Below are 141589 nucleotides of genomic sequence, written 5' to 3' on the forward strand. Positions count from 1 at the left end.
CCTGCACCATCCAAGCAGTTAGCTTTTCTTGACACATGTTTTCACTTATAGGTGTTTACTAACTTACAACAAAAGAACAAAATAGTTGAAAATGTTGTTCATGGGGCTGAGGAGAGGGTGTATCTGGCAAGAGCACAGCCTGCACAAGCATGAGGACATGAATATGGACTCCAGGACACAAACAAAACTGTCCAGCTGGAGTGGAAGGCAGAGATAGGAGAAGCACTGGAGATTGCTGGCCCAGTTCCTGTATCAGTGAGAAACCCTGTCTAAAATGTGTAAGGCAGAGAGATAGAGCAGGACACATAACCTGCTCCTCTGCCCTGTATGTGACATCTTTATACAACACACACACACACACACACACACACACACACACACACAAATTTTACAAATAATAAGTCCTAAGTTTCAAAAGGTATGCCCCCAGAACCAATATATTAGGAATGAGTCCATAAGAATGTATTCACCCTTATTACCCAATTCAAGACTTTTTCAGGCTATGATCTTACACCCAAAGCCTATACAGATCTCCTCCTCCAATGGTACTAATAAAGAGATGAGCTGTACCTTACTATCTCGCTCCAGCTCATTTTTCAGCCACTCAAAGTCACTATAGCGTCGACGTACACAGGATTCTTTCAGCTTGAAGATGGGTAGGTTTGTCTACAGGAAAGAAAGAATGAAAAGAAGCCAGGTGCTGTGGCATTTAATTTTCACGTGGGAAGCTGAGTCAGGAATATCAGCAATTAGTGTGGGGCCAACCTAAGCCACATAGGTTCCAGATCAGCTGGGCCTACATGGAGAGACCCTATCACAGAAGTAAAAAACAAGCAAACTGAAAACAGGCAATAAGTTCTGTTCAACCTATGGAGATCACCTGTCGGAACATCTCAATGAAGTAGTTGCTATGGGACTGAGGATATGTCTCAGTGGTAGGGGACTTCCCTATTCTGTATGAACACTTGGGTTTGACTTCCAACAAAAAAAGAAAAATTTCTCCTATAAAGTATATAGCTAAAACTCTTCCAAAACACTACCAGGTGAATATCAACCCTTACCATACCCAATCATATCACAATTGGGGATCAGAAGTCTCTTGCTGGGGCTGAAGTGTGGCTCAGCAGTAGAGCACTTATCTAGCATGCTCAAGGCTCTTGGTTCTGCCACATACAAATAAAACTTTTTGCTACTTAAAATTTACCTTACAGAGAAGACAGTAATGTTATAATGTAAATTATACTGGCACATCATAAATTATTTGAGCTCAGATTGACTTTGCACCCCTACTTCAGACCCACACGTTTGTCTCAAAGTATCCTCCAAGGCCCCTGTTTAGGATTGTGCTTCCCCTTCCTATCTTTGTGATATGAAAGGAAAAGAATAACAAAACACCCCAAAAGTGAAAACAGTCTTTGAGAACAAGAGGGTAAATTATTTCCAACAGATGTTTATCCTGATATAATAATAATAATTTTCTACAATGGGAAAGAAAAGCTAAAGTTCAGCCATGGGAAGCTCAGCCATGAAATAAAAAGCTTAATCAGGAATTCCAGCTAACTGCCTAACTTCTCTGGTTGGTTTCTCCTGGATATATGGATACCTGACTTGATGTTACCTTTCTGTTGCTATTTGTTCTTTTACTTGGAAGCCTCATCCGAAGGAACATTCTGCTCTGTCTGGGACTCTCTGTATGGGGAACTCCAGCTGGGTCCCTTAAAGGTGCTTCCCCAGTCAATTTCAGCTGGATATGTTGAATGCCTGACTTGATAATGTTTTACTATCTATCCATCCCTTGCTGTATAATATTGTACTCTGGCTTGCCATATACTGAAACTTACTCATTCAAAATCAATAGTATGGTTATTTCAGATCATTCTCTAGACCTCCAAGACATTCTACCTTTGCCTTCCTATTCCAATCTTTTCTATACTACATGTCCTAGCTCAATTCAAACTTCATTCAGAAAATCTTTCCTGATAAGAACAACTGGGTACATTGTGGTAGACCTCCTGTCTGATACCTTCTGACACTTATACTTTTCTTGAGACCTTGTCTCTATCCTAAGCTGGCTTCAAACTATGTAGCTGACGATAACTTTGTTATCTTCCTGCCTCCTTAGGAAATTATAGGAATGTACCATCACACCCAGTTCATGAAGCACTGGGAGTCAAACCCCAGAGCTTTATACATGCTAGGTAAGTATTTACCAACTGAAATACAGCCACATTCCCATTTCTAAGGGTTTTGTTATATTGCAGAGGATGACCTTGAACTTCAGATCCTTTCACTTCTACAGTTTATAAAGTGTCACATCACTAGGTTTTCTTCATGCTGTTTTATGCATCCTGTTTGTTCTCTACATGACTACATTAATATCTTAAGATTAACCACCTGACTGTGTGAGGTGGTGTATCCCTTTAATCCCAAAACACAGGAGGCAGAAGTGGGCAGATCTCGGAGTTTGAGGCCAAGCCATTACAGAGCGTTCTAGACCATCCCGAACAATATAGTTGAGACACTGTCTTTAAAAAAAAAATCAAAAACTATGACAACTTTTGCTTCTCTCAAAATGTAAGTTATCAATACTCAATTACTAAACAGAAATCCTATATATCTAGTTACCCTTTTACCTAAAAATGCAGAATGAAAAGCCATTATATAAGTTAGTTTTCTGTAACATACTCATTCCTTCATCTAAATCACTAAGTAGACTCCTTAGTGATTAATCTAGAATGTATTTCTTCCCAGCCAATTCAGAGCAATGGGTAAGTAAGAAAGGAACCACCTGTTTCTTCTCTACACAATTGCCTCGTGGCAAGAAAGGAGTATCTTGGAGTGCTGGTAGAGCCTCACCCGGTCCTTACTATATCAACTCTTAAGAGTCCCCAAGTCTTGAAATCTCCTCCTCAGTCAAATAACAGACCACTGATATAGCTCCAATTTTACTCAAAATCTTAAAGGCCCAAGAAATATCAATGGTTGAAAAAAGTCTCATATAAATTATTTTATCATCTAAACAATTCTTTAAAGTAAAAATGGAAGATGGAGAATCGAGGTTTCTTTAGGATGTGTAGGTCCACAATGATGCAGTGGATGGTTCCATACCAGAAGTATATAGGCAACACAAATTGGACTGGATGATTTTGTTTTCTTTCCTTTTGTTTTTTGTTTTGTTTTTTTTTTAAAGAAGACTCAAATTAAAGAGACAGGGAGGTGGAGATGGATCAGGAAAAAATAAGGGGGAATGTAGGTATGAATATGGTCAAAATACTTTGTATGAAATTCTCAAAAAACAAAAGCATTTTTAAAAAAGAATAAACAAGTAACCAAACAGGATAGCAAAGACCTGTAATGCCAGCACTTTAGAAGTACAAACAGAAAGATCAGTAATTCAAAGTCATCCTCAGCTACACAGTGAGGTTTAGGACAACCAAGGCTACATGAAACTTAGAAAAAGAACAAAACAAAAGAAAAAATAAGAAACTGGAGGCTGGTCAGGAGAATGGGCAAGTAAAGGTGCCTGCATCCAAGTCTGACAACTTATGTTTGGTCTCAAAGTCCCACATGGTAGGAAAGAACCAAGTCCTGCAAGTTCTCCTCTGACATGTGGGGCAACCTTCCTCTGGACACAAAATAAATATAAATGTAATTAAAAAAAAAAAAAACTTAAAGGGGCTGGAGAGATGGCTCAGTGTTTAAGAGCACTTGTTCTTACAGAAGACCATGGTTCAATTCCCAACACCCACATGGCAACTCACCACTATCTCTAACTCCAGTTCCAGGATGTACATGATACAAGCACATGTTTGAGGAAAACACTAAATACACGTAAGATAAATAATTTTTTTTAAGTTTTTGATTTAAAAAAGACACCGGAAACTTTCTTGAAAGAAAAGCCTCTGGTAATGCCATTTGGATACTCTATGTTCAGTATACTGACTGAATTTTGTACTATGTGCATGTATTAAGTGTTATTAACTGTTTAAAATTACTCCATTATAGAAAAATATATCAGAATACCCAAGAGAAAAAAGGACATTTAGGACTACAGAATTTTAGATTTGCACTAGTGTTCACTAAAGATACTGTATTTCCCAAACAATAGAAACATAACTAGTGAAAATAAAGTGAAAGAAGAAAACACAAAATTCAAGTCCACATTGAAATGTCCATATGTACAATGACGTAAGGCCCCTTTGCACCTCTCCAGATTCCTCAAGCAGGCAGGATCCATTCCTGAATAAAATTAAAGAGAATAGCTTCATCAATATTTATTAAAGGGAGCTGAAGGGGTAGAATCAATGGAAGATTATGTGCTCATCATGCATGAAGCCAGAATCAAATGTCCAGAACCAAAAAGATAAATACAAATGACAAATGATTTTAGTATTTTTCTCAAAACTAGAGTTCAATAAAACAGCAAAAGCCTCAAATCAACTCAAACCCACAAAATAAAGAAGCACCATGAACTCTAGCAACATTATATAACTGGAACTGTTGAAGGGACTGAGTGTAAGCCAGGCAGCGGTGGCACACACCTTTAGTCCCAGCACTTGGAAAGAAGAGACAGGTGGATCTCTGGTGAGTCCCAGGACAGCCTGCTCTACACAGTGAGTTCCAGAACAGCCAGAGCTACATAGAGAAACCCTGTCTCAAAACAAAAGTCTCAGTGTACCTTTTGCATACTAAGTTTTGCAACTAAGGTTTAACAAAGTCATGGAAAGAACATGGACTTTGGAGTCTCCCAGGGAGTTGGTTTCAAATCCAGCCCTATCTTATACATTACATGTACTTGGGGAAATTATATAAAGTGCATGCTTTCCTGATTTCTACTTTTTTTTAAAGGTATGCAGAAACTAAAAGCTAGATGGACAAAGTAGCACTTGCCTTGACCCCAGCACTGGGGAGGCAGAGGCAGGTGAATCTGAGTTCGAGGCCAGCCTGGTCTACAGAGTGAGTTCCAAGACAGCCAGGGGTATACAGAGAAACCTAGTATCAAAAAAAAAAAACTTTAGAAAGAAAAGAAACTAAAACCTAGTTGAATTGTCTTTGCTGTTATCAGAATTCCTACAGAACTATTTCCTTACTGATGCATAAGGTGCTTTATGCACCTACATGAAGTGTCTAGAACCCTAAAAGCACTCTTTACACTGAACAAGTTATACTTAGGTTCCCTTAAGTAATTAAGTTCTCCTCCATTAACACCTCTTTTATCAGTTTGAAGAATGTAAATCTCATGCTTCTCCAAAGAGAACATTTCAAATAGTCTAGTCTCCATAAAACAAGTGTGCCTCATGCTGCTTTCACTTTCTGCCACCTCTCAACTTAGAGGGTGCCATTTCTCCATAAGATTAACAGGCACAGATAGAAAAGACATTCTTGTTCAATTCATCTAAAATATGAGAACATCATATGACTCTCAGATCTTCAATGATATTCAAAAAGGATGCTGTTCACAAGGAATATCCTGGATCTCTAACCTGAGAAGAAAACACAAGGAAAAGTTAAAAAAAAAATGGTTCTTAAATTGTTTAACCTGTACCATTTCAACTGGGCAAAAAAAAATACCTGTGAACCATGTACTCTAACTGCACATTCCATCCTTGCACTGTGGACTAAGAGATAAAGTCCCCTGGGGTGCAAACTGGAAGAAGCCATTCCTGGAGCCATTCTGGAATGTCATGTATTAAAGTAATGACAGATCAGGGACAAAAAAAAAAAAAGGCAAACAGCCTTTTTCAAAAAACCTAAGTGAGAGCCAATAAAACCTGAAGTAAACATTCTGGATACTTCAAATCTAAAGGATCAGTAGAGGATGGGAGCAGCAACTGAAAATCCACCAATCCCAGTGCAGGGTCAGGTTTCCCGTGAGACATCACATTGTGGTACCTAAGAAACTCAAGCATAAAACATTTCTCTCTTTCAGATGTAAATCTTACACTGGTCAGCAAAGCATTCAGTCTCAAAATTGCTTTTCTATTGCTCCCATAAGCCCACTGTCTCCCTTTCCCCTACTCTTTCCTTTAACTAAAGGTTTTGCTTAACTCCACCAACCCAGAGAGATCTCATCAGGAAGAAGCTGAGCCCTCCCCTTCAGAATGGCTTCCCATAACCTAGTTTAGTTATAGGACCCAGCGATACATCGCCTTGGCTTTCCATCCCCCAGCCTTCTTCCACCCTCCCCTTTCGTCTTCTGTCAATCATGTTCCAGTCTACTTGAATTCCTCACTAATCTTTGTCCATCTTCCACACCCTGTCCAGCCATGCCTCACTTCTTCCTCGTGAGTACTTGTTTTCCTTCATCCCCGCCCGAAGTCCCCTCTGGAGTTTTCTGTACCCTCAGGCCACAGCTGAGTCTGCAGCCTTCTCTCCAAACCTTTCAAGCCCTAACCCTCACATGACCCCTCCAAGCTTGCCCGCCTTTAGCATGCCCCCTCCCCTCCCGCTTCGTCCTCCCTCAGCTGTCTCCCTCACCCCGTGACTCACCCGCATGCGAACCTCATAGGTGGTGAAGCGCGCGCGGCCCACGCCCACCGTCTGTGGATTAAAGATGTCTATCTCCAGGAAGTTACTAGGCGGTCCATAAGCGTCAGTCAGGTCCTGGGGCTTCGAGTTAAGGCGCCGAGTGTCAGCCACTGCCGTGTCCGACATCTTTCCAAAGAAGAGACGGGTACCGGCGAAGGGGGGGGTGGGGGACAGAGGCCTGAGGCAAGAGCGCGCACGGCCCCTCCCGCTAGCAAAATAACCAGCCAACCCACAGACGGCGGCGACGCGCACGCGCGCACGCATGCGCGCACGCACACGCCGCCCGTGTCTCGGGCCCTTCACTCTGAATAGCCGCCATGCTGACTAGGGCTTGTACTATACGGTGAAAGTGTCATTCAGACTTCCGGGTGGTACTGGGCGCTGCCCCGGAACCTGCATCTCCAATACTCACTGCCCAGTACTTTGAGAAGAACTACACGCATGCTCCTCCAATCTGTGTTCCTTAACCGAAGAAATTGTCTCATTCCGTGCATCAATCAAGCAGTGGGCACCGCCCTGCAAGCTGTTATCCTAAGGTGATAGGCCGAAACCCAAGGTCCTGAATAAGTCTGGATTTTCCATGAAAACAGAATGGTTTCTGGAAGGTGGGGTTCCAACCATAATACCAAAAACATAGAATGCAGCCTCACTACTTGTGCTTCTAATAGTTTCAATTTAAGCTACACTCAATTGAGCATTCAGTAAGCAATACATTATGGTGCTAGGGAATCAGAAAACACAAATTAGGTAAACAGTAATGATTTTACATTCTCGCTTCTCAGGAATAGTGGGTGTATCTTCATTCTCCGCTTGTTGCTACATAACAACTAATTGCAAGTGTATTCATTTCTTAACAAATTTCAGGACCTTTACTTCATAACTTCTGTCTATATGCTGCAGAACCCAACAGTTGGCTATGCTCTGAGCTTGTTTGCAACTTATGAAGGTATGTGTCTACATGAGAACATGTATAGAAAAACATTTACAAATGTGTAAAATGTATTTATTCATGTTATGTACTTACTAAGACAAAGTCTTGCATTTATCCTAACTGTCCAGGAACCTAGCTATGTAGGCCAGGCCTACCTCAGACTTGTGGCAATGCTCCTGCCAAGGCCTCTTGATTTCAGTGTTACTGGTCTGTGTCACTGTGTCCAGCTAGGAATATTTTTTGTGGCTATTATGTAGTTTTGAGACATTGTCTCATGGATTCCAGGCTGCTTTCAAACTTTCTGTATAGCTGAGAATGACCTTGAAATCTGACCCTTCATCCTGTATCTCCCAAATGCTGGGATACAGGCATGTTCCGTGTTCTGTGCAGTGCTAGGGATCAAATCCAGGCTCTACAAAATAAGCTATATCCCCAGCCCTTAAATGTACATTTAAAAAAAAAACTGATTTATACATGTTGTTAAAAGTCACGGGGCACCAATGTTGTTAAAAGATGACATCCTGGGTTTCAGCACCAATGTTAGGAAAAGGATGAAGAGAGTTAGGAGGGGGATATGGCCCATAGGTGCGGGAAGGCCTGGAGGTGAGGGGGATGCCTCTGGGGATCCATGTTGGGAATCGCTTACCCCTGAGGGACCAGCCACACAAAGTATAGTACGGAACAGAATTTATTCAGGTCATGGAGAAGTTAAAAGGGTAGTAGAGGCAGAGAGAGAGAGAGAGAAGAAGAGGAATAGAGGCTGGGCCATGAGCACATGGAGAGAGACGGGAGAAGGGAAGGGGAAGAGGAGGGGTAATGGGGGAGAGCAAGGGCGGGGGGGGGGAGAGACAGACAGACAGACAGAGAGAGACGGGGGTGGGGGCAAGCAGCCCCTTTTATAGTGTCAGGTCACTGGGGCGGAGCATACCTGGCTATTGCCAGGTAACTGAGGGGTGGGGTATACCTGTTTGTTGCTAGGTAACTGAGGGGTGGGGTTTACAGAATCCCAACATTACATATCCCATAATTTTTAAAATTTGTTTTATTATTATTTTAACTTTTTAACAGACATCTTTAACCCTCTCAGTTTAATAGTAGCAGAGTGTATATTTTAACTTTTAAGTATTTTTATTTCTTATGTGTCTACATATTTTGCCTGCTGGTGTGTCCATGCACCAAGTGCACGAAGTGCCTTAGGCCAGAAAAGGATGTCAGATCTTCTGGAACTAGAGTTACAGATGGTTGTGGACCATTTGGGTTCTGGGACTCGAAGCTGGATCTTCTGCAAGATAGCCTGTGCTCCTAACCATGAAACCACCTCTCCAGCCCTACATGCCCCATATTAAGGGGTAAACAGGAGGAAATTTTAGGTCATCTTTCCTCCTCCTATTACCTAACTTCTCCAAAAAAAAAAAAAAAAAAAACCAAAAACCTCACATTACTGATGACACTGAATTCTTTCATTAAATTTACTTAATTTAAAACAACTGATATCAACAAACTACTTCCATGCCAAGAACTGTGCTAAAAGACCTAGATTTATGAGACTTCCTGCTGCCAGTGAGTTAACTTTTTTTTTAAGACAGGGTTTCCTTATGCAGCTCTGGCTGTCCTGGATCTTAGTCTGTAAACCAGGCTCTCCTCAAATTTAGAGCTGTACCAGCCTCTGCCTCCCAAGTGCTGGTATTAAAGGTATGCACCACCACTGCCCAGCCAAGAGTTAACTTTCTAAGTAAAGACAAGCAAGCAAAACTAATGTGACAAATATAAACAATGTAGCATATACAAGCTAGATAACTGAGCTGGGCATGGTAATGCATGCCTGTGAGCAATTGAGAGGTGGACATAAGGAGCTTTGGAAGTTCAAGACCATCCTCTGCTACACAGCATGTTGGAGACCAGCCCAGACTATAGTGGGATCCTATTTCAACAAAACAAAACAAAAAGGTATTTGTTTCAAAAAAGTGAGGAAGACTTCCTAGAGGAAGACATGTTTAACACGTGAGAAAGCATAAAGGGATGTGGGCTGGAGCTATAGCTCAGCAGTTATAAGCACTTTTTCTTCTTGCGGGGGACCTGGGTTTGATTCCCAACACCTACATAGTGATTAATAACCATAACTCCAGTTCCAGGAGATCCACTGCCCTCTTCTTACCTCCTTGTTCACGAGGCACACATGTGATACCCATACAGACTTGCAGAAAAAACACTCATACACAAAAAAAAAAAAATAAATCTTTTTTCTTAAAAAAAAAACTTTTAAAGTCAAAAAGAAGAAATGGAGAAATTCAATTTCTGGCACAGGAAATAACATATTTAAGCCCATTTCAGGAAGAAATCTACAGTGTTTTTAGGAAATTATCACCAATTCAGATTGTGTAATGGAGATGTTTAAAAGATGTAGGAGGGCTGGGGATGGGCAGAAGAGAATGAGCCCTCTATATTAAGCAATGTCTCTTATTTTATGATAGATTATTGGTAGCCACTGAAGGATCTTAAGGAAAAAAGAAGTTAGAAAGACATGATCCTATTCCTCTTAGCCTATTTTGCAAGTAACATGAGAAAATGTATCAAAGTTGAAAGTAACCAATTAGGAAGGAACTAACAATAAAGTGGTGAGAGCTAGAGGATGGCTCAGTGGTTAAGCAGGAACATACATGCACATGTAAATAAAAGCTAAGGGGAAAAGGTACAGGAGAATGAAATAGGATTTGTAATAAATATAGTGATGATTCGGTATAGGAATTAACTTTGTGAGCCTTGAATTGAGACTGACTAGATTTAAACCCCTGATCCCTATCTATGTAACCTTGAGTAAATTGTACAAAGTTTTCCTCATCTGTAAAATAGAAATAAAACAAACTCTAGCAGTGGTGTGCACACTTTTAATCCCAGCAATCAGGAGGCAGGGGCAGGCAAATCTCTGAGTTCAAGGCCAGCCTTGTCTACAGAGCAAGTTTCAGGATAGTCAGGGCTACACAGAGAACCCTGTCTCATAAAACAAACAAACAAAACTTGAAAGCTACCTTTGCAACTATTGTGAAAATTAAATGAAATAAAATGTTATATTTTATTTGAAGAGGGAAGGAGGGGAGTTGAAAATGACCCCTGGTTTTCTGACCAGGCCCCATCAATCAACCCTGGAATTACAGAAAGAGTACATTGAGGAGGACAGAAAATGAGTTCAGTCAAAATAAATCAAAGTTGTTTAGAAGACATGCAGGTGTTGATGTCCAGCTGGCAGCTGAAAATACTTGCCTGGTGCTTGAGGGCATGATGGGGGTTAGAGATATACAAGTTTGTCAGAGTACAGTGTAGAAAAAAAGTATGTGGAAAAGAAAGGACAGATTTAAGAGCTAGTGAGGTGATACCATTTGGATGGGAGGATGAATCCCTATGGTCTTTCTTGGGAAAAAGAGCATTTTGTTTTGTTTTATTTTTAAGTGACTTTAAGAAAATTTATTTTTTTAAAAGAAGGAAGGAGTCTCCTGCAGTTTGGAAGAAAAGGTTTTGTTCTGGTTTGATTTGGGTTTTTTGTTTGTTTGGTTTGGTTTGGGTTTGGGTTTGTTGGATTTGGCTTGATTTTTTTTTTCAAGACAGGTTTCTTTATATAGGCCTGGCTGTCCTGTAACTCACTTTGTAGACCAACCTGGCCTAGAACATAGAGAATCACATGCCTTCCCTCCTGGGTGTGGGGTCTAAAGGTCACCACCAACAGCCAGCTAAGAGTAGTTTTCTGAGACAGGGTCTAATGTAGCCCAAGTTGACTTTAAACTACTGATCTTCTTCCCTCTACTCCCAACATGCTGGGATTTCAGAAATGACCTACCATGCCTACATTTAAAAAAGAAAACTTTTAAAAATAAAATATGTATTAGTCGGGCATGTTCAGATAGCTGAATCATGAAGAGTAACAAAAGTTTGAAGCCTACTTAGTGAGTACTACCAGGCCAACCAGGGCCATATAACCAAAGTTTATCAAACATACCAAAACTAAAAGAGACAGGAAGGCCATTTTTTTCTGGCCATGGCAGTACAACCCTATAATCCTAGCACTTAAAAGATGGAATTAGGGGACTGGAGAGATGTCTCAGCGGTTAAGAAAACTGACTGCTCTTCCAGAGGTCCTGAGTTCAATTCCCAGCAACCACATGGTGGCTCACAACCATCTGTAATGGCTGCAAATGTGACTCAGTTGGTTGAGTGCTTTCCTAACATGCAAGAAGCACTATGTTTTCCCCATAGCACAGAAAATAGATGCGGTGCCTGATGCTTGTGATCCTAGAACTGGGGAAGTAGAAGCAGGAAGTTCATCCTGGGCTACATAGCAAGTTCCAGTCTAGTCTTAGCCTTGAAAAAAAAAAGATGGGGCTGGAGAGATGATCCAACAGTTAAGAGCTTCTGCTGCTCTTGCAGAAAACCCCAGCTCAGTCCCCAGTATACACACCAGGAGGATTGCACCCACCTACAGCTCCATCTACAGTGATCCTGGGCTCTTTTCTGGTCTGTGCAGGTGACCACACATATGTTCAGAATTGCTCATGCCTACAAATAAATAAAATATTTTTTTTTCAATTTAGAGTTCATAGTAAGCCTTTTTTAAAAAAATGGACAAGGCTGGGTATAGTGGTACATACCTTTAATCTCAGCACTCAAGGGGCGGAAGAAGGAGGATTTCTGTGAGTTGAGGCCAATCTGGTCTACTTAGACTTGTACAGGTCAGCTAGTAACACCCTATCTCAAAACAAACAACAAAAAAGGTGTTGTGATAATTGAAGATATGCCTTAGTAAGTCTGAGCTAAGGGTATATTTCAGAGGTAGACCACACACTAAGCATGTGGGAACCCCTGGGTTGAATCCCCAACACGCCATAACAAAATAAAATAATGTTCCATGCTCATTGATATGGAATGATATACATTCAAATGTAAGAAGGTAGGCTAAAGAGATGGCTCAGTGGTTAAGAGCAGCTGCCACTCTTGCAGAGGTCACAAGTTTCCCATGGGGCACATGGCAGTTCACAGCCATCTGTAACTTCAGTTCCAGGGAATCCTATGCCCTCTTATCTCATCCATGGACACCACGTGCACATGGTTTACTTCCAAATTGGTAGAACACTTATACACATAAAATAAAAATAAATCTTAAAAAGATAAGGCAGAAGGAGAGATGGCTTAGTGGTTAAGAGCCCTGACTGCTCTTCCAGATGTCCTGAGTTCAATTCCCAGAAATGAACTCATGGTGGCTTATAACCATCTGTCATGGGATCTGATGCCCTCCTCTGATGTGTCTGAAGACAGCTACAGTGTACTCATACACACACACACACACACACGGTGAGAAAAATCTAGGTATAGTGATGCATGTCTGTAATCCCACCATTTGGGGGTAGAAAAAGAAGGGTTGTCCCAAGTTACAGGTCAAGGCAGCCTAGATTACAGAGTGAGAACTTGTTTCAAAACAACATCTGTAAAAATGAGAAAAGCTGCTAAAAAGAAAAATGTCCTAGTATAATATTATTTGTACTAATAAATTAATATACATATTCTTAAATTTTAAAATGTTTATATGTTTGAGTGTTATACTGTGTATGTATGTGTATGCATATGTGTATGTGAGGATATTGGATCCCTGGAAGTGGAGTTACAGATGACTGTGAGCCAACATGTAGGTTTTGGAGTAATCAAACCCAGGTCCTTTGCAAGAACAAGTGTGCCCAACCACTCCAGCCCCTACATAATCTTTAAACTCTAAAAGGATTAACACAAAACTAACAGTAGTAACATCTGAGTAGTGGCAGTTCAGTTGAACTTCATTCTTATTTTAAAATTTCTGGAAACTAAAGAATCTGAGTTTGGAAGTGGGAAGAGAGTCAAATGCAAGAGACTTCTATGAGGTAGTTGAATGACTTGCTACTTAGGCCCACTTTCAGGCCCTAGGACCTGACTTCACTAACAAATGAACTTATATTCCTTTGTTTTTATAGTGCTAGAGATTATATTTTTATTTTAAATGTATTATTATATTTTAACTTTATTTCCATTGTCCATATATATTATATTTCCAGTACTAAAGATTAAACATAGGACTTCAAGCGTACTGGGAAATATACTTTGGCCTATATTCCTGTTTTTAATCAGGAAACAAAAAACCTATTCTCTTCTGGGAAATATATCATAGGGCAAGCAGGCACAGGAATAAAGGGCTTGTGAAGATACGAGGAAGAAGGTGGTCAAGAGAACGAAGAGGTGATAATGATCTGTAGGCAAGATGAAAAAAATGTCCAGAAGAAGCCACTAGGTGTTTAGCAATGTTTGCCCCAGTAGAAAGGTCAAATAAGATAAGCCCTGAAAAAGAGCAGTTCTGTAGAGAACTGGGAGTAGTCGCCAATGAAAAGGGCCCAAGAACACTATCAAACCAGAAGTAATATTCTGTGGAGAATGTTTCTCAAAATGTTTACTCCAAAAAGAAATGGGCTAGCTAGGGTATAATGCATGGTCCAAAGCTAAGAAATGATGTGTGGTCAAAGAAAAATGAGTTTGCTTGTTGGTACTGTTTGGTTTTGTTTTTTGGTGGTGGTGGCCTTTGGGGGTTTTTGTTGGTTTTGTTTTGTTTGTTTGGGGGAGTTATTTGTTTTGAGACAAAGTCTCCTATACTTTAGGCTACCTGAATTTGCCCATATAGCCAGAGTGGGCATTGAACTGATCCTTTACCTCTACTTTCAAAGGGCCAAGGTACAGGCATGCGCGCTACTAACACACACCATTTTTCTCCTTGGGAGGCACAGCTTGAGTCACCTGATATTGTTCCTTTTATAAAGAGAAGATGGAAGGAGAGGAGGGAGTGGGGCTTCAATAGAGATGTAGAATGAATAAATTAATTAATGAATAAAAAACAGATTGGCATGTGTTAAGCAGCTGAAGAAAATGGCTTTGTAGACAGTGAAAATTGGAATATTTAAGTGAGCAAAGAGATAAGGCTTAGGACAATTATGGAAGTAAAAATCACAATAAGGTAGAAAGAACTGATGCATGCATGGTCTTTTATTGCTGGACTCCCCAAGTCTGTCTTGAAGTGTACATAACCAAGTAGTCCTGGTCAATATGCGGTCCTATGGCAGACCCCAGCATTGCCTTAGCTCCACTCTGTCCTAAAAATTGGGGGTGGGGCATCTAAAAAGTCGTCAGAACTATGTATAATCTCTCCCTGATACTGTTTCTATTTGTTCTATGGATTTCATGAATTTTCAACACAAGTCTAGTTTATCACCCCAAATCTCTCAAGATTAAGATACAAAACAATGGAGAGATAAGTCAGGCAAGGGTTGTCCACTCCTATAGTTCTAGCACTCAGGAGGATCTCAGAGTTCAAAGCCAGTTTGATCAACACAGCAAGTTTCAGGACAGCCTGTCTGTATCAAAAAGAAAAAATAAATAAATCAGAGAGAAAAATCCTTAGTTTTCTGGCATGGGAAGAAATATTCAAAAGAGACATTTATGCTAACAGACTACTGAAACAATAGACTCCAAAGAATAAAAAATTCCCAAGAAACCCATACTGGTAGAAATGCTGAAGACGGGGCTGGAGAGATGGCTCAGTAGTTAAGAGTAGTTAAGTAGTTAAGACTGCGCTTGCAGAGGTCCTAAATTCAAATCCCAGAAACCACATGGTGGCTCACAACCATCTGTAATGGGATCGGATGCCCTCTTCTGGTGTGTCTGAAAATAGCTACAGTGTACTTAAATACAATGAATAAATCCTTAAAAAAAGAAAAAAAGAAAAAGAAAGAAATGCTGAAGACCTGGTGCCAGCCAGTGGAAGAACTTACATGGTCTTTCTTCTTGTTATTTTTTTTTTCTTTTTGCATGAATTTGTTATTGCTTGAGAAGAGATCTTACTATGTAGCCCAGGCCAGCATCAGACTTGTGACCCTCCTACTCCAGCCTTCCAAGTACTGTGCTAACAAGCATGTGCCATCATGTCTGGCTAGCATGGTCTTTTTTTAAAAGAAAAGTTTTATGGGGTAGAAAAAGAAGACTAAAGGGCACTAAACTAATTAAACCCTTTGTTGTAAATAAATAAAATGATGACAGCTGTTAGCAACTGGGTTCCATACACACACAAAGGCACACAGACATATATACCTTGGGTTTTTTGTTGCTGTTGTTTCCCTGAGCGTCCAAGTTACCAAAGGAGATAAGCAAAGAAAAATCAAGTTTTTAAATCTCTAAATTCCAGGGCGTTTCACTCGAGTACCATCCTGCCTGCAGGCAGTCATATCTTAAACAGATACCTATCCATCTTCCTGTCCCCAGACTTTTCTGATTTAAGATTTCCAAATCTCCTTTTTGATGTTATGCCATCATGAAGACAGGTATAGTGGTACATGTCACCATTCAGACTGCCCAAAGAAAATGGCAGATTAAAAAATATAAATAAAAATAAAAAAGCTCCGGGACTTGGGGTGCTTATGTTCTCAGGAGCAAGGTGTTGGGACTGCAGAGAGGAGGTACTGGGTCTTTGTACAAAAAGTTAGTGCAAGGATGAAACAAAAGGCACTCACATGCATGATTTGTACAGAAGCTGGTTTGGAGAGTAACAACCTTTCTAAGGAGTCCCCCTCTCTTTACAGTCTCCCAGCCAGCTGCTTGTTACTTTAGCGATGTTTCTCTTTCTTAAATTCATTTAGCCCTAATCTCACCTGGCACCTCTCTGGGAATAGTCTCTAGTTTCAACTAAATCCCTTCTGAAAGTTGTCAGTTCCCTCTGAATGTTGACAAAATGCTTTTAAAATGTCCAGCAGGTCTACTTAAGTTGTCCATTATATTTACTTTACCAGAGTATCTCTGGATCACCTAAAGATAAGGACAGTCTGAGAAACAGCCTTGTGACCTAAGTGTGTGAATAAACTGTACATGTTTGTTAGGGTTGCTAAAGACTTAAGCCTTTAGCTGAAAAGGCTATGGCTTCCAGATTCCATTGAAATGTCTGCTAATTTTATAATTACTTATCTAGAGACACGAAAGTAAAGTCACAATTGGCCAGCAGTCTTCTAATATATGGGGCAGGCATTACTGTAGGCACTTCCTGTATTTTGACTCAGTTAATCCTTAAAATAATCTTCTAATATGGATGCTGTTTTTATATCTGCAGATAGCAATAAGACACACATTGAAATTTTTGTTCCAAATCATCTAGTTAGAAAGTAGAAAAGTGGGCTGGAGAGATGGCTCAGTGGTTAAGAGCACTGACTGCTCTTCCAGAGGTCCTGAGTTCAATTCCCAGCAATTACATGGTGGCTCACAACCATCTGTAGTGGGGTATGATGCCCTCTCCTGGTGTGTCTGAAGACAGCTACAGTCTTATCCACAAAATAAATGAAATATTTAAAAAAATAAAGAAAGAAAAGCCAGGATTTGAACCTGGATTATTTGGCTTTTGAGTCCAGATTTTTTTCTTAAGATTAATTTATTATGTATGCGGCATTCGGCCTGCATGTTTGCCTGCAGGCCAGAAGAGGGCACTGGATCTCATTACAGATGGCTGTGAGTTATAGGGAATTGAACTCAGGACCTCTAGAAGAGCAGACAGTCTCTTAACCTCTGAGCCATCTCTCCAGCCCTTGAGTTCAGATTTTTAACATGGCTGTCAGAAATTAAAGATTTGATCTGTATGTTACTTAAAGGCAGAAAGAGGAAAAAAGATTGGGGTGGGGATGTGGGTGGGAGTAGGGACCAAAACAATGTGCTTGCTTGCAATGGGAAGGGGGTAGCATGCCAATAAGAACTCTTCAGGAGTATGTGAGAGAAACTGCCTTCCTCTGTGGCTTCTAGACTTTTTGCCTAAGATGGAGTACAAACTGCCTTTTCCTGCCTGGATACTGTTCTGTTTGGTCTTTAGCCTGAATCTTGTGTTGAGTTTTGTATTAATAACTCTGAGAACTTCAAGCTTATTTAACTTCTGCCCATCCTTCAAAGCCAAGTACAGTTGCTGTGCTTCCATAAAAGCTTCTGTATCTGTCCAACCTTTCTATATTTTAAAATATCTTATATGTATTGTGTGTTATGTTCATTTGTCTCTGGCTCACACTCTTAGTCTTGTATGTATGTATGTATCATCTTACCAACTGTACTGTAAACTCCCAAGAAAAAGGGACTTAGATTTCTATTTCTCTGACATCTTATAGCCTCCAAAATTCCTAGCCTGGTGTACAGCAAATAATAGGCACTCCGTCAATATTTGTCAGTTGACTGACTGGCTGAAAAGGTCAGAGACTACATCTAATCTTGGTGAACCTCCACATCATTTAGTGGAGAACTATGAACTCAGTGTGTACTCAATAAACAACAATATTGCAAAATCATTCAAAAAGGCTTTATGGAGTCTCTACAATGTGCAGAGGATAATGCTGTAGGGCCAGAATGAAAATCCAGGAGAGCTTCTAATTCAGAAGAGGTTAACTCAATTCTGGTCTCCTGAAGTCTCTTTCTTCTCTAGTGTTTACTGTCTCCTTTATCTGAATTCCTGCTGCATTTTAAATCAAGAGCAATTACCCCTTCATTATTTTGTCTCCCTCATTTTGGTTGTGAACACCACAAAGGAAATGGATGGTAGTGTGCTAGAAATGTGTTAGAAGCACAGTATAAGAAGAGGAAAACACCTTAGAGCCATCCTACAGGGAAACTTCCTACTCAGAGCCACAGCCCTGATACAGTTCTTAACTCACTTCCACTATTCAGAATTAAGTGAAATAAGAAACACAGGAAGAAGCCAGGTGACGAATGCCATTACTTTCTAGGCAGAGGCAGGCAGATCTCTGAGTTTGAGGACAGCCTGGTCTACAGAACGAGTTCCAGGACAGCCAGAGCTATACAGAGAAACCCTGTCTTGAAAAAAAAAAAAAAGAAGAAGAAAGAATTACAACTAGAAGAGCAGGTTCAGAGTCAAAAATAAGTTAGATTTTGACTGCACGTAGCTTAATATAATTAATAGAGAGCCAGGCAGAGACAAACAGCTAAAATGCAAGTTTCAACCTGAGGGGGGAGGTCAGGGCTGAAGATAAGCATTTGGGAGTCTTGGACATAGACAAAGCAGTTGAAACTCTAAGATTAAGACAACCAAGGATGGCTGGGGGTGTAGTTTAGTGGCAGAGCACTTGCCTAGCATGTTGAGTAAAAAAAAAATTATATATATACTGTCAAGGACAAGGGAAGACTAGAGCTAAGACTAGTCTAAGAGCCTTCCATTTGGAAAAAAGACTGGGGCAGGGTGAGATGGGGCATGGATACTAAAGTCAAGAGGATGAAGCAGGAAAGAGAATAAGACTTACAGAAACTTAGCTGACCTGGTCACTATGAAGCCAAAACCTCTGGTACTCTTTTTGTGGGGCTTAAAGGCATTGACTCTAGAAACACCTGCATACAAGCACTCTTCTGTTGAGCTATTGCCACCAAATCCAGACCTCTGATGATCTTAAAGCATTTCCAGTGAAGGTCTGATTTTGCTTATTCTTGTCATCCCTAAGTCCTCCCAAAGTTCCTACTCTGTACACACAATTTGAATAAATGAAGGAACAGATGGGTGCACTGCATGTTCTACCACAAACAGAAGTTTCTGCTCTTAAGGCCTCAACAAGCCAAGTACAGCCACCAGTCCTCAGGGTGCCTCTTAAAAAGAGAAACAACAGGGAAAAGCAGAGAAGTGAGTTTTCTTTCGTGTGGCCACACAGTAAGAGAAACAAAGTAAAGAGATGCTGGTGAGCACCCCACCCCAGCCCATCTTCTCGGGTCTTGGTGTGAGATTCAGAATTAAACAAGAGGAAAGACTGAGCAGTCCTGTTAAGGTATGGCCCTGTTTCTCATTGACCCAGCATTGTCTGGCTCCAGCCTGAGCCTGTCCTACAAAGTGGTCTGACAAGTTGTCAGACCTGTGTGAAATCACTTCCTGGGAGGCAGGTTCCTCCTCCTACCTTACCTCCTCAGTGTAGAATTTTGGAGAAATCTTAATTCCTTAAGGCCCATTGTTTAAATATTTTAGTGGTCAGAGAGAGACAGGTATGTGCTCTCCTGCCAGGCCAGTTAAAATGGGTAGAGGGGGAATGCTAGGCAAGTTGATCATTCTTCCCCCACCCACCTAAATAAATAAATAGGATAACACAGAGGATGGTTAAGATGAAAAACAGAACACTGGATTGCTGTTAGTTATTTCTTTCTGAAAATTTGGAGTACAACTGTGAAAATTCTGAATAGAGAACACTTAGCAAACGTTAACAGAATGACAGAGAGGGATGCACAGAGAGACAGACTACCTGGAGACTCTTGAGAATGAGGAAAAACAGACAGATTTCCTAGGGGCAGTGACAAACTGAAATGAGTGATCAGCGTGGGGTGAGGTTTTTATGGCCTTTGCCTTAAGGCAGGCTGCAATCCAAGCAAGAGCTAGCTAGACTCCTGAACAAACCTTTCCTGCCTGAAGAACCAAAAAGAAAGAAGCTTTGGGGAATGAGGGAATGTCTTATAAAGGAGAGAGTCTAAATTATCTGGGTACATTTTTCTCAAGATATATCCTGAGCTGTAAGACACATGGGGCCAACTCCAAGTCTGTTCCAGCTAACAAGGAAAGCTGTACTGATCTGACGTCACACAACAGACGAGGCAGAGTATAGTGTGAGTCTTACCAAGTTAAAAGCCTGCTAGGATAAAGGCATCCACACTCTTCAGAGAATGGAATAGAACCCAAGGCCTCTGTAAAACAGCATTCAAGATGCCCCAAGATGACTTGAATATTGTTCAAAAGATAGTCAAGAAAACGAGACCCAATCTCAAGAGAAAACATGACTAAGGGAGGCCAGTCTTGAGATGAGGATACTAGGAGAGGGGAATCCATTGGTAATAAGGGTTTGTTTTGTTTTATTTTGTTTAAGAAAAATAAATCTCAAGAAAGAAAACACAAGACTGAACTAAATAGAAATTCTAGAAGTGAAAATGTGATATATAAAGTAAGAAGTGAACTGGATGGCCTTAACAGAGTGAGAAAATAACAATGGGGTCAGGGAACTTGAAGACAATAGAGTTTCTATAATCTGAGCCCACCCTGCTGCTGTAAACCCAGCACTGGGGAGGCAGAGCCAGGAGACTCCAGAGCATGAAGCCGTCCAAGACTCCAGAGGAGGACTGAGGCTAGGCAAAAGAGAACAAAGAAGTATCAAATCTGAAGGAGAACAGGTTGAAGAAAAATGAAGAAAGCTTTGAAATCTGTAGGACGATGTCAGAAATCTAGATAGGACTGCTTTTGCTTATTCTTGTTATCACCAAGTCCCAACACAGTCCTCGCTCAGCACACATGTTAAATAAATCAATGTCAGATGTGTGGATTGCAAGTCCTATATCAAACAGCAAGTGATGAGATTACCAAAGTTTCAGGGATAAAAGTCTGGTCTTGTAGAAGGCTCAACAAGCCAGGCTCAGCCACCAGTCCCCAGGATGCCAATTAAAGAGAGAAGCAAAGAGTGAAAGCAGAGAAGGGAGCATTCAATGTATCCACACTGCGAGAGGAACAAAGGAGTATCCCCCAAGTCCACCAAGCACTTTGTGTCCCAACATAAGATTCAAATTTCAGTAGAAGACAAGAGATGCATAGCTAAGCAGCCCTGTCAAGGTGTGGTCCTGGACAGAGTGGACACATTGTCTGCTGATTGTCTGCAGTCTTCGCAGCAGTTGTCAGAGCTGTGCAATTTCTTCCATAGTTCCTTAAATGACATGGGTGGTGATTTGAATGCACTGCCCTTCTTGCCTGGATGCCTTCAGGATTTTCTCTTTACCTTCAGTTCTCCAGAGTTTGACCATAGTGGAAGTAGAAGTAGTTTTCTTCCTATTCTGTTTGAGCTTTGCAGAGTTTGAATTTTTAAATAGATGCTGTTTGCAATTAGAGCAGTATTCAAAAGTTAGAGAAGTATTCAACCAGTTATTTCCTCATATAATGTTTTTTAACCATTCACTATCTGCTACTACTGTCACATCTGGGTTTGTTTTTGTTTTGTTTTGTTGTAAAGCTAGTGAGTTGAATATAAGGCCTTAAACATGCTAAACAAGGTTTTATTACCAATACAGCCTGGTTATTAGTAGCTCTAGGCTGAGTGAAATTGTCTCCGAAAACAAAACAAAATAATATTTTAAAAGTAGGAAGGGAAGGAAGAAAGAAGAGAAAGGAGGGAGAGGAATGGAGGAGATCCAAATGACCAAGTGCTTGTCTCTCACTGAATATATAATTTAATGGCGTTTACTAGTGGTGAACAAGTAATTTCAGCATGATAAGGAAATTTGGACCGAGGCAGGAGAGTATCTTGAGTCCAAAAGAAACTCAGACAAGAAAAGTGGCTGGCTAGAGCCGCAGGTTACCGTGTAGACATGGCCAAGTCCAAGAACCACACCACCCACAACCAGTCCCGCAAATGGCACAGGAATGGCATCAAGAAACCCCGGTCACAAAGATACGAATCTCTTAAGGGGGTTGATCCCAAGTTCCTGAGGAACATGCGTTTTGCCAAGAAGCACAACAAGAAAGGTCTGAAGAAGATGCGGGCCAAGAATGCAAAGGCAGTGAGTGAGTGCACGCGCAGAGGCCATCAAGGCCCTTGTGAAGCCTGAGGTCATCAAGCCCAAGATGCCAAAGGCGTCCCAGCTGCAAACTCAGCCGCTCACCCCAAGCTTGGGAAGAAGATTCGAAGCTACATGGCCAAGGGTCGTAGGCTCTGCCAACCAAAGCCCAAGGTTTAAACCAAGGCAGAGGCCAAAGCTCCAGCTAAGGCCCAGGCTTCGGCTCCAGCTCAGGCTCCCAAAGGTGCCCAGGCCCCTGTGAAGGCTCCGTAGAAAAGGCCCCTGCCAAAGTGAAGACAGACGGACAGACTGCCATGACACACCCACCTACACACTATTGCAGATGACCAGTGTACTATGCTGTTTTTACAAATAAACTTGAGACAAGAAAAAAAGAAAGAAAGAAAAGTGGCTGGCTAGCTGTGGTGCCTATTAGCATACCAAAGTGCTTGTTGGCCTCCAGGCACTCTCAGTACCTATGGCTCCTCTCAGCTCTTCTCACCCCACCTCCTGCCCTAAATTTGTAGGCTGGGGGGGGGGCTCCCTTCCCCCAGCTTCTCAGTCCATTATAACCCTGCCATTTCTGTCACGCACTCTCCTGGCTCTCTTTTGTTTACACTCTTAGTTTGCTCTCACTCTCTCTGTCCCGCTGTCTCTCCTCTCATAGCCTGGTTCTGTCTTCTGGCCCTGTTCAGTGTACTTCTTTTTGTCTCTACTCGGACTCTTCCAGATGTCTCTGACAGCACTCTCCCTCATAAAATCTTACCCTCAACCACACCTTGGAGCAGTCATGTGCTCACCTTATACTCAGAGTAAGGTATAAAGAGAGAATCACTCTGTCGTTTGAATTGGGGAACTGGAGGGAAGATGGATAGCTGAAGTCAGTCCCCATGGAGATTGCCCTTTATAACAAGAACGTTCTGGAGAATAGCAGAATTTGTTTTGTTTTGTTTTTTCAAAACTCTTCTTCAGCAAGATTTGATAAAAGGAAAGGCTATGAAAGCTTGTGTGGGTCCAGATATGTCAGGCCTCCAGGAAACTCCCCATGAGGAATGGGTCAGATCAGTCTTCTCCATGGCCTCAGCCCCCCCCCCTCCAATGGCTGGTTGGATGATGAAGGTAAATGTCTGCTCTAAACCAGACAGCTAGTCATGCACCTGTGTAGAAGACCATCAAGAGGTGAAGAGCAGCTCAGGCTAGACAAGATGAAGGTGTATATCTAAACAATTGCTCTGCATCATCTCAAATGAATGAGATCATGCTGGGAATGGCAGCTGCAGGACCTGGCCTGACTGACATGCAACCTGACTGACATGCAATTCTATACATGTACGAATTTGTCTCCTTACCTTTTCTCTGTATAGTTTACTGAATTATTAATATAGTTTTAGTAAATAAATACTTTTAGTTTGTAAATCTTGAGTCATCAACTATATTTGATTAAGTCCAAAATCTCAGATCTGGAAGAAATAATGACTATGTATTCAGTCCCGGGGGGGAAAAAAAAGACAGACAGACAAGAGGATCTACTTTAACTTGGGAAATCTAGAAGGCTTCCTGGAAGAAATGGCAGCTGAGCTTAGATGTGAAGGATGAGTAGCAGTTAGAAAACTGAAGATAGAGAAATGACTAAGGGAGTGTCTGTTGTCACGGGGACAGCAGATAAAGACAAGCACGGACAGACTTCTTACATAAGGTCTTACTGTGTTGCACAGATTGACTTCAAGCTTCTGGGTTCAAAAACCCTTTTGCCTCAACTTCCCAAGTACCCAGAAACAAAGACACACATCATAAGACCTAAGGAGAAATTCTTTTTTATTTGATGACACCTTTATTTTGTTTTGGGGTATTGTGGGACGTTTGTTTTTGTGATTTTCAAGACAGGGTTTCTCTGTGTAGCCCTGGCTGTCTGGGAACTCACTCTGTAGACCAAGCTAAGCTCAAACTTAGACATCCGCCTGCCTCTGCCTCCTGAGTGCTGGAATTAAAGGCATGTACCACCACCACCACTCACTACCCACCACCACCCCTGTCTGGTTTTGGTCTTTTCAGACAGGATTTCACTGTGTAACCCTAAATGACCTCAGCTTTCCAAGTGCTAGCCCTACAGTCATAAACTTCCATGTTGGGCCTGTATTTTCCTATTAGTATGTTTACAGCCCTTGTCATATAACAAATAATTATTCAGTAAATGAAAAAAATGTCTGATTCCAAAGAATTTTTTTCTCATAGAAAGGAAATGCTTAGCTCCAAGCAAGAGCCTTACTGGAGCATCATAGAGAGGAAGGGCCTGAATCAGCTATAAAAATCATTACCATTGTACTTTCTTAACTCCTAGAGATGGAGCTGAGCAGCAAAGTCTAGCATGTGCAAGAACCTGAGTCCAACCTCAGAACGAAAAATAAAATTATAGAAAAACCTACTAGTCACTGATACACTTAAGTTTTACTTTTATTTTGTATTTTGTTTTGTTTTGTTTTTAAACAGGTTCTCCCTCTGTAATTAGGCTGGCCTCAAACTCATGGCCTCAGTGTCTCAAGTGCTGAAATGGCAGGTGTGAGCCACCATATCTGGCTAAAATGGAAGTTTCATTGAATTATTTCCCCTTGATTACATAAGTAGTTACATTTGGAGGACAATCTACATGTGCTTCACGTATTTAATGCTTTATAAATTCTTTTTTTTAGGGCTGGCAAGATGGTTCACCAGGTAAAGGTGCTTTCCAGCAAGGATGGTAAACTGAAGGTAAGAACTGACTCCCATGAGTTGTCCTCTGACCTCCACATGTGGTGTAGACAACACACACAAACACACACACACACACACCTACATAAAAAGAAGCTACAAAATCTCATTTTTATAATACTTCAAGCCAGATATCTAACAACACAGAACTGATCAGACTATGGTACATTCAGCTGACAGATTACACAGGCACTAAATTTATACTTATGAAGCTCTGAAATAATTTGAAAACCAGCTTATTAGTAAATGGAAAAGAACACAAAATTGTGTGTATAATGTGATTCTAGCATTCATTAAAAATCCTTACAGAATGAAACACTAATTCTAGAAAAATATATTGGCTGTGAGGCTGGAGAAGATGTCTTAAGAGCATGTACTGCTATTGCAGAAGATCTCGATTTGATTCCCAATACATGATGGAGAACTCACAACTGCCTTATAACTTTAACTCCAGCTGGATCTGACACTTCTGGCCTCTAAGAGCGCTTATGATCACATGCTTATATCCACACCATAGCCACATAATTACAAATAATTTTTAAAATACTACCTATAGTTTTTAGTGCATAGTATGAGTATGAACTTTTAATGTACATCATAGTTTATTCTTTAATAAAGATATATTACTCTTATAATAGGGGAAGGGACTTTGATTTTTTTTTTTAAAGTTTAAGACATAAGTCTTAGGGTAATTGGAAGGGTCATAGTACACCAAACCACTATCAGAAGTAAACAAGAGTATGTTTACACCTTTTTCCTTAAGTTACATCTTAATCACCTGATAACACTTACAGGTTAACTGAGTGCAAGATTTTATTTAAGGATGCTGTAGAGCTGGCCCCAGGAGGGGATAAAAAGGAACAGGGATCAGCAATGGAAACTGCCAGAAGCAGGGGGAGAAAAGGACTAAGCAGACAGCAGAGAAAGTAAACATGAAAGAACAGGAAATCGGAGTGGGGCAGAAAGACAAGAGTGTAAGTACACTTTCATAGATCATTGCTCATATTAGAGGTGCTAGTATTGGATGCTTATTATACACATAGCTAGCAAGTTTCATGTTATTTTATTGTTGTCTATATTAAGCCTCTCCCTATTCCTCCCAGGAGCAGGCTGTATATTTCTTCAGCCCACATGAGCTGTCATGTCTGCCTGATACAGTGAACAAAGATCAACTGGACACTAGATCTAGATGTTCTAGAGCCCACTCTGGGAGTAAATTGCATAACCATGTGCCTGTACAAGAGCTATAGATATTGCAGGCTATATGGAACAGCCTGGAAACTTCTGGTGATAATGGAGATCTAGGTGTAGATTCAGGCATTTTCAGAAAACAAAAAGGTATATCAGTCTAAACCCCATTTACGACACAAAACCAAACTAGCTGAACAATGCTGACTCTTAGCAAAGACCATTTCTGTAAGATGTTTATACTTTTCTGTTGACTTTGGGACATACTCTGTTATCCTCATTGCTTTAGTGAGCTAATGGAATGACTGCTGGGGGTTGGTTTACTAAATGTCAAGTGAAGGTGTTAGGGTGGATTTCAACATAGAATATAGTTCTTTCCCAGAAAGACAGATGTTCCAGGAACCTTGTCTTTTCAGTAGATAACACATCTGTTGACCCATACAGGAGCCAGGAAAATAAAGACAATCTTAAGAGACCAGCACGTACGAAGACAAAGACAAGATCTTAGTGTCATCATCCTGACCTTTAGAGGGCATTGCAATTGTTTCGGAGGTCTGATGATGCAAATTACAAAAGAACTTTACCTTTACCATCCAACAAGATAGCTACAAGTGGTCTCATTTAGATTGTAAAAAATCTCCAGCCAGGTGTGTTGATAACTGCTTGCATTCCTGGCACTGAGGAGATATGACCAGAAGAATCAGAAGTTTATCCTCAGCCAACCAATGAGTTTGAGGGCAGCCTGGGATACATAGATCCTATATCAAAGGAAAAAAGTCTCCAGCTTCTCAGTTGCACTGGCCACATTTTAATACTCAGTAGCTATATGGGTTCCCTTGGCTATTTTCTTGAACAATATAGTTATGGGGCATTTCCATCATCACAGAAAGTTCCACTAGAAAGCACTGTAAATCTAGAAGTTCAGTTCAAAATGGTCATCTCGGGACCAAGTCTCTGCATCTACATGAAGCGTGATTTTGTTTTTCTCACTCCATTTGTCTCTTTGCACTGGTGTGTACAGAGGGGTAGGGAGGCAAGCAAAGCAACTTAACAGATGAGCCCTCTTTCCGTAATGTAAAAAGTAAGAATTCATTAAATAAAATATGGCATATTCACTAAATGGAATATAACATAAAAGTTAAAGGGAACAACTAGATATATCAGTAAAGATAGACCTCACAAGTATCTGTATGGGGGTTGGCAAACAAGCTGCTAAATGTAATCAATGATGCAAAGAAAAAAACAAAACAGAAAACAATGGTTGAACTTTGAATGTATTGGAAACATGATGCTGGATTTAATAGTTTTAAAAGATGAGATCTCTGGGAGGTGACCAGGTTGGAAGGTCTTTCTGCCTTCGAGAATGAACTAAAGCCGTCATCATGACAGTCTCTGACATTATGGGAATAGCAATCTTAGAAAGGCTGAGTGCCTTCCCTGTCTCTCTTGAGTGCCCTGTTGCCTTGTGACTCCCTTCTGCCATCTTATGATGCAACAAGAAGAACCTCTCCAGATGCAGCCTTGGATCTGGGATGTTTCAGCCTTCAGAGCTGTGAGGCAAAAACTTATACTATTTAGAAATTACTAAAGCTGTGATATTCTGATATAAGCAGCAGAGAATATACCAAGACAACATTACTCCATATTCCCTCTGTAAGGTTGAAAGTCTAAGGGCTGAGCACTTGCCTAGCATGCATGCTGTGATACATCCCCAGCACTCCAAAAATAAAAACAGCTAAAATCATGGCAGGAGTTTCTTCAGAGGAGAGGGGATGGAAAAGTCTGTGGGCTACAGGTCAAAAAGAACTTTTATTCTACAATGATCACAAATTTTCAAGGAAAACACATTTATATATACTCATGTGATTACAATTATCAAAATGGGCAACTAATTGATATAAATAAATATAAATATGCAAAAATATGATGAGAAAAATAAGGGAAGTTCACCAACCTAATGATAATTATGTTAAAATGCATATTATTCATTTTCACTATTAAGATATTTTTATTTTATATTGCAATGTTTACATACTAAAATTTTTAAAGAAAAAAGTCTGGCTTTATGTTACTAACATAGTTATTTTACAGTTTTTTTGATATTATTATTGTTGTTGTTATTGCAGGTGGTGATGTACTGTATAGATGCTTCTCTTCTGCCACCTTCACTTTAGTTCTGGGGATTGAACTCAGGTTTGTGGGCTTTAACTGCTGAGCAATTTCACTGGCCCTAGGTACAGTTGTTAAAAAAAGAGATTAGTCTGGCACATGTTTAGAGCTAGAAATAACAACTCAACATCATTCACGTAAAACAATCTGTATCATCCTTAGTGACAGTCTTCAAAATTCAGTTGGTCCTTATAAAACCCACTCTGTAGCTAATACATACTGGCAGGCACACTGGAACACTACAGCTCCTAAAACCAGAGGTTGTGTTGGAACATCTTGAGACTTCCCTTTTAGAGACAGACCACGTGACTGGTTATGGGCTTTGCAAACAGTTCAGATAAAAAATAAAATCTCTCCTTTGTGGCATGACACTCAGTTTCCAAAGCTACTTTTTTAAAAAAGCTGGTTTTACCTACACCCTACCTCCATAGGGACATGAGGTAAACTTCCATGCAGACAACAACACTAGTCAGGCTTCTCAATTTTCAAGTCACCAGACCACCTGTTCATCTAACTTCCAACGAATATGGATCCTGACTCAGTCAACAACAGGGTACAGCTACTTCTGGCCTTCAAGAGAATAAATGGAGTTGGCCTCTGAAGTCCTGTCAAATGCCTGCCTCTGAGAAGAGATATTTATGGACTCTATTGTAAGGGACATTCTATCCATCCACTCCTTTACATGGCATTTTAAGTTGTGTCCTCAGACCGAGTTAGAGCACCAGAAGGTTACATGCCTGAAACATCTGAGCCCAGTGCTTACAGAAGAGTTTTAATCTTGTGCCCTGGCTTTCAACCAGGGCACTTAGGAGAAAGTAATATGGAAATCTCTTCTGTGTGTTATTAAACAGTTACTGAGGACATTGTTCCCTATATTAATCCCACAAGAGGTATTTCTTGTAGCATTTAGTGACAGCAATTGACCATTATGTAGCCGCTAAAAATTATTATGGAAGACTAAATGTGAAAACCTGTTTATGATACATTTATAGAAAAAACACAGGACACAGACTGGAATAAAGACTCTAATTGTAGCCATGTAAAATTACCTGTGCCTATGGACAAAGACTGAAAGCTGATAGGCAAAGAAAATCATATGAGGGTGATGGGATTATAAGTACTTTTTTTTTGTAAAAACAATTTTGTCTGCTCTCCTGTCTTTTCAGTTGGGGGCAAAAACATGTTAGTGACAGAGAAGTCTCTCTCTCTTCCCCTCCCTTTCTCCACCCCTTAAGCAATGCTTATCTTCCTTCTTCCTGACAAGACTTTGTGCAGTTTGTTCCATGCCCCCTGACTTAACCGCCCCCAAAGGTGAATTTAATGTTTAATCTTTGCATACCAGGTTCCTGGTCCTATGCCTCTGATTTTCTGTTAAGAAGCTTAGGACTGTGTACTCTTCTTTAAACCCATGGAAAATTTTACCTCTAGAAAGAGAATTTAAAGCAGTCCTCCCAGGTTAAAAGGTACACAGAAGCCGTAGAGGCATTGGTTTGTTTGTGTGCTTGCTTGCTCGCTTGAGTGATTAATTGATTAACTGACTGACTGATTGGTTTTTTAGACAAGGTCTCTCTACATAGCTGTCCTGAAATTATCCATATAGACTAGCCTGGCCTCGAACTCACAGAAATCTCATGTGTATGGGTGTTTTGCCTATATGTGTGTCTGTGCATCACTTCTGATGTTTGGTACCTGTAGAGGCAAAAAGACTGTCAGAATCCCTGGAACAGTTGTGAGCTGGGAATTGAATGGTTCCTCAGCAAGAGCAACCAGTCCTATTGTTGACTTGTTGTTGTTGTTGCTGGTGCTGCTGTTTATTTTTTTGGTTTTAGTTTTTTAAATTTTACACAGGTGCTAAGTAGATGATTCAGACACTAAGGCTGAAGGTCAGAGTTCAATCCCTGGGAGTCCACATGGTGGAAGAAGAAAATCAACTCTCAGAAGTTGTCCTCAGTCCTCTGACTGTCATGCTGCTCGTATTGCAACACATGAACCTCACCCCCTCCCATATATAAATAAAAGCAATTTTTTAAGCCATGTTCCCTGACTTTCCTGGAACTCATATAGTCTAAGATCACCTTGAACAGAAAGAGATCTGCCTACCTCAGCCTCCCCAGTGTTGCAACTAAAGGCACGCGCTCCCACGACATAACCTAAAAGCAATATTTTTTTAATTAAAAAAAAATCTGCCTATCATTTTCAATATATCTTAACCAAAATTATGAGCATATAATAAACTAGTATACTTAATCACAGCTGGTTCTTTTTCTGTAAGTTTAAAGTATGAGCAGTATGTTTACGTACTATAAACTCTTCTTTATTTTTTGCTGTACTACACATAAAAGCCATAGGCTTCACGCTAGGTAAGCACTCTAACCACTAAGCTATGTAACTCAGTTTTTCCTATTTTTGCTTTTGTGTGTGTGTGTGTGTGTGTGTGTGTGTGGTGCATTCTCTTCCACAAATACCTCCAGATTAAAAAGAAGAAAACAAAACAAAAACAGCTAGTGTGTGGAACATACCAGCAGTCATAACACTTGGGAGATGGGAGGCAGGAGATCTGGAATTTAAGGTCCTCCTCGGCTACCTACTGAATGGCAAGCCAGCCTGAGTCACATGAGACCTAGTCTCAAAAACAAAAGAAAAGAAAAAACTCAACTGGGACTAAAGAGGTAGTTCAACCTTTAAGAGTAATTTGTTACTCTTGTAAAGGTCTCAGATTCTATTCCTAGCACCCACATGGTTTACAACCACCTATAACACCAGTTCCAGGAAATATGGTGCCCTTTTCTAATCTCTGCAGGCACGAAGCATGAATATGGTACACATACATATGTGCAGGCAAAACTCACACATAAAATAATAATCAATTCATTTTTTAACAAAAGGGAAAAGAAATGGGGAAAGAAAGAAGAAAATCAAGAAGAAAATAGTAATAGCATTTAGCCTATTTAGTTGTATATATTAAGATAGGTGATTTGTGTAATGCTCTTAATAAAATCCACCAAATATTATTAATATTCATATTATTATTCAACTAGTTCTTAACATGACAAGGATAACATATTTCCCTGTAGTTACTACCAGAATCCTGTAAAAAAAAATATCTAAGTGAGATTTGTGTGTGTATGTGTGTGTGTGTGTGTGTGTGTTTTCAGAGTTGAGTAGGGTAGGTAACAAAGAAGTGGAGAAATGTCTGTCTTCATTCAAATTAATAGAGCCAGTTTAGCAGCAGGCTTGGGGGTAGCACCCTAGTAGAGGAGTGGGTGGTGGCAGCAGTAACAGAGGCAAGACAGCCAAATGCCTACGACCTTCAAGAGAGAGATAATGTAGTAATGGGACATTTGAAAACATGGACTATGGGACAAAAGCCTTTGACTCCTAGGTCTGGCTATGTCTGCTCATCCTTCACAATGGCCTATTATTGGTCCTCTTTCCTCCCCAGCATCTCCTCTGTTTTCTACTGCCACGTTGCTAACTCCATTTGACTATTTTTGTGTTTGGTCGGTTGAATTTTGTTTGGTTGGTTTGTTTGGTTTGATTTACTTTGGTTCTGTGTTTGAGGCACAGTCTCCTTATGTCTGGATCTAGAGCTAGCCGTACAGACCAGCTTAGCCTTGAACTTGCAATGAGTGGTCATGTTTGTTTCTTCCTCCTAAACACTGAAGTTATAGACATGTGGCAATATGTCTCATGTGACTAACATTTATTTATTCTAACATTCCCACAGCAATGAGATAAGTTATCCTAATCTTTGTAAATTCAAAAGTATGGTTAATTTTTAGTCATCCCACTAATCCTGGTCCTACAGCATATAAAGTATATATATATATATTATACATACATGTAATGTAACACATATATGTGTATATGACAATATACACATATGAATCTATACATCTATACATACACACACATATTATTTTTCAAGGTTATGCCAGGCATGGTGGTATATGCTGTTAATCCAACCAAGAACTTGGGAGGCAGGGGCAAATAGATCTCCTAGACCATCCGGGGTACATAGTGATAGCCTTTCTTTAAAAACGATATACTTTCATTTTGTGATGGCTTAACAAAGTTCTGTTGATTGATGGAAGAGTTTACAATCTGATGAAGGTGACAGTAATACTTTTATGAAATAAAAGATCATGTAACTACAGGCATAAATACAAGAATATAAACCAAGTTCATAGAGGTTCAGGAGGTACAAAATAATAAGGTCATTTGTCACGTTGGTCTAGTTGAGGAGAGTTTCTATGAGCATACAGGTTTTGAGATTTGAATTGGAGATTTAAGGGGGTGATGGATATGAGTTAGTAGAGAGGTGGACCTTTTCAAACAAATAGACAAAAGGCAACAATGGAAGACATAACTCAAGCCAGGACAGATTCCTACCCCACCCTACCATTTTCTCATCTCAGCAACTCTACATGATCTGACACCACACCCGTTTCAGTTAAAGGAGAGCTCTCTGTAATATAATGCCCACTAGACTTTCTTGGCCATCAAATTTGCTATATGAAGCACTTATCACAGACTCTAAGTGGGGCTACAGGAGGAAGGAGTTTATGCATTAGCCTTCTGTTATACCACCAAGATTGTCCACGGGTAGGGGATAAACCCATGTTGGAGAAGGACAAAAGAATATGGAGGAGCTAGGGAGATAGCTCAGTACTTGTGGTACATACATGTAACATTCATATAAAAACTGGGCATCCAGTATCTAGTATGGCTTTGGGAAGGAGGCAGAGAGAAGAGAGGCTCGCTGGCCAACCAGTCTAGTTGAATCATTTAGCTCCAGTTTAAAAAACTAAGGCAGAGAGTGAGTGATAGAGGGCACTAACATCAGCTTCTGGCCTTCACACATGTCTGTACACACACACACACACACACACACACACACACACACTAAATATATACACAATAATTTTTTTAAGAATATGGAAAATCAACAGGGATTCTCATACCATGAGCAGACTGACATCACTTTGAAGGCCCAGTGTGTGAAGGTGGAGAGGGGGAAAAAAGAGGAAAATATATCCATCACCAATTCAAATAGTAAACAAATTAAATTACAGTCACTCTAGAACCTTGCTATGTAGCAGAAAAATTGCAATATGACCAGACAAAGAAATATGTATTTATTTAATATTTGTTAAATGTCTTAAGTTTAATGGCCAACATTTACTGTGATTTAGAGCTGAGGCCACATAAAACGTATTTCTGCCCCCAGGGGCTCACAGCTCACTGTAAGAAACAGAGGAGCAAACAAATATGACTTGGAACTCTATGACGTGAGCTTGCCAGACATGATTTAAAGTACGCAATAGGGACAGCGTGCTGTTCCTGAGGAAAATATGGGACGATGGATGGGATTTTTCACGAAATGGAGACCTGAGGGAAGACTGGTAAGAGAGCAATGACTTGGAGGCAGGAAGATGAGACTATCAAGGTCATCCCCTGTTGTTCAAGGAATTTGCAGCCAGCCTGGCCTACGTGAGACCCTATAACACCATGCACATACACGCATACACAAAATATGCACGGCTGGAGATGACTCTACAGTTAAGAGCACATATTGTTCTTCCAGGGGACCTAAGTTATATTTCTAGGACCCACGCACATAGCTCACAATTTGCCTGTAACTCCAGCTCCAAGGGAAGCAGGGCCTCCGGCCTTCCTTCCCAGGAACTTACAGTCATGCACTCAAGTCCACATACATACACATAATTAAAAATAAGGAGAGCCGGCCCTCTACAAGATGGAGGCCAACCTGATCTATAGAATGAGTTTCAGAACATCCAAGGCTACACATAGAAACTCTGTTTAGTAAAACTAGAGTGGGGGTGGAGGCAGAAGATTTAAGTTAAACAACTAAACAACAGCAACAAAAAGACGCAACAGGATGCAAAGGGAAAGTTATTATAAGGTAGTAGCTAGCATTTCTAGAAAATAGGGGGAAACTGCAGCTGGTTCAAACTTGTGTGCTTGAGTGAAAGATGAGGCAGAAAAAGTGTAACAGGAATCTAAAGAGTTTTCCTAATGTTTGAACATCAATACATGATGACACATACATGACAGACATCTGCTCTGGATTCTTAGGCCCGTCTATATGTTTCCTTACATAAATCACTTGATCTCTGAGATCACCTGCATTTTCATTTATAAAATGGATATAATAGTGGTACCTACCTTGCACGGTTATGTGAGGAGTAAGTGAGCTAACATTGATATGGTGGTTGAATAAGAATGCCCCCTATAGGCTTGATAGGATATGGCTCTATTTGAAAAGATTAGAAGGATTAGAAGGTGTTGCGTTGCTGGAGAATTGTGTCACTGGGTGGGCTTTGAGATTTCAAAAGCCCAAGATAGGCCCATCATCATACACTCTAGGTCTGTGGACCAAGTAGTAGCTCTCAGTTACTACTCCAGAGCCACATCTGTCACCATGCTCCATGCCATGATGATAATGGTCTAAACTCTGAAACTGTAAGCCAGTCCCAATTAAATATTTTCCCTTATAAGAATTGCTGTGATCATGGTGTCTCCTCATAGCAATAGAACAGTGAGTAACTAAGACAATTGGTAAAGTGATCACAACAATGACTGGCACATATTTTAGCTGTTAATTACCAGGTGTTTCTTAGAAAGGTAACCTTGTTTGTAACCTAAAACATAAACTACAGTGGGAGTGGAGTGGGGGAGATGAATTAAAGGAGGTCCTATTAGGATTATATAGCCATTTAAACATGGGGATTTTTTTTTTCTTGTTTGGTTTTGTTGAAGGTCTAAGTAGCTCTGACTGTTCTGGAACTCACTTTGTAGACCAGCTTGACCTGTAATTTACAGAGATCTGCCTGCCTCTGCCTCCTGAGTGCTGGGATTAAACTGAGCACCACTAAGCCAAAGCCCTTAAACCTAGTCACAATGTCTCCATTTAGAATTTGGAAGTATCAGGTTACAGAAGTGGAAAGGTGACCAGCAGTGTGGCTGGGAAGGTAAGTAGGCCCAGGATAGCCTCTAACCAAATTCAGAGGTTATGAGTAGCTAGAGGTTAGAGGTGTAGGTGCAGGAAGAGTTTTTTTTCTTAAGTTTAGTTGGAGACATGTTGAATGTGAAGTCATTGAAGATAGGAATAAGAATATAATTATTTCAGAGGCCTGCATAGCTGACAGGGGAAACTGGCAAGAGATCTGTCTGAAATGAACATAGTGAGTGAGTAGAAGAGGTAGGGAAAGCACCATAACCAATGAATACCATTTTTTACACAAGCGTCCCTCTCAACTCCCCAGAGTGAGTGGTTTTTTGTTGTTGGTTTTTTGTTTTTTTTTTTTTTTTTTGTTTTTGTTTTTTCTAATCGGTTCCCTACTTTTAATGGTACTCTTTCTGCTTTTTATAGGGACAATACTTTTCACTTAGTGCAGGATGGGAAAATCTAGCATCTCTCAAAACGGTCTTTTGGGCGACCCCGAAACTCTAGGAAGTGGGTGGAAAGGGAAGGAATGAGGAAAATTATTTTTAAGAAAAGAAAGAGTCCGGGACGACCTCTAACTATTAAAGTTCCACCTCCCCACATCCTGCCACGCGCCGCTCTCCTGCGGCCGATATCGGACTCCTGATTGCAAGGTAGGACGGGAGATGTAGTCCTCGAGAACAACCAGGGTGGCACGATTGAAGAACTCGGTTTCCCAAGTGGCTCCTGAGGCGCGTGCGCAGATGGCTGCCCCAGCGAGTGGTAAACAGAGACGTCAGGCGGGGGCTGCTGCTTGGAGCAAAACAAAAGGGAAACCCGGGGGGCGGGGGGTGGGGGGGTCCGATTGGGGATTCAGTTCTGGAATTGGGGAGGCTGGTGCCGCAAGAACCTTGACCCTATCAAGAGTGACCTGGAGGGAAGAGGCGAGGGGAGGAAGAGCCAGGGGAGGGACAAGTGACGCCCGGGAGCGGGGCCTGAGGGAGGGCAGCGATCCGGGTGGAGGAAATTTGGGAGGAGTGTCCGGGGGGCAGCAACTTGAAAGGGGGAGGGAACTTCGCTGAGGAGACGTTCGTGATGGGAGCGCAATGTATGAGGGGATACGGAGCCTCAGGTTTAAAAGAGCAGGAAGCGGAGTGAGAGAGAGCAGAAAGTGCCTTCGCTAGGCGGAGGTTACAGGTGGTGCCTCAGAGCGCTACTCTGAGACTGCAGCCTGTAGTCCGGAGGAGATCGGAGACCTGAGTGGAAGGGGCAGTTTAGGGTCTGGAGTCCTGAGAGGAGGGAGAAGTTCGTGACTTTCTGAGAACTGGAAAGAATGTGTTTCCCCCTTTGGGGGAGGCATGGTGAGGGTCTGTGGCAGGCTCCACTGAGCGCTGAGTTCCAGAGGTTCGACCCCACGTATGGATCCAGAGACTAAGAAGTCATCCACAGAGGCTGCCGCGATCATAGACCTCGATCCCGACTTCGAACCCCAGAGCCGTCCGCGGTCCTGCACCTGGCCCCTTCCACGACCAGAGCTCGCTACGGAGCCACACGAACCGTCCGAGGTGGAGCCCAGTCTGGGACAGAAGGTACCCACGGAGGGTCACTCCGAACCGACCCTGTTGCCCTCTCGGCCCCCAGAGCCGGCAGGGGGCCCCCAGCCGGGAATCCTGGGGGCTGTAACAGGTCCTCGGAAGGGAGGCTCCCGCCGGAATGCCTGGGGAAATCAGTCATATGCAGAACTCATCAGCCAGGCCATTGAAAGCGCCCCGGAGAAGCGGCTGACACTCTCCCAGATCTACGAATGGATGGTCCGCACGGTGCCCTACTTCAAGGACAAGGGTGACAGCAACAGCTCGGCAGGATGGAAGGTAACTATGACTCCCATACCTTCCCGCCATCCACCCTTGGACCCCTCTAGTTACTCTCACTCCGGGGGCCCCCATTACTGCCTTTCCACTCCTTTGGAAAACCCAAAGATACACCTTTAATCTTCAGTTAGACAAACATTTACTTAGTACATAGTATATGCCACACTGTGAGCTTGAAGCGGGAGAATCAGCGATGAATAAGACACTGTCCCTGCTCTGAGGAAAATCGAATTCTCTACTCGCTACTCAGCACTTTGGCTTGAGCTGCTCCAAACATTTATTCCCACAGAGAAGTCTTTATCCTATGTACAGCAGGAACTGTGTGGATTCTCCACCGGCACCTAGCCTTCCCTCCTCCCTTACCTCCCACCCAACACCTTTTGGCCCATTCCTGCGGGATTACTCGGATTCCCTGCTTGCCTCCCAATACCTCAGTGAACAGGAACTGTTATAGGATTGCTCTGCCCAAGAGGGAGTGGGCGGCGAAGGGGGAAAAAAGTGGTGAGTATCCATGGGGAAAGGTAGCAGACCTCGTACACTAAGGAAAGAGGCCGGAAGCTGCCATCTGCCTCAGTTTACTTTCTCTTGATGAAAATTCTTCCTTGTAAGGCGCTCCAAACTCTCGGGGAAATTCTTTGTTGTTCAGGAATATTACTCATGGAGAAAGGAGGTCTCATATAGCTTTGACTTTAGAGTCCAAGTTGAGAGTTCTCTTGGTCTTTCTTGAAGAAACTGGGAAGATCTCGAATGATAACTCTGAAAATTTTGCCAGAGAAATACGGACTCTAATCACAAAACTAAGGAGATTTTAAACACCCTTCAACCCATCTCAATGCCTTGTATCTTTGTAGGTGGTTAGTGCTCATGTGCCGAGTACAGCAGACAGAATGGATCTTCCCGTAGATGGTACAGTGAGGGAGCAGGTCTACAGTATGTGTAGGGCCAGACGGAACAGAAGATGGGACAGCTGACCGAGACCCTTGGCACTATTTCTGGGTAGACTGCCATGCCACGATCTCAAGCTCACAAAGAGCTTCCCTCCTTGGACCCGGCCTGCACAGCTGTTTTCTTTTCTCTTAAGTCGATTTTCCAGGGTAGAATGACGAGTGCTTGTTATACTGGGAGTAGCCCCTCCTTATGACTTACACGGAACACGGCCTTTATAGTTTATGAAATCTTTTCCCCCCTTTTGGTTCCGGGAACTGAACCCAGGGCAGCATGGTTGCCACTAAGCTAAATTTATTACCCATGAAATAATTCTGAGATTTTTTTTTTTCATTTGGTTAGTCCTCCTGGCAGTTCTGGGAGTCCACATTTGGCATGAGGAAATTAAGGCAAGGAGGTTAGGTAATTAGTCAACCCCCAGGATGAGTGAGGACTTCAGTACAAGCTTTACTACAGATCCTGCTTCTCTGAGGAAAGCATGGTTTGCCAAGCCTAGTCCAAAGGGGGCCCAGAGCTTCCAGAGTGCGCTCCCCTCCCCCCCCCCCCCCCCCCCCCCGCAAGAATCTTCATACTTCCCTGGTGTTGTGCCAGGGTCACTCCCACCCCACCAGGGGGCGGCACTCACTTGAACAAGAAAGCTTAAGTTCCGTGACTTAGTGAACAGTTTATCCGCACACGCATACACGCACAGGAGCACACCTGGGAACTGACCTTTGCCACTTGCTTGTTCCAAGGCCTAAGGGAGAGGGGCTGGAGATGGAAGTGTAGATTAGTAGTAAATCCCTTGGGCAGCAGATGTTTCTCGGCTTGACCCGCCGCCATGTGCATGTGCTCGAGCTCGTACATGCACGCACGCGCATGCGTGTGTGCGTGCACACATACACACCACAACACATTTACTTCAGTAGACCCAGAATTAAAGAAAAAGATTTATGGTTTCACGTCATTAGTCTTGTCAACTGTTAACTACCAAACGTACAGACAATGCTCTTGCTGCCGTGGAACTCACTATGTAGACCACCAGGCTGGCCTCAAACTCAACAGAAATTCCCCCTGCCTCTGCCTCCTGCCTCCCGGGTACTAGAATTAAAGGCCCAATTTGGGATCTAATCTGAGAGAGACAGAGAGAGATGATGATGATAAGGAGGAGGCGGCGCCTGGTAACTCTGTCTCTTGTCTCCAGCCTCACTCTAGTTCTCCTTCCTGGATTTGACTTTTGAGGCTCCTGCTGTGTTCCTGCCCCCCCCTTAGATTGCTGCCTACCACCTTCCCCTACATACACATCTAATGCCCCTTTTCTTCTACCTCTCTTCCATCCAGAACTCCATCCGTCACAACCTGTCCTTGCACAGCAAGTTCATCAAGGTTCACAACGAGGCCACTGGCAAGAGCTCTTGGTGGATGCTGAACCCCGATGGCGGCAAGGGTGGCAAGGCACCCCGTCGCAGGGCTGCCTCCATCGATAGCAGCAGCAAGCTGCTCAGGGGCCGCAGCAAAGGCCCCAAAAAGAAGCCATCTGTCCTGCCAGCTCCACCTGAAGGTGCCACTCCGAGGAGCCCTCTGGGCCACTTTGCCAAGTGGTTGAGCAGTCCTTGTCCTCGAAATCAAGAAGCTGATGTGTGGACCGCGTTCCGTCCACGAAGCAGTTCAAATGCTAGCACTGTCAGCACCCGGCTGTCCCCAATGAGGCCGGAGTCTGAGGTGCTAGCAGAAGAGGAAATGCCAGCCTCAGCCAGCAGCTATGCAGGGGGTGTCCCTCCCACCCTCAGTGAAGATCTGGAGCTGCTGGATGGGCTGAATCTTGCATCTCCCCATTCCTTGCTGTCTAGGAGCAGTCTCTCCAGCTTCTCTATGCAGCATCCTGGGCTTTCTGGCCCCTTACATAGCTATGGGGCCTCGGTCTTTGGCCCAATAGATGGGTCTTTGTCAGCAGAAGGGTGCTTCTCGAGTTCCCAGTCTCTAGAAGCTCTGCTTACCACTGATACACCACCACCACCTCCTGCTGATGTTCTCATGACCCAGGTAGATCCTATCCTGTCTCAGGCTCCTACACTTCTGTTACTGGGAGGAATGCCTTCCTCTAGCAAGCTGGCCACAGGAGTCAACCTGTGTCCTACACCGCTAGAGGGTCCTGGTCCCAGCAACCTGGTTCCCTCCCTTTCTGTGATGGCACCACCTCCAGTCATGGCAGGTGCTCCCATCCCTAAGGTCTTGGAAACCCCTTTGCTCGCATCTCCTACTGAAGATTCCAGCCACGACAGAATGCCTCAGGATCTGGATCTTGATATGTACTTGGAGAACCTGGAGTGCGACATGGATAACATCATCAATGACCTCATGGATGGTGAGGGACTGGACTTCAACTTTGAGCCAGGTATAACACCCCCTAATCACTCTTGCATCTTTGCTCTTGAATGTTCAGCTAATTCTATGATTTGAACCAGAGAGAGCCTTATACCAGATGATATCAGTCCCTGGGGAGATGGAAGGGAAGATGTCATAATAGAATAGCATAACTTTTAAATGGGGACCTGTAGCCTCTTCATCACAGAAGGGGGAGCTTAGGGGAGGTGAAGAGCTGCCTCTGGTATGAATTTGTTGTCCCAAATGAATTTCTTATCTTTTCCTCAATTTCTTTTTCCCACAGATCCCTGAGTCACAGCAAGAAGCTTTGTCCCCTGCTCCGGAGGTGAAGCCGGGCCTGTCCTTATCCACTTTTCCCCCTTGAACCCTCCCCGGAAGTTTGGAACCCTACTTTTAGAACTAGGGATAGGTAGTCACACACTCAAGTGTTGAAGAAAAATTGTAAAGGTACATCAATGACGTGTAGGGATTGAGGAGGTTGATGGGAGAAAGGAGGGAAAAGGACTTATTCTTACTGTGCCAATTAAGGGGTAATTATGGTCCTTTCTCGGGGGGCTACCATTGATTACCCCATTACCACCTCCTAGGCCTTGTAGCAGGGGCCAGCAATGCTGTTGGAAATGTGAAGTCACCAGTGGCCTTATTATCCTGCCTTTAGAAGCAGGATTATTATTGTATTTTTTTTTTTGGTAGAGAGAATCTTACTAGAGCTGGGCCAGGCTAGGTTAAGCCTGGATTTTTATGCAGTGGGGTGGTTGGGTGGGGGGCTAGGGAACCTAGAAGGGCCAAGTTTTGAGCACTGGAGTGGCTCACCAGGCCAAATCACTTTTGAAAGGATGGAGATAACCGACAGGCTTTTTATAAACTTTTAAAGAAGTATAAACACAAAACTCGAGATTTTTAACAGTGGTGAGGTGTTAGTGAGGAGGAGAAGGCTTTTTTTCTTTCTGAACGCTTTGTCACAGTGACATGACACAAACACTACAGACTACAGAGGAGACACAGGAAACTAGGGACAGGTGGGCAGCAAGAGTGACTGCAGGGGAAATGTTCCCCTTTGGACCAGGTCTAGAAAAAGCTCTATGCATAGTTTAAGCAAGAAACATAAGCCAGGTCCCCGCATTTCTGTCCACTTGTGCCTAGAAGAGGGTGCTGTCGTGGGGCAAGCACACTCTTGTTTGACCAGTGCGGGTTAGTGCTCCCAGAGAGAGCATCCAAAGCCTGAAATTGGCTTGGGGCCTGGCAGGGGCGTGAAAGAAGGAAGGATTTAGGGTAGTAAAGTTAGGTACAGAGACCTCCCTGTTCAAGGCCTGGGACAGCTGTCCCTGCCCTTCTTCCCAGTCCTAGTCTGCCAGGGTTATGTGGAAGACTGTAGTGGCAGGCAGGGCTGTGGAGAGGAACAGGGAAGGGGGAGCTTGGGGAGTTTGGCTGAGGGTCTGGGAAATGAGCAGGGATGGGGGGAATGTGGATCAGGTTTACTAGCACCTGCCAGAGAGGCCATCTGGGGCTCCTCCACCCCAGCCCCCAAGCAGCCCCTCCCCCAGCGCCCTTTGCATTGTCCCCTCCCCCACTCCTGCTGTGGGTTCCCATCATTTCCTGTGTCAGCGCCTGGCCTACCCAGATTGTATCATGTGCTAGATTGGAGTGGGGAAGTGTGTCAAATCAATAAATGAGTTCAATAAATGTCTATAATCAGATCTGGTTTCTGGTTTCTGCTGCCTTGCTGCCCCCCCTCCAATATGGGGGAGGGAGGGAAGAGGAAGGCGAAGGGCAGTTAGTTGAAGGGCGGGTGGGAGGGACTGCCCGCAGGCTGGGAGGTGGGGGAATTTCAGCCTGGGAGGTAATGGAGTGTTGTGGGGGAGGGACACCTAACCCCTGCAGGAGTAGGCGGCTGCAAGATAGGCCTCCCCCAGGGGAGGTAGTCTGGTTTGAGAAGACCCCACCCCCTTCTCTGGCCCTCAAAGGCTTATTGTACTAAAAGTCTAGTAACTAGACTTCACAGTCTTTCCTCACGCCCCCCCACCACCACCACCAAGTGTTCACTCCAGCCCTCTGCTGTTGTTCTGGTCCACCCTCTGCCTCCCTCCCTGGTGCCTACAGCCTACTGAAGCCTTTGTGCAGATACTGGGAGAAGGAGTCTTTCTAGAAAAGAAACCTCAGGTTAAATTCCAGTAATTTCATGCTCTCTCCTGGTAGTTGCTGCTCTCACTTGGTCACTTTATTGAGTTAACGATGTCTCTTGAGAAAGTCTGCTCTGGTCTTATAGAATGGTCTGCGGGTGGGAGGTGGCCCATCTTCATCTGATCGCCCACCTTTAGACTGGAAAGGAAAAATAAATCTATTATTGGAGAGGCTCTGCAGAGAAAGATTCCTACTGTCTAGGGCCAAAGGAAGGAGAAAAAGGGTTGGGGTCAAATGGTGAACATAAAAATTGAATTTAGAAAGAAAATTCTCAGAGGTGAACAGTGCTCAAACCTTCAGCTGGCTGCTTGGGCTAGGAGTCTGCTGGGTTCCACCACTCTTGGGAGATCTTGCTGGGAGATTTACAGAGGATTCCATGGCTGCCAGTCTCTTTGCTTCTAGAGTTCTAAGCATCTTTATTCTGCTCCTCTCCAGGAAGTCACATTGTGTACGCAGTGACTCTAGAAAACAAGAAAGAGCACCAGCCCCTCTGAGAAGCAGGAATGGAACCCATCATGACTCTCTGTCATTCCATGGATCAGTCAGAATAACTTGGCCTAAAATAGAAACGATGGGAAGGAAGTGACATATGTGGTTCACACAGTTTAAAACCAGACCACCCCTCCAAAGTTTATCTAGACCTTTGTCCCCCTTTTTCTAGTCTTCTATGATCCCACTTACCACACTATGCTAGCCTCACCCCTACATTCATACCACCCCTTTCTCTGACAGAGTCCTCCACATTTAAGCCCAGGCTGTCTTTAATCCTAAACTCCCCTGCTGCAGTACTGGGGTTACCAGTGTATGACACTATTCCCAATACACAACTGTGTATACAACTTCCTATGTCCTACCTCCCCCATCACACGCCTTACCAACTAGTTCAGGTTCTGGATTCTTCAGGAGGGGCACAATAGCTTTGTAGGAATTCTCAATCCTGGTACCTGTAAACATAGTATTAGGCCAACTCCAGCCCCTGATTCATACCAAGTCTTTGCCCTTTTAAAACCCATGATTTCAGGATTCTAACAATAAACACTTTCTTGAGCTGGTACACATTGTCCCTCCCCTTTGGCATGAACCTACACAGTCCCTAGGATGAAGTAAGGTAGCTTGGAATATACATACCTAACCCACTGTCATCAAAGTAGTGTTCTTTGAGCTGACAAGTTATGGACTATTAAGATCTGGCTAAGAATGCCCTATTTTACTTACTATTTTGTTTGGGGGGGGGGATCTTGAGATAGGATCTCAAATATCCCAAGTTCCCTTTGAACTCCTAATGTTCCGGCTCTACCTTGTGGGTGTTTTGAGTTAGCTGGCCTCTAACTCTCAAGCTTCCTTACCTCCGTTTCTAAAGAATCTATTCATTTTGAGACAGGATCTTATGCAGCCCAGGCTATCCTCTAAGTTGCTGGAAAGTTAAAATTGACCCCAAACTTTAGATCCTCCTGCCTCCACCTCCCAAATACTAGAAGTATAGGCATGTTTCATCACACCCAATTTTATGCCACGTTGGGAATGGCATTCAGAATCTCATGCATGCTAAGCAAGCACTCTGCCAAGTGAGCTACATCCCGGCCCTGCTTTATATTGTCTGTCTGTTTGTTGTGTGTGGCATTTGTGTTTGGGATGAGGTCTTGTTATAAAGCCCGGACTGCCCTTTAACTCACAATCCTCCTGTCTTAGTTCCATGAGTGCTGGGGTTACAAGAGAAAGCTGCCTTATTTTAAGGACAAGTTCCATAGGCCATCTTGAGGGATTTGATCTATGGAGAACACTCCCAAGCCTCTACCTGGTGCCCCACGCTCCACTTTACAAACATAGTAGGTATTTCGAGCTGTAAGTAATTTGCTGGCATAGTCTCCAGGTGTCTTTGACAGGAAGAGTAACTTCATGGTCCCCGATTCATCACACAAATCAATGGTGTCTAGAGGAAGGCCACGGGGTAATTGGGATAGGGAAGAACAAAGAATATGAGTAAAAAGGGCCAGTGGTCCTCTAAAAAATGGGTTTGAGGAAGGTTCAAGCATAGGAGGGTTACTTCTTGCTGGAAGGAAAGTTTAGAGGCTAGAGGAAGCTTATCGCTTCTGACCTTCAATCACTACTCCTCCCCAAACCACTTACCTGTTTTCCGTAATCCCATTTTCTTTCTGGTGTAATGTAGCAACAGGAGAACAGAGCAGTTGGTATTGACCAGAAACTCTTGGTTGTCTGAGAAGAAATAGGATGGAAGTATGCGGGCCCTTCTCTAGTTCTACCCCCTCAAAAATGATCTCAGCTGTCCTCATCCCTCCCCATGTCCATCCCCCAGACTGTTGCTCTGTGCTGCTCCTCACCTCCATGTTTGATGATGATGAACATGCTACTGAGGTCATTTCATTCTTCACTTCCTGATGAATCATGCAGAAGGAAGGTGTTCTAGTGGCCCTGGGGGCCTGAGGGTGCCCATAGGGTTAGAGGATTGAAGGATCAGATATATTTCATAAATTGAAGGAGGCCCAGACTGGGCAGACAGGAGCGAGAGCTTTTGACAGTTGGAGGTGGTCAGCATCTATAGGGGTGGAGCCTGAGGCTGCAGTTAAAGGATTGTGAGGTCAGAAGTGGTGTGTGTAATAGAATGTAGTAGAAGACCAAGGAGAAGAGATACTGGATGGGATCTGTAAAGGAGCTTCGAGAAAACTAAACTGGCCCCTGGAGTGAGCCCAGAAATTTACCAGAGAAAAGTAAGTAGCCAGAACAGTACTCCTTTGAGGTCCTCTTGCTTCTTCAGTACTACCCCTTTTGCCTACCCTTACACCATTCCTCCCAACTTTATTGTACACCATGTTTCCCCTGCTCCCCAACCCCACAACAGACATTCTTGATGATCATTGGTAAATACTTTATTTCTCATTGATTCAGAAACAGTTGAATGGTAGGTAGCAAAAGGGAGGGAGAATCCTGTAAAAGAGAAGGGTCGTGCTGGATCTGGTGCTGGTGGTGTATGCCAATAACCCCAACACTTGGGAGGCAGAGGTGGGAAGATCACTTGTGAGTTATAGGCCAACCTGGCCTACATCGTGAGTTCCCAGCCACCCTGGGCTACAGGGTAAGACTCTCTCCCAAAAAAGTGAAAAGGTGCTAAATTGGGCACGGGAGGACTTGTGCAGGGGAAGGGGGAAAGGGGCATTCTGAAGTCGGGCATATGGAATGGAAAAGTAGTTACATAGGAAATGAAATGGAAAATTAGCCACAGGGGAAGACAATGGGTATTGGATCCTGATCCGCAAGATGAGTAGGGGGAGGTTTGCATCACTTAGGGGGATAGGACATTGAGGTTCCATCAAAAGATTGAGGCTCAGGCTTCAGGCTTCAGAGAATAACATGGGGGAGGCCAGTAAGGGCTATGCAGGCTGCAAGGAGAACCTCCAGGCCCCTCTCCTAGGGCCCCTCCTTTCGGGGGAATCTCACTGACGTGGCAGAACCGTTCACTGTAGTCTGGCTGCAGACTCTCAGTCAGCCCTTTAGACACACCACTCCAGGCCTAAAGACAGATATCTCCAGGTCAGAGGTCAATTAGGGGCAGGAAGCAAAAGACCCAGGCTCTGGGCCAACGGATCTCTTACAAATCTGTAACCATTGTGATTACAGAAGGGCTATCTAGGCTCCAGGGCTCCTAATGCCCTGTAGTTTCCGTCTGTATCACACAAATCTGTTTTGCTCCGTCTTTCTGCCTAGCCCATCCTGCATTTGGTCAGCCACATCCTGATGATACAGGCCCTCTCCTCCCTCCACTGTGCACCCCGCTCCCAGTCTGTCTTGCTGACTGGCAGTTGGCAGTTGATAAAATTTTTGTATGTGTATGGCCGTGTTCTCACCGAAAAGTTCCCGTGGTATTCAGTAACCAGATCCTCTAGATTTTTGATGGTGGGAATTCGAGGCATTCTGACCAGAGAGAAAGAGGGAACAGAAGCATTAAATGAAAGAACCTTTATTACCCTTTATCCCACAAGCCAGCATGGAACCTCTAGCTTCCTCTCAACACTCTTATCATAGCTCTTAAATGATCTACCCTGGAGATCTTGAAATAACCCCACTACCCCCACCTCATTTTAAGGGCTTCCTGAAATCTCACCGTTCCAACCAACAGTACACAAAGATCAGGGTAATAATCAACCCCATGGTGCCAACAGGGATAAGCACAGCTTCCAGTGCAAACAAGGAAGGATTCTCTGTAACAAACAAGGAAAATGACCCTTGCATTGTGGTACTCATAAGACATGGATGCCAGGCACCATGCCAAACACACTCCTTATGCTTACTTTCCACACAGCTCCTGAGAGGGAGGGACAATGTTTATCTACATTTTACAGATGAATAAACCAAATCAAAGAGGGCAGCCCAGTTCCAAGCTCATGTCCACTATGCAGACACTATGGAATCCTGTGGAAACCTCCTACACATTTCATGTTCCCCGGAGCATCCTTTGGCCTCCTTGGGAATCCACTCTTCTATTTCAGCTGCACCCCTTCTCATCTTTACATAGAAAACATTGCTTCATAGTGATTGAGGTTAAATAGTAAGGGGTTAGAGGCTTAGGGCTAGAGAGATCAAGCAAATGATAGCGACAGTGTGTTACAAAGGTTAGGGTACGGGGTGAATGATTTAGAGGTCATGCATTTGGGCCACTTTACCCTCTGCAGTATGCCTCCCCCAGTGAACTGGTTGGCTCCATTTACTCCACTGTTGAGTACTTCCACAGATTGGGTTAAAGCGGCTCCGAACCCGAAATGTATACAGTTTCTGTTCATCCACACTAGGCAAGGAGAATCTAGGTTCATGATCCACTATTTGTTCCTAGGGAGAAGAAGGGGGAGGGAATGAGATTATGTATAAAGGAAGAAAGAATGGGAACATTCTTGCCTATACCTCAATGTCATCTTCTGATTCTTCTAATTTCTTGTTCTTTTCATTACCAGGAAAACAAAACAAGAAACTGGTTCTGGTCCCTCCCGGTTCTACTTTGTTCCTCTCCTGACTAATCAGAACCTAGTGCTCCCCTTCTCTAACTCGACTCCCCTCCAGATCCACTCACTGGCTTCCTTTATGTCTGTCATCAAGAAGAGGATGGTGGAAGAGACAAAGTGAAAGCTCACTGGTGAGATCAGAAAATCAAAGTGAAAGTATGGACAGAGGAGCTGGGAGGCAGAGAACTGGGGCTTGGAATTAGGCTCTTCTGTCTGGCTAGTTGAACCCTTTCTCCTCTCGCTTGGCCTTAGCCACTGCATCCACAATGCCAAGTCACTCACCGTCCAGCTTCGATCTCGGTTGCTCCGGTACTGCACCAAATATTGTAAACAGCGTTCTATGTATCTGCTTTTCCAGCTCAGCTCTAGCTGGGATTCACTCAGGTTGTAAAGTGTTAGATTCTCTGGAGCCCATGGGATCACTGGAGATATGTACGTATGTGGTCATTAACCTGGCCTAGACAAGTCAGGATCTTGGAAGTAATTCCCCTTATCTCTCTTCTCTTCCCCATCCCAACCCTCCTATCTTCTCCTTTCTGCCCATAACCAACAAGGAGGAAAGAACAATCTATAAACTCCAGTGCCTTTGAGCTCCCAGGCCTCTAGGCCACTTCTTTCCCGATTACCAAGATTCTGTAGGTTTAGCTTCTGTTCAGCTCGCCTCTGGGGTTTCTGGGGGTCTTGGAGCTGGACGACAAACGTCTGATAGAGCTGGATATCTTCTTTTTGTATCTGACAGCCAGAAGTAATCTCCTTTGAGAACAGATAGTGTCTGCACTCCTGGAATGTATTATTATCAGATCCCTTGTACCTAGAGAAGGTTACATGGCAAAAGAATGATGGGCAAAACATGGGTACCACATCTACCCATAGCCTAGCCTCATCTAGTCTGAGCTGACAACTTAGCCCATGAGAAACTAGTAGGGTGCCTGAGGAGCTGGCTACCCACGTTTTTTGGTCTTCACAGTCTCTCCCAGCTAACCTACCTTCTCTGCTTCCTGTGCTACCCCTCCCCCTTCTCATACCTATAGTGCATAGTCAGGTTGGTCGCCTGGGGCTCAGAAGTGCTATTCCAAGTGCAATTCATATATTCGACATTGAACACAAAGCACTGAACCTCTGGGAGGGGCAGAGTGGGAGCACTCAGGTGTTCACGGGTCGTAGAAGTCAGGAAGAAATCTTAAGTTTGGGAAGAAAACAAGGTAGTGGAGTGGAAGAAAAAGAAATTTTGGTCAGAAGAAGCAGCAGTGAGACAGAGAGCCCTCCCCTTCCCCTCCCTACACTTCTTTTTAGTTATTGTGAGCTCTAGCAGGCTCTAGATTGTATAGAGCTTTTATACAGCCCTTTCCCCATAGCCCTCCCCTCAACAATCCCCTCTGGTCCTAGATTTCCTACCAGCTTTGGTGTCTTCATTCCCACTGGACACGAGGACCTTGGAGCTCCACCCTTCCCTCAGCAGAAGCAGCTGAAGAAGTAAGAAGGCTTTAGATGGCAATAATGGTTTCAACATGGCGCTTGCTCTTCTGTCTCTGGGTGTAGTCTGTGTCAGAACCCTGAACCACTCTCCCACAAGCCCTCCCCACCCATACATTTCCTTTTGTCGTAGCTTCCGGTGGAAAGAACCTTAGAAACCACGCTGTAGAGGGAGGGGGGTTAGTTAATGTGTTCAGTGACATAAGCTAAGTCCCCTGGGAGATTTGGGTTCTGCTCTAAGGTGATGTTCTGTCAAGATTAATACTTGATCTACAACGGTGTCACAGAATCAAGACCCTTCAGGCCATCTAGGTCCAGGAAGGCTCTGCTGAACACCCACCCCCACCTCACACCATCATTCCCAACCACCTTTTCCCTCTAGGCTATCTTAAACCTCTGTCAAAGTTCTTCAGTATAGGGAGGATGGATGGAAAATACTGACTTGATTCATGTGGGTGCATACATTGATGTCTTTCCTCTGACCTAATCCGAACTACAATAGCCAACTGCTGCCTGAGTTTGGTCCCTGTTGACCCAGGTGAGAGCTGGCATCTAAGATGGAAGAACAACAGTACTAACTTCAGGCTCCCTATCTCCCTGAAAATCTGCTTCTCTCTTTGCCTTCCTTGTCCTGTTTAATAGTATCATCACCTGCCAGACTTGAAACCTCAGGATCCTCTCCACATCTCCCCTTCACTCTCAGCCCTGTTTTTGCGGTATTTCTCCCAGCAGTTTCCTCCTTTCTGTTAACCACAGCCACTGTGCTAAATCAGCCTTTCATTACCTCCAGTCATGATTATTCCTGTACCCCACACACTGGTCCCCTTTCTCAAGGGCCTCTGCTCTCCAGTCCGTTCTTCATTCTGTGGCTAGATTTACCTTCCCTCAGAGCACAGGGTTGATTGGAGAAGCCATTTACTGAAATTGTTTATCCAGCCAACATTTATTGAGTCTTTAATATGTGCTGGGTACAGTGCTTATGTTCTGAGAACATAAGACAAATAAGACATCATCATTTTAGAAGCTCAGAGATAAGTGGGGGAACATATAAATAATACAATGTACTGTAATGAGTTCTACAGCATAGATGTGGAGATTCTCCAAAACACAGTTAAACAAAGGTAGGAAGCAGCCAGCTGCTCTTTGCCCCTGCCTGATTTGCTGCTCCATTTTCTCTCTGGTAAAATTACACTAATTTTTTCAGATTCTGCTTTAAAAGCATCTCTTCAGTAAAGTGCCCTTGAACTATCCTCTTTTCATCTTGGTCAATTTAGTTGCTTTCTCTCTCTCTCTCTCTCTCTCTCTCTCTCTCTCTCTCTCTCTCTCTCTCTCTCTCTCTTTCTGGGAGAGGTGGTGGTAGCGATGATGTTAAAGCAGGGTCTTATGTAACTCAGCTTGGCCCCAAACCTGGTAGGTAATAAGGCTACCTTGAACGCCTATTCCCTCCGCCTCCATCTCCTAAAGTGCTGGGATTACAGTGCCAGCATGCTTGGCTTTTGATCCTTACTTTAGTCATCCCTTCTAAAACCCTTTTGCGAAAGAAAATCACAAATTTTGAGTGCACATATCTTTTTGGAAGCCACCACTTATTTGGCCTACTGCAGAGGAGGTTTTTAAAAGTCTTCAAAAACCATCCATAGCCTTTAGGGTTAAAATCAAGCTCCATTCATCTATATTAGCGACAATGGTATGTTTGCTTATTCTTTGCCCAAGGTAGCTACTGTCTAACTTAGAATGTTCAAATACCCCCTCTTAGAATGGCCAAAATCTAGTATACTGACACCACCAAACCTGAATTGCCATGGTAGTCAATGGGAAGCAAAAAGAACTCATTCAGTGCTGGCATGGAAGACTCTAGATTCATTCTGCCTCTATGGTTTTTTGTTTGTTTGCTTTTCTGTTTTTTTTTTTTAAGATTTATTTATTCATTTTTTATGTACATGAGTACACTGTAGCTGTCTTCAGACACACCAGAAGAAGACATCAGATCCCATTACAGATGGTTGTGAGCCACCATGTGGTTGCTGGGATTTGAACTCAGGACCTCTGGAAGAGCAGTCAGTGTTCTTAACCACTGAGCCATCTCTTTAAAATTATTTATTAAGACTGGGTCTCACTGTGTAGCCCTAGCTGTTCTGGAACTTGAAGAGATTGCCTGCTTCTGTCGTATAAGTGCTGGTGTTAATGTCCTTTGCCACTAAGCCTGAGAAAGATTCTTTTGTACATTAATTTATTTGTTTGTTTGTTGTATGTGTGTACATGGAAGTCAGAGAACAGTTTGCAAGAGTCAGTTCTCTGCTTTCATCATGTGAAACCAGAGAATTCTATTCTGGTAATCAGGTACAATCACAAGCAAGCATCTTCTGCCTTCTGGCTGGCCCTATTGTGAAGGTTCTTAACTTGGAGTTCATATATGCAATGCTCCATGATAGAAAGTATCTGACAATTTGTATAAATACCATTCTGTGAAGAAGGTCCCTGTTTCTTTTTTCTAAAGACTCATTTATTTATTTAAGTACACTATAGCTGTCTTCAGACACACCAGAAGAGGGCACCAGATCTCATTACAGATGGCTGTGAGCCTCCATGTGGTTATTGGGAATTGAACTCAGGTCCTCTGGAAGAGCAGTCAGTGCTCTTAACCACTGAGCCATCTCTCCAGCCCAAGATCCCTGTTTCTTCCTTTTCTTCCTCTTCTTCTTCCTCATTCTCCTCTTTTTTATAGGACCTGGAAGCTTCAGAGACAGGTGGATCTCTGGGCTGTCTGTGAGTTCTAGGCCAGAGTGGGCTATACGGAAAGTTCCAGGCTACCTGTTGTTACATGGTGAGATGACCCCGTCCCAGAAAAGAGGTGTGTGTATGTATGTGTGTGTGCATGCTGGAAGCGAACTTGTTATCTTCCTTCCAATCTACTGAGTTGTAGCAATTACAGGTGTGTAACACACTAAGTTTCTTTCTTTTTTTTTAAAGTATAACTTTCGCTTTATTTTCTCAAGGCATTTTTTCTTCCCATCCTTATGAAAGCACTTTATTACATGGGCTTTGGCGGAGGTCGTGGAGCAGCGCCAGCAGGTCTGAATCGTGGTGGGGGTGTACGGTCCTTCCGGGCCTCACGAGATCGGTTCCTGACGACCTTGCTGTGGATGGCGCAGCCTACACAGTAATGCAGCTTGACATAGAGCTTGGGAAGCACGTAAGCATCGAAGACGCTTGCCTCAGATATGTCCCTGACGGCAGCGGCTTCTACAACGTTCCGAACGACAAACTTCTTAATGGCCTTATCCTTGGGCACGCACCGGACGCAGTTCGTGCAGCGAATTGGCTGCACATGGCCGTGGCCCTTTTTGGCACGACCGTTGTTTCTTCTTTTTTGGTCATCTTGGAGCCAAGACTCCACACACTAAGTTTCAATGGCTTCCGTATACCCTTTGGTCTTTTTGAGATAAGGTATGTGACAGTCACTGTCTTGCTCTGGATGACCTGCTTTCCCCACCACATCTGACTTAGATGACACATTGGCATTTTTCCCTCCAGAGCTGAGGAGATAATCCAGGGTCTTATGTTTGCTAAGCAAGTGCTCTACCACTGAGCTAAATTCCCAACCCCTTCCCCCTCTTTTTTTTTTTTTTTTTTTTTTTTTTGAGACGGGGCTCTAAGTAGTCCTGGCTGTCCTGAAGCTCAGGCTGTCCTCCCAGAGATTCTCCTGCTTCTGCCTCTGTAGTGCTAGAACAAAAGGTGTTTTGTCATCAATTTGGCTAGTTTCTGTTGGAGAGCGGTTCACAGAATGTCCTGGGGGAAGTCATTACGTAAACCAGGCTGGTCTGGAATTCACAGAGACCTTTTCTTCTGCGGAGACTAAAGGTGTGCACCACCTGGTTAAATGTTAGTAACAACAATGAAGGATAAAGAGTTTTGGCGTAGAAGGGTTGTTGCCACCTGGGGAGATGAGAAACAATTTTATAGGTGCTTTCATTTTGAGAGAGACAACACTTCACAGAGATCCGCCTGTCTCTGCCTCTGTGGGGGGATTAAAGGCGCGCACCTAGCTAGACAGGATCTTTTGTTAACAGTCCAAAGGTGTTTTCTTAAAACAATAGTAGTTCTAATCTTTACAACTGTCCTTTGAAGGAAGTTTAGCATGCCTTGCCCATTATCCAGATGTGGGAACTAAGAAACCAAGTGCAGAGTAAAAGATGTAGTCATTAACTACACTAAAAATTCCTGAGCACTTATTTTAGGCCAAGAACTGAGCGAGCCATCGGGAACCCAGTTTCAACTCAGCGCCGCGGCTGCCTCCCCTATTTCAGGTCTGCACCTCCAGCACCGGCCATGCCCGCGTGTAAAATTGACTTTCCCTCCTAGGGCCCAAAGCTCCCGGGTTGTGGGGCTCCGCCCCGCGCTGGCGGGGCCCCACCCACTCTGCAGTCAGTATTGTCCGACGGTACCCAGCGTCCCTCGGCAGTTTCCGGCAGTAATCGAGAGTTTCTAACGTGCCCCGCCTCCGCCACCCCCCTTTTCTCGGCCTTGGTCCTCTCTACCGCCTCCCGGTTTGCTGTCCCCGTGCTCCCTCCCGTCCTCGGCCCTCCGCCCCTTCCCTCCCCACCTCGCCTGGCCCTGCAGGCGCCTCAGGCGGTACGGGCTGGGCAAGATGGCGGCTTTCGGGATCTTGAGCTATGAACACCGACCCCTGAAGCGGCTGCGGCTGGGGCCTCCCGATGTGTACCCTCAAGATCCCAAACAGAAGGAGGTGCGTTCACAATTCCCGGTTCCCGCGGGGTCTGGGCAGGTGTTTAGTGTGGGAAGAGACACTGACAGTTGAGGGGAGGGGGGGTATGGTTAGGTGAGAGAAAAAGTCCCAACAGGGGGAAGAGTAGAGTGGACTGGTGCCCTGCCAGAGAGTAGGGTCTGCCGGCAGTTCCGGTTGAGGAGCTCGTGGTTCAGGAGCCATGCCAGGGGTGCCCCCCTCCACACTCACTCGGGCGCTCACACAAACCTCAGAAAGTTGTTAGGGCCAGCTTGGTGAGGTGCCTGTAAGGGAAGAGTGATGTTGAGGTCGCTCTGGGGGATGTGGGAATCTCATTGATTATGGGGGTGAGGGTGGGGTCCAAATGAACATAAGGGCTGGGCTTTAAATAACCTCTTCTACTCAGAATCCTCCTCCTCCTCCCTTTCTCCCTTGTTACCTTTTTCTCTGCCCTCTCTTACAACCTCTTCTATAAGGCGAATGAGGGTGAGCTAAAATGCTGTTTTTCTGCCTCAGGATGAACTGACGGCTTTGAATGTAAAACAAGGTTTCAATAACCAGCCTGCTGTCTCTGGGGATGAACATGGCAGTGCCAAGAACGTCAACTTCAATCCTGCCAAGGTGAGACAACCCTGCCAGGCTGAAGGAAAAGGCTGGAAGAATCTGAGAAGGAGCAAAAGCTCTGGGTTGGGCAAACTGAAAGGAATAATCTAAATGGCAGAGTTTATAACCCAGTGCTGCTGCATTGGCATTTTCACATGAGAAAGAAGCAGGACTACCCGTCTGCCTGTTCTTAGTCCCTGAGGTATACTTTTCTCCCTTTAGATCAGTTCCAACTTCAGCAGTATCATCGCAGAGAAGTTAAGGTGTAATACTCTCTCTGACACTGGTCGCAGGAAGTCCCTAATGAACCAGAAGGACAACTTCTGGCTGGTGACTGCAAGATCTCAGAGTGCTATTAACACCTGGTTCACTGACCTGGCTGGCACCAAACCACTCACACACCTAGCCAAAAAGGTGAGGTACTGTTTTCCCATTCTTAAGGTCAAGGTGGTGTCTACCTATATTCTGAGATTAAGCTACATGGTGTCAGCTCCCTCGGGTAATTAGAGACCTTGCTGTTTGTGATGTTCATCTAGGTCCCCATTTTCAGTAAGAAGGAAGAGGTATTTGGGTACTTGGCCAAATACACAGTACCTGTGATGCGGGCTGCCTGGCTCATTAAGATGACCTGTGCCTACTATGCAGCAATGTCTGAGACTAAGGTTAAGAAGAAAAATACTGCTGACCCCTTCACTGGTAAGTAACTCTGTACACCTGGTGTACTACATTGGTAAGTAACTCTGTACACTGCTGGAGTGATGGAGCCTTAGAATAAATCTTCCTAGTCTGTTCCCTGCTTCTGCATGAATCTTGCATTTATGAAATTAGTAAGCACGGAGTAATTTGAGTATCTGCTGTGTTCAGGCACTGGGCTGTAAAGATGACCAGCATATAATTTCTGCTCTTTAGATCTTAGTAAAGATGCTAAGGCATATGTAGCATAATTAAATATAGAAAGTGGTAAATGCTAAAAGAGTAGACAGAAGGTTCTTTGAGCCTTCAGTTGAGGTAATGATTACTTGCTTTAAGGAGATGACATTTATCTACAGGCTAAGAAGATGAACAGAGCTCAGAACTCTGGTGATTTGGGGTGGAAGTAGGGGATAGAACATTTTAAGTCTAAGAATAGTATCACATAGTTCCCTTTCCATATTTTCTTTAGAATGGACTCAAATCATTACAAAGTACTTATGGGAGCAGCTACAGAAGATGGCTGAATACTATCGGCCAGGGCCTGCAGGAAGTGGAGGTTGTGGTTCTGCTATAGGACCTTTGCCCCATGATGTAGAGATGGCAATCAGGCAGTGGGACTACAATGAGAAGCTTGCCCTATTCATGTTTCAGGTAGGAGCAAGGGCATGTTGTACATGGCGTTGAGTTGTACCTTATCCCGTCCTGTTGGTGTAGAATAGAATTTGCCTTTTACCTTGCCCCTAGTGTGGCTCTCTTCATTCTTCCATTTACTTTATCTGCCTTACCTCTAATAGTTCCCTGCTATCTATAGGATGGAATGCTGGACAGACATGAGTTCCTGACTTGGGTGCTTGAGTGTTTTGAGAAAATACGCCCTGGAGAAGATGAATTGCTTAAATTGCTGCTTCCCCTACTGCTTCGAGTAAGACCTACACCTAGGGAGAGACTGTTTAGAGGATTTGAGTAAGAATTAGACATCAGACAAATGTCTTCTGGAGAAAACTAGTGGTCTCTGTTGGTCATATCTTCACAGTACTCAGGGGAATTTGTTCAGTCTGCCTATCTGTCCCGCCGCCTTGCCTACTTCTGTACCCGGAGATTGGCTCTACAGCTGGATGGTGTGAGCAGCCACTCATCTCATGTTATATCTGCTCAGTCAACAAGTTCTCTACCCACTACCCCAGCACCTCAACCCCCAACTAGCAGTACACCCTCGACTCCCTTTAGTGACCTGCTAATGTGCCCTCAGCACCGTCCCCTGGTTTTTGGCCTCAGCTGTATCCTTCAGGTAGGTACTAAAGGGCCCAAGAAAGTATAAAGAATTGACTGCTCATCCTGGAGAATGGGGGTGAGTTCAACTTGGAGGTGGGAACAGGCACTGAGTACTCGTTCAAGGATTAGTATTTCTCTGTAATAGGATGTTCCCTTTTAGAGGTTTTGGACATTCTCTTCCAGGACTAAGTAGTCGCCCAAAGCTTTTTAGGAAAGTGCATGAGAATCTGAGTATGATAGTGTGTGTATGCCTGTAGTCCCAGAACTTGGAAAGAAGAGGCAGGAGGATTGTGAGTTCAAAGTCAGCTTAAGCTACATAGCCAAACCTTGTCTCAAGATACTATTTTTTAAAAAAGGAAGGTAAGGAAGACGGGGATCAGGAATGATACTTGCCCCAAGGACATAGTCATAATAAACCTCATTGAGTTGTCAAACCTAAGGGAAGTGAGTCTTAAGTAGGGATCTAGAGAAGTAGCAGTGGTAACTGGGTTTGATTTATCTATTTGTCTGGCAGACCATCCTCCTGTGTTGCCCTAGTGCCCTAGTTTGGCACTACTCATTGACTGATAGCCGAATTAAGACTGGCTCACCACTTGACCATCTGCCTATTGCTCCTTCCAACTTGCCCATGCCAGAGGGTAACAGTGCCTTTACTCAGCAGGTAAGTTTAACTGCTGCACTGTTACTTCAAAGCTGGGATGTGTTTTATGTTTCTGTTTTGTTTTTGAGACAGAATCTTGCTGAGTAGCCTTTGCTGGCCTGAAAGTTGCTATGTGGATCAGGCATGCCTCAACTTAATGGTGATCCTTGTGCCTTCCAAGTGCTATAGGCATGTACTACCATGTTTGGTAGTACACAACTTGGCTATCTTTTTTGTTTTTTTTAGATTTTTATATATCTGGGTGTTTCCTTTTTTTAAAATTGCAGGTCCGTGCAAAATTACGAGAGATTGAACAACAGATCAAGGAGCGCGGACAAGCAGTTGAGGTTCGCTGGTCTTTTGATAAGTGCCAGGAAGCTACTGCAGGTGAGTGTCAGAGGACAGAAGATAAGAAAGGACAAATGATAGATTCATAGATATATGAGACTCTGAAATCATCGAGCCTCTGGTTAAGTCCCCTTTACCGTTTGTCCTCAGGTTTCACCATTGGACGGGTGCTCCATACTTTAGAAGTACTGGACAGCCATAGTTTTGAGCGCTCTGACTTTAGTAACTCTCTTGACTCCCTTTGTAATCGAATTTTTGGATTGGGACCTAGTAAGGATGGTCATGAGGTGAGTAAGAAGAGAAACAGAGATAGCAAAAACATTTCAGGAGAAGCAGTATCTATAAGGTGAAGGTAGAGTATGCCAATGAAACCAGAAAATTCCTGAAGAGAAGATGTCTTCCAGCTTCCTGGGCCCAGGAAGTTTTTAGCTGGGGCCTTATCTTGAACAAAGAGAATTTAGTTCTTTTGTTCCCAGCCTTCCGTTTCTTATCCTTGTCAAATCCTTTGGTTACAGATTTCCTCAGATGATGATGCTGTGGTATCATTATTGTGTGAATGGGCTGTAAGCTGCAAGCGCTCAGGTCGGCATCGTGCAATGGTAGTAGCCAAACTCCTGGAGAAGAGACAAGCTGAAATTGAGGCTGAGGTTAGAGGCGAAGCAAAGGGAATGAATTGCCCGATGGAAAGAATCTAACTGGGTTTGAACATCTTGCAGTGATTGAAGTTGGTAGTGAGATTGGGACTGGACCTGAGGGATTAAAAAGAAACAATAGAGACTTTTTGTTTTGGCACATACCTGTAATTCCAGCACTTGAAAGGCAGAGACAGGTGGATCACAGTTACAGAGCTTATCGGGACTAAGTAGAGAGTCAGTCTCAAAGTTCAAAAAGCCAGGTGTTATGGCCTGGGGGCATACTTTAATCCTAGCACTCCAGAGCTTGAGGCAAGCAGACTACTGTGAGTTTGAGGCTACTCTTGGTCTACTTCTGGAGTTCTAGAACAGTTAGAGCTACATAGACTCTGTCTCAAAAAAGTTTTTTTTTTTTTTAAAAAAATGATGGTTATGATAATAACTTTAATCCCAGCATTTACTTGGGAGACAAAGACAAGCTGGTTTTAATGAGTGTGTGACTAACTTGATCTTCATAGTAACTTCAGGTCAGCCAGAGACACATAATTAGATCTTGCTTGCCTCACAAAACTAAATAAACAAAAGTGGTAAACTTATAGGAAATGTTAAGGACATAAAGCACAAATAGAGCTGTTAGATACTGGTTACAGTCAAGATCAAGGCTGTAGTTGGGAGGTTGAAAAGGAAATGGAAAGTGGCAGGGAGGCAAGACAGGTGATGCTTCCGGGGTTAAGTATTAAAGAGTGAGGAAACAGATCTCTCCTCAGTTTGTTCTCTCACCTTGCAGCGCTGTGGAGAATCTGAAGCAGCTGATGAGAAGGGTTCCATTGCCTCTGGTTCCCTTTCTGCTCCTAGTGCACCCATTTTCCAGGATGTCCTCCTGCAGTTTCTGGATACACAGGCTCCCATGCTGAGTATGCACACCTATAACCTTCTAGTTACTCTGCTTCAATACAAGTTGCAAGCTATGTCATAAGAAAACATAAAGATCTTCTGATGTCTAGTTCTGTCTTAGGCTCTGTGCAGAAAATCTTTTACTATAATTCTGCTTCTTGATCGTCTCACAATTTTAATAGAATAGACAAATGGAAAGAACCAACAGAAGAAGAAAGAACATGTGAACAAAGCATTTTTGCTATATGCACAATTTTTCTTAAAAAGTTGTCTATGGGTATTTTCCTGCATGTATGCCTGTATACCACATACATGTCTGAAAGCCAGTAGAGGGCTTTAGATCCCCTGGAACTACAGGTTATAGGCAGTTGTGAGCCACCCAGGTGCTAGAAATCAAACTCTAGGCCCCCTGGAAGAATGGCCAGTGAATGCTCTTAACTGCTCAGCCATTTTTCTAGCCCCAGTACCCGTCCTTTATCTAAGCAGTGCCTAGATTTTTGTTGTTACTGCTTAGATGATGTCTCTGTGTAGTATTGTAAAAGTGAGATTTTGTGTTCGGCTAACTCATCTTTCCTTATTCCCTCTCTATAGCTGATCCCCGAAGTGAGAGTGAGCGAGTGGAATTCTTTAACTTGGTACTGCTGTTCTGTGAACTAATCCGACATGATGTCTTCTCCCATAATATGTACACCTGTACTCTCATCTCTCGGGGGGATCTTGCATTTGGAGCACCTGGTCCTCGGCCCCCCTCTCCCTTTGATGATCCTGTAGATGATCCAGAGCGCAAGGAGGCTGAAGGGAGCAGCAGCAGCAAGCTAGAGGTGTGTAGCCCCTTCCCTTGCTCTTAATTATTACTTTTGACCCCATTTTTCACAGCTTCCAGAAGCCTTTGAGAGTCTCTCTTACCCAAGATTTACCCAAGAATGATATTATTTTCTGAGCACTTTGTGGTATATAAAGTAGTCTCGTGTTAGTTTTTTACTGGGTCTTCACAAAAGGTCTGTGAGGGATTCTTGCCTTCCATTTAAAGCTGATGGAAACTGGAGCTTTACTTAGTTACTGGTTAAGTAACTGGACAAGGTTTGAATGGAGAACTTGGGCTTTTTGTATGCCTCTTTGATCCAGTTCTTCATGACCTTTCCTGGATAGTGAGGAACTATTTCCTGGGACTAAAAATGCTCTTGCTTTGTTGAATGCCTTCAGGATCCAGGGCTCTCTGAATCTATGGACATCGACCCTAGTTCCAGTGTGCTTTTTGAGGACATGGAAAAGCCTGATTTCTCAGTAAGCTCCTGAGTGTGGAAGAATCCAGTGCCTTGGCTCTCCCCTTGTGTCTACTTTTGGAATTCTTTTATGCCTCCTGCTTCTCCTGAATGCTTTGCCCTTTCACCTTCTTAGTTGTTCTCCCCTACTATGCCGTGTGAGGGGAAGGGAAGCCCATCCCCCGAGAAGCCAGATGTTGAAAAGGAAGTGAAACCCCCACCCAAAGAGAAGATCGAGGGGACACTTGGGATTCTGTATGACCAGCCACGGCATGTGCAGTATGCCACACACTTTCCAATCCCACAGGTACTGTTCTCCAACATTGGTGATGGCCTGTTTTGGCACCAGATTTCCATCAAAGGAATTGCTGAGGGTCTAGACCCATTCCTAAGGGGGTGGGTGTATTTGAGAAGGGGCTTGTACATGGGAGTGTTGAGAGATGCAAAGCATGCTCTTAAGAGGAGGGCAGGAGACTTGCAATGGAGCCTGATGGTGCTGCTGGGATGCAGGAGGAATCATGCAGCCATGAGTGCAACCAGCGGTTGGTCGTACTGTTTGGGGTGGGGAAGCAGCGAGATGATGCCCGCCATGCCATCAAGAAGATTACCAAGGATATCCTGAAGGTTCTGAACCGCAAGGGGACAGCAGAAACTGGTGGGTTTCCATCTCCTTAAACAGAAGCCGCCCTAAAGAATGCCCTAGTCAGTTTTCCCATGCCCAGTGTAGGGCTTTCCCCATTCATGCCCCAATGTCCTGTCTCTTGGAGTCTCCTGAGAGCTCTAGTCCTTTTGAAACTTCCCCCTCATTCCCCCCCTCTACAGACCAGCTTGCTCCTATTGTGCCTCTGAATCCTGGAGACCTGACATTCTTAGGTACCTCACAGTAAGCCCCTTACTGCCTTCCCCCCTCCCCCTTAACCTAGCACCTCCTTGTACAGTTCCTCTGAGGTCCACATAGTTTGTGGTCCCTTTGCTTCATTGTCCCATTTGTCCATATCCCAGCCCTTTCCTCACCTCCCTTCCCCCCCCCTTCTCTCCCTTCCCGCCCTCCCCTTTCCCTCCTCCCTCCCAGCCATTGTCCCTTCTCCACACCCCTACCTGAGCCCTAGTCAGCTGGTTTTCCTTTTGTCCTGACTCCTTGCTTTGAACTGTCCTGTCAGGTGGGGAAGATGGGCAGAAGCGACGCCGAAACCGGCCTGAAGCCTTCCCCACTGCTGAAGATATTTTTGCTAAGTTCCAGCACCTTTCTCATTATGACCAACATCAGGTCACGGCTCAGGTGTGGGCCTAAGCCAGCCCCCTTCCCACACTCTGGCCTCCTGTCCTGTTTTCCTTTTGGTCTTACCTTCCCCCCACTAAGCAGGCTAAGCTTGATGGTCTCATCCCCTTCCACCATCATCCTTTCCTGCGTCCCTAGGTCTTCTTCCCTTCCATTCCTATCTCACTCGCATTGCCCTTATCAGGTCTCCCGGAATGTTCTGGAGCAGATCACGAGTTTTGCCCTTGGCATGTCATACCACTTGCCTCTGGTGCAGCATGTGCAGTTCATCTTCGACCTCATGGAATATTCACTGAGCATCAGTGGCCTCATCGACTTTGCCATTCAGGTGGGGAAGTTGGGAGAGATAGGGCGAGAAGGAATAGAGAGAGCAAAGGAATTCATGCTATATAGGGTCATGAAGACAAGAGTGGAGGCTCCAGCCAGTTCCCCAGGCTATTTGGATGGCTTGAAGACTAGCACAGGGGGAATGGAACATGAGTTAAGACTGCTGGAATAGAGACTTAAGTGCTCCCTGGGGAGGCCCAAGAGACAGATTATAGCTTTGGGTACAGACCATCTTCCCTCTGTGGAGTTCATAGCATGCTGTCCTGGAGACTGGTTAGAGATCCTGCTAGTAGAGTGCAGGGCACTGGTATGTAGTAATCTGACCTTCTCCACTGAAGTGGCTCCAGTGGGAAGGGCTCAGGCTCGGCCATGCCAAAACGGAGGCTATGTACAATAAAAAGGGCCTTTTCTCAGGTTTTACTTGTATTTCTCTGATAGCTGCTGAATGAGCTGAGTGTGGTTGAGGCAGAGCTCCTTCTCAAATCGTCTGATCTGGTGGGCAGCTACACTACCAGCCTGTGCTTATGTATTGTGGCTGTCCTTCGACACTATCACGCCTGCCTCATCCTCAATCAGGACCAGATGGCGCAAGTGTTTGAGGGGTAAGTGCGATTTCAGAGAAACTAAAATGTGCAAGGTTCTGGTGAATGTCAGTTAGAAATGGCCTAAGAAGGACATGTGAGTCCACACGGTGTGGCAGCGTCTGCTACTAAGGTACGGATAGGAATAGCTTTACCAAAACACTTGAATTTGTCTCCAGGGCCTTTGTGCCCAGGGCCCTGTATACCACCTGTTAATCCTCTCTACCTTGCCTCGATGGCAGGCTCTGTGGCGTGGTGAAACATGGAATGAACCGTTCAGATGGCTCCTCTGCAGAGCGCTGTATCCTTGCTTATCTCTATGATCTGTATACCTCCTGTAGCCATTTAAAGAGCAAATTTGGGGAGCTCTTCAGGTAAGAGAGGTAGAAGGGGTAAGAGAATGGGGCTAGTTCTACGTCCTTCCCATTACTGCACACCTCAGCATCGAGCTGTCTGTGCGGGATCATTATGGACTGTGTCCCTCACCTGTTACTTTATTACTGAAAGTGAACCTTCTTCCTCCTTGCCTTCACAGGCCACTTTCTTAATCACATGTGGCTCCCTTCCTGCCATGTCTGCTGTGGCCCAGCTCCCTTTTTCTTCTCCCAAGGTTCTCCATCCTTCACTCCTTTTCTTTTTCTTTTCTCCCCTTTCCTGCCCATCCCTGTACCCCACCAGGCCTCCTTCAGTATTGCTATTTCCTTCTCCTACCCCTGCAGTGACTTTTGCTCAAAAGTGAAGAACACCATCTACTGTAATGTGGAGCCATCAGAATCCAATATGCGCTGGGCACCGGAGTTCATGATTGACACTCTGGAGAACCCTGCTGCTCACACTTTCACCTACACGGGGCTAGGCAAGAGTCTTAGTGAGAACCCTGCTAACCGCTACAGCTTTGTCTGCAATGCTCTTATGCATGTCTGTGTGGGCCACCATGATCCTGATAGGTATGGGACATCCTGAGTTGAGGAATGGGCCTCATGCCTCTACCTTATGGGGGGGGGCTGCCTTACCTTAGAAATACTATACCTTCCACTGTTACTGGGGCAGAGACCAAAAGCTAGGCATCTAATGTTTTATGGGATGACTTTTCCTGAGGGCTTTTGTACTTTTCCCTAGGGTAAATGACATCGCCATCCTTTGTGCGGAGCTGACCGGCTATTGCAAGTCACTGAGTGCAGAGTGGTTAGGAGTACTTAAGGCCTTGTGTTGCTCTTCTAACAATGGCACTTGTGGTTTCAACGATCTCCTGTGCAACGTAGATGTAAGCCTTTGGGTGGGGTCTTGCTGGAAGATGAGGCAGTTACCTATTTGCTAGAGAACTGGCTACAATCAAGATCATAGATGGTCAGAGTTGAGTAGAGTGAAGGTGTGGCGCATTTGGCTATTTCTCCTCCCACATACTGACTCACAGTGTCTGTCTGCTTTCCTCAGGTCAGTGACTTGTCTTTTCACGATTCCTTGGCTACTTTTGTTGCTATCCTCATCGCCCGGCAGTGTTTGCTCCTAGAAGACCTGATTCGCTGTGCAGCCATCCCTTCACTCCTCAATGCTGGTAAAGTGTACCAATTTATAACTCCTAGAATGTCAGGACTGCACCATGTGCGCTCATACATGCTCCATAACCATCCTGTGATTGTGGAACACCCTGCTGCAATTCCCAGGCCAATGCTTTGCTACACTCCAGGCCGGAATGATGGAAAGGCCTATTTTGAATTTGCAGCCCTGATGCCACCTGCCCCCACACACAGTTGAACCCAGTACCTTCCTTGTACTTGAGCATGAGCTTTAGCCCAGCCTATGAACCTCTTAGGTTTTTGACCTTTCAGCTGTATAACATTTTTGTGCTCCACTTCTCCTTCAGGATTATATTGTTTCTTCTCCTTTCACTTCACTTGTATTTCAGCTTATTCCTCTTCCCACCATGCACATACATATGCACAGAGTTTGCTTTCGTTCTTTTTCAGATCTGCTCTGTCTTTATTTTATCTATTTATTTTTATTAGCTTGTAGTGAGCAGGATTCTGAGCCAGGGGCCAGGCTTACTTGCCGAATTCTCCTCCACCTATTCAAGACGCCACAACTCAACCCTTGCCAATCTGATGGAAGTGAGTGACTTTGATTAGAGTCAGGCAGTTATAAAAACTGGCTCTCCCAACCCACTTCTTTTACTCCTGCTTCCCCTAACTTGGGCTTCCTTGCAGACAAACCTACCGTTGGAATCCGGTCCTCCTGTGACCGCCACCTGCTGGCTGCCTCCCAGAACCGCATCGTGGATGGAGCTGTGTTTGCTGTTCTCAAGGCTGTGTTTGTGCTCGGTATGCAAGGGGGTAGAAAGAGAGACATGCCAGAAGTGTATATAGGGTGGAGTGCCAGCTGAACTACAGGGACAGTCTTTCTCCCTCCCAAAGGTGGTCTCTCTGACCTTTGGAGAAGGGGGTGGGGAGAAGTATATTTCTGTATATTTCTGTTTCATAGGGCAGCGTTTGGGGAATTTCTGCCTCTGTGGGCCAGGGCAGGTCTCCATACACTGTTCTGATCTCACTGTGCCCTCCCTATCTCCCACCCATGAACCGCAGGGGATGCGGAGCTAAAAGGTTCAGGCTTCACTGTGCCGGGAGGAACAGAAGAACTTCCAGAAGAGGAGGGAGGAGGTGGTAGTAGCGGTCGGAGGCAGGGTGGCCGCAACATCTCTGTGGAGACAGCAAGTCTGGATGTCTATGCCAAGTACGTGCTGCGAAGCATCTGCCAACAGGTCAGTATTACCTTCCCCCCACCACCACCTATAAATGCTTCTATGTAATCTATCCCTGTTTCTAGCCCATGACCACACTACCTCCCTGCTATACATTGGGTCCTTTACCTGCCCCTGGCACAACTTCCCAGGGTTTCCTGCCGTCCTCTAATTATTAGCCTCCTTAGGAATGGGTAGGAGAACGTTGCCTTAAGTCACTGTGTGAGGATAGCAATGATCTACAAGACCCAGTGTTGAGTAGTGCCCAGGCCCAGCGCCTCATGCAGCTCATCTGCTACCCACATCGACTGCTGGACAACGAAGATGGAGAAAACCCCCAGCGGCAGCGCATTAAACGGATTCTCAAGGTAGGCTAAAGGAGCTGGGGTGCTGGGGGGAGCAGCAGGACAGACTCTACCTGGAAATAGTGGGAACCATTTAGTAAGTAGAAAAATGAACAAGCATGTAGGAGAATGGGTGCAAGAAAAACAGCTCCAGCATGGGCTTAGAAGCATAGTTGGTGGTCTGGTGTAGACTCAAGAGTTAGGCTGTTATGTGTGTGCACAACTGTCTGGGATAAGCATAGCTCATCTATGGGGAGAATTGCCTCTGAGAGGCCTGCATTCTGCTTTGCATATATGGCACGTTGGTTGTGACTCAGTAAGAGAATATTAATAGCTAGTACAGTAGAAACTGTACTTATACTTATACAGTATTCAGTCCTTTTCATTTGATCTTTATGACCTTGTGGAGAGAATATGAATATCCTTGTTTGACCAGTGAGGAAATCGAGGCTTGGGAGGTTAATTAGCTTGTCCAAGGTTACATGAAGAGCTAGTAAGTTTTGATGAGTATGTGAACTCAGGTGTTTCTTTCACTTTGTCTTGTTGCTTGCCTCAAACACTTGACTGACTTAGGTGGGAAAATAAGGCCATGGAGGAAGTACTAAAGCAATGGGTTCTTTTTAGCCTGGAGGAGATAATACCAAAGGGGGGTTACCTAACAGTAGCTTTCCAGTCTCTACAGGACTTCAAAAAGGCTCTGTGGGGGACTTGGAGCAGCTGATTTAAAACAACATAGTCATGTTTCAATTTTAACATGAAGGCTTTGAAGGTTAGGCATTGAGCAGAACTTTGTGAGGCTCTGTGACAAGGAGCTAGAGGGATAGGAAATAATTTTTTTAACCATAGTAAAATACATTCGCTTTTAGTGATTTGAGATTATTTAAATGTAGTCTTTCCTAATGAGAGGGGCAGAGGTATCCCTTTCCAACTTGTAGAAATCTGTTGTGGGGAAGTAAGAGTTAGCCATAAAATAGGTAGTAAGGTTGACATGGTAATGATTGGTTTGCTTTTTACAACCAGAACTTAGACCAATGGACCATGCGCCAGTCCTCTTTGGAGCTACAACTGATGATCAAGCAGACCCCAAACAATGTAAGTAATGTTTCTAGGCCCTACCTTTCCCAGGCCCACTTGTAGTTTCCTGGGTCAGGGATATCAGCCATCATAGAAGAACTGAGGTCTTACCCTCAAGCTCCTGACTAAAGGAGATAAGAGGAGGTGTGAGAATGACAGACACATGGAGCTGGTGATAAGGAAATGGGCTGAGTGTATGAAGCCTTCGACTGTGGACAGGTATGGCTATGGTGGTAATAGAGCCTGTTTCTGTGGCAAAGGAGAAGACAGTAGGGAACCGTAGAAATAGGAGGTACCAGAGAGTACAGATTCTGATAGTTATGTCCCTACTGCTGACCTCCACGATGCCATCCTTCATCCTCATCTCCCATCCCTCCTGCCGTGCTTCTCCTTACTGCTAGCTGTCTATTTAGCCCTTCTGTTTATTCTCCCCAGGAGATGAACTCTCTCTTGGAGAACATTGCCAAGGCCACAATCGAGGTTTTCCAACAGTCAGCAGAGACGGGGTCATCTTCTGGAAGTACAGCAAGCAACATGCCCAGCAGCAGCAAAACCAAGCCTGTGCTCAGGTTAGGCAGAAAGAAATTAGGATTTGTCCCTCATAAATTATTCTACTGATATCATGAATTGTTTTTGAAATGGTGATACTGGCCATACCCAGGGAAAGAAATGATATTGTTCAACCTTGCTTAATCAGCTCCCCTGAAGCCCTATGCCCTCTGTTTTCCAGCTCTCTCGAGCGGTCTGGTGTATGGTTGGTGGCTCCTCTCATTGCCAAACTACCCACTTCAGTCCAGGGCCATGTATTAAAAGCTGCTGGAGAAGAATTGGAAAAGGGTCAGCACCTGGGTTCTTCTTCCCGGAAAGAAAGAGATCGACAGAAACAGAAGAGGTAAAGGGACTCTGCTCAGTAAGGACTTAAGATTGAAAAGGAGAGGAGGTGTCATGCCCAAGAAAGAATAAACTTTGGAGCTCCAGGTAGAGAATAGGCCTCATAAGAAAGTGGCATTTGGGTGGGGTGTGGTAGTACATACCTTTAATCCTACGCTTGTGAAGCAGAGGCCGGAAGCTCTCTGTCTGAGGTGAACCTGGTCTACATAGCAAGTTCTAAGCCAACCAGAACTACATAGAGAAACTATCTCTCAAAAAAAAAACAAACAAGCAAACAAAAAAGAAAGGAAGGAACGAATGTGGCAAGTCAAGAGCTGAGTGACATGGCTAAGTAAGAGGTCACAACTTAGGTGTAGAATCTAGAGTTCAGCAATATGAATCCATGGGTAAAAATGCTTGCTGACAGTGTTGAGTTTAATTCCCAGGTTACACGTTAGGAGAAGAGAACCAATTTCCACAAATTTTCTTCTGACCTCTATATGTGCACATGGCGTGCACATGGCATGCACATAAAATAAGATCCATAGAAAACAGAAATAAGAAAAATGTTTTAAGAGTAGAATCTGGGACAAGGAAGTTAGAAGGTCCTTGACCCGCAGTCTTCTTGTCTCTGCCCTGCCCCTCCTCGTGACTCTAGCATGTCCCTGTTGAGCCAGCAGCCTTTCTTATCTCTGGTGCTAACATGTCTGAAAGGACAGGATGAGCAACGTGAGGGACTCCTTGCCTCCCTCCACAGCCAGGTGCACCAGGTATGGGTATCTGGGCCTTGGAGGTGACATCAGGGTGGGGAAGGTTGCACCTAAGAGTCTACATGCTTGGACATTTCATTATTTTCTGATAAAAACATTTGGTTACTTGGAATAGAAAGGAGATTCCTGAGCTGCATGTTAAACTTGTTTCTATCCTAGATTGTGATTAATTGGCGAGAAAACCAGTACTTAGATGATTGCAAACCAAAGCAGCTAATGCATGAGGCACTCAAACTGCGGCTCAACCTGGTGAGGGGGACTTTTAGGGGAAGGAGGAAGGGGCAGGGTTGGAAAGACAGTTAAGAAGCTCCAGGTTGGGGAAGACAGGTTTGAGAATGTTCTAGAGTCTTTAAGGTCTTCCAATATTAACCCCACTTTCCTGAAATTCAGGATCTTAAAATGGCCAAAGGAACCAAATCCCCGTGGACAGGATCCAATAGACTAAATACCTCATATGCTTGCAGGAACCCTACCTCAATATTCAACATTTCGACTGGGCCCTAGAATAGTTGAAACCCATTGTGGAATGTTAAATGGAATTACAGAATTTGTTTAGTACAAGTCCCATCTCTTTATAAATAAGGAAACAGATCCTGATATACCAAATTCAGCCACTGGCCTAACAGTGAATAGGAAATCATAGGTACAAATGATGGGACAGGGCCTCTGGGTCTCAGCTCCCACTCAACCAGGTTCTAACTTAAGCTTTTCTGGAAAAAAAAAAAAACCTGATCATCACCTTGAACCATCTGACTGAATTATGGTCCTGGCAGGTGGGGGGCATGTTTGACACCGTGCAGCGTAGTACCCAACAGACAACAGAGTGGGCCCAGCTTCTCCTGGAGATCATCATCAGTGGCACTGTTGATATGCAGTCTAACAAGTGAGCATCCCCAACCCTATAGGTCATGCCCTGAGGGAGTCCCTGTCCTGTGCCAGCTGCAGGAACCACTGGCTCTGCGGCCCTGGATTCCCCCATACAATCTCAGGCTCCTTGGGATGGCATCATTCTTTCCTGCCTGTGATTTCTTAAGCCCCCTTTTTCTTAATCGTTTGCTCCTTTGGTTTTCTCCCTGGCTTCCTGCCTGTCACAGTGAACTCTTCACTACTGTGTTGGACATGCTGAGTGTGCTTATCAATGGAACATTGGCTGCAGACATGTCCAGTATCTCACAAGGCAGCATGGAGGAAAACAAGCGTGCATATATGAACCTGGTGAAGAAGCTTCAGGTGAGCAGAGGGGTCAAGAAGAAGATTTGGGGGTGCTGGAAACTCAGCTCCTTCTGCCCTGACTGTATTTACTGTGCAGCCTGGGAGTGGGGAGTGAGATGGGCCCTCTTCCTTCCCCTTTCTGTCTGTTCTTTTGATCTGTGTAATGGGGATATACTAAATACTGTTGCCTTTTTTTGTATTTTTTTTTATTTAGTTGGTTTGAGACAGCATCTCATTTGGTAACCCAAGTTCTCCTATAACTCATTACATAACACATGCTGCACTTAAACCCACAGCAATCTTCCTGCCTTAGCCTCTTAAGTGCTGAGATCATTTTTTGTTTTTGGAGGGGGATCAGGGGGTTCTTTATCCAAAGCTGGCCCTCAAACTTAAAATACTCTTACCTCAGCCACTCAAATGCTGGAATTATACACATATGGCCAGCTCTGAATATCTATTTTTTTAAAAGATTTATTTATTTATTTATTTATTTATTTATTTATTTATTTATTTATTTATTTTAAGTATCTGAATACACTGTCACTGTCTTCAGCCATATCAGAAGATCCCCATTACAGATGGTTATGAGCCACCATGTAGTTGCTGGGAATTGAACTTGGGACCTTTGGAAAAACAGTCAGTGCTCTTAAGTGCTGAGCCCTTCTGAGTGTCTTCTTTATACTTACTGTGTTCTGTGCTACCCTTTGAGACTTCTGTCCCTCTTTTTATGTATTTTTGAATTCATAACCCATCTTCTTGTGTTTGCAGAAGGACTTGGGGGAGCGCCAATCAGATAGTCTGGAAAAGGTTCACCAACTGTTGCCACTACCCAAGCAGAACCGAGATGTCATAACCTGTGAGCCACAGGGCTCCCTTATTGACACCAAGGGCAACAAGATTGCTGGCTTCGATTCCATCTTCAAGAAGGAGGCATGTGCTGTTGTCTTCTCATGCCCTCTAGCCCCTAGCACCCCATGTTCATCTCTAACCTCACAGCTCCAGCTAATACACAAAATCCAGGAGCCCATTAGGCTCTCTCTAATAAAACCTACAAACCATCATCCATGGGCCTTTGAACAGATCACTTAGCTTTCCTTACACTTTATCTTCCCTTCTTTTGGAGTCTCCCTCTTCTCTTAGACTTTGTTACTTCCACCTATCTTAGTGCTCTCTGCCCCACTGTTTCTCGTCTCAGCATTCCGCTGGCACCCTGTCTCTTTTTTCTACATCTCTCTACTGCCCAGCTTTTATTTTTTATTCCTTTTATTTTTCATGTTGGTTTCAGTATTTGGATTAAAAAACTTATGTGCTTGGGTGTGTGTATGCCACGTATGTATGCCCATGGAAACCAGGAGTTGGATGCCCTGGAGCTGGAGTTCAAAGTGGTTGTGAACCACCTGAAGTGGGTTCTGGGAAACAAACCTAGGTCCTATGCAAGAGTAGCAAGGGCTCTTTTTTTTAAAATAATTTATTTGATTATTATACGTACACTGTAGCTGTCTTCAGACACAGCAGAAGAGGGTATCAGATCCCATTACAGATGGTTGTGAGCTACCATGTGGTTACTGGGAATTGAACTTGGGACGTGCTCTTAACCGCTGAGCCATCTCTCCAGCCTGCTTTTTTTTTTTTTTTTAAGATTCTTTATTTACTTAATGTATGTGAGTACACTGTTGCTGTCTTCAGACACACCAGAAGAGGGCATCAGATCCCATTACAGATGGTTGTGAGCCATCATGTGGTTGCTGGGATTTGAACCAAGGAAGAACAGTCAGTGCTCTTAACCACTGAGCCATCTCTCTGGCCCCATAGCAAGGGCTCTTAACCATGGGCCATCTATCCAGCACATGGTTGAGTGTTTCCTTGAATAACCTCATTATTCATATTATTCTGTATAGAAGACAAAGAAAGGAAGATGCATAGATTCAAATGCAAAGTGGAGTGCCTCAGTGTATATATTCTTGCAATTCTTATCTGTTTCTCTCCTCCTGTTGCTCTCCCTGTCTCTCTATCCCTACCCTGTCTTTCTCTTCCTGTTTTCTCTCTGACTGACTCTCTTTGCCATTTTTAGTTTTTCTTTATCTCTTCTTTCCTCACCTCTTCTTTCCCCTTTCCTTTCTTCTCCCTTCTCTCCTTCCTTTCCCTCTCTCTGGCTTCTTTCTATCCTTCATCTTCTGTCATCCTCTCTCCTCCCCTCCATCTCTTTCCCTGTCTGCCTCTTCAGTACCCTCTTTCTCTCATGGTATCCCCTTTCCCTTTCACCCCTTTCTCCTTCAGTTCAGCTCTGTCCTAGGCAGAATGTCTCTTCACATCCCCTGATTATTTACAACTCTTTCCTCACTTGAAAACTTGTCAACTCAACAGTTCTTTTACCCTTTCCAGACATTCTCCTATTTTCCGAATCTCAGTGGCTCATTTCTCCTTTTCTGGAGCAGGGTCTACAAGTTTCCACCAAACAAAAGATCTCTCCCTGGGAGCTTTTTGAGGGCCTGAAGCCATCAACAGCACCACTATCATGGGCCTGGTTTGGCACAGTCCGAGTGGACCGCCGAGTGGCACGAGGGGAGGAGCAGCAACGGTTGTTGCTCTACCATACCCACCTGAGGCCTCGACCCAGAGCCTATTACCTGGAGCCACTACCTCTGCCCCCAGAAGATGAGGAGCCACCAGCTCCTGCCCTACTAGAGCCCGAGAAAAAGGCTCCTGAGCCCCCCAAGACTGATAAACCAGGGACTGCTCCTCCCAGCACTGAGGAGCGCAAAAAGAAGTCTACCAAGGGCAAGAAACGCAGCCAGCCAGCCACCAAGAGCGAGGCCAGTCCCCATCCTGCCCAAGCCCTTTTCCTGACTTAGTGTGTGGTCAGTTAAAATTCCTGCTTTATGGGAGGTGTGCGGTACATAGGGAAAAGGTGCCATTAGAATTGTGATCAGTGAATTGTATCAGTACCGCTCTTCCTTACACCCTCTTTGCCCACCTCCCCACCTAGAACTGCTGCTATAAGCCACTTACCTTTGTCCTCTACACCCATGCAGGACTATGGCATGGGGCCAGGTCGGAGTGGCCCCTATGGTGTGACAGTGCCCCCAGACCTTCTACACCATGCAAATCCTGGTTCTATATCCCACCTTAGCTACAGGCAGAGCCCCATGGGCCTGTACACCCAAAACCAGCCACTACCTGCTGGTGAGTACTAGTCACTGGGATTGTTGGAGTTGAACATTCCTCCCTTCTCAGGGAAGATGTTGATGGCTGGAACTTAACAAATAAGGCTGAAGGAATAAGTATCTCAGGTCAATTTGCTCTCCTTTCCAGGTGGCCCTCGTGTGGACCCATACCGCCCTGTGCGATTACCAATGCAGAAGCTGCCAACTCGACCAACTTACCCTGGTGTGCTGCCTACAACTATGACTACTGTCATGGGCCTAGAACCCTCTTCTTATAAGACCTCTGTGTACCGGCAACAGCAGCCCACAGTGCCCCAGGGACAGCGTCTTCGCCAACAGCTCCAGGCAAAGATAGTGAGAGGGGCAGTAGGGAGGACTGCCAGGGAGAGGGGTTTTGGTGTGTCACAGGGCTAAGGAGATACTTGGAACCTTCACAGGAGCATGCAGGGTCGGAGGTATAAAAGGGACATGGCAGAAAGCATTTTCTGAACTTGAGTTCTCCTTTTTTCCCTTTAGCAGAGTCAGGGGATGTTGGGACAGTCATCTGTTCATCAGATGACCCCTGGTTCTTCCTATGGTTTGCAGAGTTCCCAGGTAAGTGCCTGGGACTATTAACATCAGGGAGAGGGAAGCATGTCGCTGTACTTCCTCATGCCCCAGATCTTTCTCCTCCTTCCCTCCAGGGCTATACTTCCTATGTCTCTCATGTGGGATTGCAGCAACACACAGGCCCTGCAGGTACCATGGTGCCCCCCAGCTACTCCAGCCAGCCTTATCAGAGCACCCACCCTTCTACCAATCCTACTCTTGTAGATCCTACCCGTCACCTGCAACAGCGGCCCAGTGGCTATGTGCATCAGCAGGCCCCAACCTATGGGCATGGACTGACTTCTACTCAAAGGTACCCAAAGTAGTAGTGAACTGGCAAGGGATACTGAGGTATAAGCAAGCATCTGATTTGGGAAATCCCATACTTGAAGGTGATAAATGGGCTTGAACTTTGGGAGACATTAAAAACACTAACCTGGTCATGTAACCATTACTACAAATGGCCTGATTTGGAAGAAATTCTTGAGGACCAGACAGAAGAAACAAATGTATCTAACACTGATAAGAAAGGACCTTGGGTTTATAGATACAGTATACGATAAGGAAGTCCAGTATTACACAGTTAACTCAGGACTGAGGATAAGGTTTAGTTGATAGCATGCTTACCTAACTTGCATGATGTCTCCAGTTTGATCCCCAGCCCTACATAAAGCCAGCTGTGTCATGCACACCTGCAGTAGTAGCACTCAAGAGGTAGAAGGAGGATCAGAAGTTCAAGGTTATCCTTGACTACACATAATGAGTTTGAGGCCGGGCTGAGCTACATGAGATCCTTCCTCAAGGGAAAAAAATAGCAGTTGAACTCTAGGATTGACTAACAAATGAATTTCATGGCTAATTTTAGTGAAATCTTAGTTAAGTTCTGGGCAACTGTCATGAGGCTCTGCAACTTAGGATTTAGAATACTCTAGAGTGGGCTGATTAGTTGCCTGCTATGTAACCAGCATTATGCTGAGACTAGAGCAAGGAAAGATGGTGGGAATAAAGTACATGGTTCCTCACCACAAAGATTTTTTACCCTAATTGAGAAGTAGAGATCTTACGTAGAAGATACCATGAAAGGAATGTTTAGGGAGTGGTATGAGCAAAGCCATAATCAGGTGTTCTGTTGGGTGCCAGGAAGTAAAATGGGACTTGGAAAAAGGTGAGCTACTATTAGTATAGATTAGAGGCACTGGAGAAGGACTCATGGATTCAAGCTGGCCTTTGAGGTAACTATGATTGGGATTTGTAGAGAAGTGGAAAAGGAAGGGCATTCCAGGCAAAGAATGCAGCATGAGCCAAAACATGGGACTGGATTGAGTGTGTGGAGACAGAAAGGAGCAGATCTTAAATGTGATGTGGAATGGATGCTGGGGAGGGAGCAGGGCCTAGTTTACAGAGGGCAAGTTGACCATGACATTGAACCTGAGGTACAGCATTGAGACAGAACCAGAAAGGACTGCTTTGCTCAGGAGAGTGATAGGAAGGGCTTGATGTGTTAAGGGAGTAGTGTGGAATGAATGGATGGAATGTAGGGGAAGGTGTGAGAAAACAAAATGGGGGAGCCCAGCTGCAGATTTTCAGAGATGTGCAGATTCGTGTAGAAAGGGTATGTGGAGTAGCAGAACAACTGGATGTGTTTCTGGGGAGCAACAGTAACCATAAAACCCTTGGTAGGTGTTTGTAGAATGCTTATTGTGTGCAGACAGTTTTTCATAAGAAAAAAATAGCTAAAGCAGAATCTAAAAATTCCTAAGCATTAAGGTTATGAGACAGTAAAATGGAGTATTGTCTTTGTGTTTTATTCTCTGACCTAGAAATCTGTCAGACTCCAGAAGGGTTCCTCTCATTAGTGCCAAGAGGAATGAATACAATGACTTGTTAGTTTCTTTCAGGTCAGGGACCCAGGGTTTACACCACCCCCTTTCTCTGCCCTGTGCTTTGACCTTTGGACCTCTTGTCTTTGGAGGTTTTCACACCAGACACTGCAGCAGACACCCATGATGGGTACCATGACTCCGTTGAGTGCCCAGGGTGTCCAGGCAGGCGTCCGTTCAACTTCCATTCTGCCTGAGCAACAACAACAGCAACAGCAGCAGCAGCAGCAACAGCAGCAACAGCAACAGCAGCAACAGCAGCAACAGCAACAACAGCAGCAGCAGCAACAACAGCAATACCACATCCGACAACAACAACAGCAGCAGCAGATCCTACGGGTAAGCCATGAGATTATATCTGACACTTGGGAACCCAAGAGGGAAAGGACATATTCTTCTCACACTATCCCCAAGATGAAATGTGAGGTAATGTAGTAAGTAAGCACTGAGTACAGTGGCTGATGTATGTTAGTCCTTTTTATTTTCCTTGGTTTCTTCAGACAGGGTTTCATATTGTAACTGAGGCCAGTCTTAAACTCATGGCAATTCTCCTGCCTCATCTTCCTGAATGCTGGAATTATAGGCCTATACTACTGTAATAGGCTCAATAATGCTGATTAAGTGGCTTCCTCACCACCTCTTTTCCTCACTTCCTGAGGATCATAGTGAGGGGGAAATTGGACAGTCTGCCAGATGTATTATTTGGTTTCTTTCACATGTGGACCTGGAGTTCCCTCAGTGCTTTTGGCTCCAACTCCTTTTCCCCTTTCTACTCCCATCTCTTCAACACAAAGTCACAGCTCCATTGCTCTTCTTAAAATTATCTCTTATGTGCTTATAGCAACAGCAGCAACAACAGCAGCAGCAACAGCAGCAACAACAGCAGCAGCAACAACAACAGCAGCAACAGCAACAGCAGCAGCAGCCACACCAGCAGCAGCAGCAGGCAGCTCCTCCCCAACCCCAGCCCCAGTCTCAGCCACAGGTAGCTGGTGAAATATAGCCACAGGCTCAGAGCTAGCTGCACAGGATGGGCACATAGCCAACCCATGCTAGGAATAGTGTGTGATGGGGTAGCATTGGGAGGTCAGGGATAGCACTAAGAGGTTAAGGTGGATGAGTAAAGAAGGAGCTGGAAAGTTGGAGTTCTATCTTCTACTTTCCATTTCTACCCAGTTCCAGCGCCAGGGGCTTCAGCAGACCCAGCAACAGCAACAGACAGCGGCTTTGGTTCGGCAACTTCAACAACAGCTCTCTAGTAAGCCTGCCTCCTTCCCAAGAAGAATCTGGGGAAGAAGAGGGAATGGGGTAGGCAGAGGTGTAGGTGCGGGCTTTAGACCTACATTGTGAAGGTCCCTTTCCCTCTTCCCCTTTCCTTCCCAGCTCACTAGCTTTCCTCATGAATATGAGCCCTGATTGGTCTTCTACCCTGACAGTCTCTCATTTTTCACAGATACCCAGCCACAGCCCAGTACCAACATATTTGGACGCTACTGAGTCACCTGGAGGAACTGCTTGTACACTGGATGTGGCCCAGCCTTTCTGCTTAATTCCCAGTCCCCTTCCTGGGCGAGCTCCAGTAGTGGTTGGGGTCCTTCCCTCAGGCTCCATTTTTAATGAATTTTTAGTATTTTTGTTAATGTGAAACATTGAACTGTTGGGTTTTGTATATTATTTATATAGAGATCCCAGAGCTGCTGCACTCAATACACGGAGCTTCTTTGCAAAAGAAATGTGTGAATCTACACGTGGAAGGGTCTCCTGTGAGAGTGTCAGGGAAAGGATGAACAATTCAGCGTCTTCATGCCTTCCACATCATCTCCCTCACTTACCCTCTGCCCTCTGCATTTCTCAGTTCTAGCTGCACTGCTCCCCTTTGTTCCCTGTTCGAAAGTAACCTGCAATGACCACCAAGTCCCCAGTCCTTTAGAAGCAGATTGCCTCCTCAACTAAACAGTGCAGCTCCATTACAGCTTTCTTCCACTGAAGTATATAACACTAGGAGAGGGGGCTCATTAGGCTGGAGGGAAATCAGTGGAAGCCCACCATCCTTCCACAACACTCCAGATATTGGCTTAATACAAGCTGAGAGTAGGGGTGGAGATACCACAGTGCTTATCAATATGTCATCTCATGGGTACCCATCATACACCAAACTAACCAGAGAACTTCTCTGAAGGTGACATTTCTAAAAATTGCTGTTTGGGGGCATGTAACATCATGTGATGGTGACAGAAATCCAGAGTGGCTCTAGCAGGAAGAGACCAGCAAGAAGCCACACCTGTTTCTCCTTGACCTGCTGCTGGAACCCCATGTATTCATACAACCCACCTTAGCAGTTGTGACTGTTCCTCATTCTCAACTCAAAATTTCCTTCAGTCACTTTTGAAACAAAGGATGGGCCAGTCTTACCTCCTTTGTGGTCTGTCTGCCTCCAAGGCTGTACTGGGGACCCCACCTACTTTACGACTGATGATTTTGCCCAGCTGGGGCTGGAAAAAGTCTATACTAGCCTGGTGGTTGGGTGATAACTGGATGGTACCCCAAATCTATAGTTGTACTCTTATCACTAGGAGGTGTCAAGTATGCTGCTAAAAGCCTGGGTGCCAATCAATGAGTATCCAAGTTATTTTTAAAAGTATATAAGAAAAGATAAAAGTATCTCTGAGCCCACAAAACTCACCTACATATGGGATTTGTTCAAGTCACGAGAAAGCAATGGGGCTCCCAGGTATGGTAAAGCCCACACAACTGACATGTCTTTTTTCTTGACTTACTCTATCCTGCCAGGAGCCCAAGGGGTAGAAATTTGGCTAGGATAAGGGACATTCAGCAGGGATTTAGGGGTGTATGTATGCTAGGTGCATTACATATAGAAACTAAAATCATTAGCTATTGGAGTGGGGTAGAAGCCAGAATGGACAGACAGCTGGTCTGTTGAGACTGAATCCAATCCACGTTGACAGAAGCAGCAGAAGTAAATGACATTGACCTCTGGGAGGGTAACAGGATGAGGGCAAAGTAGCCCCCACTGGTGATTGCACCTTGGGTAGTGCTGGCGCTAAGGACAGGTTATGGTTGCCAAATGAGGGTTCTGTGGCAAGAAACGATCTTCTGCATACAGTGCCTCAGTTTCTCCCTGTCTGTCAAGGTTGTCAAGCTTTGCAGATAAAGTTTGGATATGTCCTAGATCACCTAGCTGTCTGATAGCTTGGAATGTGAGGGAGGTGGGCAGGAGCAGAACTTACCTGAACATTTGTGTGTGTGTGTGTGTGTGTGTGTGTGTGTGTGTGTGTGTGTGTGTTTGTGTGTGTGTGTGTTTGTGTGTGTGTGTGTCTGTCGGGCGGGGGTGGGGGGTATTGGGCCATGCCCCAGGACTTGAGCCATCACTGGCACAAAAGGAGTTAATGCCAGGGACCGCGCCCCCCCCCCCCCCCGTGTCCGGGCACGCGCAGCGCGCCCCCTTGGTGCGCGGGCACAGCAGCCAGGCTGCCGGAGAGCTGATCTCGGGATTCGGGTGCGGAGCCCTTGGCCTGGAGGCGATATGGGTGGTCCGTGGCCCGGTTCAGTCGTTTGCAGCCGCCTAGGGAACAGGTGAGGCCGCCTGCTTCGGTCTCTCATCCTCTAGCTGCCCATACCTTTCCCAAACCTGTCCCCTCCCAAACCCGGGTCCCTCCACCTCCCTGGCCAGTGGCTCCCATCCTTCTCAACCCCATGTTCTCCATAGGTACCCCTGACCTCCCGGCCCTCCCTTGCTTTGCTTCTCTCCTCTACCTCCTCCCTAAATCCTGCATCCCTATCATCCTTCCGCCCTTGGTTTTTCTATTTCTATGGTCCAGCCTGCATGCTCACCAAAAATACCCCTAACCAGAGCCCCCAGCCCCATTCCAGTATTTCATATTGCCAATACCCCCTCCCCTGCAGTGCACCCCCACACCCTTTCCCTCATAGCATCTTACAGCCAGGTTCCCTCCCCCACTCTCTGCAGCCCCCCCACCCAATGGAGGCCTTTATTCTAGCCTCCCCATTCTAGGGCAATTTCATCCTCTAATACCGTTCCAAACCTACATAGCCCCCAATACTGCAGTTCTCAACACTAGTCCATTCTAGCACAATGCCCCTTTCCCAATACTGCTCCAGCCCTCAAAGTCCCCTTAGATGCCATTCTCATCCCAGCATTGCTGTCTCCCCTTTTCTTCTCCCAAATTGCAAGTTGGACCAGAATGGAGATCTTGGCCTTGGGAACTCACAGTGGGTCCTAGGGTACAGAGGGCATTTGGGGGTCGGCTGGTTTGTCTAGGTGTTCACCAGAGGGAGGGGCTGCAGAGAATTGACTCAACAGGGGAATTTGGCATTTGGCACCGAAGGGTTACTGGAGAGGAAGGCCTCTAGAAAGGGTTAATGGAATTTGTGAGGTGGGGGCAGCATCGAGGGGGTTAATGGGGGGGTGCTGGCGGGGAAGCTGTGTGAATGAGCGGTCTGTGCCCCAGAGTTGCCATGGAGACGGTGAATGGGGGGATTGTGTGAACTCAGCTGCGGACTAACCCCCCCATATACACACCCACCCACTCCCTCCTGCCCCACCTCCCTACTCCTACCCCTTCCTTCCCCTTCCCCTTCCCCTCCTCCTCCCCTCCCCCCGGGTGCATTCTGGGCAGTGTCTGGGATCTCCCCACCCCATACTTTGCTCCCCATTTCCTCTAAGCCCCCATCCCTTTGGTCACTTTACCCGCCTGCCTGTTTTCCTGCTTTCCTCTCTATCTTTCTCTCTGTCTCTCCGTCTCTCAGTCTGTCTCTTCCTCCCTGTCTGTCTCTATCTCTCTGTCTCTGTCTCTAGCTCTGTCCCTCCCTCCCTCCCTCCCCCCTCCTCTCTCTCTCTCTCTCTCTCTCTCTCTCTCTCTCTCTCTCTCTCTTTCCCTCTCCCTCTCTCCTCTCTCTCTCTCTCTCTCTCTCTCTCTCTCTCTCTTTCACACACACACACACACACACACACACACACATTCTCATTCCCCTCCCATGGTGGCCGATTGCCGATTGCTGGTCGTTCCCAATCTCCCTCCCCCACCCCTTCAGCCACTTCTTAAAGGAACATGCCTGCAATCTCGGAAGGCGGGAGAAATGGGGAAAAACTAAATGCGACTGTGTGTCTGCGCACAGACATGTGACATGTGCATGTGTGCTCACTGAGTGTTTGTGTGTCCATGTGGGACACACATGTCTGTGTGCCCGTGTATATGTGTTGACTCTAACTGTGTCAGAAGGCCTATGTGTCTGAGTGTGTTGCTATTTCTGTTTCTGTCTCCACCTATGTGTCACCATTATGCCGCTGTGTCTGGATATTTACCTATGCGGGTATGTGTGATTTTGTTTCAGTAGGTCTCTCTCTGTGTGTGAATGTACCACTGTGAGGCTCTGGCTGTGTGAGGCGGTCTGTCTTGGAATGTGGAACTAGATCTCTGTGGGTTTGGAATATATGTCTCTACCAGTGAATATTGCAGTGTCTGGGATCCTACCTTGGTCCCTTGCTCCTTCTTTGAGTCTTTATGAGTTCATGAGTTCCAAGTGTATGTCCCTACATCCTGTTATTTTTTTAATACTGGACTGGCATCCACAATGCCTAGTGTGCTCAGTAGATCCATTTTTGCCTTTGTTGCTGGCATTTGGTTTGAATGAAGAGCTAGGCAGCAGCAATGACAAAGGCTTAAGGACTCCGCAGCAGTTAAGGCTGAGGAGAAATGTCAAGGAGAGGCATGGGGGGATATCTTTGGACTTAGGTAAATGGCCGTTGTGCTCCCTGCCCTGCCTGAGGGTAAAGGGCATCTCTCTGTGGGACCCTCCTGCTTACCTGCTGCTTTTCTTTTCTTAAGTCTTCGAAGCCTGGGGTGAAGTTGGCAGCCATACTGGAAGCTCCACTTCCAACGCTCCCTGTCAGTACATGCTCTGACTCCAGCAGACCCTGGGGATCTTTGCTGATGTTGGAATTGGAGTTGGGGGCTGAATTTACAATGGCAACAACTGTCACTCTGCTCATTCCTGTAGATTTTTTTCACACCATGACCAGGCACATAAAAATAGTTCTAATTAGCAATGGATCACCTGTGAGTCTCTGGACCCCTGGGCACTTGAAACCTCTAATTGTGGGAAAATAGGCCAAGCCCATTGAGGTCCCAAAGACTGACCCTAGAGCCCTCACAGACCATCTTGGATGACACATGCTTCCCTCTTTCCACAGGCCTGTCTGGCCCTAAGGGAGCCCTCTTTCGAAGTGGTGGTGCTTGGACGACCTGCTCTCTGCGTTGCTGGGCACCTGTAGGTGTCCCTCGAGAGCTCAGTTTTGAGGTTCAAGTCAGTGTGGCCATGAAGGGGCTGCCTATTGGGCTGATGCTGTGACCCCGGAGTCTTCATCTCCTGCCAGTCCCCCTGCCCGGAACATGTGGCTGCAGCTTGGCCTGCCCTCGTTGTCCCTGAGCCCCACGCCCACAGTTGGCCGGAGCCTGTGCCTCATCCTGTGGTTTCTCAGTTTGGTGCTGAGGGCCAGTACCCAGGCCCCAGCACCTACAGTCAATACTCACTTTGGGAAGCTAAGGGGTGCCAGAGTACCATTGCCCAGTGAAATCCTGGGTCCTGTGGACCAATACCTGGGGGTACCCTACGCAGCTCCCCCGATCGGCGAGAAACGTTTCCTGCCCCCTGAGCCACCCCCATCCTGGTCTGGCATCCGGAACGCCACACACTTTCCCCCAGTGTGCCCCCAGAACATCCACACAGCTGTGCCCGAAGTCATGCTGCCAGTCTGGTTCACTGCCAACTTGGATATCGTCGCCACTTATATCCAGGAGCCCAACGAAGATTGCCTCTATCTGAATGTGTATGTGCCCACGGAAGATGGTGAGTGCTGCGGCCAGGCATTGAGCCCTCCTTGCCTCCCGCCTGCCCTGTTGTGTTTGTGGCTTGCATGTGGTTGTGTGCCCTGCAGCATGCGTCTGTCTGTCTGTGAAAATGCTTCTAACCATCACTCCGCTTGGCCTTTCCCCTCCCTGTTCTTCCCCTCTCCCAGCATTGTCCGAGCTCCCATGTGTGAGTGACACTGATTCCAGAAGGGGGCTGGCCAGGCCTGAGAGCTTTGACAGGTCTAGGTCCAGTACTGGATGGGGGTACCCTGGGGGAGTATGGGTGACTGCTGGCAGCTGCCCGCGGGAGGATGCTGGCTCCAACAGGCTCCCCTGTTGCCATTCCACCTGCTTAGAAAGGTGGTAGGTGTGTGTGGCTGAGGGAGCTGGGTGTGCGAGGGAGGTGGGGGCAAGCCTGGTTGGCGATGCTCAGGTGCCTCCTCTTCCACTAGCTGATGCCTCCTCCCGCGGGGGTCACATTAAGGTAAGTGACAGAAATAAGGAGATGGTGGGACAGGCTCTCTGCCATGTGCCGCTGCAGAGCAGCTCAGCTCTTGGGGCCAGGGTGGGGGGATGCATGCCCCTGGGCAGAGGCCTCCTGTTATTTTTTAGTGTTTTATTCATTTTACAGTAAAGCGGATTTCCAAGGAATGCGCCCGAAAGCCCAACAAGAAAATTTGTAGGAAAGGAGGTAGGTAGCGAGCCGGCGGGGAGGGAGAGAGAGAGAGAGGGAGGGCTGCTTGCCCACCTGTCCCTGCCCCTGAGGACCCAGCCTTCTGTCAAATAGTCCAGGTTGAGAGGGCAGTGAGCAGGCTTAAGGTTCCTTCTCCTGGAAGGGCTCTAGCTGCTTTGTAGAGAGGATCCAGTGGCCTAAGGCAGGTTTTAGAGCAGAAGCAGAAAGCCCATTGATTCCAGTCTTCCCAGCTTCCCTAAGGAGTACCAAAGATAGAGCCAGTGGCTCTTTTGGTAACACCTCAGAAGAAAACAGGCAGTCAAGCTGGAGCCAGAGGCTCCACCTTTCCCTGCAGCTAGTGCAAATATAAGACCCTCCCTCCAGTACCCTGCCCTGGGTTAAAAGTCTATACTTGACCCCCCCCCCACTGAAGCTCAAAAGAAACACGGTGCATACATCTATTTGCTCTTCTGCAGCACACCCTGCCCCTGCCTTTCCACCTCTCACCAGAGCATAGCTGAAAGACCCAGGCTACTCCTGTGGCAGAGACTGGAAATCTCTGGAAATTGTAGACTCTAAAGAAAACCAATTTTAAATTCACCCTCCTGCTGAAAGGAATCTATTTTCCTGTATAGTAGTTTCCTATTTGCACACCACTTTATGTTGTCTGCAAGGGTTCTCATATTTACCTCATAAATGCCTCTCCGCATCTCGGGAAGCAAGCAAGGCAGGAAGCAGTATTCCGATTTTACAGATGAGGAACAGAGCCCAGGGGAGTGACTTGCTGTACAAGGCCCTGTTGCCAGTCTGGGGCAGAGCTGGGGCCAAAACCCGGGGCTCTTGACCCTCGGGGAATGTTCTTTCCACTGTAGCCCATGAAGGCAGCTTCCACCTGCTCAATCCCACCCCCATGAAACAGAAGAGATCAGACAGATGTGGCTAGACTGGGCTAATTGACTGTGGTAGCAGCCCAAGGAACAAAGACAACCACAACTCACCCTTATAAGCCTTTGGCAAGCTTGGCCTTTGTTTTCCTTTGATGCCCTAAGGCAGGCTTTCTCGGTGTCTTTGGGATTCCTGGAGCATCCCTACTGCCTGATAATCTCTAAGGAATGCTAAGAATCAGCACATTCAAAAGCCCATATGTGGAGGGCTTCTGATGCACATTGGAGCACGGAGTCAGATTTGCTGCCCTTAAGAGCAGTGTTTTACCTCTCTTTACATCCATCCCAGGCCCTCACACACTGTAGGGAGCTTGCAGAGGCTCTCATGCAAATGAAGGGCCTCTGTAGTGCTGCTTAAGCAAGACTTGTCTAGGAAGCACAATCCCTGAGTGACCCCAGGCTTCTGCTGCCAACTCATATGGCATTCCTTTGATTCTGCTTCATTTTTCTTTGCTATGCTGTGTTGTGGTTTGCTTTTGGAGCCAGGGTCTTGCTCTGCAGCTCAGGCTGGCCATGAACTCTTTATGAAGCTCAGGCTCAGAGGTCAGTCTTATTTTTTTCTTTTTCTCTTAAGAGCCTCCATTTCCACATGAGAAGGCAGAAAGACCATTCTGGCCATAACCTTCCATTAATCTATACCTGTATTCAGGGAAAGGGTTTCAACGCTCCTTCCACAAATTACTTAGTGGGATACAGTGGGTTGAGGAAGAGATTACTATTAACCACTGCTTAGGAAGAAAGATCTTTTAGGGCTCCAGTAAGAGCCCAAGGCAGGCCAAGCTCATGCTGAGATTTTGGCCAGATCGCTAACTGGAAGCCGCCATGCAGTATGAATATTTTGCCAATTGTAATTGTGAATGATGGGCAAGGTGCTGTTGGGCTGTGAAGGGAATCTAATCTTTGTTCTGAAGACACTCCTAGCCTGGTATTAAAACTTCTGGATTCCTTAACTCCATAAAGCCAGTCTGGGAAGTGGGCTTTCCACAGGATAGGAGAGGGGATTTGATTTTTTAACTGTTCAAATTAGTTCCCTATCATGGGCCTGTTAGCCATTTGAAAAAGTTACTAATCTTGCCTATTTGGGCACACACTGTGTGCCTGTGCATGCGTGTGTGTGTGTGTGTGTGCGTGTGTGTGTGTGTGTGTGTGTGTGTGTAGTGCACAGGGCAGGTGGGGGTGACCTATGTGGGATCCTCCATGCCCCCATGTGTTCAGGTGGTGCCTGGTAAAGCCCATGGCACCAGGGAATTGATAATCAGGGATACGCGGAAGGAGCAAAGGCATCTGTACAAGAGAGGCTAAGACAAGGCTAGGATGATCAACCAACCAAGTACTCTCAGACCCTCACAGAAGGGCCACCAGAAGTGAAGGGTGTCCTGGGAAGGATCTACTCCAACCCCTGCCTCCGTGGAGTTGAAAGGAACTGATGTCTAGGAATGAGTGATTCTGTCTGGTGGCTATGTCTCACTGAGGTTCTAAGGGCAAGATGGGCAGGTGTTGAGCTAATGTGGTAAGATAATAGGTACCACTGGACGTTTAGGAAGCCAGAGGCTGTTTCTAGTAGAGCTGGGGTTTTGCTATCTTGTAGTAGGAGAGTAGTTCCCTATAGTATATTGACTAGAAGGATATTCAGTCACCAGAGTACAGACCAACAGAGAAAGAGAGCCATTTGCTTGCCCCAGGTTGAAGTATCTGTGGTCATGGATGTAGGAGGGTAAGGTGTGGGGTGCCAGTGGAGTTACTTCCACTTTGACATACTGACCAGTGAGCAGACAATAGATCGTGTCTTTTTCTAGCCATCCCAAGATGTTCTTCTAGTCTCCTCACAAGAGGGGGAAGTGCCAGCCAAACCTGCCCCCCGCCCGGGTCTGAACGCCTTTCTTCTCCCTCTCGTCTCTCTGCTCTCCTCTCCTTTCACCACTTCTCTCATCTAGTTTCTCCTTCCCTTTTCCTCCTCCCAAAAGGTGGCATGATGCAGTGGAAAGACCATAAGGGCTTTGAAGTCCAGCAGACTTTTGATTCACACCACTAGCACTTCCTAGCTGTGTGGTCATGAGCAAGTCACTTTACCTCTCTGAATCTCAGTTTCCCCATCAGTGAAAGAGGAATAAGGATAGTGTCAACCTCATTGGGATGTTAGAGTTGAACAGAGCAGCAACAGTAGAATGTCTGGCATGTGGTAGATGTTCAGTATTCAGTATATGGTAGAAACCATTTCTCTCTCCTCTCTCTCTCCCTCTCTCTGTCTCTCTCCCTCTCCCTCTATTTCTTTCTCCTTCCCTCCCTCCCTCCCTCCCCTCTGGCTCTCTCCTATAGCAACATTTGCTGCTCTTAAATCTGGTTCCTGTGGGCAGGAGCCCCATTTGCCATTCACAAGAGCAGAGGACCCCAGTGAACAAAGCCAGAGGAATAATTTCATCTCCCATCTTCTCCTGTGGGAATCAGGGTCAGCTGAGGCCCAGCTCAAATCTGCCCGCTGGGCCCTGGGAGCTCAGACTTGGGGTCCCTAGTAAACACCTCTGCCCTGAGTACATCACATAGATGCTGGCAATGTCACTCCTTACCTTTAGTACCTGTCCCTGCTCTCCAGCTCAACCTGCCTGTGTCTAGACATGCAGCCCTTCCATCCAGAATAAAGTTTCCACAAGTGGGCCTTTGGCTCTGTACCCTAGCCCACTTGCTGCTACCTCCTTCCTAATTGCGAATGAACTTGGTTGGGGACAGGGAGGCGGGGCAGGGAGGTGCAGGGAGGTCAGCACAGCAGAGGCCTGCAACACCATCATCCTGATAAAAGGTCTGGGCCTCAGCCCACCCATTCCCTCAGTTCTTGCCATCCCTCCTGCCTGTCCTGGGCCCAGGCCCAGAGCTGGCTTGCTGGGCCACACTGCAGTCATGCTGTTTTTGAATTCTCTCTCTGTTTTGTTCTCTGTTCTGTGCTGTTGTGTCTCCCCGTGTCTGGTCCCCAGGATCCGGCGCTAAGAAACAGGGCGAGGACTTAGCGGATAATGACGGGGATGAAGATGAAGGTATTTGGGGGCTGCAGGGCGCGGCGGCTGGTGCATGGCACAGAGCCCCTCCCCTTCTCAATGGGGAGAAGCCCCGTCTGTCTGTCTGTCCGTCCGTTGGTGTGTTTCTGTTCCTGTAAAAGGCCGTTGGGCTGTTCCTCCGTCATTGGCCTCATTGGCCACTGGGACTTCTGGGGCAATGGACACGGCTGGCAGGAGCAGGGGACCAACCACAAGTAGAGCCATAGGGAGGGTGTCTTCCTGGCCCTGGCCCCTGACCCCCTCCCATCTTCTGTGACTCATGGGCACCGCCCATATGTGGCAGCAGAAATGGTGAAGAACAAGTAAGGTCAGGAAGGGTGGGGACAGGCACAAAGAAAATCGGACGGTGAGGAGATGCCTGGATTTCACCAAGGAGAGCCTGGCTCCTAGGAGAGTGGCCCTGCTAGGGCACACCAAAGGGCAAAACAGTGACATTCAAAGACAGCACCTCCCCAACTTTTTCTCCCAAAGAAAGATGCACTAGGGCTAGAGGTTGTACTAGGTTGGGGACAGAACCAGAAAAACTGTGGCCTAACAAGCCAGGTCAGATAGCACAGCCATCAGTAGATAGATGGTCTAAGAGTCTCTGGTGGCAATGGGACCATCCTTCCTCCTTGGGGGTAACAAGATTGTTTATGCTGCAGCAGACAGCATTCCCTTCTCCACCCGTGCTCTGGGCCTGCCCCTTTGGAGACCCTGGAGGGGACAGGCAGTTCAGGGGATCCACTGGTGACTGGCAGGGCTGGCCAGTGTGGCAGAGTGGACAAGCTCACAGACTGACAAGTGACAGGCATGTCAAGTTCAGGCCTGGACCCTTCTCTTGACTGCTCCAGCCCCACACCATGCTGGCTGGTCTTGAGAGCAGCCCCCTGATGAGCCCGGGGCACTGACCTGGGTGGAGACTTCTCGTACATCTTGACTCTGGCTGGGCAGGCCTTCTCATTCCAAGTTCTGCTCCACCCCAGTGTTTCCAGCTAAGTTTGCCCAGGAAGAATGGGGATGTGGGCATGCAGTTAAGATCTATAAGGTTCCCCCATCCCATCTCTACCATTCACTCCCCCCATTCCCCCACCTTCCTGTTCTCTCCCTGTGCCACCCCTTTTCCCCATCCTTCTTGTCTCTGTCTGCACTGGGGGGTGGCGGGGGAATCCAGCTGCTGCCAATGGCCGTTTCCATGTAACTGGTCTAGTCCTGGGGTTTTCAGGGCTCCCCAGCTCCTGCTTTCTAAAGCCATGTCAGGTCCCAGGACTCCTGGGTATACAGGGCAGGAACTCACCTGATGCTGCTAAGGGATCACCAAGTCCTTGCTATTTCTTCTCTCACCCCTAGAAGCTAGCCATAGTCACCCAGGCCCAGATGAATTATGCCCACATGGCCATCTTCAGTTGGGAGGCGCTTGAAACCCAAATCCTTAAAAAATATTCTACAAGCTCAGCTCTCTGGCCAGTACTTGAACTCCGGGCCTAGCAGCCCCATGAGTCCTGCCCTCAGGGGTCGTGGTGGTGTCCTGGCACCTGGAATAGCTTTGCTACCCGCACCCCCCCCCAGGGCTGGCGGGGGTAGGGGAGGAAGGGCATCCTACCTAGCCTGTGTCTCACCCCTTCTCCTTACAGACATCCGAGACAGTGGTGCTAAACCTGTCATGGTCTACATCCACGGAGGCTCTTACATGGAAGGAACAGGCAACATGATTGATGGCAGCGTTCTTGCAAGTTATGGCAACGTCATCGTCATCACCCTCAACTATCGGGTTGGGGTGCTAGGTACGGTTCTCTTCCAGGTTCCTAGGAGGAGGGGTGGCTTTGAAAGGGGGTGGGGATCCCAGGGAAGTCAACTCAGGCAGTCCTAGTTCTCCAGCTGCTGTTAATCCCAGACTCACATTATTCCTTCACGCTTACCCAAATGCCAAGGGCTTTCTTTATTCTCAGGCCCCTTTTCAGAATATTTAGATGCCAGTGGAAATTCAGTTCAAAATGTATACTTTTTTAAAAGGAGGAGTTAGATGGGGTAGCCTAGGTTGGACTTGAACTCCTGATCTTCCTGTTTCCACCTCCCAAGGGCTGAGATTATAGGCCTGGGCCACCACCGTGTATAGCTTAAACGTCACAGTTCTTAAGTCTCAAGCCAGATTTCTGTTACCAGACTTTTGCTTGGCTGAGTTTTCTAGGTCCTGTTAATTGTCTAGTGTCTTTGTTGCTGCTCACCCAGCCCCACAGCCCTAAATACCTGTGTGTATATACAGATATTCTTTCTAATCCACTGTGTGTCCACAAATGCTCATATACTCACATGTCACATCCATCCACCCACTCCCACGCATACAAATACTTCTCGCTCCCCAAGGCACATGTGCACACAGCTCTAGTCCACTCCTACAGACGCCCTCACAGAGTGAGACACATACAGTCTCACTCACACACATATCCACATACCCACACACTGTATGTGCCACATCCAAACCCCACACAGATCTCTCTCACCTTCCATACATACATCCCTTCACCCCTACTCATTATGTGAACCTATATATAAAATATACTCTGTTTCATATCCTTTACCCACAGCTACATCATACATACTCCCAGAGTCAGTTTCTGCTACCTCTATATTGACAACTTACACAAATACCTAGACTCTTCTGTGTACATACCTTCCACTATGCCTACACACACACACACACACACACACACACACACACACACACACACACCCTCCCACATGTCCCACTGTGCATTAATTTTACACATGATGTACTTCACATATACATACATTTATCCCTCTCCTACCTTACATAAAACAAACCAATATTCTTTTTCACATGGTAACCATTTCATTCACTGTACATATATCCCCTCATATATGCACAATGACTAGACCCCTCCACATGCTTACAGGCATATGCATGTACACAGTCTTTCCACATATACTCTGTCAATACATACTCAACACATACACATGTGCTCTCACCCCCTTACCTCTCAAATACACACACATCGTTGTATCTCAAGTTGCATCTGTGCACACACATACACACACAGACATACCTATTCTCCCTAGCTACATGCATGCTTCCTCATGTATACACATGTACATATTCCTTGTTCTTCCATACATACATCCCTTCACCCCTACTCATTATGTGAACCTACTCAGGAGCATATACATTTCCCCAAGCCTCCCCCATGCACCATCATGTATCTATCCTACCTACCACATATTCTGCCACCTAAATCATGTTTGGGTGATTTGGACTGTTCCTATATCTTATACCTTCTCTGATGACTGCCAGTACCTATCTGTGGCCAAGGTCTTGAGATAAAGGAATACCCCAGGGAAGGTGACAGACAGCATATAGACCCTTGCTCTCTTTTAGATGCTCATCCAGGCTTTCCATTTTTGTAAATGTGGGCACAAAGAAGCCAACTTCTTCCCTGGGGAATGGTGTCCTCAGGATTTCTGTGGGGGTCTGTGGGTCCAGATGTTGAATCAGCAGTTTGTCTGGATGTTGGACAGGAGCTCATTTGAATTTGCTCTTGGCTATGTTGCTTTGCCAGTTCCAGTCCCAGCAGCCCATGTGCTGCATTTGCTTCTGGGAAGGATTCTATATACAAAATGGCAATCTCCTCTTGACTTTCCCTTAATTCTACATGGGACATACATCTATTTGGAGTTCAGTCTGGAGAAATGAGGCTAGGCATGGTGGCATATGCCTTTAATTCAAGCACTTAAGAAGCAAAGGTGGGTCTCTATGAGTTCAAAGTCAGCCTAGCCTGGTCTACAGAGCAAGTTCTAGTCTAGGCAGGGCTACATAGTGAGACTTTGTCTCAAAAAATGTTTTAGACTGTGTCTTCTTTAGTGACTCCCTGGAACCCTGACTGTGGAACATTCATGGCACCTCTCTGGTCTCCATATGATCTGATAGACTTTAAATTTCATGGGTCTCCCCTGCTCTCCTGTCTTTCTGCACTGCCTCAGACACCATGGCAAGGCTTTTATGTCCTGTTCAGAAAGAGGATCTGAGTGTCATGGTACCATGGAGGTGACTATAAACTCACACCCTAGGGTCATACAGTTCTGAAAAAGCACCAAAGCCACAAAGATGACCACACACAGATGTACACATATAAGTGCACAGTAATTGATGGCCCAAAGCAATTTGCCAATTTCTCTTATCTAACTAGAAGAAAATACATGATTCGGCTGCTTTTAAGGATTATAACTACAAGACTCCGTTTGATAAGGCATACCTGAATGTTCAGAGGATGCTAAGGACATATAGTATCAGACCATGAGGAATGGAAGAAATGAAAGAATGGAGGAGCAAGATAGTGAGGCAAAAGTAAGGAAAAGAATAAACTTACTGATGAGAGAAAGACTAGGAGTCCCACTGGGGCATGAGACAGAGGAAACACTAGCTTTCAGTGGGATTCCAGAGCTCCAGGGTCTCAGGCAGAAGCTGAGGGCTGTATAAAAGGCAGCTGGTTGGGAGCACTCTGTGTAGTGGTATACTGCTTTTAATGGTAACCTCTCATCCCTTCAGCTTCTCTATGAGAAATTCCTAATTTTGCTTGTTTTTTGTTTTATTGAGACAGGCTTTCTCTGTGAAGCCCTGGCTGTTCTGGAATCCGATCTGTACGACAGGCTGGCCTCAGACTCAGAGATCCACCTGCCTCTGCTACTGAGTGCTGAGATTCAGATTAATCTCTACCACCTGGGTGAAAAACTGTTAATCCTTTGAGGTGGCCTTGCACTCTTCTGAGATTCTGATGACAGCTATGGGATTCTTCATCAGAACAATACAGACACACACACAATTTTTGTTTTTAAAGATAAAGTCTAACTGTGTAGCCAGGCAGCCGTGAGCTTGAGAGTCTCCTGTCTCTGTATCCAAGTATGGGATTATAGGCCTACACAACCACACTCAACACAGAGATAGTTTAAAAAACAAACAAGCAAGCAAACAAACAAAAACAACTTCATAGCTCCCTGTGAAGCTTGGCCATGAAAATGAAACTCAGGCTAAGAGCACTGACTTTACGACCTCCTCTCATATGGGTCATCAGAAAAAAAATGCATCTTTGAGATTAAGCAAGTAACATTACTCCATAATCAGAAAGAGTTATAAACTGAGATTTGGTCAAAAGTTCCTGAACACTTCCTACGTACTCTTTAGTTCCTATTTGGAAACACAAATATAACCAATAAGCCACTGATTGTATTCTGGGTACATACAAGATGTTTTTGTCTCTTGGCACTAGATGTAGAACATGAGTTTATCCCTGATGCTTGGAGAGTTTGCTGTGTATCTGTGTTTTGTTTTCCAACGTATTTTTTATTTTTTAAAAAAGGCAGCCAGTTTTGGACTCTGCTTGTACATATCCATTTGCTTTTCTTCTCAGCAGCACCTCTTGACCCTGACTGCAGTCAGTCTATGTAAGTTTCTCCTAGGGGTCTTGAGAATGTCACTAGCTAATTCATGAGATCTCCTCCCACCCACGATCTGCCAAGGCAGAGGGTGTAGCTATTATTTGATACACTCCCACTGATTTCGGGGCCAAGAAAACTAAAGGAACCTAGCAGTATATTGGATGTGGCTAGACCTAGAGGTAATGGATATACTGAGAAAGTAATAGCTTGCCAAGTTTTATTCCAGGTTCCAGAATTCACTTAATTCCACATCATTGCTCAGATATCTTTCAGGCAAGCTGAAAACATGGTGAGTGACAATCCTGGAGTGACACAAATACCTAGTTTTGATACAATCTGCCAGATTCCTGTATCTTCTGTTGACAAGCAGCTTGTGTGTACTGCAGTAGAACCTGGGTTCAAGGAGGCTGACTCAGATTTATTTTGACAATTTGTGGAGTTGGGTATCTGAGTATTCATTCTCACATGGTTTCTGTGGATGGACATGATCCTATGAAACTATCAATGAGTGGCTGCAAGACTTTGTGCGCTCCTAGCTTACCCCCACCACCTTCTGAGCCTGTTCCTTACATACATCACTGTTCCTTACCTGGAAGCTCATGAGGTCTGAGGGAACAGAGGGATGGCCAAACCAAACTCAGGCTTTCCAGATTTGTCCTAATCTAGAGATTGCTCATGTTGGAGAGATCTACTCTTCAGTTGCAGGCTTTCCTTGCTGCTCTCTCTCTCTCTCTCTCTCTCTCTCTCTCTCTCTCCCTCCCTCCCTCTCTCCCTCTCCCCCTCTCCCTCTTTCCCTCCATCCTTTCTTTCCTTATATCTTCCCCTCCCTCCCCGACTTCTTTCTCTTAGGGCCTTGCTGTTTAGTTCAAGCTGGCCTTGAACTCACTTTGAGTGGTTTTGAACTCAACCTTCTCCTGTCTCTACCTTCTGGCTGCCATGGAGGTGTGAGCCACCATGTCCAATAAGGACAGACAACTTTAACATACCTCACTGAATGATGCCCTGACAAAGATTGAAGCCAAATCTGCTATTGTCTAGGTGAAATAAAGGGGAAAGGGATATGATGAAGGAGAGGAGAAGAAAGACACATGGCAAATGTTGCTAGAGGATCTCAAGGCTTTGGGCAGCTGACTTAGGTACTGGCATAGGTGTTGCTTCTCCTCCTCCTCCTCTTGCTCCTCCCTATCACCCCCAGTTAGGTTTTAAGATTTCCAGGAGTCACTTGTATTTCTGAATAGGACCCACAGACTGCTTCCTCCTGCATCTGAAGGAATTCTTCCACTCATTGTTGCTCTCAGGTTTACTCTAATCTCCTCTCCTCATCTGGAACTTGGGGTTAAGGAAGACTTGAGCTAAAGTTCTGGCAGGAATACTTACATACTACTTACTTAGCTTGACCAAAGGAAACTAATAACACACTTGGAGCTGGTAAGATGAATTCTTTTGCAGAAGCTACATACAGAAAGACCTGAGAATAGATAGTGATGTGGTTTTCTGTCTGCTTGGCTCTATTTGAATTAAGCTTCTGCCTGCAGACTGCCAGGACTGCCAGCCAGCTCTCTGCGAGCTATGGGCTCCTCCAACATGGCCCTGAACCAAGCTGATTCCAGGTGCTGTGAACAGGCTTTTAAACTGTGGAGTCAAAGAATACTAATCCAAGTTTGGGTTTCCAATGTGTAGGAGCAATCACACCCACCTGGAAAGGACCCTTCCAAAAGCCTAGGGCAGGAGAAGGTAGAGCCTTCCAAGGATCCCAGGGATCAAGGAAGAGATAGAGGAAATAAGGCAGCAGGATTAGTCTAAAATGGAAGCACAGGGTGGGAGGGGGGATATAGGACATCTCTGTGGGATAGCCAGCAGGTGGGCGGGAAGGTAGTCTCCATGGTAACTAGTCTCCACGGCAGCAAATCCCAGCAGGTGGGTGGGAAGGTAGTCTCCATGGTGACATGTAGTCTCCTCAGCAGCAAATCCTAGTGGGTGGGCGGGAAGACCTGTTTCTGTGGTAACGCAGTGCACTGACTTCCTCATTTCTCCATCAAATGAAAAAGATGATCTGACCCAGAGGCTTCTCAACTTTAGCAGGCATCAGCATCACCTGGAGAGCTTGTTAACAACATAGATTGCTGGGCTGCATCCCCTAGAGTTTTTAATTGCTTAGGTGTTGGAAGAAGGGAACCAAGGCCCTACCCTGAGAGTGCTGAGAGGGGAGTCATACCAAAGCCCTGGAAAGAAGTGGAGATGGACAGTTTTGCAAAGGAAGGGCAAGGCGAGCTTAGGGATCGCTGCCTGTGGGCTCTTCACTTCAGAGAGAGAACGAAGAGGAAAATGTAACTGTAGATCTACCATGTGTTTGGCTTATGCTCATTTTATCCTTGTTACAACCCTTTGAGGTATTTTTATCCCCATTTTTACAGAAGAGGAAACTACGGCCCAGAGATTTTTAAATAACTTGCTGAAGGCCACATGTCTAAGATGTATTCATCCTGGATTTAACCAAGGGCTGTTTGGCTCCAGGGTCCTTGCTTTCTCCCCATTGTATCTTGCCTGATATTAGGATCATATCCCCAGATTCTGTGCCCGGGTAGGGAATGCCGAGCTCTGACCATTTGTAAGCTCTGCAGTTTAACTCTTCTGCCTACAGGAAATAGACACATCAAATCGTCTGCCCCCTCCTTCCAAAGTAGATCATGGGTGGGAAGCAGGGGTTTTTCCCTGCCTATATTGGTGATGCTGGGCCTTGCACACTGAAGCAATGCTTTCTGTTAACATTTGTGAGGTGGGAAGTCCTCCATGGCTGTATGCTTATCCTCCATATGATACCTCCCCAATGCATTCATGACATCATAACCCAAGTCCTGCATCTCCCCCCTCATTATTCTCATTTTTTTTTTTTTTTTGCTTTTTTTTGTTGTTGTTGAATCTAGGTTTCCTAAGCACTGGGGATCAGGCTGCCAAGGGCAACTATGGGCTCCTTGATCAAATCCAAGCCCTTCGCTGGGTGAGTGAGAATATTGCCTTCTTTGGAGGAGATCCCCGTAGAATCACTGTCTTTGGCTCTGGCATCGGTGCATCCTGTGTCAGTCTCCTCACACTGTCTCATCATTCGGAGGGTGAGTAGCTCCTGAGCATCAACATAGAATAGCTTTTCCCTTTCTTTCCTTCCTTCTTTGTTTGTTTGTCTGTTTTTGAGACAAGGTTTCTCCATGTAGCCCTGGCTGTCCTGGAACTCTCTCCATCTAACATGTTGGCCTTGAACTCAGAGACCTACCTGCCTCTGTCTCTGTTTCCCCAGTGCTGGGATCAGAGGTGTGCACCAGCACTGCCCTCCAACATAGAATAGTCTATTACTAGTACACACTGAGCTTTAGATATCCCAAGCTCCAGAATGCCTGGCTCCATATCCCAGTTGTGTCCAGGAAATCAGCCACCCTGTCAGTTCCATGTCCCTTGTGGGGGAGGTGAAAAGGAAATGTTTCTGCACAGGAAGAAGCGCTTCTCCTCATGTGAAAGAATCCCCATTCACACTCTGAGAACATGGGAGTCTTATTTGGGAGCGTGGGGATAAAATGCCTCACTCTGAAGGGACAATAGTTCCTTGTAGGGGAGGAAATCTCTCAGTATGGGAAAGACATGTTACTTCAGACTCAAAATCATAGGTGGAAATTGGTTTCTAGGTGTAAGAAACAGTCAGTGTCCACCTTTCAGGGGGAGGACGTCTGTACAAGAGAACTGGTCCAGGGTGAGAAATGAGCCCAAAGTAAGATGCTCTACATTGAGAGATAGGCCCCGTTTTGCTAGTCAAGGTAGGATTCTCTCCAGCTAGACTATAGAGAACAGTTTATCTCTGAGAGGCAAAGCTGAGCTTCTTATGGAGAAAAAAGAAGTCCTTGAAATAAGTGCCCTTCTCTAAAGTGAGGAAGGATGTGAGCAAGAATTCATTTTATCATTGAGATCAGCCCAGTGAGGGAGTGCGCTCACACAAAGCCTTGCTATCTTTTGAAGAAGGCTTGTATCTGAAAGTGAGGACCCATCTTCACTGCCCCAGAGGCTTTGTCCCTGAGCCCCTCTAGAAACTACAGTGACAGGAGACTAAAGTGTGGCTTGTGTACGTAGAGAGGGGATGGGAAGCCGGGCGGGCATGCTGGCGTACACCTGCAATCCCAGTGCTGAGGAGGCTGAAGCAGGGGACTGACACAAGTTTGAGGACCAGCTAGGGCTACCAGCAAGACTTTGTCTCAAAAAAGAAGGCACACACACACACACACACACACACACACACACACACACTCACTCACTCATGAATTAGAAGAGAGAGAATAAAAGTGAGTAAATGAATGAATGAATAGATGTATGTATGTATGTATGAATGAAGGGACAAAGGCATGAGCTTCATCTCTAGCACCACTGGAAAGAGTATTTGTTTCCAGGTGACAGAAGAACCCTCCTCTCTTTTCCTTCTAGAGGAGGGTGAACTGACTGGCTATAAGGATGCCTGTGTCTGTAAAGAGGCCTGTCACATCTTTTGACTAGGATAAGTAAGGCCTTCCTGGAATGGCACTGTGCTGTGCATCATAAGGGGGTCTATAGCTCTGGAGACCTGGCTTCTTATAAGATTTGTTCTCTCTGGGTAGAGGTGTGGCTCAGTGACAAGGCACTTACCTACCCTGCAGGATGCTCTGGGTTCCATCCCCAGCACTAATAAATATATGTATCTCGGAGGATAATCTGGGAAATGGCTCTCTCTTAAGCAGTAATCTGTACTTCCCCCTCTGTGCTCATACAAAACATCTTCCCATTGGCCCTTTGTACCTAAGAGCCAAATACTCCCTTGGGGCCAGGGAGAGATAATTCTTTCTTTAGAAAGGTGAAAGAATCTTCCTTTTTGTTAAGGAATGAGGTCCCTCTTGCTTTGGGAATCTGAATGTGATATGTCCCTATCTTCGGCAAAAGGGGATCTGGGCAGAGTCCACACTGCCAGGGCACATGCTAGGAGACTCTCAGACCCCAGGGCCTTTGCTCTTAGGATTCGTCCCTAAACTCCCAGAATGTGGGGCTCTCTTCTCCCAGCATTTCTCATCTCTCATGAAAAAGACCCCTTTGTGGTGTAAGCGCCAGCTCCCTGGTGGTGCGTTGGCACAGAACTGGGCCCAGCTGGGCAGGAAGCAAGAGAGAGAGACAAGGAGTGATAAAGAGAGGAGAGAACATAAGGAGGCCCATGGCTGGGACCCAAGGGGTTAATTCTCCCTGGCATTTCCCTTAACCCCCAAGTTACCAACTGTGGTACCAGGAATGGGAAGCAGTGTGTGTGTGTGTGTGTGTGTGTGTGTGTGGCGGGGGGGGGGGGAGCTTGACAGGGAAACAATCAAAGAAGGGGCTCAGTAACCTCCCTCCCCTCACCGCATCCTGCCCGATATTTCCTGATAAAAGACTAGTTCTTCCTTCATAGCCAATTCACAACACAGGGTAGCCTCAGTGACAAAAGATAAAATGTTTTATAGCTATACGTGACATGACAGCTCTGACCTCCTGCCACCTATATTCTGTAGGGCTTTTCCAGAGGGCCATCATCCAAAGTGGTTCAGCACTATCTAGCTGGGCTGTGAACTACCAACCAGTGAAGTACACCAGCTTGCTGGCAGACAAAGTGGGCTGTAACGTCCTGGACACTGTGGATATGGTGGATTGTCTTCGACAAAAGAGTGCCAAGGAGCTGGTAGAACAGGACATTCAGCCAGCCCGCTACCATGTGGCTTTTGGCCCTGTGATTGATGGTGATGTCATTCCTGATGACCCTGAGATCCTTATGGAACAGGGAGAGTTCCTCAACTATGATATCATGCTAGGCGTCAACCAGGGTGAGGGTCTGAAGTTTGTGGAAGGGGTGGTAGACCCTGAGGATGGTGTCTCTGGCACTGACTTTGACTACTCTGTCTCCAATTTTGTGGACAATCTGTATGGCTACCCTGAGGGTAAGGATACCCTGCGGGAGACTATCAAGTTCATGTATACAGACTGGGCAGACCGAGACAACCCTGAGACCCGCCGTAAAACGCTGGTGGCACTCTTCACTGACCACCAGTGGGTGGAGCCTTCAGTGGTGACAGCTGATCTGCATGCCCGCTATGGCTCACCTACTTACTTCTACGCCTTTTACCATCACTGCCAGAGCCTCATGAAGCCTGCGTGGTCAGATGCAGCACACGGGGATGAAGTGCCCTATGTTTTTGGTGTCCCTATGGTAGGTCCCACTGACCTTTTCCCCTGCAACTTCTCCAAGAATGATGTTATGCTCAGTGCTGTTGTTATGACCTATTGGACCAACTTTGCCAAGACCGGGTAAGGAGAAAATGGGTGTCTTTTCTGGGACCACAGCATGCCCTTTCCTTTGCTCGTCTATCAAACTTCTTCCATTAGCTTCCTCTCTATGCATTTCCCTAAAGCTTGCCTGTTAACACCTTTAAGTCTTCTTATCATGATTCTGTGCTGTTCTGCCTCTCCCTTCAAGTTTTTTTAGTCAAAGGAGGTAGTAGACCTCTTGCTTAGCACACTCCAGGCCCTGGTAACCAAAGCCACCAAGCTAATTCTGTTGGAGTTCAGAACTCTGTTAGCATCAGGACCGAGCAGGGAGGTGTTACTGTCAGAACTGTGGGATTCAGGGTTAGCTGGTTCAAGGTAGTATGCAGGGGGAAGAATGTGCATTTGGAAAGTCTTCCAAGGGCTCTTGATAGAACTGGGTAACTCAGAGGACTGATAGCCTCTCACGATATGTAAGGAGACAGAGCATCTGCATAGCCTGATGGCAGCAGATGAGCTCAGGGGAGAAGGGGACTGTGTGCTGCGTGCCACGAGAACTGGTTCAGCGCTGGGGAGGAAAGGGGTTGAGGGTCTTTTCTTTCTCTAGGTAGCATGGTGACCCCAGATTTCAATGTGGTATTTCAGAGATCCCAACAAGCCGGTACCCCAGGATACCAAGTTCATTCACACCAAGGCTAACCGCTTTGAGGAAGTGGCCTGGTCCAAATACAATCCCCGGGACCAGCTCTACCTTCACATCGGGCTGAAACCAAGGGTTCGTGATCACTACCGAGCCACAAAGGTAGCCTTTTGGAAACACCTGGTGCCCCACCTGTACAACCTGCATGACATGTTCCACTATACATCCACGACCACCAAAGTGCCACCCCCGGACACCACCCACAGCTCCCACATCACCCGTAGGCCCAACGGCAAGACCTGGAGCACCAAGCGGCCAGCCATCTCACCTGCCTACAGCAATGAGAATGCTCCTGGGTCCTGGAATGGGGACCAGGATGCAGGGCCACTCCTGGTTGAGAACCCTCGAGACTACTCCACTGAATTAAGTGTCACCATCGCTGTTGGGGCCTCCCTCCTGTTTCTCAATGTGTTGGCCTTTGCTGCCCTCTATTACCGTAAGGACAAACGACGCCAGGAGCCCCTGAGGCAGCCTAGCCCCCAAAGGGGAACTAGTGCCCCAGAATTGGGAACTGCTCCAGAGGAGGAGTTGGCAGCATTACAGTTGGGTCCCACTCACCATGAGTGTGAGGCTGGTCCCCCACATGACACACTGCGCCTCACAGCATTACCTGACTACACCCTGACCCTGCGGCGCTCCCCCGATGACATCCCACTCATGACTCCCAACACCATCACTATGATTCCCAATTCCCTGGTTGGGTTGCAGACCTTGCACCCCTATAACACCTTTGCCGCAGGTTTCAACAGTACCGGGCTGCCCCACTCACACTCCACTACCCGTGTATAGCTCTATCCCAGAGCACAACCCATCTCCCAGCTCCCTCCCTCCCAGACCCACAAACACACATGCACACACATACACATATATGTACACGCACGCACCCACACCCTACAGCAGACCCATCTGCACAAACACAGACAGATGTGGACATGCACCCGCATGTACAAAAACACAAATTCAGAAGTGAACCTGAACAGGCCCTTCAAATGGGGACACATAATGAGTCCTTGGTACCAAGGGCCCACGGAATAGCAGCTGGAGCCAGCTCCTTGAGCCCGACCACAGACACTCCTGGGGCCCTGGAAGCCACAGCCGGACACCCCCTTGGTGCTCGCCTTCTCGGAACTGCACCGTCTACCAACTGCAGACTCGGGAGCTTTAAAGAGCAGGATAGCTCTTCCTCCCCCCCAGACTTGGTCTTTTCTCTGGGTCTTGTTTTTGTTGATTTTTAAAAAAAAAAAAATGGAACCAATGCTTTTCCAGCCCATTGAGCGCTAAGCAGCTCTGGAAGGGAGGGCTCCAAGATCAGGGCTCTCTGGTTCTGGGACTCCCAATGTTCATACAATCAGACCAAGGAGAAGGACCCTCCAAGACAGTAACAGATGGGCACAAGACTATGGGGTGAGAGGAGGAAGAGGCTAGTGATGGACAGGACTGGAGGGCCATCAAGGACAGAGCACCAGCTGGCTCTTGGGCCTTCCATAGAGGACTGCAGAGCCTACAGGGTGGCCTGCTTCTGCAAAGGCCAGCAGCATCAGCCTGACTGGAGGAGCCTAGGTTTGGTAAACTAAGTACTCTAAAGGCCCTGACCTTATTGGGCTCCTGGGTATATAATCTGGGTTCTGCCTCTGCCCTTGGGGACTTGATATCAGAAATTTGCCCCATTTTCTTTACAGTCTCTTTGTCTGTCATTTCTCTTTCAAAACAGCGGTGTTTTTTTTTTTTTTTTTATTGTTGTTGTTGTTGTTGGTTTTTTTTTTTTTTTTTGGTTTTTGGCTTTTTGTTTTTGAGTTGTTGGCTTTTTTTTTTTTTTTTTTTTTTTTTTTTTTTTTTTTTTTTTTTTAAAGAAAAGTTCTTAAAACACTAACGGAAACCCATGGAGTTTGTCCTTTGTAAAAATTTTAAACGCAGTGTCTTGATATAAAAATAAAAAATCCAGTTAGCACTCCCAACCTGCCTCCCTTGCACAGGCTTGCCCCAACAGCCCCTGGAGCCAGGGGCCTGCTCAGGCTGGAGGCTCAATGTTCCAGCAGCCTGTGGCCTCCTGCCTTGTAGCGCCTACAAGTCTGGGCTCTGCTCTCCTTGTCCTGGGCCCTCTGCACAAAGCCTCTCTGATCCTAATCTCGTTGCTGTACCTTCCTCCTGCCTCCCGGCGCTTTGCGTTCCTGCAGCAGAAACCTCTCACCGCCTCCGGCCTCCTAATGAAACAGCAAAAACAATACTTTCTTCCTCTGTCACCAAGCCACCACCACTGCTGCCACCACCTCCTCCAATGCCACCACTATCATGGTCATCACCTTGCCCTCATCTTGGACTGGTGGCTAGGAGGAGGCTTGACCTCTGACCTGCTGAAATGCTTTCTCTTGTGGAAATGCAGCACATGTGGCATCAGCTTGTGGCCTCCTCTGTCTCCATTGACTAACAGGAGGGCCATTCTTCCCTAGAGGGATGTAGGTTTCCTTTTCTGTGAATTGGAATAGCATAAGTCATTGGAGATCAATTTCTCTGGGGGACTGTCACAAGTGGCTCCCTGACAACTCTGGGGGATGGATTCAAGGTGGGGGCCCCATAGGGTTAGCATTGTGGGGTTTCATATTCTGTGACTTGAATGGCTGCAGTTGAAATCTGCTCGTCGAGTGTGACAGTTGGGCAGGGTTGCTGATACTCGGAAGCCAGGAATAGAATTCTTCAAAATGAAGGAGATGAGCCATCACAAGGCAGGATGCTGTGCGAAGGGGACCAGTGCAAGGTACTGTATACAAAGACCAAACCTAGAACTTAAACATGAATGTGTTGCCTGAAACCAGAACAGTTGATGGCTGACCCAACACTGGAGACGTTAGCAGGGGGATCGGGAGAGGAAGTGCATGTTGTGTGATTTCATGATTGGAGACTAGCTTTGGGCCCTCTCCCCTCTCTTCCTTTTATTCTTTATAGTTTCTGAACAAAGATACTAGCATACAGTAACAAAAACATCAGGGAGGACCTGGGAAGTAATCATAGAGTGACTGTTAAGAGAGAAGTCACCCCAGTGGCATATAGTTCAACCCGCTTACACCTGGATGGAGGAACAGGAAAGGGAAGACCGGGAGTTCAGGATTATCCTTGGCTACATAGTGAGTTTGAGGCAAGCCTGGGATACCTGAGAATCAATCTCTCTCTCTCTCTCTCTCTCTCTCTCTCTCTCTCTCTCTCTCTCTCTCTCTCTCTCTCTTTCTGCCTCTGTCTCCCTCTCCCCCCCCCCTCTCTCTCTCTGTGTGTGTGTGTGTGTGTATCATATGTATCCAGGTGCCCTGGAGGCCAGAAGAAGGTATCCAATGATCTGAAGTTGGAGTTGCAGGCGTTTGCAAGCTGTCAAATGTGGGTGCTAGAAACCTAAGTCAGGTTTTCTAGAACAGCAGAAGCAGAAGGTGCTAACACCCTAAGCCATCATTCCAGCCCTAAGACCCTATCATGAAAAAACAAAAATAAGTAACAAAAAGAGACCTAGAATTCTGCCCAGTAGTTTATGCTTCGGTCATTATCATCACGGACTTGCTCTAGTCCCACACTGGTTAGGCATCCCAAAGCATCAGCAGCTCTAGCTTTGGTGAGCAAGCAGGGAGGGTCTGGAGAAAAGCAACATTTCTAGGTCAAAGGCTCTGCTGTTGTGTTGCATTGTTTGGTTGCTTTGATTTTAATCTGTTTGGGTTTTTTGTTTTGTTTTGTTTTTGTCTTTTGTGGGTTTTTTTTTTTTTTTTTTTTTTGAGATAGGGTCTCACTAGGTAGCCCTGGCTGTCCTGAAACTTGCTGTGTAGACCAAGCCAACCTGGAATTCACAGATATCCACCTGCCTCTGTTTCTGGAGTGCTGGAATTAAAGGTGTGCACTGTCATGTCCAGCAAAATATTTTCTTTTAAAAAAGATTTTGTTTTTATTTTTTTAGATTTATTTATTTTTATTTTATGTGTATGAGTGTTTTGCCTGTATATATGTATGTTTGCACCATGAGTGGCTGATGCCCATGAAGGTCAGAAAAAGGAGCTGGATCCCCTGGAACTGGAGTTATGGAGAGTTGTAAGCTAACCACGTGGGTGCTGAAAACCGAACCCAGGTTCTCTGCAAGAGTAACAAGTGCTCTTAAGTATTAAATCAGCTTTCCAGCCCAGATTTTATTTTTATGTATATGTCTGTGTACATTGGATCCCCTGGAGCAGTAGTTACAGGCAGCTAGCAACCATGGGTCATGTGTGCTAGGAACTGAACTCAAGTCCTCTGTGAGAGTAATACAGGCTCTTAAGCACTGAGCTATCTCTTCAGCCCCCAGGTTGCTTTTTATATTTGTTTTGTTTTGTTTGAGACAAGGTCTCTCTATGTAGTCCTGGCTGTCCTGGAACTTGCTATGTAGACCCAAGCTGGCCTTGAACATATAGAGATCTGCCTGAGTGTTGGGATTAAAGGTGTGTACCATCATGCCCAGTCATAGGTTGCTTTTCTTTTTCAATATAGAAAGAAAGAAGTTAATTAGAAACAACCAATGGTTGCCAAATATATACTATGTAACAAGTGTGCTATGACCATCTTCAAAATGTGACTCCTGAATAAAGACCAAGCTGTGTTCTTTCATGGCCTGTGTACTGCAATCCTTCTGAGGATGACAAAGTGGAAACAAGAGTAGGAGAAAGCCAAGGAGTGACATGGGTGTGGTCAGGAGGTGCTCTGGCTACCCTGAAAACTCTCAACAGTAGCCACCAAATGAAATGACTGTGCTGTGTCCTTCACCCTCTGAGGGCCTGGATGATGCTACTGCTTAGGTCCATTTTGTCTGTATTTTTGTGTTTAACCTTTAGTTGCAACATTTAAGATATTTACAATGAGGCTTCTCATAATAAAGAGACTCTAAATTAGGAGACTGTCTCGTGGGGGTGATTTAGACACACTATTTCTTCTCACATACTCAAGATGCTGTACCAAAGCAGGGAACCATCAGTGGGGAGCTTCGGTTGGTCCTCACACCTTTTAAAGGCCTGGGTGGGAAAGACAAACGAGATTTCAAGATGATTGATAGTCATCTTAGACCCATGTGGTTTCATGGTCCGGGTGGGCCTCACGGCTGAGCAGGGGCCCTGAGCTCATTTGTGTTTAGAGGGTATAGGAATAGGGTGCTAAATCTTAGGATCTGTATTTGTCATGTGTATAAAGGGTCAGTTGTTTAAAATCTCCACGTAAGAATGGTAACCATGACTGTAGGGCTGCCCCTGTGCTAGATTATATAAGTGTTAGTGCTGAAGATGCTCATCCTGGCAGGAACCATGCTCAAAGCAAGCAGTCTAACCTTAAGGAACCTCTGGCTGCTCAGAAGTGCTCTATCTCGTGGTCTGCTCAATAACATCTCCCACAGCATAGCTGCAGAACACCTGGTGGTGGTTTTAAAAACCCCACTGAAAATGGAATGAATGTGTTCTTCACCCTTAGGACTACCTGTTTGGATGAGAAAAGACGAATCTCAAAGTTACAGATCAGTAAATGTGGAACCAATGGTGTGGGTGGTGCACAAATAAATATGAACAAAGTAAACATTCTTTGTCACTATAGAGAGTCAGGGAAAGCTGATCATTCTCCCATTCACCTTACCACCTTGGATGGAAAGACTTTTGGAAAAGTCCATGAAGAAACGGTCATAGCCATAGCTGCCTGGAATTAGACAAAGCATTCTTGGGATAAGACAGAAACTTCAGAATGAGTAAAGGTAGCTGTAGGGGGTTCAAATGCAAAAAGATTCTGTTTGAGTTACTAGACAGATTTACCAACTAACCCAAAGCTTGTAAACTCCCCTTTTCAGAGTCCAAAATGTAACAGCCAAGTGTAAGGTGTGAGAGGTATTGTTCATAAGATCATATCCTTGTGGGGCTGGAGAGATTGGCTCAGTTGTTAAGAGCACTGACAGCTCTTCCAGAGGTTCTGAGTTCAATTCCCAGCAACCACATGGTGGCTTACAACCATCTATGAGATCTGATGTCCTCTTCTGGTGTTTCTGAAGACAGCTACAGTGTACTTATACTAAATAAATCTTTTTAAAAAATCGTATATTCCTCAAAATAAAGGAGAAACACACCCTGCATGTGCTGTCTTGCACTCATTGGGCCACACCTGGTAACCTCTGTTCAGTTAGAGGCTCTGGACTGCAGCAGAGGTGACAGCAAAGGATTCTCAGAGAAGAGTGGTAGGAACAGGGAGAGGACTAGAATGTGACCAATGTGGGTAAATCATTATGGAATGGCTAAAAAGAAAAATTGTAGGTTTTGTGTATTTGTTTTGTTTTGTTTTAGATGAGCTCTTACTATGTAGCCCCACCCAGCCTGGAATTTGCTATGTTGACCAAGCTGGCCATAAACTCATAGGGATCCACCTGCTTCCTGAGTGCTGGCTTGAAGCTGTAGGTTTGTTATGTGTGACTACTCCAAATGCTCCACGATCTGATGAGTGGTAGTTGTAGGAAAACAGACTTGGACTCAGCATTAATCTTTTTTGCCTTTAAAAGAAAACCATTTATTTACTTATTTGTTTTTTGTTCTTGTGAGTTGTGTTTTGTTTTGTTTTTTTTTTTTTTTTTAGACAGGATCTCATGGAACCTGGGCTGGCCTCAAATTCACTGTGTAGCAGAATATGACTCCAACTTCTGACCCTCCTGCTTCCATCTCCTGAGTACTGGGACCATAGATGTGCACCCCTATATCCAGATGCTGGGAATGGAACCGAAGGCCTTATGTGTGCTAGGTGAGCTCCATTCCCACTGAGCTCCATCCGAAGCCCTGCTCTTTCCTTTTCCTTTATAAAGAAAAATTGTAATAAAAGTTTCAGCTTATGATTGCAGCCTCTTAGAGTCCTTTGAAATTTTTTTACCAATAGTTTCAAAGGGGGAGACAAAAAACCAAATGCCCTAAGATCCCAACATGAACACTTTGATGTATTAGTAGCATCCTGCAATTACAGCAGACTTACCCAAAGGGCAGCAGTTCTCTATCAGCAAAGATAGCCAGGCCATGAATGGACAAACACTCCAAGCAAGCAAGGGTGGTGAAATACCTGATTAAGGGCTGACCAGATAACCTCTGGGCTCACTGAGATCTTGTGATACTTGATCTGGAAAGTCTCATGATAAAGTAAGTATTCAGGAAAATATTTCTGGAGCAGAGGAGCAGGGTAGTCCAGAGACAGGGAGATTGGAAGCAGAGATAAGAACTGGCTAAGAGGTGCCTGCTCTGAGGGCTATATCTCGTTTTCATCTCTTTCCTCTTTATTTGAAAGGCCAATGCAGACTGGATCTTCTCAAACTATTCTGAAGTCACTTAGTGGAGTTCAAGTCTGTTTCCCACATTACCCATCTTCTTCTAGTAACTGACACCTGCTTCTTAAGCAAAACAAGGTGAATCCTTCTGCAATCTGACCCTTGAACCAGCACACTGTCACTCTGTCCTTCCCTTCTCCAGGAAAAACAGCTGGTACACAGTGCTTTCCCATCCCCTCACACGGCTGCATTCTCTTTTCTGTACTTTGCTCCAGGCTGCTAAGGCCTTTACAATGTCCAAGCTCAGAACAATCCTCCATGGTAGCCTATACTACGCTCGACAGAAGGCCGAGCTCCCTCCTCATCCTCATCCCTTGTAGAGCTGAACTGCTTAGCATTTGGGGACCTAATGCCCCAAACTAATGAGCATCCAGTCACCTCCACCACTTGAAAGCATGCACGAAGATGGATGGAAAGCCATGTCTCTCCTACCAAGCATCTGCATTTGATGAACTGTGTCTTGAAGATTTATATTTCATTTCATGGCAGCCTTTTGGTAGCTTTCTGACAGCATGGCACTGTGTGTGTGTTGCTGGAGACTGAACCTTGAATGCTAGGCAAGGGCCATAGCTACCTCTGAGGTACATCCTTTATCATTTAAAATTTGAACAGCATGCCATCAATACCTCATCCAAGTCGTTAATTACCTGACTGGGCAGAGGTGGAGAGATGACTCAGAGTTAGTTCTGCTCTTACAGAAAACCCAAGTTCAATTCTCAGCACCCACACCAGCTGGTTCACAACCACATACACAGACTCTCACACATAAAAATCAAATTAATCTTTAAAAAGGGATGGGGCTGGAGAGGTAGCTCAGCAATTAAGACCACTGGCTTCTTCAGAAGACCCATGTCCAGGACCCAGTACCCACATGACAATTCACACTCATCTGTAACTCTAGTTCTAGGGGACCTGATGCCATAACAGAAGTGCACAGGGCTACATGCACGCAAGCAGTCATGTGCATAAAATAAAAATAAATAAATGTTAATTAAAAAATAAAATTATTGGCAGAACCAGCATGGTGGCTCATGCTCATAAACCTAGTACTTGGGAGACTGAGATAGAAAAATCTTGAGTTCAAGGTCAGGATGGATTACACAGTGAGATGAGATGCTACCCCCACATCCCCAAGTTAAATAATTTGATGATCCACTGACTACTGTCCAGGCTGATAGAAAAAAATGTTAGTTATAAATGCACATTACTGCCTGTTTTTTTTTTTTTTAAATGAAAACAGTTGGGGCCCAATGGCATCAGGACCATATTTAACCCATATTTTCCCCTTTGTATGCACAGCGATCATTTTTAATCAAAATAACATTTTACTGAAACACTCTTTGGAAATTGGGGCTCTCTGGATGAGCTCCGCTCTCATGGTTTCTAGACAAGAATGCAGGCACAGAGAGTTGAGAGAACTAGAAAGGGGAAAAACCTGCATTCGGATCCACCTCTGCCTCCTCCCAGTTGTCTAGCTCAGGACAAGTTGCTTAACCTGTCTGTTTGCTCATCTGTAAACTAGAGATAACACCTACCTCACAGGGCTGTCAGGAGACTTAGGTGAGACGTAGATGTGCTTTGTAAAGTATAAGCCCTATGCAAATATAACACATTGTTCTGCTGGTTCTGATGCTAATGGACCCCGACTGTTTTCATTTAAAAAAAAAAAAGACCTGGCCCTTGCCCTTTCCTGAAGAGCTCCTGTTTTGTAGAGCAGATTTGCTCACAAATCATAAGATAAAGTACTAGAACAGGACGCATGCCTTTCCCTGCTCTAGTCTCGAAGAACAGGGAGGGTCTACCTGGGTGTGGTGACACATACTTGTAATCCTTGAGCTCAGGAGGTAGACTGGAGAATCCTGAGTTCAAACCCAGTCTGGGCTACAGGTCTCAAAACAAACAAAAATCAAACCAAATAGTCCCCCACCCAAAACTCACGTGGAGAGTCCATTAGAGTCAGGGACAGGAAAAAAAAAAGGTTCCAGGCAGAGGAATACAGGAGTCAGAGTCTCTGATGTGACTGCAGTGCTGGAAGCAGTCATGTCTGACAGGAAGGGTAGTGGAGTGGGTCTGTCACATCCCAGTGTTTTTACACCGTGTCACACTCAGCATGCCCGTGATACAATCCTTCTGCCTTTCACAAGATGGAGAGGCAGAATTTGAACGGAATCACCTAGTTCTCAGGTTTGAGTTTCTCCGACTGACAAAACCACCCTTCCAGCGGGTAAAGGTGTCTATAAACAGGCCTAGAAGATCACCTTTGTTCTTTTTAAAACCATCTTTAATTATTTTATTTGTGTCTCCGTGTATGTACATCACTTTCCTGTGTGGTGGAAATGGAGTTACAGACCATGTGGTTGCTGGGAATAGAACCCAGGTCTTCTGGAAGAGCACTCAATGCTCTTAATTGTTGAGTCATCATCTCTCCAACCTTGTTTTTTTTTTTTTTTGTTGTTGTTGTTGTTTTTTATTTTTCTTAAAAATAAGCCTGCTTTTATTTTGAATGAGAAATAACTTTCTTTTCTTAAATTTTTATTTATTTATTTATTACACTCCAGTTGTTACCCCCACTCCTAGTCTGCCCCCCACAGTTCTTCATCCCATTTCTCCTTCCCTCAGTCTCCAAGAGGATGTTCGTCCCCCCCCCCTCCCCCGTCCCCCTGCCCCTCCAGGCCTCCCCACTCCCCGGGGCCTCAAGTCTCTCAAGGGTTAGTCATATCCCCTCTCACTTAGGCCAGACCAGGCAGTTCTCAGCTGTACACGTGTCAGGGCCTCAGACCAGCTCTTGTATGCTGCCTGGTTCTCTAACCCTTCTTTATCTGAAGCTGAGAAACACGTTTCTGGGATAAGTAGAACTATAACTATATTTCGGGCAGGCTGATCAGCATTCCAACAGTTGGACACAGAGGTGGCTGAGAGAAAAAGATGGTGCTAGGGATGAAGCAGTCTAAGAAGCTTCAGCTGGAAGTGGCTCCCTGAAGGACCATTATCCATCACACCTGAAAAGGCTCCTTATTCTCCAGTTCCATGTAGGTAGCAAGGAGGAGGAAAATAGTTCAAGGGCTCTCAAGGTCCATTTTCCAAATGGGTTTTTCAGAACTACCGTTGTGATTTACTGCCACCTGGTGTCCAAGATAGGATAAAGCAAGCCCCTTTCCAGATTTGCCTCACTCAGACTAGCTTTGTTCCCTAATGGGTCGCTAAGATAGATGCTGTTTGGGGTGTGTGGAAAGGAAAAGAAGGAGAGAGGGCAAGTGCTGCTTTGAGGATCGAGGGTACCCTTTTCTATGTCAGGGTTTCCATTTCTCCAGAGTGCCCCTGGGAATGCATTTTTTTTTTCTGAAGCACAGCGAGACTGCTTTTGCCACACCCTCTTTCAAGCTTCCCACTTATGCACTCTCATTTGATGACTTGAGTGTCAGTAAATCTCTAAGCTAGAGCAGGGAAACTGTCCTTAGCCTTCAGAGTGATCAAAAGAGTCTGCTTTTCCATGAACTCAGGCTTAAGCGATGCTCCCTCCTAAATGGCCTAGAGTTATACTTTGGTTCCTGTAGCTGCACTAAAAGGTTGAGAGAGAAGCAGGTCTTTCAGAGAATCGAGCAGAGAGATGGCAGCCCTGCTTCCTCTCCAATTCCATTTTGGAATGAACTCACACTGAGTCATGAAACTAAACCTGGAGAAGTTAGGGACCAACTACAGTCCCAGATACCCAAGAGGCTGAGGTAGGAAGATCACAAACTCAACATCAGCTTGGATAACAAAGAAAGAACTTGTTTCCAATTAAAACAACACCAAGACTGTTCTGACGATTCCTCAGTGTGGTGTTAGAGAGCAGTGGCGGAGTGAGAATGACAAGAAAGACAGTTAGGGAAGATGATATTCTCGGCCAGTCTCCAGCCGTAGGCACTCTTCAAGCTTGTCTCTGTCATAACCCCCATCCCAGGCTTAGACTTGCTTCTGTTTGCTTATGAATTCTGGAACAGCTCTCAGTTTAGAATCTAAACCAAAGAAGGCAGCTCTCAGCTTTCCTAAAGCTGCAATTTTTTAAACACAGCTCCTCATATTGTGGTCACCCTCAACCATAAACTTATGTTTGTTGCTACTTCATTACTGTAATTTGGCTACCGTTATGAATTGTAATGTAAATCTCTGTGTTTTCTGATGGTCTTAGGTGACCTCTGTAAAACAGACATTTGATCCCACAAAGAGGTCAAACCTGCAGGTTAAAGACTGCTGCTATTGATGAGATATTGATGAGACTATTGATGGAGAAGGTATATAATTGCAGAAGGAAATGAAAATTGTCAGAAAGAACAAGAGACAGACAGAGAGAGCGAGCTATCTTTAGAGTGTTTTGACTCCTAAAAATCTGCTTTTTAATTTTTTTTTTACATTTGTATAGGTCTAACTCTTTCTTCACTGGTCCCCACAAAACAGGGGTCCATGAGTAAAGGCCCCTTAACCATACTAGCCAAGATGTGGACAAATCCCTTTTCACCCTTCAGTTAAGATACTTTTTAAGCCTGGTGTGGTGATGCATACCTTAAGTGAGGCCAGCCTGGTTTACAGAGTGAGTTCCCAGACAGCCAGAGCTGTGCAATAGAGAAACCATGTTTCAAAAAAACATTTCTTTTGGTTTTTCAAGACAGGCTTTCTCTGAGCTCTGTAGACCATGCTGGCTTGGAACTCAGAGATCCACCTGCTTTCCCCCACCCCCTCTACTGGTATTAAAGGTGTTCTCATGCCCAGCTCAAAAAGACCACCCCCTTTTCCCTTTTGAGATAGGATCTCTCCATATTGCCCAGGGTTTCCTGGAACTATGCAGACCAGGCTGTCCTCAGACTCACAAAGATCCTCCTGCTTCAGGTTCCTGAGTCCTGGGATTAAAGGTATGGGCTACTATTCTTGGCAAAGGAAAAAAGAAAATTTCCAAAGTAATATTTACAAGCAATTTCATAATCAACCAATTTTTACTCAGATTGACATGTTTTATCTTGTAAATTGTAAAGTTTTAAGATTTCTGGTCCTGAATCAACTACATTGAACCCATTTAAGGAACTTATCTCAATTCAAGGAAATGGGCGCCAAATCAAAGCAACCTTTCCAAAATAGAGGGGGCTCAGACATTAGACCTCACTACTTGGAACTAAGCCCGACATGAACCTTTTAGGGCAGAGTCAGCTTCCCTTCCTGTTCTGCCAAGCCTGGGTAGGTGCCTTCAATCTGGCAAGTGCTGCCCTCTTGCAGTTTCTACAATTACTCTAGCCCTGGCTCCATCCCACCCCTTTTCAGGCTTGCGCGGAGGTGGAGGGGCGGGGGGGGGGGGGGGGAGGACAGAGAAGACCCCGCCCTCCCACTTAGCTGCATGACGTGTTTAGTATATGGTTGATAACTAAGACAAATGTGATTGCGAACTGGAAGAACATTAAAAAAAAAAAACAAAAAACCCCTGGAATCCGGACAGTTTTCTGAAAATCCGGCCCCATTATGGCCGTCTCTACTGTTCTCGACTAGTCTTTCCTTTTAGTGCCCTAAAGTGGCCATGTGACCTTGACGGAAAACGCCATCTTCCTGCTAGGGGGCCTGCGTGCGTCTGTAGCCTTGGCCAGCGCCAGCGCCCGCGCCCAAGCTTTTCGGATCTCAGCGGCTTTAGACCGCCTCCAAAGACCCCTTTTCCGGTCTGCGAGGCCTGAGAGATTCCCAGATCATTGGTGGAGAAAGTATGATTGACAGTTTCTACGTCTAATGACTGACCAGCTCCTTCTCAGCTCTGATGACTAGTTCCGCTCCCTTTCCCAGGGTCTTTTTGATGACTCATCCCTCTGTCTGCACAAGGTGGCCTTTCCCGGCCCCGCCCCTGCTGCCCGCCACCCTCCGCCCCCGCCAAAGAGAAGGAGCTTCTGGAATTTTTATCTGAAGGCGCGCGCGCCCGAGTGCCCCCCTTCTCCGTCCCCTCCCGCCGCCGAGTGTGTATGTGTGTGTGTGTGTACTTGAAGCTTAAACACTAGTTCCTCACAGGAAGGAGGCTCATTTCCATATAAGGAGCTTAACCCCTCACTGTCCTTTGAGGTTTCTCTTTTACATGTTGGAGGCTGCGGAAAGAAAAAAGATTGTGTGTGTGCTTGGGGTGGGGGGTGCCTCAGCTTCCAGTTCAGCCCCAGATCGCAGTGGGTCGGCTTTTTGCTGCAGCTGCCAGCCACTCTGGGGGAGGAGCTCGGGAAGGTGGAGTTAGGTGGTGGCTTACAGATCATTCTATAGGTCTCTGGAGACATACGTGTCAATCACATAGGACAGCCTTAACAGAGATTGTAATCCTAAAGAGGAATCCAGCCTTCGGTAGATAATGGAGAAAATAGAGAACCCAGACCGAGCTAAGAAGCTGCGGGACTCAGATGAAAGAATTGATGTTCACCTGAACCAGGGGCCTTAGCCCCGCCTGTTCCTACGTGCCCTTCACAGCATGTTTTCCTGGACTGGGTTAAATTAAGCCAGAAGATCTGAAAAGGGAGCTGGCTACACTTGTCTCCTTTAGGCTGCTTCCTGTAGTCTCGTTTGCTTTTTAGTGCTCAGTCATCACTTCTCTGCCAAGTTTCTTATCCCACAGGTAATGCTCCCTGAAAGTACCAGTGTAACCTAGGTTTTAGTAGGCTCGGTGTGCAGTAAGCATGCAATAAACACCTATAAGCCTGTGCATTGCAACAATGGGTGGAGATTTCCGAACCACATGATGGGCTAAGTGCTCTGAACTTGAGCATACATTGAGCTGTGGTGGTTGGGTGGGGCCTGAGTTCATATCTTCCATGGTGGAGAATATTTTGCAGCTCGAGGACACAAGGAAGGTGGCAAGAGATACTAACACCTATCTTTCTAGCATCTCCAGCTCTCCCTATAGAGGCCCCTTGGCAGAATCCCATCCACAGTTCATTCGAATTGTCCTGGCTTGCCCCTCTAACCTCTGCATGGAATGTAGCCAAGGGACAGGACAGAGGAGGCAGCATGCATTTTGCCCCTGCTGCGGTAAAGAGTAAATGGAGACACAAATCCTACCCCTCCTTGGCTTTTGCTTCTGATTTCTACCATTTCAGACATCAGCACACACATGGTAGAAATGTAGACTTTCTCCCTTGCACTGATAGGCTGTGTGATCCTCTGCCAGGATGCTGGGCTGTGGTGTAATCACCCTGGCAACTGGAATATTCTACTAAGAGACTTGTACCTTTGTCTTATGCTATCAGACTATTTAACTGCTTCCAGTTTCTCCTCTTTATTATAAAGCATCTCTCCACCCACTGCCTTGCCTTTGTTAGTTTACCCACACTGCTTGCTCTGATGGTCAAAGACAGCCAGGGCTGAGTGACACTGAAAATGTAGAAAGATGAGACTGTCGAGCAGGCAAGTGTGAAAAAGAAGCAATCACAATGTTTTATACTATCCACATATCTGAGAGTAGAGCTAGTCAAGAGCATCTAATTACAGTAAGTACAATGACTGTGGCAGTTGTCAGTCTTAGATGTTTCTAGGCAGACTGGGAACTGCAAGAGAATCCCTAGAGGAAGTTGAATTTATTTTACATATTTACTAATTTGTGTAAGTGTGTGCTCTCGTGTGTGTGTGTGTGTGTGTGTGTGTGTGTGTGCGCGCATACCTGTGTGTGGAGGTCAGAGGACAACTTTAGGGAGTTCTTTCCTTTTATCATGAGGCTCTGGGGAAAAGAACTTGGGTTGTCAGGCTTAGTGGGAGGTGCCTTTAGATAATGAGCCTACTTGTTTTCCAAGATGTGATATTTAAGAATAGCCCAACAGTGGCTTGTCAACTAAAAGCACAATCTTCCATAGAGTACAATTCCCAGTACACACATATAGCTCACAGCCACCTATAACTCCAGTTCCAAGAACTCTGATGCCCTCTTCTGGCCTCTTCAGGTACTGTGTGCACATGGTACACAGGCATGCATGCAAGCAAAACACAAACATTTTAAAGGGGATGGTGGTAAAAAGACAATGAATTAAGAGCACTTGTTTCTGCAGAGGACCTTGATTCAGTTGCCAGCACCCACATGGTACTCACAGGAATCCATATCTCCAGTCCCAGGGGCTCCCACACCTTCTGAAGTATGAAGTGTGCTCATGCTGCTCAAATGTACATGTGAACAAAATACTCATGCACATGAATACATATTAAATGTATTTAATGCATATGAGTGCTCCATCTGCACATATGCCTGCAGACCAGAAAAGGGCATCAGATCTCATTATAGATGGTTGTGAGCCACCATGTGGTTGGTAGAAATTGAACTCAGAACCTCTGGAGGAGCAGACAGGACTCTTAACAGCTAAGCTATTTCTCTAGCTCATATTTTTTAAGAGAAAAATGAAAAATAATATAGGCCAACGAGATGACCTTAGGGTTTGCAACCTGAGGGGGAAGTGGGATTAGCAGGGATTGTTATTTCTTCTCCTCTACCTTTCTAACACATCAGATGAGTGGTAATCCTGTCCTCAATACTGGGAATGTATAAGCAGTAGTGTTAGCAAACAGCATGAGATACATTTTATGTACCTGGTACTGTGTTATGTGCCTTAAGGAAAAAGCCTTGGCTTTGCTGACTCAATTTACAACCCTTTGGACAGTCCAAAGGGGAAAAATCAATACATAAATGGTTGAAATTTTGATTTTTCTTAGTCTACTGATGGGCTGTGGGATTCTGTCAGGATGCTGGGCTATGATGTAATCACCCTGGAAGCTGGAATATTCTACTAAGAAACTTATGCCCCTGTCTTCTGCTACCAGACTATTTAAACAGTGGACACCAAAGAATCAAAATTTCCCAGTAATCTTTTTCATGCTGGGAGAAGGAAAAAATGTGAAGCCCTGAAGGCAGCCAAAGGAGGAAGTCGTTTACTAGGACAATATTTCATATAGTTCTGGTAATTTATCATACCATCTTGTTGGATAGACCGAGCCAAACCACACCTTCAGATGGGTACTTAGGTATCCACACATGCACGCCTCTTCATGGGAATTTGAATTTCATGTCAACACCCCAGAAAATGGACTTTGGGGTCATTGGACCTGTTATGTGTTTCACCTCTCAAAGTGACCATTGAATAAATCTCCTTTCTCAGCTTTAACACTTGTCTCTAGTTGGTGTATTGGAGACAAGCAGCTAAGTCTAGCTTGTTGAGATTGCTGGAGGTGCAGCAGCTTTTCCCTAAGAACTCCTGGTAAGTGGAAGTGAGCCCAGCTCCTAATCAGCTAAAGGATCGTGATCATCAGGAAGAACACCAGGATTCCACAGTATATTGGACTATGATGTTTGATAGGTTCAGTTTATTAAAAGCCTTTTCGACCTAGGATATTTCCAGCATATGAAGTTGGATTGGAACTCTTGACCCTTTTGCTTCTGCTCTGAGTGTTGGGTTTTCAGGGTGTGTCACCATTCTTAACTATATGTCCTAAGTTCCCATGGTGGAGCTAGGGATGTAGTTCAGTAGATAACAGTTTATTTTGAAGGTCTTTTTTTTTTTTAAAGATTTATTTATTATATATGAGTACACTGTAGCTGTCTTCAGACACACCAGAAGAGGGCATCAGATCTCATTACAGATGGTTGTGGGCCACCATGTGGTTGCTGGGATTTGAACTCAGGACCTCTGGAGGAATAGTCAGTGCTCTTAACCTCTGAACCATCTCTCCAACCCTGAAGGTCTTTTTAAAAACAAAGTAAAAGACAATCTGAGAAAAAAATTGCACAGATGATACTTATTAAATAAGTATGGTGATTAAATCAGACAGGGATATGCTCTCTTCTGCAACTCCAGAAGTGAGTTCTGTGGTCCTGAAGGTTCTTAGACTTCCAGAGTGTGGAGGGAATCAGGGCAGTTAAAGCTGCCTCGTAATCATGTAAATCTACAGTAGCAACCAAATGTCTCTTTTCTTCCCAAGAAATCAATTTTGATCTTCAAACTGAGGTGCAGTCCATATCATCAAGACAAGAGCATGGCAGCATCCAGGCAGGCATGATGCAGGAGGAGCTGAGGGTTCTTTATCTTCAACCAAAGGAAGCCAGGAACAGACTGAGTGTCTTCAGTCAGCTAGGAGGAGTGTCTCCAAGCCACACTTCCTCCAACAAGGTCACACCTTCTAATAGTGCCTTCCCTGGCCAAGCATATGCAAACCATCACACTGTGCCTTATTTTTTAAAAGATAAGATGCTACAAACTCAATGGTATTTGGTGGTCTTCCCTTTGCGAGCACAGCAAGTCCCTGTAACAAGATAGGCACAACCGTCTGGTCCAGGTAGGCATGGGTAGGCAAGGTCTGTAGATCCACCTTCTGTTCTGATGGCTTCTCTGTGTTAATCTTCTCATTTTCGACCATTCTCTCAACACTGTCTGTGAGCCTGTACTCAGAGTGAGGGTTTTCTGCAACCTGTGTCTGTCCCTCCAGCATCTGCTCTGATTCCATGGCGGATTGTGCAAATCACAATCAACCGGATACCAGTCTGTGCCAATGCTGTTGGTTCCTAAGTGCCTTGCACAGTGCCACCGACTCCCAGCGCGAACCCTGTTTGTTTTTTCAAGACAGTTTCTCTGTGTAACTGAGCCCTGGCTGTCCTGGAATTTAGTGAGTACTTTGTAGACCAGGCTGTAGGCTGGCCATGAATTCACAGAGATCCACCTGCCTCTGATGGTACAGGAATTATGCTGCTGCCTTTCTTTGAACACAGGGTTTCTCTGTAGAACTCTGGCTGTCCTGGTATTTGTTTTGTAGACGAGGCTGGCCTCGAACTCACAAATTCATCTGCTTCTGCTTCCTGAGTGCTGTAGTTAAAGGTGTGCTTCCACTATAGCCAGCTTATCACTCTTTAAAAATATTTTTGTTATTTTTATGTGTCTCTCTGTGTGTGTTACTTATGCATGTATTCCTTGCAGAAGCCAGAAGAGAACATTAGATCTCCTAGACCTAGAGTGGTTGTGAGCTCCCTGAAGTGGGTTCTGAGCCATCTCTCCAGTCCATCCTGTCCATTTTCCAGATAATAAAGCTGTGATTCAAAGAGATGAAATGACCTGCTCCAAGATCATTAGAGTGGTTATAAGCAGAGGAGATGGGATTTGAACACTGGCAGTCACAATGTAGAGCCTAGAAATGTAATTAGAATGCTCTTCTCAGTCTTCTAGTTGGAAAATAATAGAAATGGGACTCATTCTGTAACAAGAAAGCAGAGCAGGGAGAGTTAGAAATTTAAGGACAGCCTGGAGAGATGGCTCAATGGTAAAGAGCCATCTTCCCGAGGTCTGGAGCAACCACATGGGAATCTGATGCCCTCTTCTGGTGTGTCTGAAGACAGCAACAGTGTACTCAAATACAAGAGATACATAAATAAATCTTTAAAAAAAAGAAATTTAAGGGCACATAGATGGGCTGGGCCAGGGTAAAGCAGAAGATTCCAGAAGTAGCAGCAGAGCCCCTAGCTGTCTACTGGTGGTCAGGTAGACCAAACACGTGGGTGAGCAGAATGCCCAGAGGGAGCCCAGACAGGCAGGTGGGGTAGTTGACATCTACAGTATCTTGTAGCCAGTGACAGAGGCCCTGGCATGGGGTCTGGGCTTCTAGAACAAATGTCCAAAGGTCTAGCAAGAACTAGATGGAACATTACTCCTATAAAGACAGAGGTGCTTCACATGACACCAAGGTAGAACTCAAGTTGGGAACATCAGACTAGGTGCTTAAGGTAGGAGCTTTTATCCAATAGATAAGAAATAGCCCAGTTATTAGAGCCAAGGACTAGCTCCATTGGTTAACCTTTCCAACTATTGATTAGTTTGTTTTTTTCAACAAATTTTTGGCACTTATGTTCCAAGTGCTGTGCCAGGAACTGGGCCAAGGCACACTCTAATAAAGGAGTAAAACCTGTAGAGCAGGCATATACAATGCTGTCTAATAAGTTCTGACTTAGAGGTACACACTGAGGGGGTGGGGAGGGAGATTCATTTATTGAGGGAGTTTAAAAATACTATATTGGACATAGTACTACCTGAAGACCCAGTTATTCCACTTCTGGACATTTACCCCAGAGACACTCCAACATACAACAAAGGCACCTGCACCACAATGTTCATAGCAGCTCTATTTATAATAGCCAGAAGCTGGAAAGAACCCAGATGTCCTTCAGTAGATGAATGGATACAAAAATTGTGGTACATTTACACAATGGAGTACTGCTCAGCTATCAGAAACAATGACTTTATGAAATTCTTAAGAAAATGGATGCATCTAGAGAATATCATCCTGAGTGAGATAACCCAGTCACAAAAGAACAGACATAATGTGCAGTCACTGATAATGGGATACTAACCCCAGAAAGCTCTGAACACCCCAGAAACAACTCACAGGCTGTGTGAAGTTCAAGAAAAGAAAAAAAGAAAGGAAAAGAAAAAAAACATTATGTTTACTCCTTACACACCAAGAAAACTTTGACTAATTCCAGGTTACATCCTATTTTACATGTACTTTATACTCATTGTAACTAGTAAGATCTTAATGCACACTATCAAACCTAAAAAAAAAGCCAAGCAATGACAAAAATGTATTCGTATACTTTTATGCAAAAATGCTTAAAATTTGTACATTTATCTATGTTTTTTAAAACAAAGTTCTTCAATTAAAAAAATACTATATTGATCCTAAATTGGGGCCAGCATGAACCCACATGGCAGAAGGAGAAAACTGACTCTACAAGTTGTGCTCTGACTTTCTCTCTCTCTCTCTCTCTCTCTCTCTCTCTCTCTCTCTCTCTCTCTCTCTCTCACACACACACACACACACACACACACACATACACACACACACACATACAAACTATAAGAAAAAAAAAGAAATAGGCTGGAGGGATGGGTTGCTTAAGAGCACTTGCTGCTCTTTCAGAGGATTCAAGTTTGCTTCCTAGCACACACATTGGTCAGTTCATGCCCTTTTGTAATTCCAGATTTAGGAGAATCTGACACCCTCTTCTGGCTTCATTGGGAACAGCATACCCAGATGCATACACATAAATGAATTGAAAAAGAAAGCATACACCAACCTGTGTGCGTGTGTGCATTTGTGTTTGGTTCTGTTCTAGGACTTTAAATAAGAAACATTTTTTTCTACATCCAAAGTGTGCAAAAACAATGGTCAAAGTACAAAAATTTGAAAGAGTAGTGTTCAGTCCCCATTTAGTGATGAGTAAACAGTTTATACCGGGAAATTGATATTTGAGAGGGAGTATCTGGGCACTTGAGTCTGAAGCAGCCCAGAAGTCTAGATATGAAATGCTTTTGTGGGTGCTGCTGAAGATCTTTGGTTTTTTTTCCCCAAAGTAAAGGCAGGTGTAGTCTCTATACTAGTGAGTGATTTGGGTTGCATCTTGGTATTTTAGAAAGAGCACATTGGAAAAAGTATCCAGAATCATTGGAAACAAGTCTCTTGGGATGTTACTCCAGTTGTATGAGTAAGGGGTGGGGTGGGGAGGGAGGCTAGCTCAGTTGTTAAGAGCACTGGCTGCTCTTCCTGAGGACCCTGGTTCGATTCCCAGCACCCATATGGTGATTCAAAACTGGAACTCCAGTTTCAGAATCTGCCTCCCTTCTCTGACATCCATAGGCACTGAATACACATGTCACACAGATTGATATGCATAGGGAATATGACATCCACCCAAGCACATACATCAATAACCTAATACATAAATTAAAAAAAATTTGAAAGGAGCTTGAACTAAGATTCTGACAAGTGAAGATTTATTTAGGAAAATGTTTTTGAGTGAGAATGGATATAACTTGATGATTCTGGTCAATGATCAAGAAAGGGATTATTAATAATTTGAAAGGCTTTTTTTCCTTTGAGAAACTACTAATATAGTGTCATCTTTCACAAAGAGATTAAGAATTCTAGAATGTGGAGCAGGTTTTCTATTGTAAGGTAAGGAGGCAATCTGTTTTGTGTGGCATTCGAAATGCCCAGAGTGTGCTACCATCCTTGAGTGCTGAAAGGAATCTTCACTTAGCAATTTCTGTGGTTTGAAGACTCACACCATGACTGTTTTCATGCCACCAATATGCTATTAATCCATGCACAGAATTTTTGAAATCTTAACAATTAATCTCTGAAACCTACAGAAAGAACTGTATTGGGTACGTTGTAATTAAATAACTTTGGAGCCACATTCCCGAACTCCAACGGAGAAGCTGATGGGTTCCTAAAATTACTAAGGCAAGATAAAGCAGAAGAAATTACATGTAGTTTGGTGGCAGAGGGTTTGTCTAGCACACATAGGACCAAAAACGTCATGTGGGACTCAATGTACAATGAAGGCTTATTGGGGTTTTATTTGGATGACAGCTGCTGAATCTAAGGAACTCGTGTTATTCCTCAGTTACTCATATATACTCATAGCTAGTGCATTGCATTTTGATGAACACAAATGGATTTTCTGTTTGCTTGATCCCTCCACAATTTAGAAACTCTTATCAAGTATTATTTCCAGGACAATATAATGAGCTGGATAAGTTCAATAAAGATCCACCCTCCCCATAACAAGATAGTGGTGGTGCCTTTGATCCCATCATTCTGGAGGTAGAAGCTAGCGGATCTCTGCAATTAATTGCTGTGGTAGGACAATTAGGAATGGTTTTTTTTTTGTTTGTTTGTTTTTGTTTTGTTTTGTTTTGGTGGGTTACCTTTACTTGCCTGCATGTATTGTAAAGAGAAAACTCAGTCTTTTTTTTCCAAAATGTATTGTGTTTTTATATATTCAAACTGTATGCACTAATCTCTACAATGGATGTAGCATCTGTGAGCTCAAGACTAGCCTGGTCTATAGAGCAGGTTCCAGGACAGCTAGAGCTACACAGAGAAACACTGTCTGGGAAAAAAAAGATCTGCTCTTCCAGTAATGAGTTGTAATTGGGAGCATTGGTTTTTTTCTACAACTGGGTCTCTCTACATAGCCCTGACTGTTCTGGAACTCACTTTGCACACCAAGCTGACCTTGAACTTGCAGAGATCCTAGAGATCTACCTGCCTCTACTTCCCAAGTGCTGGAATTAAAGAAGCTAAAGGTATGTGTCACCATGCCTGTTTCTTTTACTATTATTTATTTTATATCAGACATGGTTTTTACTCCAGCACTCAGAGGCAGGTAAATCTTTATGAGTTCAAGGGCAACTTGGTCTACATAGTGAGTTCCAGGACAACCAGAACTACATCAGAAGACCCTATCTCAAAACCAGGGGAAAATTTTATTTTATTTTCAATTACGTGGAATGTGTACATGGGAGTGCAGGTGCCCAAGGAGTTCAGAAAAAGGAAGACATCATCGGATCTCCCAGAGCTGGAATTACAGGTGCTCATGAGCTGCATAGCTGCAGTGTAGGGAGCTCAGCTATCACCCTCTGCGAGACAGCAGTACTCTTAACCACTGAGCCCCAGTACTAACAGATACATCTACAAGACAGCTCCCACACCTAAGGCTCAGGGATCATTGTGGAAGAGGGGGTAGAAGATTGTAAGATCCAGAAAAACAGAACTTGCTGTGAGATGGTGTCTTAGTAATGTCAGCAACTACATTCATAAAGTCTCAGCAACATGACTGTCCAGATGTGGCTGAACAAGGACCACAAGAAACATACTAATGTGGACAGGGGAAATCCCATGAGGCCCCAGCCCTACATAAGGGACGACTGATAACTAAGGAGTGCTGAGAATGGGAAAAACACTCTTCCCCAGTGAAGAACACACCAATTGGTTATCCAATATTCAGTGGTCAGTCCTGAAAGCATACACAAAAGTAACATTTTACAGAGTGAGAATGTTCCACTTATTTATTTAGGAATATATATGTATATACCTATATCTATGTTATGTAACAACAATTAATGAAAAGGAGGCTATGAATTTTTTTAAAAGGAGGGGTATGTGGGAAAGAAGAGTATATGAGAGGAAGGAAAGGGAAGGGGTAAATAATATATTAAAATAATAAAAGAATAAAAAGCCACTAAGGGTGAGAGCAGTGTGGTACATACCTATAATCTTGCATCCAGGAGGCAGAGAGAGATGGATCTCTGTGAGTTCCAGGACAGTCGGGGTTATAGAGAAAGACCCTGCTTCAAACAAAACAGAACAACAATAAAAAAACTACTGAGCCACCTCCCTGGTCTACTGATGTTTTTGAAATAGGATCTTGAGGCTGGAGAGATGGCTCAGCAGTTAAGAGGACTGGCTGCTCTTCCAGATGTTCTGAGTTCAATTCCCAGCAACCATATGGAATCTGATGCCCTCTTCTGGTATGTCTGAAGACAGCGACAGTATACTCATACATAAACTAACTAAATAAATCTTTTTTAAAAAGAAGAAATAGGATCTTGAGATGTATGTAGCTGAAGATCTTCTTGTTTTAGCTTCCTAAATACTGTGATTATAGGTATGAGCCACCAAGCCTGGCTCCATAGGGAGAAATTGTGTTTCACTAGGAAAATATAGCACATTCTTGTGGATATTGTATTCTAGTCTAGTCTTCGAGTGATTTCTCACCTCTTGAAAAACTACATTAATAATTTCAATGTTGCTGTCCTATGTTAGACCAGGCCCTGCTGTCTTGCATGTTTTGCCAGTCTTCACCAAATTTATGATTTTCTAGCTTCCTTCAGTATCTAGCTACAATCTTTTAAATTGATGTTTTCAGTTTCGCTCCCACCTTCCTGATGTGGTACCACAAAGAGCTAAAACCTCTCTGCCCAGACCCTGACTGAGTTGCTGGGTTGTCTTGCAGATGGGTTTTCATCATGATCTAAAGAAGGTCCCGTACACAGAAGCAGGATAGCTTGCTCTAAATTTCAAAGGGCCAGTATCTTATGTAGGGCTTTTATTGTTGCAGAAAAAAAAAAAACCCACCATAACCAAAAAGCAAGTTGGGAAGAAAAAGGTTCATTCAGATTACACTTCTACATTAAGAAAGTCAGGACAGGAACTCAAGCAGGACTGGTACCTGGAGGCAGGAACTTGCACAGAGGCCATGGAGGAATGCTGCTTACTGGCTTGCTCCACATTACTTGGTCTGCCTGCTTTTTTATAGAATCTAGAATCACCAGCCCAGGGATGGCACCACCCACAATGGGCTGGGCCCTCCCTCTTGATCACTAATTGAAAAAATGCCCTACAGCTGGATGTCAAGGAGGCATTTCCTCAACTGAGGGTCCTTCCTCTCTGACGACTAGCTTGTGTGAAGTTGACACATAGATTCAACTGACCCCTTGTCAACTTGACCACACAAACACATCGATATTAGGCCACAACCCTTCCTTTCATATCCATCCCTAAGATCTTTCATTAAAAACACAAATAACTTTAAAAGTTCCACAGTCTTTACAAATTAAAACACACAAAAAGTCAGTCTCTTTAAAATACCTAATCTCTCCTCTAAAAATCCAAAATCTCTTTTAAAAGTTCAAGGTCTTTCAGCTGTGGGCTCCTGTACTCCCCCAATCCCAAAACAAAAACAAAACCCAAAAAACAAAATTAAACACCTTTAAGAGGAAAGAACAAAGCAGGGTCAGAATCTAGACCAAGGAAAACTAAACTTCAACAGTGTAAATAACTCATTGTCTAATGTCTAGGATCCACTTATGATTTGGACTCCTCTAAAGGGCACACACAGCTTGTCTTCTAGGCTCTGGATGGCTCCACTCTACTGCTGCTGCTGTTCTTGGTGATCATCCTATAGTACTGGCCCCTCCAAAACTGCTGGGGTTCTCAGCTGCAACTGGGCTGCACTTTCACCAATAGCCTGTCATAGGCTCTCTTCATAGTGTCAAGCCTCAACTTCTTTTTCCTCCATTAACATATTCATTCATTCATTCATTCACTTTACATCCTGGTTGCTGCTCCCTCATACCCCCTCGTACAATCCCTCCACAATGTCTGTCCTTTCTCATCCGAGAGGGTGGTAGCCCACCCTGGCACTTCAACCCTCTTCAAGGCTAGGCACATCCTCTCCCACTGAGGTAAGACAAAAGCCTCAACTCCTTTGCATGACCCCATCAGTCTTAGGTCTTCATCTGCCACTGAGGCTGCACCTTCACCTTTGGCCTTTCCTGGCCTTTCCCAGTGCCAAGTCTCAGCTGTTCCCCATGGACCTTCATGCTTTCAAAACCAGTACTACCTGGGTGACTCTTACCCATTACCATGTCTAGCTGCCAGAATGGGGTACGCCTTTGGCTATCTCTGTGCTCTCAGAAAACACTTCCCAGATTTTGCCTCAGTGATGCTGGTCTCTTCTCAATCACTGCTAATTTCTTAGCTCCAGCTGACCGGTATCAATTGTCCCAGTCAAGCAAATGTGTTGCTTTTTGAGTCTGGTCTCTTGTTAATCACAGCTGAGTCTTCAGCCCCAGCTAACTAAAACCACTGTAATATTAAATCAAAATAGCAAATGGCCCTGATAGAATCTTAAATCTTCTGAAGTGTCACAAGCCAGGTCTCCATCCTCTGCACTGTTCTTAACATTCTTATATTCCAGGCTCCCATCCCACAGAGCTCTTAACACCCAATGGCTCTTCTACCCCAAAGTTCCAAAGTCCTTCCACAGTCCTCCCCAAAACATGGCCAGAAGTGTCACATCCATACCCCACTACATTGGTACCAATTTGTCTTAGTCAGGGCTTCTATTACTGCAAAGAAACACTATGACCAGAAAGCAAGGGTTTATTTGGCTTATACTTCCAGATCATAATCCATCACTGGAGGAACTCAGGACTGGAACTCAAACAGGGCAGGAACCTGTAGGCAGGAGCTGATGTAGAGGCAATAGAGGAGTGCTGCTTACTGCATTGCTTCCCTCTGGCTTGCTTGGCCTGCTTTCTTATAGAACCCAGGACTACCAGCCCAGGGATGGCACCACCCACAATGGGCTGGGCCCTTCCCCATTGAGAAATACAGCTGGATCTCAGAGGTTCCTTCCTCTGTGATGACCCTATCTTATGTCACGTTGACACAAAACCAGGCAGTACAGCTAATTACCACAGCCGATCAAGCAAGTATGGGTGACTCTTGTGCCTACTGCCATACAAGCATAGAAGAAGCCTCAGCCAAAGACTTTCACCAGGGCATCCAGATCTCCCATGAGGGAATCAGCCATGCAAAGCGCAAATCAGAAGGTAGTTGAAATTGTCATGCTTGTCCTCATGACTCCATCAAAAGATGCTTCAAGCAGCTGGGAAGCTAGCTCAGATGATAATGTGCTTGCTTTGTGAGCACGAGGACCTAAGTGTGATGCCCAACAGGCACATAAATAGCCAGGTGTATTGGTGCAAACTTGCAATGGCAGCAGTGGAGGGATGAAGACATGAGGATCCCTGGACCGTTTAGGCTACTAGCCAGGCCTAACCTAATTGGTGAGCCTCAGGTCCTTGTGAGAAACCTTGTCTCATAAAACCAAATGAGAGTGAGTGAAATGGCTCAGCAGGTAAAGGTGCCTGCCACCAATCCTAATAACCTGGATTTAGTCTGTAGTGAAAGGAAAGACCAGCTCCAGCCAGCTGTCCCCTGACTTCCATATTTGTACCGTGGTATATGCTCCCCACTAGTGAAATAAAATATAATGTAGAAAAAAAATAATGTGACTGGCCCCTGAGAAACAATGTTTGAAGTTAGCCTCTGGTCTCTATACATACAACACACACACACACACACACACACACACACACAATATGCTTCAAGGCTAATATAAAGAAATCTCAGGCTACAGTTGTAATTCAGTGGTAAAAACTTGACTATTGGGAAGAGGGCTTTGCTGAAATCAAATTGTGTTTTTAGTCTGTCTGCACCAGTCTTTTGTGTTTGATTTTGGCTTTTATTATTTCTCTGTGTAGCTCTGGTTGTCCTGGAAAGAGCTCTGTAGACCAGGCTAACCTCAAATCCAGAGATCTGCCTGCCTCTACCTCCCCAGTGCTAGGAATAAAGTCATGCACACCTGGCTTCCAACCATTTTTAAAATAGTATCAGGATCTGAATTGAAGGCCTCACTCATGTTGGGCACAACACTACATTGCAATGACCTTGAACTCCATAGTCCACCGAGACTTTACACAACTAGCATTAAAGGTCTGCACCACTAGGCTCACCTTGGCCCAACCATTAATCTTGGTTGTTGTTTTGTTTTGTTTTTGACCACATGAGCCTTGAACTCAGAGATGTGTCTGCCTCTGCCTCCTGAGTGCTGGGATTAAAGGTATGTACCACCACTGCCAGCCAGCTAGTCTTGTTTCTCTTTTATGTTCACAGGAATCTCACTTTTAAAGCCAGGTGTAGTGGTGTATGCCTTTAATCCCAGAACTCAGGAGGCAGAGACAGGAAAATTTCTGTGAGATCAAGACCAGCCTGACCTACATAGAGAGTTTGAGGACAGCCAGGGCTACACAGTGACCCTGGTGGTGGTGGCAACAGCAGCAACAGCAGAGGAGGAGAAGGAATCCAATACCCTCTTTAATCCTCCTTGGGCACCAGGCATGAACTTGGTGCACAGACATACATGCAAAAAAATACACATGCACATAAAATAAAAATACATAAAATCTTTCTTTTACAAAATGGAACTCCTTTTGAAAGCTTGATGGCTTGCACCATTCAGCAAATATCTCTACTACCAGTCTTAACAGGAGGCTCAGCTGCTCTTTAGTGAACAAAATGCAGCTGGGCATGACGACAATGGGGCATGGGAGGATGGCAAGTTCCAGGGCAGCATGGGCTACAAAGCCAGACTGTTTCAGAAAAGGAATAAATAAAAAAAGAGGGGCACAATGATGACACACATTCGTAACCCTGGCACTTGAGAGGTGAGGGAAGGATGATTTCCGCAAGTTTAGGATCAGCCAGAGCCACAATAGAAGAACCCTGTCTTTAAAAAAAAAATCAAAATGAGGGGAAGGGGAGAGGGGGGTGGACACAGGAGGTAGGGAGGTAGAGGTGAGGCTGGTCAGCATGCAGTGTGTGCATCACTAAAATAAAGGAAAATTACAGACAGGAACATGAGAACAACTCTGGGCTGGAGAGATGTCACAGCAGTAAGAATGGCTAGTCTTGCAAAGGACCTGAGTTTTGTTCCCAGCACCCACATTAGGTGCTCACAACCACCTGTAACTCCAGCTACAGGAGATCGAACATTTCCACAAGCACTTATACTCACACACACACACACACACACACACACACACACACACAATTGAAAAATAAACTCTGCCAAGCATTTTGGTACATAATTTTATTCTCAGCACTCAGGAGGCAGAGACAGGCATATCTCTGCCAGCCTGCTCCACGTAGTGAGTTTCAGGCCTGCCAAGGTTGTACAGTGAGACCCTGTCTCAAAAACCATCATTCATTTGCTGTAAGCTAAATTTCAATGGCTAGTAGAACTATCCAATGAATGGTTGGAAATTTGTATTAAATTATAAAAGTGTGGACCAGGAATTCGTGTCTCACCTTATAGAAATAAGTTACTGTGAAAGATTGTCCTCTGTGTAGGGCAGAAAACTGGACTTGTACAGTGTTCACAATTACAGGGGCAAAAAGAAGGGGATCGGGAAATTAGTTGCATCTTTGGATTGTTCAGTGCAGTGGCATCCTTTAATTGCTCAGTCCCTGACACCTCTGCAGCAGTGGATACAAGCGACCTCTTCATGCCTGCTTTTAGAAAGTCTCCTTCAGTTTCCATGGTATCCTGCACTATTCGATCTTAACTGATTATGCATAGATGTCACAGCTGAAAGCTTCATAACACTTCCTTCCTTCAACCCCCTCATTTTACAAACGTGGAGACTGAGGAGCCAGAAAATGGAAGCAGCTGGACTGGCGTTCACAGACATCTTTCTCTGTCCTTCCTACCCCACTTCTCATGCCTGTGACCCTTTGCTCTTTGTTTTTCTACACTCCTGGCCTCTGAGAAATTCATCTTTTTGCATGCTTTTAAGCTTCTGACAACCGAATGGAAATTTCCCACCCTCACCTCTCTTCAGAGCTGATATCTCGCCCTTCTTGAAGCCAGCTAAGTGATCCTCAAACACCTCATGCCAGGATGGCTGCAAAGCATCTTTTCCCATAAGGCATAGGGTGAAGCTTCCCTCCCTGGCTCCACTGCCACCCCATCCTTCTAGTTGGATAGTTCCTTGTCAAATCGTATCAGTTAAGTATACGAAAGTGTCCGCACATGAGGACTGGGCTTGTGCCCCAGTAATAGAATGCTTGCCTAGCTTACCCAATACCAGCATCATAAAAAAGAAATTCCCCTGGCAAGCCACATACCATGGAGTTTGCCTGTAATTTTGGTACCAGTGAAGCTGGGGCAAGAGGATCATGAGTTCAAGATCTGTCTAGGAAGAAACAGATAGAGACAGACCCAGAGAAATCCATGTATGACAAAGCTGTAAGAGATCCCAATGATTAGGATTCCCCCAAGCTTCCCTTTTTTTTCAGATGATAAAGCCATACATCCTGTCAAAGAGAAATCTACCCTAGAATCTAGGGCTACAAACCAATGTGTTAGGCAAGAATCCACTAAAAACTTAAGGCTTCAGCCTAAGAGAGAGTAAGTTTTATTTTCTAAAAAGGCCAGTGCCATGTTGAGTCATGTAATGTCCCAAGCAAGGGAACCTTAATCAAAAGAAACACAGAGGCAAACTCTACTGGTAGGTGGTAGGGGTCATGCTGTGAGAAGGCAGGCTACCTTAAACACAGAGAAGGAGAGATTAAAAGTTACTTGATTCTCCACCATATAAACAAACTCAAAGGAAAAAAAAAACCACATGGTCATCTCACTAGATGCTGAGAAAGCATTTGACAAAATTCAACACCCCTTCATGTTAAAAGTCTTGGAAAGAACAGGAATCCAAGGCCCATACCTAAACATAATAAAAGCAATATACAGCAAACCAATAGCCAACATCAAACTTAATGGTGAGAAACTTGAAGCAATCCCACTAAAATCAGGGACTAGACAAGGCTGCCCATTCTCCCCCTACCTATTCAACATAGTATTGGAAGTCCTGGCTGGAGCAATTAGACACCAAAAGGAAATCAAAGGGATACAAATTGGAAAGGAAGAAGTAAAAACATTACTGTTTGCAGATGACATGATAGTGTATGTAAGTGACCCCAAAAATTCCACCAGAGAACTTCTACAGCTGATAAACAAGTTCAGCAAAGTGGCTAGATATAAAATTAACTCAAACAAATCAGTGGAGTTCCTCTACTCAAAGGACAAACATGCGGAGAAAGAAATTAGGGAAAAGATACACTTCACAATAGTCACAAACAATATGAAATACCTTGGCGTGACTCTAACTAAGCAAGTGAAGGACCTGTATGACAAGAACTTCAAATCTCTAAAGAAGGAAATTGAGGAAGATCTCAGAAAATGGAAAGATCTCCCATGCTCATGGATTGGAAGGATCAACATTTTTAAAATGGCCATCTTACCAAAAGCAATCTACAGATTCAATGCAATCCCCATCAAAATTCCAACCCAATTATTCATAGAGTTGGAAAGAGCAATGTGCAATTTCATCTGGAATAACAAAAGACCTAGAATAGTGAAATCCATCCTCAACAACAAGAAAACATCTGCGGGAATCACCATCCCTGACCTCAAGCTATATTACAAGGCAATTGTGCTAAAAACTGCATGGTACTAGTACAGAAATAGGCATGTGGATCAATGGAATAGAATAGAAGATCCAGAAATGAGCCCTCAGGTATATGGTCACCTGATTTTTGACAAAGGAGCTGTAAACACTCAATGGAAAAAGGACAGCCTATTCAACAAATGGTGTTGGTCTAACTGGCACTCAGCATGCAAAAGAATGAAAATAGACCCTTTCTTATCTCCTTGTACAAAGCTCAAGTGCAAGTGGATCAAAGATATCCACATTAAACCAGGTACACTGAAATTATTAGAAGAGAAAGGAGAAAAAACCTTAGAACACATAGTCACAGGAGAAAGTTTCCTGAACAGAACACTAATGGCTCATGCTCTAAGGTCAAATATCGACAAATGGGACTTAATGAGATTGTAGTTTCTGTAAGGCTAAGGACACTCTCAAGAAAACAAAACAGAAGCCAACAGAGTTGGAAAAGATCTTTTTTAGCCTCACATCTGATAGAGGCCTAATATCCAAGGTATACAAAGAACTCAAGAAGTTAGACACCGGAAAATCAAACAACCCGATTAAAAAAAAATGGGGTAAACAAAACAGTTCTCAATTGAGGAATATCGAATGGCTGAGAAGCATCTAAGGAAGTGCTTGACATCATTAGCCATCAGGGAAATGCAAATCAAAACAACCCTGAGATTCTACCACACACCAGTCAGAATGACTAAGATCAAAAATTTAGATGACAACAGATGCTGGCAAGGATGCAGAGAAAGAGGAACATTTCTCCGGTGTTGGTGGGGTTGTAAACTGGCACAACTACTCTGGAAATCAGTCTGGAAATTCCTCAGAAAATTGGACATAGTACTACCTGAAGACCCAGTTATTCCACTTCTGGGCATATACCCCAGAGACGCTCCAACATACAACAAAGAGACATTCACCACAATGTTCATAGCAGCCCTATTTATAATAGCCAGAAGCTGGAAAGGACCCAGATGTCCTTCAGTAGATGAATAGATACAAAAATCGTGGTATATTTACACAATGGAGTACTATTCAGCTATCAGAAACAATGACTTTATGAAATTGTTAAGAAAATGCATCTAGAGAATATCATCCTGAGTGAGATAACCCAGTCACAAAAGAACAGACATAATATGCAGTCACTGATAATTGGATACTAACCCCAGAAAGCTCTGAACACCCCAGAAACAACTCACAGACTATATGAAGTTCAAGAAAAACAAAGGCCAAAAAAAAAAAAAAAAAAAAAGAAAGAAAATGAAAAACCATCATGCTTAATCTTTACACACCAAGAAAACTTTGACTATTTTCAGGGTTACATCTTGTTTTACATGTACTTTATGCTCATTGTAACTAGTAAGATTATAATGCATACTATCAAACCTTAAAAAAATCAAGTACTGACAAAAATGTATTCATATACCTTTATGCAAAAATGCTTAAAATCTGTACACTTACCTTTGTTTTTTAAAATAAAGTTGTTCAATAAAAAAAGAAAGAAAAAGAAAAACAAAGGCCAAAAAGTAAGTTAATTGATTCTTTGGCAGAATTGTTAAGAAAATGTATTAAAACTGGTTTGTTTTAAAGATGGTATAATGAATTAATGTACAAGTCAAATTTGTTTTTCTAGTTAGAAGAAGAGAGAACAGAGTTTACCTGGATCACATGGAAATTTTACCCCACGGTTTGGAACTACGATAGAAGTCTGTATACCAGGCAGAGTGAATACAGACTTATATTAGGAAAGTTATTAATAAATGAAGATCTGACGCTCCAGATTGAGAGTTGGACTGATCAAAATAATTTGGACTAAAGTCCTGGTTTTGCAAATTGCTTACTTATTGATATGTAACTGATAGTAAATTAGTTTGTTTTGTGAATAACCCTGCTAAGGCCATGTGGCTCGTCAGATGCCGGCTAATGAGGGTTTGTGGTTATCTTAAAATTACCACAAGAGGCTCATATTCTCTTAACATGGGATCCATGGGATTTTGAATTGATTTTTTGACATGACAGATTATTAGAGGCCTAAGAATGAGATCATACAGTTTTTTTTGTTCATTCATTTGTTTTATATTGTTTTAAATTTCAAAGTGGGTGTGATGTTGAGTTTTGTGTTTATATTATTTCTCTGGGAGAGATTACAAAATACAAGATATTCTAGTTGTCGACTAAGGGACATGCTATTTTGGAGAAAGGTTTTGTCTTTTTAAAAAGTGTGATTTGGCTCTGTGTGCCTTCCAAAGTTATATGGATCAGATTTGATATAAGGAGACCACCTGAAAAACTAGATTCAAGAGATTCGAACAAAAATATACCTCGATACTAAAATGCTTTCTGTTGAGCTTTATATATATTACAGAATGTGCAGCTATGGTGAAACTTGTCATTAGAATGTTAATCTGGCCTGATTTCAGACATCAGAGACTACAACTGTCAGTGTGGCTTTCCTTCTTGAGACCTGTCCACCCTTCTAAATTATCAATGCCCATACATTCAGCTTGAAGAAGCTATGAAGAATCGTTGTCCTGATTCCCTGGACTTTGGGGTGTGAAGGTGGTTATTGTAAGGTTGTTTTTAAGAATAATATAGAAATGGTCATAATTTAACAGTGAGGAATTAGCCAGATTGATCTATACAGTCATAATATTCATTTGGTAACTAAGCTAAAATCAGATCTTACACTGGTAGAAATCTTTCTAATTGATACAAAGTTGAAGTTATAATCTTTACAGTGGTATAGAATTTATTTGGTACAGATTTAAGGTTTCCAATGGTATAATTTCTTATTGATTTAAAATTGAAATTAGTTTTGTTACTTTCATATTGGTATTGTACCTATACAATACATTTGGGAATGCAAGGCTTAGACCCAGTCCTATAACTGCTATTATACACTGCTTTTAGTTAATTAAATAATACTAGTTAAGGGACAGATAGCAAACTCATGGTTTTGAGTCAGTTAAAAGGCTGTTTTTGAGATATTTCAATTTAAAATGGCCAAGAGTAGTCAAGGATTAACAGTTCAGAAATGCTTTTTATAGTTATATAGTTTTCAAAAACATTATAAATCCATAAATTATGACATTTAATGGTATTTATCTTTTGTTGAGACATAACTGCTTCTTACAGTTCCCCTTTGGTGGATTTAATGAAGGAATTGAGTATCTCTACCTCCAGGTGAGGTATACTTTGTGACTAGGCAGCCACTGGGCAGAAACTGCCTATTTCATCTCCATACTAATACTGTTCAGAAAGGGACACATTATGCAGAATAGTCAATTGATAATCTTTGCAGAACCAAAATTATCAGCCCTCCAAGATTTCTGCATTTCAAAGCCTGTTAGTTGATCATGGGCCAGAAGGCTGAAGACTTGCTCTCACATGTTGCTAACAGGGGACTGACTGCTTGTGGGTATTTGTCTCTACAACCTGTCTCAGCACTGGAAATTGTCTTAGGCTTCCCATGGTTTTATATATTTGGCCATTCTCAGATTTCTGATGAAGTTGAAGACTAATTAGTTTTATAGCCTACCCAAACTAATCAACTTTGAGAAAACAGTCATTTAGAATATTTTCTTTGTTTTTAAGCCTTATCTATCTATCTATCTATCTATCTATCTATCTATCTATCTATCTATCTATCATATATGAGTACACTGTAGTTGTTTTCAGACACACCAGAAGGGAACATCAGACCTCATTACAGATGGTTATGAGCCACCATGTGGTTGCTGGGATTTGAACTTAGGACCTCTGGAAGAGCAGTCAGTGATCTTAGCTACTAAGCCATCTCTCTAGCCCATAGAATATTACCAAGTGGTAATAATTGTACAAAGCTTACATTTAAAGGTAAAGGTTTTTTTAAAGGTAAACAGAAAGGGTGATGTGTAGGTTTATGTTAAGGCAATACATGATTGGATAGTGGAGAGGTAGGTGGGGAGAGAGGCTAGAGGAGTAGAAGAGAAGGTTGGCAGAGATTGAGGGAGGAGAGATTCTGGAGGCAACATGGAAGCTGACCTGTATGTTTCTCTCCATGTATCTCTAGCTTGATGAGGTTATTGTGATTATTTCTGAGGGTTTTTATGAGTCTAATTTATCTTTTCTGGATGGGCGGTTTGTATCTTTGTCTGCTGGTTGTAAGCTTATTGTGTAGAGCGTTTGTGGATTGAAAATTTAACATATAAACCTGTTTGATAAGTTAATGGACGTGAGTCATGTTTGTACCAGGCAGTGGAGTAAAGGAACATGCTGGGGTGGTTGTATCCACCTGGGACAGAAGCAACAGGAGTGGTGGAGTGAACCACTCCTGAGTTAATAGAGGTGGCATAGAGCATCAAGATAGAAATCCCAGGTGCCAGATGGGATGAAAGGTTATGCCACCTTGCTAATATTGGAATTGCAACACATTGGAATTGGTGTATTGGGGATTTCTGGAAGTGGTGTGGTGGTTATTTTGAGACCAGGTCTCTTGTTGTCTAGAATGGCCTCAAACTCATTACATGACCAAGGATGACCTCAAACAAATGATCCTCCTGCATCTACTTCCCAAATGCTTCATGTTGCCCCTTGCATTCCTTCTGGCTCTATCACTTCTTTTCCATCTGGTTTCCATTTCCCTAGATCCAAATCTCATGCCTGTATTGTTGACACTCCCACATACCTTTGCTTCCTCTTGTCTCCTCTAACCCCAGCTTGTCCTGCCAAGGTAATCTCCCTAAAACATCATTTGCACCTTATCACTTGCCTCATTGAAAAGTTTTGAGTCCTTTCTTCTTGCCTACTAAATAAGCTTTTCAAAAAATTTAAGCCAAGCTTTAAAACTCCTCCAAAAACTAGTACCCACTCACCTTCTCATGCCTCATTAGCACCAGGTTCCTTTTATGTTTCCAAAACCTATGGACAGCCATGCCCAATACTCTGTGTTCCTTGAATAGCTCATGCACTTTCATGCTCTGCTGCCTTTTTACATACTAGTCTCTCAATACAGAGTGATGTTTCTTTGATTTCCTCCCCCTTATACAAAGTTCTTATCTTCTAAGTCCCAACTGAGAACCCCTAGGGTATAGACCAGTTAATTCTGCTCCTCAGGATTAGTTTCTGTGAGAGTCTGGAATGTAGCTTAGTTGGTAGAATGCTTGCCAAGTGTGCAGAAAACCCTAGATTCAGTCCTCGGCAAAGCATAAACCAGTCATATGTGTATCACATGAGTATAGTCCTAGCACTTAGGAGATATAGGCAGGGGGGATTAAGATTTCAAGATCATCCTTGGCTACACAGCTAGTCTGAGGTCACCCTGGAACACATGGGACCCTGTTTCAAAAAAGGAAAAATATATATAAAAAAAACAGTTGGGTGTGGTGATATGTGCCTTTAATCCCTGCACTTAGGAGTCAGATTTCTGTAAATTCAAGAGCAGCCTGATCTATATATCAAGCTCCAACACAGTAAGACCCCATCTCAAAAACAAAGCAAGGGGCAGAACGGGATCCAACAACTTTCTGCCATCCAAGGGCTCATGCACACATGGTACACATACATACACTCAGGCGTGCATATAACAAACATTTTAAAACAAACAAAACACACGGGTCTGGAGAGATGGCTCAGTGCAGTTAAGAGCACTTGCTGCTCTTCCAGAAGACCCAAATTCAGTCCCTAGTACCATATAGGCAACTCACACTGCCTGTGACTCCAGCTCCATGGGATATGAGACTATTTCTAGCCTGCACAGGCACACAGTATACACACAGACACAAATGTACACATAAGTAAAAATAATAAAATGAATCTTTAAAAATTAAAAAACAAAGCTGGCGGTGTTCCCTTTCATCCTTCTCCTCTGGAGAGGGAGAGCCAGATGGATCTCTGTGAGTTTGAGGCTAGCCTGGTCTACAAAATGAGTTCCAGGACAGCCAAGGATATTACAAAGATACCCTATCTCAAACAACATCAACAAAGCAAAACAACAATGACAACAAAAGTGAATTAGGGATGGTAAAGTGTTTGCTGTGCAAGCTTGAGAACCTGTGTTCAATCCCCTAATGGGTTGTTCACACTCTGGTAGAGCCAAGCAGATGCAGGCTACCTAACTAGACTCAGTGGGCCATCGTTTTTAAAAAAGTGAGGATATAAATATGAAATGAGCCATGTTGAGAGGCAAGGGATGAGTGTTGGGAAACTTGGGTTGCATATTAGATTAGAATATATTGCTTACATGAATAAAATTGCCAAAAAATAAATATAAACATGTTCTAAAAATCAAAAATCAAGCTCACTTGTTTGTTTGTTTTTGAAACTAGAACTTTTATTTTATGACTGACTGAAATCCTCAAGATGTACCGAATGCTGCAACATCCAGTTGGGTTTAGCTGTTGTTCCTTCACGGAATCCATATCTGAATCTGTGGTAAAAAATCTTTAGGTGCCTCATCTGACTGGTCCCGGTAGTGTTTTTTCTCTTACCCTCGGTATTCCAGTTATACTTTCCCTTGCGCTTGGCAGGGTAACCACATGTGCCACAGATCGATTTCTGAAGGTGGTAGTCCTTAGAGCCACAGCGGCCTGTACAGTGTACATCTTATTGGGACGCTTCCAAAGGATGGCGTTCCTTTTGCCATCTTGCTTCTACCGGCGAGGCCAAAGAGGATGGCTCACTTGGAATCCCAGGTCTGGGTAGGTGGTGACAGAAGAGCTCTGGGATTCAATGGCCAGACAGACTAGTGTATGGCTTATGATTGCCTGTAACTCCAGCTCCAGCAGAGTTGACACTCTGGCCTCCATGTGCACCTTACTAACGCACACACACACACACACACACTCAAAAATTAAATCATTTTTAGAGATAAGTTTTAAAAATAACAAAAACTAACAGCAGAACTATAGTGAGAAACATCTTTAATTCTGGCACTAGAAAGCAGAGACAGGCAGATCTCTGTGAGTTCAAGGCTAGGCTAGTCTACAAAGTGAGTTACAGGATAGTGAGGACTGTACAAAGAAACCCTATCTCAAAACAATCAAAACAAAACAAAATGCCTACCAAAAATTCAAACAACAGCAACAGAATGAATGTTTAGCCAGGTGGTGGTGGCTTATGCATTTAATCCTAGTCCTTGAGAAGTAGAGGCAGGAGGATTTCTGTAAGTTTGAGGCCAGCCTGGTCTACAGATTGCCTTCCAGGACAGCCAGAGCTATGTAGAGAGATCCTGTTTTTGAAACCCTCAAGAATGGGGAGAGCACTGAGTGTAGTGCCACGTGCCTTTAGTCCCAGCACTCACTTAGGAAGCAGAGGAAGGAGGATCTCTGTGAGTTCCCAGCCACCCAGTGCTATATAGTGATACCCTATCACAGAAAAAAAAAACATAAATAAGTAATTGGGGTAGCTCCTGAAGAATGGCACCCAAGAGTGGTCACTGTCCTTCACACAAATATGCACAGATACCCCCCACCTGCACCAAAGAGAAAAGAAAGAGAAATTGGCCTCTGGTAATTCATTTGACAGGCAGGACCTGCCTCATAATTAGGGGTCCAGTCGATGTGAGTTTGAGCTCCCTCTGCCTCCCCTCTGTACACGTGTGCCCAAGCATTCATGGCTAACTACTTGCTATTTGCTTTTATTTTTACCTCATATTTGAGCTAGTTAAACAGCTAGTGAGATTTGTCTCACTCATGTTGGCACCTTGCACAGCCCCTGACTGAGATCCCCTGGCACACAAAGGGTATTTAACAAGGATTTATTGAAATGAGCACTTGCAGCCAAGTCTTGAAATACCGCCTCATTAGTAATGCAGCAAGACTGACTCCTGTTGCTGATCACGGACTGACATGTGGAGAGAAGAGAAGTCATGTTGGCAAGACTCCAGCAATGTGCCTCTGACAGTCTGCTTGAAAGTGATGAGGTAGGAAGGGTGACAGCTCAGATAAGGCTTTTTATTTATCTTGTATGGAAAAGCTCAAAACCGGAATGATGTCAGATCCAATTATAATTAAATGTCTAATATTTGTTGTCAGAACTTTCATTAGTGTATATTAATTGAGCAAAACTATGAGTTTTATCTCATGATATTTCATTCAGGTAAGATCCCTGTCCATGGTCCTTGTCCAGGGAACCATAGGTAGCAGGAACTGATACAAAGCATGTAAGGAGGCAGAACCAGAGTCTTCAAAAAGACTATCAAAACCCAAAAAGGAATTCTTCCTGGAGAAGGATTATTGACTGAGATACTGGACCATTTCCCTCAGAAGATTAATGGTAATAGATCATGCAGGGCAAGTGCTTGGCACCTGTGGCATACCTTCTTGGTCTCTGGGTTCAAGGGTTTCTTCCAGGCCATTTTGAACACAGCTTTGCACTCAAGCTGCTGTGTGGACCATTGTAGTTCTAGAAGCAATATTTGGTTTCTTGAGGTCAAGATGAAAAGATGACTAGAAGGAACTAGAGAGATGAGTAGATTAAGAGAAATTGTTGCTGAGAAAGTTAAATGGAGCAAGCCCATGAGTAGCACCCCTCCATGGCCTCTGCATCAGTTCACGCCTCTGGGTTCCTGTCCAACACCCACAGGGTGTTCCAGGGGATCTGGCACCTTTTACTGACTTCCTTGGGCACCCAGCACTCATATGATGCACATACTTGTAGGCAAAATAATCATGTAAAAATTAAATAAGTGTTAAACAAACAGTTTTAAGATGTCTCCAGTCATGTGCTAATAGCTTAAGGGTCCCTTCTTTGTTGGCCACATTCATTCACCATCACTCACCAATATAAGCCAAATATAGAAGTACTGATTCGGAGACAAATGGCCCTTTTGTCTAAAAATAATTTTGTCTAATGGTGGGAGCACAATGCTCGGTTTCTATGTTGGTCTGTGATAAGTGCTACCATGTAAATACACAGAGAGAGGAGGCAAGACATAGAGAATGAGGTGGGGAACAAACTCTTAGCTATGCGTGGTGGCTCATGCCTGTAATTACAGCACTAAGGAGGCTGAGACAGGACGATCACCACAAATTCTGGAACAGCCTAGGCTACACAAGACCATACAAACAAAAACCCAAACCCCTGAATTAATTTACTTATTTTGCAAGGAAGGGGACTGCTACAAGAACTTACAGACTGGCTTTGAACTCATTTTTATGGCTGTGTGGGGTTGTGTGCATGTGAGTGCAGTGCTGAAAGAGGCTAGAAGAGGGAGGGCATCGGAGTCCTTAGAGCCGGAGTTACAGGCAGCTGTACTGTGAGAGCAGAAGTAGGGCAAGTGTGGGGTCTCACCTTAAATCTCAGAGACAAAGGCAGCCAGAGATCTGTGAGTTTGAGGCCAACCTAGTTTACATAGCTAGTTCTAGGCCTTACTGAGACCCAAGTGAAACAGAGGAGGGAGGGAGGGAGGGAGGAAGGAAGGAAAACTAACAAACAGGCAGGAGAGGAAATAAAGTCAACCAGTTGAAGAAGAAGACTCAAGGGAGAAAGGCAGTGGTGGAGGGGAATGAATGAGACATTTACATAAACATGCATTATGTGTACTGGTCTTATTCAACATGACACAAACTATTGTGTATTATTTGAGTGGAGGGAACTTCCGTTAAGAAAATGCCACCATAAGATAGGACTGAAGGCAAGCCTGTAGGGCATTTTCTTAATTAGTGATCGATGGGGGAAGGCCCAGTCAATTGTAGGTGGTGCCATCCCTGGGCTGCTGCTCCTGCTTTCTGACCTGCTTGAGTTCCAGTCCTGACTTCCTTTGGTGATGAACAGCAATATGGAAGTGTAAGCTGAATAAACCCTTTCCTCCCCAACTTGTTTCTTGGCCATGATGTTTTGTGCAGGAATAGAAACCCTGACTAAGACACTCTCATGGCTTACTCAGCCTGCTTTCTCATAGAACCCAGGTCTATCAGCCCAGGGATGGCACCACCCACAATGGACTGGGCCCTCCCCTCTTGATCACTAGTTGAGAAAATGCCTTAGAGCTGGATCTCGTGGAGGCATTTCCTCAACTGAGGCTCCTTTCTCTGTGCTAACTCCAGCTTGTGTCAAGTTGACACAAAACCAGTCAGTACAAGGAGCAGGCTAATAAGCCTGTGTCATCTCTTGCCCTGTTTGAGTTCCTGTCTTGACTTCCACCAATATGGAATATGGAATCATAAACTAAATAAACCCCTTTCTTCCCCAACTTGCTTTTTGGTCACAGTGTTTCAACACAGTAACAGTAACCCTAGCTAAGACATATGTATAAAGATGCTACTTAAAAAAAACATTGCTTTGTATACAAATGTAACAGTAACAAAAGAAAACAGGAATCCATATCACTATACTGTATTCCAAGAAAGTACAAACGTTATTGTGGTAGTTAGACTAGATATGGCCCGAATAGATTCTGTTTGAGTGGTTATTCATAGGTAATGGCACTATTAGAAGGTGTGGCCTCATTAGAGTAGGTGTGGTTTTGTTGGAGAAAATGTGTCACTATAGAGACAGGCTTTGAAATATCTCTCTCTCTCTCTCTCTCTCTCTCTCTCTCTCTCTCTCACACACACACACACACACACACACACACACACACACACATATGCATGCTCAGCTCTAACCAGTGTGGGACACAGGCACCTTCTTCTGCCTTCAAATTGAGATGTAGAACTCTCAGCTCCTTCTTCAGCCCCATTTCTGCCTGCACCCTGCCATGCTTCCGTGCCACAATAGTGGAATAAAACTCTGATATTAAAAGTCAACCCCAATTAAATGTTTGCCTTTATAAGAGTTGCCTTGGTCATGGTGTCTCTTCACAGCAATAAAAGCCTAACTAAGACAATTATAGATTAGTTTGAATATATTAATCAATAAAAATAATATCATGGAGTTGGTCTACATATAATAACTTGGAAGACTAATCATAACATATTGTTAAGTGATAAAGCAAAATTGCTTACCAAGATCTTTGGGAATAAATGACTCTATTCATTTATGAGACTGGCTAGAGATGCGGCTCAGTGGTGGAAGGGATACTTAGCATGCACAAGGCCCTGGCTCAATCTTCAGCAACAAAACCCAATTTCTGTAAATGCACATATTTTGTCTAAGTGTTGTGGAACTCTTTTATAATATACCCTAGACAATGTGTCAGTTGTTTCTCAATTTGCTGCAATAAAATACTCCTACAAGAGCAACTTATGGTAGAAAGGGTTTATTTTGGCTCCCAATCCATAACGGTGGAGAAGTTAGAGTCGCAAGAGCTTGAGGTGCCTGGTCACTTTGGTTTCACAGTGAAGAAGAAAAGAGCTGAAGCACAGCAGCAATCGCTTACCACACTGGGCCTGCACAAGACTGGCCCTGTCAACAATCAGGTGTGGGTAAGAAAGGGATGAGGCCCCACCCCTTCCTGCCTGATTATTGTATACTGAATGAGTGGAGGAGAGGGGCAGTCTTTGTCTTCTGTTGTGTACCCACTAGTTATTCCACCAAGCTCCAATGGCTAGTTCTAATGTCACTGTCACAAGGCCACCAGATGGCCCTGGCAACAAACAAACAAACAAACAAACACCATGAATACTGAAAAAGAACTTGTAGTGAGAGGGTGGGGGAGATTGACAATAATGGATGGAAATTAAAGAGTGTGGGGATGAGAATAACCAGAATGCATTATAGATATGTACAAAATGATCCAAGACAAAATATCACGCTAAAATTTACCTAGGAATAAACCTAACTAACAAGGTAAATATCTCTAC

The 141589-nt window shown here is 44.6% G+C and overlaps 8 protein-coding genes, 1 long non-coding RNA gene and 1 pseudogene across 22 annotated transcripts in view; 5 read left to right on the forward strand and 5 right to left on the reverse strand.

Annotated features, from left to right (window-relative positions):
• Positions 1-6724, reverse strand: part of SNX12 (sorting nexin 12) — a 110618-nt gene extending 103894 nt beyond the window's left edge. For 4 of the 6 annotated variants that reach the window (XR_013974879.1, XM_080909742.1, XM_080909743.1 and 1 more), the window contains exons 1-2: positions 6490-6724; positions 571-666 (exon numbers count right to left, since the gene is read on the reverse strand). Coding sequence is in view for 5 of the 6 variants with exons in the window: in XM_080909742.1 (XP_080765868.1) it covers positions 571-666; positions 6490-6654 (261 nt within the window). In the remaining variant the exon portion in view is untranslated. The remainder of the gene's footprint in view (positions 1-570; positions 667-6489) is intronic. The other 2 variants (XM_080909745.1, XM_080909746.1) reach the window with 1 other exon arrangement.
• Positions 6725-7421: 697 nt separating this feature from the next.
• On the forward strand, positions 7422-28451 carry LOC308414578. The gene is made up of 4 exons (XR_013974882.1): positions 7422-7474; positions 24742-24799; positions 25622-25773; positions 28114-28451. It is a non-coding gene; the product is annotated as an uncharacterized lncRNA (long non-coding RNA).
• On the forward strand, positions 21866-22393 carry LOC308414496 (large ribosomal subunit protein eL29-like; annotated as a pseudogene). Its single transcript has one exon. The product of its transcript is annotated as a large ribosomal subunit protein eL29-like (transcript).
• Positions 28452-36024: 7573 nt separating the features above from the next.
• FOXO4 (forkhead box O4) lies at positions 36025-41977 on the forward strand. The gene is made up of 3 exons (XM_080909932.1): positions 36025-36976; positions 39242-40295; positions 40569-41977. The coding sequence occupies exons 1-3, from the start codon at positions 36524-36526 to the stop codon at positions 40574-40576; spliced, it is 1515 nt and encodes a 504-aa protein (XP_080766058.1). The 5' UTR covers positions 36025-36523; the 3' UTR covers positions 40577-41977.
• A 534-nt stretch (positions 41978-42511) lies between these two features.
• Positions 42512-44830, reverse strand: LOC308416078 (uncharacterized protein CXorf65 homolog; the record flags this gene model as incomplete). Its single annotated transcript, XM_080911101.1, has 6 exons — positions 42512-42604; positions 42761-42927; positions 43342-43410; positions 44262-44396; positions 44594-44680; positions 44806-44830. 6 exons carry the CDS (start codon positions 44828-44830, stop codon positions 42512-42514), a joined length of 576 nt encoding a protein of 191 aa, XP_080767227.1.
• Positions 44831-45705: 875 nt separating this feature from the next.
• Positions 45706-49021, reverse strand: IL2RG (interleukin 2 receptor subunit gamma). The gene is made up of 8 exons (XM_080910026.1): positions 48871-49021; positions 48501-48654; positions 48102-48286; positions 47758-47897; positions 47143-47305; positions 46584-46680; positions 46327-46393; positions 45706-45992 (listed from the first exon to the last, which is right to left on the reverse strand). The coding sequence occupies exons 1-8, from the start codon at positions 48983-48985 to the stop codon at positions 45807-45809; spliced, it is 1107 nt and encodes a 368-aa protein (XP_080766152.1). The 5' UTR covers positions 48986-49021; the 3' UTR covers positions 45706-45806.
• A 2958-nt stretch (positions 49022-51979) lies between these two features.
• LOC308414913 (small ribosomal subunit protein eS26-like) lies at positions 51980-53279 on the reverse strand (the record flags this gene model as incomplete). The annotated part of the gene is made up of 2 exons (XM_080910085.1): positions 51980-52326; positions 53264-53279. The coding sequence occupies 2 exons, from the start codon at positions 53277-53279 to the stop codon at positions 51980-51982; spliced, it is 363 nt and encodes a 120-aa protein (XP_080766211.1).
• A 308-nt stretch (positions 53280-53587) lies between these two features.
• On the forward strand, positions 53588-76566 carry MED12 (mediator complex subunit 12). 5 transcript variants are annotated; one of them, XM_080910597.1, is made up of 46 exons: positions 53588-53695; positions 54209-54313; positions 54518-54709; positions 54832-54991; positions 55458-55639; positions 55800-55910; positions 56022-56276; positions 56775-56921; positions 57188-57287; positions 57399-57535; positions 57764-57895; positions 58668-58794; positions 59366-59595; positions 59978-60058; positions 60173-60343; positions 60547-60691; positions 60859-60909; positions 61197-61315; positions 61500-61643; positions 62081-62244; positions 62466-62597; positions 62943-63170; positions 63343-63487; positions 63658-63778; positions 64230-64331; positions 64428-64541; positions 64803-64978; positions 65146-65325; positions 66322-66393; positions 66811-66944; positions 67106-67267; positions 67904-68015; positions 68175-68264; positions 68789-68898; positions 69110-69245; positions 69996-70157; positions 71663-72040; positions 72260-72410; positions 72540-72745; positions 72908-72985; positions 73075-73129; positions 73205-73292; positions 74952-75198; positions 75701-75844; positions 76036-76117; positions 76313-76566. In XM_080910597.1, the coding sequence occupies exons 1-46, from the start codon at positions 53597-53599 to the stop codon at positions 76354-76356; spliced, it is 6501 nt and encodes a 2166-aa protein (XP_080766723.1). In that variant the 5' UTR covers positions 53588-53596; the 3' UTR covers positions 76357-76566. The 5 variants fall into 5 exon arrangements, with proteins under 5 accessions (XP_080766723.1, XP_080766720.1, XP_080766721.1 ...); XM_080910594.1 differs by having other exon boundaries at positions 73075-73292; XM_080910595.1 differs by having other exon boundaries at positions 72911-72985; positions 73075-73292.
• Positions 76567-81290: 4724 nt separating this feature from the next.
• NLGN3 (neuroligin 3) lies at positions 81291-99623 on the forward strand (the record flags this gene model as incomplete). 4 transcript variants are annotated; one of them, XM_080909991.1, is made up of 7 exons in its annotated part: positions 81291-81747; positions 82381-82440; positions 86333-86392; positions 88027-88176; positions 94765-94950; positions 97387-98176; positions 98780-99623. In XM_080909991.1, 7 exons carry the CDS (start codon positions 81291-81293, stop codon positions 99621-99623), a joined length of 2547 nt encoding a protein of 848 aa, XP_080766117.1. The 4 variants fall into 4 exon arrangements, with proteins under 4 accessions (XP_080766117.1, XP_080766118.1, XP_080766119.1 ...); XM_080909992.1 differs by lacking the exon at positions 82381-82440; XM_080909993.1 differs by lacking the exons at positions 82381-82440; positions 86333-86392.
• Positions 99624-111695: 12072 nt separating this feature from the next.
• LOC308414914 (protein dpy-30 homolog) lies at positions 111696-116631 on the reverse strand (the record flags this gene model as incomplete). The annotated part of the gene is made up of 2 exons (XM_080910086.1): positions 111696-111853; positions 116343-116631. The coding sequence occupies 2 exons, from the start codon at positions 116629-116631 to the stop codon at positions 111696-111698; spliced, it is 447 nt and encodes a 148-aa protein (XP_080766212.1).
• Between the last annotated feature and the right edge of the window lie 24958 nt (positions 116632-141589).

Source organism: Micromys minutus, assembly GCF_963924665.1.
Source record: "Micromys minutus genome assembly, chromosome: X".
NCBI classification, from domain to species: Eukaryota; Metazoa; Chordata; class Mammalia; order Rodentia; family Muridae; genus Micromys; species Micromys minutus.

Excerpts from the sequence above, each read along its gene's own strand:
- MED12 (XM_080910594.1), top strand. The coding sequence starts at position 53,597 with ATGGCGGCTTTCGGGATCTTGAGCTATGAACACCGACCCCTGAAGCGG. Across the intron at positions 64,979-65,145 it reads TGCGAAGCATCTGCCAACAG|GAATGGGTAGGAGAACGTTG; the intron begins GTCAGTATTACC and ends TAGCCTCCTTAG. Across the intron at positions 65,326-66,321 it reads GCATTAAACGGATTCTCAAG|AACTTAGACCAATGGACCAT; the intron begins GTAGGCTAAAGG and ends TTTTACAACCAG.
- FOXO4 (XM_080909932.1), top strand. The coding sequence starts at position 36,524 with ATGGATCCAGAGACTAAGAAGTCATCCACAGAGGCTGCCGCGATCATA. Across the intron at positions 36,977-39,241 it reads ACAGCTCGGCAGGATGGAAG|AACTCCATCCGTCACAACCT; the intron begins GTAACTATGACT and ends TCTTCCATCCAG.
- IL2RG (XM_080910026.1), bottom strand. The coding sequence starts at position 48,985 with ATGTTGAAACCATTATTGCCATCTAAAGCCTTCTTACTTCTTCAGCTG. Across the intron at positions 48,287-48,500 it reads AACCTGACTATGCACTATAG|GTACAAGGGATCTGATAATA; the intron begins GTATGAGAAGGG and ends AACCTTCTCTAG. Across the intron at positions 47,898-48,101 it reads GCTAAACCTACAGAATCTTG|TGATCCCATGGGCTCCAGAG; the intron begins GTAATCGGGAAA and ends ACATATCTCCAG.